Source organism: Dromiciops gliroides, chromosome 1, assembly GCF_019393635.1.
Source record: "Dromiciops gliroides isolate mDroGli1 chromosome 1, mDroGli1.pri, whole genome shotgun sequence".
Taxonomy (NCBI): Eukaryota; Metazoa; Chordata; class Mammalia; order Microbiotheria; family Microbiotheriidae; genus Dromiciops; species Dromiciops gliroides.
In genome coordinates, this window is record NC_057861.1 from 199,972,214 (window position 1) to 200,116,392 (window position 144,179).

At 39.9% G+C, this 144,179-nt stretch overlaps 2 protein-coding genes across 2 annotated transcripts in view; both read right to left on the reverse strand.

Moving 5' to 3' along the window:
• CNDP1 (carnosine dipeptidase 1) overlaps positions 1-44,493 on the reverse strand; it is a 74,600-nt gene extending 30,107 nt beyond the window's left edge. Inside the window, exons 1-4 of the mRNA XM_043977945.1 lie at positions 44,342-44,493; positions 6,889-7,014; positions 3,444-3,593; positions 204-366 (exon numbers count right to left, since the gene is read on the reverse strand). Coding sequence (XP_043833880.1) covers positions 204-366; positions 3,444-3,593; positions 6,889-7,014; positions 44,342-44,365 — 463 coding nt within the window. The 5' untranslated portion in view covers positions 44,366-44,493. The remainder of the gene's footprint in view (positions 1-203; positions 367-3,443; positions 3,594-6,888; positions 7,015-44,341) is intronic.
• A 24,366-nt stretch (positions 44,494-68,859) lies between these two features.
• CNDP2 (carnosine dipeptidase 2) lies at positions 68,860-115,133 on the reverse strand. Its single transcript, XM_043978438.1, has 12 exons — positions 114,868-115,133; positions 94,364-94,482; positions 93,144-93,287; positions 87,373-87,535; positions 86,319-86,407; positions 80,282-80,482; positions 79,070-79,154; positions 77,004-77,164; positions 72,846-73,010; positions 71,912-72,053; positions 70,583-70,730; positions 68,860-69,807 (listed from the first exon to the last, which is right to left on the reverse strand). Exons 2-12 carry the CDS (start codon positions 94,421-94,423, stop codon positions 69,741-69,743), a joined length of 1,425 nt encoding a protein of 474 aa, XP_043834373.1. The 5' UTR covers positions 94,424-94,482; positions 114,868-115,133; the 3' UTR covers positions 68,860-69,740.
• Positions 115,134-144,179: the final 29,046 nt, after the last annotated feature.

Consider the following 144,179-nt stretch of genomic DNA (forward strand, 5'->3'; position numbering starts at 1 on the left):
AAATCTCATCAAACGTTTCTGAGATATTTTCAAGTAGATAATTTTGAGATAGTGACCAAACCACTGGAAAGAAGCCAGTAAGATAATGAGATATTTTAATGATAATGTCAACAAAATTGAACAACACTTTAAATTATATAAACAACTAATTAGCTTTAGAAGTATAATTATGCCAAAGAAACAAAAATAAACAAAATACTAACCATCAACTTCCACCAGGGTGAAGGGGTCTGTATGCCACCCATCCTCTTTTTTGGCAGGCTGCACATCCAAGTGACCATAAAAACACACTGTGGGTTTCTTCGGATCATTACCAAGTTCAGCTAGAAGAATTGGAGGTATTGGAAGGTTCTGTCCATCAGGCAGCTGCAGAAATACAAGTGAACATATTAAAACAAGTCTTGTCATATAGCTTGCCTTCTCAATGGGTTTGGGGAGGGAGAGAATTTGGAACTCAAATTATTTTTAAAAGTTAAAATAAATTAATGAAGCATAATTATAAAAGGGGGGGGGCCGCTAGGTGGTATAGTGGATAGAGCACTGGCCCTGGATTCAGGAGGAACTGAGTTCAAATCCGGCCTCAGACACTTAACACTTACTAGCTGTGTGACCCTGGGCAAGCCACTTAACCCCAGTTGCCTCACCAAAAAAAGAAGAAGAAGAAGAAGAAGAAGAAGAAGGGGACAATAGTATCGGTCTTCCAGAGAACCTAGAAATATAGGTTTAGGAGTTTCATGTAATCTGAACCATTGTAAAAAAAACAAAAACAAAACCAAAAAATCTGAATCATTATGTAGCCAATACTTATTTCTTTGCATCTTGGTTTTTATATTTAATTATATATATATTTTTGGTGAGGCAATTGAGGTTAAGTGACTTGCCCAAGGTCACATAGCTTGTGTCAAGTATCTGAGGCTAGATTTGAACTAAGGTCCTCCTGACTCCAGGGCTGGTGCTCTATCCACTGCGCCACCTAGCTGCCCCCTATTTTATTTCATTTTAATATTAAGACCAGGTCTCTCTGTCCTACACAGGTTAGAACCACACCTAATAAGAATGAGAGTTTTGTCCTACTCTATTTCTGACCTAAGATAGTTCATCCTTCTTTAGTAAATCCAGGGCTTCTGCACCTCTCCCATCTCCCCTCTTCCTGGTCCTGGAGGTTCGCCATATTAATGCTGAACTTAGACAGATAGTGATTGGCATAGTCCATTGAAGCACAAAATTTCAAAGCTCAAGAGGTCTGTCACCCTATTGTAGCTGAGATTACATGCCTGGCTAGTTTCTCTATTCCTAAAGTGTATATTATCTGACTGATTCTCTTCCTAGAAAGTTATGGGGAAATCTTATTAAAAAGTGTTTTCTGGGGAACTAGAACAATTTTTTTTTAGTTTTCAACATTTGTTTTTATAAGATTTCTAGTTTTTAAATGTCTCCCTCCATCCCCAAGACAGCATGTCTTGGACATCTGATAGTCAAACCACACCTGGTTATGAACTTGGTGGGACCAATGCTTTGTAGAAGTTGTGCTAAGAGTAAATACACGGGGGCGGCTAGGTGGCGCAGTGGATAGGGCACCGGCCCTGGATTCAGGAGTACCTGAGTTCAAATCCGGCCTCAGACACTTGACACTTGCTAGCTGTGTGACCCTGGGCAAGTCACTTGACCCCCATTGCCCCGCAAAAAAAAAAAAAAAAGAGTAAATACACTTCTTCCCAGAGAGTGAAGTGGTATAGAGGAAAGTGTGCCTCAAGTATTAGGGGCCAATATTTTTAATTTTTGTTCTTCTTATATCTTTGAAGTAAATAATCCTTTGTAAAAGCTCTAAAAAAAAAACCAGAACCATAGAGGAAATATGATTTTCTCTGGTGGAAAGACTATGCACCCTCATGAAAGCATCATTTTAGCTAAGTGTCACATTCAGGGTTAGGTAGGATTTAATTTAATTTAATTTGTTTATTTTTTATATTAGTGGGAGCAGTCTCTTTCCATTGACTGTAGCTGGAAGAGTCTGCATCTTTTTTAAAAATTTTATGCTTATTAAAAAAAATTAAATTATGCTTATTTTTAATTATTTTTTTGAGTTCCAAATTCTATCCCTCATCTTTAGATAACAAGCAATAGGATATCCATTATATTTGTGAAGTCATGCAAGACATTTCTATATTAGCCATGTTGCAAACAAAAAAAAAAGGCAGGAAAAATAAAGCGGAAAAAATATACTTGAATCTGTAGTCAGAGTTTGCCCATTTTCTCTCTGCAGGTGGACAATAATTTTCATCATTGGTCCTTTGGATTTGTCTTGGATCATTTTATTGATTAGAGTAGCTAAGTCTTTCACAGTTGATCATCCTTACAATATTGCTATTATTGGGGCAGCTAGGTGGCGCAGTAGATAAAGCACCAGCCCAGGATTCAGGAGGTCCTGAGTTCAAATATGACCTTAGACACTTGACACTTGCTAGCTGTGTGACCCTGGGCAAGTCACTTAACCCCACTGCCCCACCAAAAAAACCCAACACTAAACAATACTGCTGTTATTGTATATAATGTTCTTCTGGTTCTGCTCACTTCATTTTGCATCAATTCATATAAGACTTCCTAGGTGTTTCTGAAACTATCCCCTTCATCATTTATGACATAATATTCCATCACAATCATATACCACAACTTGTTCAGCCATCCCCCAGCTGATGATCATCACCTCAATTTCCAATTCTCTGCCACCACAAAAAGCTGCTATAAATATGTTTGTATTTGTATAAGAGCAGCTACAAATATTTTTGTATATTTTTTCCTTTCTTTTTGATCTCTTTAGGATATGGACCTAGTAGTGGTATTGCTGGGTCAAATGGATATGTGCAGTTTTATAGCCCCTTTGAGTGTAGTTCCAAATTCTTCTCCAGAATGGTTGGATTAGGGGCAGCTAGGTGGTGCAGTGGATAGAGCACCAGCCCTGGAGTCAGGAAATTCAAATCCGACCTCAGATACTTAACACTTACTAGCTGTGTGACCCAAGTCACTTAACTCCAATTGCCACACACACACACACACACACACACACACACACACACACACACACACACAAAACATTGAAAACAGAATAGTTGGATTAGTTTACAATTCCAAACATTAGTGTCCTGGCTTTTCCACATTCCCTCCAGCATTTGTCATTTGTCTTTTCTTTTGTGTTAACTGATTTGATAGTTGTAAAGTGGGATTAGGTAGGATTTTAAATTCTTTTTTTTTAATTGAATAAAATTTTATTTTCCAAAATATATGTAAAAAGTAAACTGGAATAGGGTAAGTAAATTGAAGGAAAAGTTTATCTGGTATTCTGTCATTACTAAAGAGACACATCACCACATCCATTAGAAATCAGATAAGATGTTTGGAGGGTAGAGAATTTCAGTGGTTAACAGAAGTAAGATAAGGCATGTTACCTGTTGATGTCCCATGTCTATTGCATCTACAGTGGCTCCTAAGTGTCGAAGTTTGTCTGCAGCTATGTCCATCATTTTGAAGATTTCTTGTCTGAAGTGAGGCAGGGGTTGAATGGAATCACTCTCGATGGCCACCCACTCCTTAAGCAACTATGAAGAAAGTCAGTGATCTAGTTAGTGTGGAGAAAGGAGAAGGGGAGAGGGCAACAAACCTAGAGAAATCTGCCCCTTAAGTATTCAGAAAAATTTCAATTCTGAACCTACCAAATTGAGCAAACTGTAATCATATGATAGAAAGATAGGAAAGGAACATGAGAAAGACTATTGGCAAAAAAAAAAAAGAGAGAGTATTTAAAAATTACTGCTATGAGATGTACAGTTTTTATTAAGAACTTCAGGAATGCAGCAGCATTCTAGTCATTTTTTTGATCAGCATAATTATTTCATGAGATCAAGGGACCATTATCACCTTCCTTTTTGTTAACGTTATCAAGAATTAATTAGGTCTACGTGGCCTTTGGAATCATAATAAATGGGCCAGGGAAGAGTGAATCTTTGTTCCCTGTTTAGAATTTTTAAGGATTTTGATGAGACCAGCTAGTCTTCTCTTTTGGCTTTTCCCAGTATAGGATCATGCTGTGGCCTTGTCTTTTTTCTTATCTAGATCTTATTTGGCTACTGCTTGCCCTTGTACTACCTTAGAACGTCATGTAATGTAGTATGCCAGATTTTATTTTTTAAAACAAGAACCATAAAGAGATTTTTAGGCATTTTGTTCATATTGATTTCATTGGTGTAGGAAATTTTCTAGTGTGGAAACTCCATGTACACTAGTCTGTCATTTAGAGTTTTAGAGAGGTGCCAAGTCTACCAAGAGGTTAAGTGACTTATCCAATGGTCCCATGGTCTATATCTGTGTAAGGCAGGACTTGAACCCAGATGTTTCTGTTTCCAAGAACATCCTGCTAAGTCAGGTTGACTTTCTTTCAATCATATATCCAGTTGTTTTGTATTGAAACTTCAGTGATTCTGAATTTCTGATTTGCTATGAAACGGCCTATTACACCTTTGGTCTTCTGCACTTTTTAAGTGATATTTATGCTGTTATTTTTTTTTCTAAATCCACATTTTTATTTAAATGATTTTCGGGGGGGGGGGGAGATTGGTCTTGGACACTTGGCCTTACATTCCATTTACTATCTTTCTAGATAAAATTGCTTGTGCCTTTGTGCACCCACTTTTTTTTTTGTTTTTTTTTTTTTAGGCAATTGGGGTTAAGTGACTTGCCCAGGGTCACACAGCTAGTAAGTGTTAAGTGTCTGAGACTGGATTTGAACTCAGTTGTCCTGACTCCAGGGCTGGTGCTCTATCCACTACACCACCTAGCTACCCCTGTGCACCCACTTATAATAGAAAGTCCAGTTGCTCACCGGTGGAACAAATTCTGTTTTATACATTCTTTATATTTTTATACTTTATGTTTTATATGTTTTTATATGTTTTATACTTTCTTTGACCAGAAAATCAGAAGGCAGAATTTATCCTGGATTTTTTGCATCCTTTCTGATATCCCTGTTTGTTATCATCATTGCTATTACGTGGCTGTTATAAGACTGGGTGTTATTTTCAACGCCAAAGAAAGATATATTTGGACTTCAAAACCCAACTTGGGACACTTTTCTGTTAATGCCATCCTACTCAGTAAGTCCCCATTAAAATTTCTAACAAATAGGTATTGCTACCAATTCAATTATCCAATGTGAAAAGAAAAATTAGGATAAGTCTTGGGTCACTTGATTGGACTTCAATACATATTTGTGACTTAGAGCAAAATATGAGGTGGCTCTGCTTTACAGATAAACAGCAGCCCAGTATCAAGGACAAGAGCAGTGAACTGAAAATCAGGAAGACCTGAGTTCCAGTCCTCCCTCAGACAGCTATTAGCTGCGTGATGCTGGGCAACTTATTTAAGCTGTCCTGGGATTCAGTTTCCTAACATCTGGATGGGACTTGATCATAGGGTCCCAGAAGACGACCTTAGAGATCATCTAGTGTCTAGCTTCTTAAACTGTGGGTTGTGGCTCTGTATAGAGTCGCATAACTGAATGTGGGGATCATGAAAAATAAAACAGCAAAAGGTGAGGTATACCTGATGTAGGAGGCAAAAAGGGGTTAATAGAAAAACCTAAGACCCAAGCTGTAGTTCAGATATTAGCTCTAAAAGGGATTCAGACCCCAGTTAATGGATAACTTTAGATTTGGGAAATAAGTCAAGGCCTAGGTTCTCTTACATTAATTACCATTCATAACAAGAACATAAAGAGGCATTAAGGTCATGAAGGTCAAGAATACCTTAACTATAACAATGATACACTGACAGCCTATAGAAATTCTAACTAGAAATAAATGAAAAATGAAGATATTTTGAAACTAACCATGGGAATCAGAAAGAGATGTGTGCAGAAAAGGCCAAATTTGTCCCCAAATTCACCTTACGATGTGTAAACCCCCAAAACACACCCACCTTGGGGGTTGGCTTAGGACCCTAGGAACTCCAAATTAGGATAGGCCTTCCCCTGTACCTCCCTAAGGTAGAGATTATTATAATGAGACTGATAATCAATTTATCTATACTATATATATATTTTTTAATTTTATTTTATTTTTGAGGCAATTGGGGTTAAGTGACTTGCCCAGGGTCACACAGCTAGTTAAGTGTTAAGTGTCTGAGGCCGGATTTGAACTCAGGTCCTCCTGAATCCAGGGCCGGTGCTCTATCCACTGCGCCACCTAGCTGCCCCTATCTATACTATAAATATAACTGTCTTTTCTTTCCTTATTCAAGAGATACCTTTCCACTATTCTGGTTTCTCTCTGTGGTCACCCACAGTACTGCAATAAAACTTGGGAAACTGAGTCACTGAGTCTTGTACTTCTTTGGGGACGACTCACAACCAATTTGACCTTAATTCCATCCCACATCATACCTATGTTATATACCCACATACCTGGGATTGAGAATGTAAAAAGTTTAAGAAGCCCTGATCTAGTATAACCCTCTTGTTTTACAGATAAGGAAATCTAGGTCCAGGAAGGAGAAATAACTTGTCCAAGGTCATAATGGTGTCACAGCTGTGCTGGAATCTGGTTCTCTGATTCCAGATGAGTTCTTTTCAAGGATACACTGCTGGGGGCAGCTAGGTGGCACAGTGGATAAAGCACTGGCCTTGGATTTAGAAGGACCAGAGTTGAAATCAGTCCTCAGACGCTTGACACTTACTAACTGTATGACCGTGGGCAAGTCACTTAACCCTCACTGCCCAGCAAAAAAAAGGAAGTCAAGGATACATTGCCTTTCAGAGAAAGGTGTTAAGAAATCACTGACAATACACCCTCCTCCCCTGAAGGATAAATTCTTAAATTGTACATAGGCATTTATTCCTACCTGGATAAATTCATTTTGGTGAAGATCAATGTACTTGAAGATATTCTCTAACATGCCGGAAGAGGGAGAGGACGAAGAGAACATCCCTCCCTCAAGAAGGAGAAGCACCGTGAAGATGGAGGAGGCCTGCAAATTCAGTGGGAGTATGTCAGTTCAAAATAAAGTCAAGATCATTTACTCTTAATCACTTACATAATTAAAACTCTTTCTTTTCCTAACTAAAGAAACAATTGGTCTAGAAATGTACTTTCATTATTTTAGTAGGTGATTTTTTTTTCAGCCAAAGACAATTCATGAAAACAAAATATGGAGGTGCAGGAGGGACTGCCGTGTATTTGAGTGGTAAGAGTATCCACCCTGATGACAAACTCATAGTTCCAAAGTTATAAGGGATTGTGTTTTTTTAATTAAGCTAAAACTGTGTTTTATAATTAATTGCTATTGCACCAATTTTGGCAGTAAGCACTTATTAATATATATTATAATGTTATATTATATTGTATAGAATATATTGTGTGTGTATGTATACATATATATATATATATATATATATATATATATATATATATAGAGAGAGAGAGAGAGAGAGAGAGAGAGAGAGAGAGAGAGAGAGAGAGAGAGAGAGAGAGAGAGATTAAATGCCTGGCCCAAAGTAACAGAGTTAGTAACATTTCCCTGCCTCCAAGCCTGGCCCACTGCACCATCTATCTGTCTTCAGGGTCCATCTAATTCAAGCCCCTTATTTTACAAATGAGGAAACTGAGCCTCAGGGAGGTTAAGTGATTTACCCAAGGGCACACAGAGTAAGCATCTAAAGTTAAGGTTTGGACCCTGATCCTCAGATTGTAAAAGTCTTCGGTTCCCTATACCAGGAAAGGATTTTTGCTCCATAGGAGGATTCATCCAATCAAGATTTATTAATCGCGGGGCAGCTAGGTGGTACAGTGGATAGAGCACCGGCCCTGGATTCAGGAGGAGCTGCATTCAAATTCGACCTCAGACACTTAACACTTACTAGCTGTGTGACCCTGGTCAAGTCACTTAACCCCAATTGCCTCACCGAAAAAAAAAAAAAAGATTTATTAATCGCTTTTTAAGTGTGGAGGTAGCAGTGAAAAACAAGCTGCTGTCGTCATGAAGGTTTCACTTTATTTGCCACATTTCTTACATTCTTCCTCAAGCACAGCCTTTAGAATGCTGAGGTATGAAATTATGAATGATATGGAACTTGTGATGAGCAGGTAAAGCAAAAGCCAAAGGACAATCTCATAGGAAGATTCATTTTATTTCAAGGAGTTAACCTTTCTCTGTGCCCATCATACACATTCACACACACACACACACACACACACACACACACACATGCATACATTTAAAAGTACATATATAAATACATGTACACACATATATCTCTGTATATATAGTTATTAATTACATGTTTTATAATCATAGGCTCATAGAAACTTGGAGTTGGCAAGAAGGAAGGAAGGAAGGAGGGAAGGAGGGAAGGAGGGAAGGAGGGAAGGAAGGAAGGAAGGAAGGAAGGAAGGAAGGAAGGAAGGAAGGAAGGAAGGAAGGAAGGAAGGAAGGAACGAAGGAAGGAAGGAAGGAAGGAAGGAAGGAAGGAAGGAAGGAAGGAAGGAAGGAAATTACATAGTATATTTGTGAGTCAGAAACAGAACCCAGTTTTCTTGAGCCTACTCCCTACATTTATCTATCATCTCTCCTTTCTCTCCTCTCTGTTTCTCTCTTTATCTATATATCTATTTATTTAGGTCCAGGCCTATGATGGAAACTCCCTTTAAAGAAAAAAACCTGTATTAATACAAATGGAAAAATTCTGTACCTTTCCATTTAAGAGAGCTGCCAGGGGCCACTAAGAAGATAAGGAATTTATTCAGGGTCACACAGCTGGTGTGGATCAGAGACAGGATTTAAACCTGTGTTATCCTGACTCCAATACCAGCCCCTCTGTTCATTAGGTGGTATACTCTTTTTTACCATGATGACTAAATATACTCTCATCATAATGATGTTCTTGATAATCTGTTGTCATTGGGTCATATTTTCTGAGTTGTTTTTCTAGCCCTTGTGAAGTCTGGCTTGATAGGCCACATTCTTGTTTAGTCCCTTTTTGACATATGGGATATGTCATGGGGGAAATGGTTGGTGTGAGGGTTCTTAGGTATTCCTCTTTACAGAATTTCTCTTTTAAAGAATTATTTGAGCGCTAGAGAAAGGATGCCTCAAGAGGAGTCTCAAGGGGAGATAGTTCCAGAGATATCTCTGAGATACCCATCTCCCTGAACAGGAGAAAGGCAAAAACTTTTATAGATGGCAGATGGCAGATCACCACCTGACAATGAAAAGTTCCCTTTGGGGGTGGGGGAAGCTGGAATGAGGAGAGGTGATTCTGACTTTTGGAGTTATCTCTGGCCCCTGGTGCTGATCCCCAGGGGTGGGGTAGACTGGAATGAAGGGTGGTGGTCCTGGAGTTAACTCAGTCCCTAGTGGTGACACTTATCTCCCTTGCTTCTGTCTTCTCAAGAAGAGTTACCCCAGACCCATGTCCTTTAGTTCAGCTGGCCGGTTTAAATTTTAATAGTTCTAAACTCATAACAGGACACCTTTTCAAAAGGGCTGGCTATCAAAGGGACAGTGTCATTGACCAGAGAACTAAGAAAAGCTATTGCTTTGATCAAAGATTGCATGAATTGGTCATAGCAAAATGCTCCACAGGCCACTAGACTCTTTTCCTTATCTATGCATGCTTTCTCCCCCAGTGCCTATCACTGTGCTCTGCACACCTTTGTCACTTAATAAGTGCTTATGGCTGTTGACGCTAAACTCGTTCTTTTTAACATTTATAGTTTGTAAAATACTCTTGATTTTGTTTCAGCTTTACAATCAGGACATAGAGCTTTAGAGCTAGAAATAGTCCTGGAGAACACTAGTTTGACTCATTTTACAGATGAGGAACTGGGGCCTGGATAGGGTAAGTGAGTTACTTAAGGTCACACAACTGGTAACTGGGGGTAGGTCTTCTGACACCCAATCCAATACTCTTTACATCTTTTTTTTTTTAAACAGTGTTGTGGGACTTTCAAAAATAAGCCTTTGAGCAGTTAATGAATTTCCTTCTGCTCTGCTTGTTCTCACTCCCTCCATAGACATCACATGTGTCTGTGGTGAATATAACATCAATTTAGTTTATTCGTTAGTGTTAGGGATGCTGGAGAAATTTCTTCTCATTATTCCAAAAGTCTTACAGTACACTGGTTAAAAAGCCCTGCCCTTAACAACTGAGCTAAAAAATCATGTGGCTAGATCATTTCTAAGAGCAAAACAGAAAAAGGGTAATTACTATGGTAAGAAAGGGTTATGTGACTAGACACTTCAGTTTAATTTTAAGATATTTCAAATGAGTTTACACTTATATGCAGTTGAGTATGCAACTTCCACTTCTCTGTTTCATTTGCAATTTCAGGGCCAATGATGTGTTCTAAATGTGTCCTAAGAAATTTTCACGTGCATAAGATTGTAGTGTTGGAAATCCAATCTTAAAGATTGATATTAATGCAGAGAATTGCAGGCACTAAGGCAAACTGGTGTGGGTGGGGTGGGGAATGATCAAGGTGGGGAAAGCCTTGTAGACCCCTTAAACTACAAAAATGTAGGCAGGACATGGTCTTATTCATGTGCAAAGCTGGAGCTAAACAGAATGTTATGTCTGAGCTCATGGCCTGACTGATGTGACTACATCAGAGTTGGACAGAGGAAACCTGACCCAAAGCTTTAGGGGGACATGTTGGCCAAACAATGTTTCCTGATACTCTCTGTCTTCCTTAGCAGATACAGATTTCTGGTTTGAATGCAGAAGACACTGCATCCCAAGAAACCTTCTCCAGCACTACATGCTACTCTCTCGTCAGAAGGAATAGGAGGTGGACTCTTTGCTTAACTTTCACTTGCAGGCTATCCCTTTGCCAGTATCCCTTGGTATCCTCTCCTTCTTTGAGGGTCAGTCCTAATTGGTCTCCCTGTCTCAAGTTTCTCTCTCTCCACTGCAGCCTCTGAAAAGCTGGCAAAACAATATTCCTAAAGCAACAGTTCTCAACATGGGGCATGCAAAATGATCCATTGGGGTACAGCAAGGAAATATTAGAACTATTTAGATAAAAAAAAGAAATTAAGCTTTACTAAGATTTAACATACAGATTGACTGTCATCCTCACTCAGCTGAAACATTATTCATCTGTACTTTTATCCAAATGTAAAAAGAAACACCCTTCCCCCATGAAATTTGATATAATACTTATTTCTTTAAATCTCCAGCATCAAGGGGCAGCTAGGTGGCACAGTGGATAAAGCACCAGCCCTGGAGTCAGGAGTAGCTGAGTTCAAATCTGGCCTCAGACACTTAACACTTACTAGCTGTGTGACCCTGGGCAAGTCACTTAACCCCAATTGCCTGACTAAAAAAAAAAAATCTCCAGCATCAGCATCATTTTTATGCATCTTGCAACAATATTTGCTAACAATGGAATGCATTTTAGTTTTTTCCACATTGTTTGTCTTGAATTATTTAAATATTTTTTAGGAAGAACAAATGTTTCCCTAATGGTATGTGACTTTGTCTTTATCAGTTAAGAAAAGGCTTCAAAACATTTTTTACTAAGTTTAGTTAAGTGCTACATCAAGTATGATTGTCATTATTGTCACCTTGTAATGTCCCTGACAAAGAACTAGGAATCCTGGAAGTGGAAGCAGCAACTCTGCGCTTTCCTTCTAACCCACTTGTGCTCATATCATTAATATTTTCAATCCCAGCTTCATTGCCATTATGTTGTTTGTTTGCTTTTGCCGGGCAATGAGGGTTAAGTGACCAGGGTCACACAGCTAGTAAGCGTCAAGTGTCTGAGGCCTGATTTGAACTCAGATCCTCCTGAATCTAGGGCTGGTACTTTATCCACTGTGCCACCTAGTTGCCCCTGCCATTATGTTTTTACACCACTCATCCATTTTGTGAGGGTAGCTTAGGTAAAAGTAGATGATATAATTCACTTACCCAAGCACATGGGGGAAAAAAATCCAGTTTTTAATGTTGAAAGAGAATGAACTGAATGTGAGAGTTCCATTGTCAATAACCACAATGTGGTACTTTTTAAAGTGAAAAATTCTACTTTCCTCTCCCTGGAAAATGATGCCATGGGGTGTTTACCATAACCTGAAATGACTGCCTCATTTCCGTGTTAATGCTCTGGATAGAAAAGGCAGATCAGTGCAGTGGAAAGAGCGTTTGAGTGGGAATGAGAAGAGCTAGGATTTAAATCCTCTCTGCCACTTTTGTCTGTGTGACCATCACCAATAATAATAGCAGACATTTTATGCAGTGATTTAAATAGATCATCTTTGTTGATCCTCATAATAACCACTTGAGGTGGACATCACTACTCTTGCCAGATTAATCCAAATATTGATAGTAACAGTTAAGTCAACATGCATTTATTATAAGCACCCACTTACTGTTTGCCAGGCACTGTGCAAAGCTCTGAGGATACAAAAAAAAGAAAAAAAAGAAAAACAGTTCCTTCTCTCAAGGACCTCACAGTCTAATGGGGGAGACAACATGCTATTAGGTACAAATACGAGATGTACAGGATATGTTGGGGATAATCTCAGAGGAAAGAAATCAGCATTATGAAGGATCAGGGCAGACTTCTTGCAGAGGGTGGAACTTTAGTTGAGCCTTGAAGGAAATCAAGGAAGCCAGAAAGCAGAAGTGAGGAGGGAAAGAGCTCCAGGTATTGGGGACAGCCAATGAAAATGCAGGGGATTTGGAAGATAGAGTGTCTTGTGGAGGAACAGCAAGAATGTTAATGTCACTGGACTATAGAATCTGTGGAGGGGAATAGGGTTTAAGAAGACTAGGAAGGGGGCGGCTAGGTGACGCAGTAGATAGAGCACCGGCCCTGGAGTCAGGAGTACCTGAGTTCAAATCTGGCCTCAGACACTTAACACTTCCTAGCTGTGTGACCCTGGGCAAGTCACTTAACCCCAATTGCCTCACTAAAAAAAAAAAAAAAGAAGAAGAAGACTAGGAAGGTAGGAGGGACCTAAGTTATGAAGGGTTTTAAAAGTCAAGCAAAATATTTTTATTATTTGATCCTGGAAGTAATAAGGAGTCATTTGACTTTATTGAATAGAAAGGTGATAGAGACAAATGTGAGCTGCAGTGGGGAGAGTCTTGAGGCAAAGGAGACCAACCAGCAGGCTTTTGCAATAGTCATGGTGTGGGGAGATGAGTCTTCAACAGGTGGGAGGCAGTATAAGAGAGAAAAAAACACATATAAGAGATGAGAGATATCATGAAGGTAGATTCAACAGGACTTGAGCAATTGATTGGATATAGAGTAGAAGGGAGGTGATGTTAAAGCACAGGCCTTGGATTCAGGAGGACCTGAATTCAAATTTGACCTCAGACACTTGACACTTACTAGCTGTGTGACCCTGGGCAAGTCACTTAACCCTCATTGCCCCACAATTTTTTTTTAAATTAAATTAAATTTTTTTTAAAAAGGGGGAGGTGATGAGAGAGTGAGGTGTCAAGAATGACACATAGGTTTTGAATCTGAGTGCCTAGGAGGATGGTGGTAGTCCTGGCACTAAGAAGAAAGTTAGGAAGAGGGGAGAATTTGAAGGGAGAGATAATGATTTCAGTTTGGGGGATATTGTGAGTACCAGGTTCTACAGGATATCTAGTTCAAAGGTGTCCAATAGCAATTGGGGATGCACATGGAGGTCAGCGGAGTTAGGACCAGAAATTGGATCTGAGAATCATTTACATAGAAATTATAATTGAATCCACAGGAGCTGATAAGATCACCATGAAAAAGTAGTAGAGAGAGAAAATAAGACTGTCCAGGACAGAGTCTTGGAAGACATCCACAATTAGCAGGCATGACTTGATGAAGATCTAGCAAAGGAGGTGCAGGCGCAAGCAGACAGGTCAGAGGGGAACCAGGAGAGAGGCATGTCATGAAAACCTAGAGAGAAGAGAATATCAAGGAGAAGAGGGTGACTGACACTGTGTAAGCCTACAGAGAGGTCAAGGAGGATAAGGACTGAGAACAAGGCATTAGATTTGACAATTAAGAGGTCACTGGAAACTTTGGAGAGAGCAGTTTAAATTGAATGATGTGGACAGAACTCAGAGTATCAAGAAGAGAGTGAGAGGAAAGGAAATGGTGGTATAGACTATAAACCGACTTCTCAAGGAAGGGGAAGAAATAAAGAATGATAGCTAGTAGGGATGGTTCAGATCAAGTGATGTTTATTTGAAGACCTGGGAAGCATGGATGGATTTATAGGCATTAGGGAAGTAGCCAACAGGCAGGGAGAGATTGAAGATAAAGGAGAGAGTGAGTATAATACAGGGGGCAATCTGCTGGAGGAAATGGGATGTGTAATGGGATCACTTGTATATATGCAGAGGGGTTTCCCTTGGCAAGGAGAAGGCCCTCTCTTCATGTGAAATAGGAATGAAGGTAGAAATAGTAGCAGAAGGCATCTGAATGATGTGACATAGGAAGAAGGGGGGAAAAGGGAGCTCTTGATGAAAGCTTCAATTTTTTTAGTGGAATGTGAAACAAAGTTCTCAGCCGAAAGGGTGGGAGAAGGGAGTTAGTTCCATAAGAGGAGGGATGAAAAGATTTGAAAAAGCTTCTGTGATGAATGGGATAATAAATCAGTTAGGGAAATAGAAAAGGATTGCCTTGCCACAGTGAAGGCCCACAGTTGATAACATGAATATAAATTTGTAGTGGACCTAGTCCGCAAGGTTTCAGGATTTTTTCCAACTTTGTCCACTATCATTGTTGTTGTTTGTCCTTCGTTCCTGAAGAGGACCATGACATTGAGGTGATATCATGGCTTGCACTGAATTAGATTTAAGTGAGGCAGGGCTATGCAAAGTCACCAACCTCACTCTCTCCTCCAGAGCTGTCTGGGTCCACTGGCAAGATATATATCAGGATGACCCCAGGATGTTTAAAGCATTTGGGGTTAAGTGACTTGCTCAGGGTCACATAGCTAGTAAGTGTCAGAGGTCAGATTTGAACTCAGGTCCTCCCAACTTTAGGGCCAGTGCTCTCTCCACTGTGCCACCTAGCTGCCCCTTTAGTAGCACAAGAGTAGAAGTAAGGGCAGCAGAGAGTAGGAGTAACCCAAGGCTGAGGCTTAGCAGGGTAAGATAAACTATAGGCTAAGGGGACAAAGCACTTGAAAGAAGAGGACAATGTAAAATTGAATTGGTTCACCAAAGGGTCAAGATGGGGAAGGGAGGAGAGTGTAGCCAGTATATGAGTGATGGCCTGGAAAAGAACTGAGGAGTGGAGGAATTAAGGGTCAGAGTAAGGATGAGGAACAGAGAGGATGTAAGGTAGAGGGGAAAAAGGAATGACAACAGATTATGATCAGAGAAAAGAACTTCAGAGTTCATGAATATAGAACACGATGGTAAGATCTAGAGTATGACCAGAATCTCTATGCACAGCTGAGGTAGGGTGGAGGAGTAGCTCATAGGAAGTGAGCAAGTTGAGGAACTGTTTAGGGTGTTTGAGGGAGAATCGATATATATTTTGAAGTCCCCTAGGATGAGGGTAGGAATTGGGGACTAAAGAAAAACTGTAGCGGGGCATCTGTATAGGTGGCACAGTGGATAAAGCACCGGCCCTGGATTCAGGAGGACCCGAGTTCAAATCCAGCCTCAGACAGTTGGCACTTACTAGCTGTGTAACCCTGGACAAGTCACTTAACCCTCATTGCCCCGCCAAAAAAAAGAAAGAAAGGAAAAAAATCTGTAAACTAGGCACTGAACTCCTTGAGAAAGGAAGTGTCCTGGAGGTCTGTTGAGGTAAATGGATTTTGATTAGGTGGTAGATATGGATCAAGTGAACCTCAAAGAAGGAAAGGTTATTGATAGTGGGAAGGGGAGAACCTAGAATTGATAACAGGGAACAAAGAGTATTCCAACTTCCCCACCTCAACCAATAAGTGGGGAAGAGGGGTTAGGGGAAGCATGAGTTCAACCAGTGCCAGAAAAGATGGCCAGGGAAACCATGTCATCAGCAAGGAGTCAGAAGACAGGAGGAGTGGAGTGGAAAAGGAGCAGACACTCTAGAGAACACAGTGGAATGGGTGGTTAGCTTTAGATTGGGACATGGCAATGGCAAGGAGGGGGGCAAGCAGGAGGGAAGAGGGATGGGAATAAGGGAGAGGCCAGTGGGGGACCCAGAATTTCATTCCTGGGGTTTGAACAACACAGCCAGGAATTCAGAATCACTGGGATGGGAAGGGTGGTTGGTGTTGTTAGATAACTCTAACAACAGCAGAGCTTTGGGGTGTTGTTCCAGGACACCAGGCAGCTGTGTGTAGCAGGAAAGGGGGAGAATACCAGCTTTTGGAGGCCAGAAAGCTCTTCTTCTTCCTGGGCAGGTACAGGTGAGGCAACAGCTGCAAAGCACTTTATATACATTATCTCAATCGATCCTCACAGCTTCCCTCTAATCCTGTGAAGCAGATGCTATCATGACCCTCATTTTATAAATGAGGAAACAGGCTGAGAGAGGTTAAGTGACATCTCCAGGATGACACACCTAATTAAGCACATAAATCAAGAGTCAAACTCAGATCCCCTTGCACTCTATCTGAAATGCCCCCCAGCAGCCTCACTAATCAACAGGCATTAAGTACCACTGTGTGCACAGCCAGAGAAAACTCAGGGGAGTTGGGAGATGGAGAGTCTTGTGGAGGTGACAATAAGAGGGTCCATAATACTTGACTATAGAGTTGGGGAATGGAAAATAAGATTTAAGAATACTGGAAAGGGCCTAGTTATGAAGGGCTTTAAAAGCCAAGCAATTTGATTTTATTGAATACATTTTATTGACATGGTCAGACCTTAACTGGAGTAGGGAAAGACCTGAGATAGGAAAACCAACCAGCAGATTATTTCAATAGTCTAAGTGTGAGGTGGTAAGGGCCTACAGCTGGGTAGTGGCAGTGTTAGAGAGAAGGAGCCATACTAGAGAAGAGAGATATAGGGTGGGCCAAAAGTCAAAAAGGGGTCTGATGTTTTAATAATTTTTTGAAAATAATGTTTTCTTTATTTTTCACCATTTACATGATTTGATTTTTCTCGTGTAATGTAAACTCATTTCCTATATATACTGCATATGATGCTATGGTATTATAAATTTAAAACAAAAAATAAAGGAGTGATTACATATTTGTGACTTTTGACCCACCCTCTATTAGGCAGTTGGAATTGGATTTGGCAACTGATTGGATTTGGAGGGGCTGGAGGTGGTAAGAGAGAATGAGTAGAGCATAATAATGTTTAACCTCACGGGACCTTATGTGTAAAATGGGGTTAATCATCCCCATAGTACCTACCACAGTGGGCTATTGTGAGGATTTAGACAGAACTGATCTCTAAGTTTCCTTTCCAGATCTAAATCTATGATTCCAAGAAATATATAGGCTTCCCATGAGGACATTCTTTTTGCATTGAACAATGTACTGGGAAGGGAGTAAGAAGAGAATTGTCCCCAACATTCTCTCATCCCCTATCAATGGAGGGCTGAGCTGAAAATCAGCATCATGGCATCAAGCAAATTAAAACTGACTAACATTGTTAATCCAGGCAGAAGAGAGAGAGAGGCACTGGGTTCTTACTCAGTACATTTCTATGTGTCCCAGTACTATTTCTGCAGCTCATTAATACAGACTTCTTCATGCAATCCTGCTTGTTGTCAACAACCAAAAAGCACGAATTGACACTCAGTTGTTAATATGTGATTAATCAAGTGTAGATCATTAGTTTAATGTCAATGAGGCTGGTTTAATCAAATTTACCCAGCTAGGTAATAAGTTTGCACTTGGAAAATCAGAATAAGGAAAGAAGTTGAAAATGGGGGTGTGGAAAGCATTCAGGATATAAGCCTGAAATACAAAGTTTTATTCTAAGTGATAGAGGAGCAAAGATATGAGCTCAGTGTTGGCATAATATAGAGATAATTAGGATGTTATTAGAAAACAACAGAAATTAAAACTATGTGCTTTGCAGAGGCAAGGTGATTTATTGTTTGAGGGAAAATAGCAACAAAACCAATCAAAACAAAATTTCCGATAAATATCCCTTGCAGTACTCCCAGTGAATGAAGTAGACAGTTTAAATAATAAGTTTATAAGGACAAAATAAAGGCAAAATAAGATATTTTTAATTCATGAGAGTAAGAACATCAGCCAGAAGGTGGTGCTAACAAACCACTCAAGTTCACACATTGCGTTTTGTTTTTTGTTTTTTTTTTTTTTCAATGGGAACAATGATTGGACAGATTTCACATCCTAGGAGGAATCAGCTTAGGTCAAGCTAAACCACAAGTTACAAGATCAAGAGCCATAAGGCTGAAAAAGAATCAAGAGGAAATTAGGTCCTTTATCTCTTGTGGCTGAGCAGGCTAAAAACCAACAGCCTTGTAGGAAGTGAAAGTAGTGAGTGGGGTATTTTTGCAAGAGACACATTTAAGTTAATTTTTCGAACTTTCATCTCTGTTTTTATTTTTATTTACTGTATTATTTAAGGTGAGTCACTGGCACCTTGGAACCAGTTGCTTCAGGCAACACGCCTAGGGGAAGGAAACCCTGATTTTAAACCTCTGTTGCCTTCCAGCTATTCCCATATATGGGAAAGGCTTTGGGAGTTAACCCTGAAGAAAAATCAGGAGTCAGAGTCCCTTAGGCAGTTGGATGTTGGACATCATATCCCTCTGGCAACTCCTGTGGTGGCACTGGTGCCAAACTCTACTGGCTCTGCCTCTCCTTTGGATCCACCAATGTCGCAGAGAGGGAAAACCTGCTGCATGGGCAACAGCCTGTTTTCCATATTGATCCGCCCAGGCCAGCACCCTGGAGAGGACACTCCAGCTACTCCTCATGGGGTAGATATAACATGGGATGTGGCAGTTACCGATTAGAAGTCACTCAGGAGCTGTGGCTCCCATATTGGACTGCACAGCCACACTGTGGCCTGTGGCTTTTCAAGGCACTGATCCATGGTCGTCCGCGACTGGTGGAGGCCTACTGCTGTATTAAATTTTTTTTTAAAGTACTGTATTAGAACCTCAAACCAATAGAATTAAAAGTTTAAATAATTAAGTAAAATGTAGACTAAAAGATAGGAAAATTAATAATTTCATCTCAGATGAGAACATCTCAAATGGTGCTGGGAAATAAGCACTCTTTAGACTCCCTTAGTTGTGGTCAAAATAAAACCAAAAAACTATACTGAGGACAGATCATTTTCAATTTATTGTTTCTGATAAAGTAGCCAGAAATGGCTCACTCATTTCATTCTTTTTCCTATTTTTTCATTTCATAAGATTTAAAGCTAGAAGTAATCTTAAAGATGACCTGGCCTGTCACTGATTTTACAGAAAAGGAAACTGAGGCCTGCAGAGATGGAATTATTTTCCCAACATCACACAGGTAGTAAGAGAGTTGTATTTGAATACAGTTCTTTTGAGTCCAAATCTAGTGCTCTCAGGAAAGAAAAGAACAAATTTTTCATTTAAATCTACTTTAGAATTTCTTTGTGGTCAAATGTTACTGCTTTTTCATTTTTGTATTTGTTGATTTTTTTAGGGTTCAATTGTACTGCTTTTGTGATACAGCATATGAATGATTAATACTCATCACTTGCATCCCTATTATTATGTACTATTATATAATAGTGTGTTGTTCTGCTATCTACAATAGATGCCTTCACTTCCTCTCCCCTCATTCTCTTCTTAACTCTTTATTGTCTGGCTTCTGACTTTATCATTTAACTGAAACTACTCTCTCCAAATCACCAATGACCTCTTTTTTATTTTTTATGTTTTATTGATATTTTCTATTTTATGCATTACCATAATTTCCCATGCATCCCTCCCTCTCTCTCTCTCTCTCTCTCAGAGAACCATCCCACATGACAAATAGTATTTTTTAGAGGAAAAAAAGTCAGCTGATCCATTGGAAAAGGCTGGAAATATGTGCAATATGTAACACCTGTGGACCTCCCAACCTCTTTATGCACGTTCCACTTGCTCTTTATAATTTTGTTACATTTACTTTAAAAAAAATTTTTTTTGGTGTGTCATTTTTCTTTCTATTTACACTGTTGTACTTGTTACTGGAGAAGGAAATGGTAAACCGCTTCAATATCTCTGTCAAGAAAACTGTCAGCTGGTGTCACCAAGAGTTGGATTTGACTGAAAAATGGCTGAACAAAAAAACCCTTGAACATGTTGTTCTCCTGGCTCTGTTTATTTCACTCTGCATTAGTTCATAGAGATCTTTCCATGCTTCTCTGTATTTGTCACACCCATAACTTCTTAAAGTGCAGTAATATTCCATTACTTTTATGTACCACAATTTTTAAAAGTAATTTTCCAATTGATGGGCATCAACTTGGTTTCCAATTCTTAGCTATCACAAAAAGTGGTGCTATAAAAATTTTGGAGTTTATGGGACTTTTTTCTTATTGATGATTTCCTTGGGATAGAAGTCCAGTAATAAAGTCTGGTTCAAAGGGTATGGACATTTTAGTCACTTTATTTGCATACTTCCAAGTTACTTTACAAAATGGCTGTACCATTTCACAGCTCTACCAATAATGTATTAGTGTGCTTATCTTTCCTCAACCACATCAATGATAAGTGTTGCCATTTTTGGGTCATTTCTAATGATTTTCAGGGTGTGAGGTGAAACTTCAGGGTTGGAATATTTATTGCTCCTGATTGCTACTTTCTGGTTTTCCTCCTTCCTTCATTCAGTAATCTTTCTTCTTTGAGATTTATACTAGTCATATCTACCACCCAATCAAAATTTTGGTAGCAGTGATCTATAGACCCTTAGGTCACTCTCCTTCCTTCCTCAATGAGTTTGATAATCTGGTTTACAATTTTTATTTCCTCCCCAAATCCTGCCCTCAGACTAGGGAACTTACAACATACATACTGATTCTCTCCCAAATACCCTAACCACTCACTTGTTCAACTCTCCTCCCATGAGCTAATCCTCCACCCAACTTCAGTCATACACATAAAGATGATCTTACCCTCAATCTCACCATCACCCACAAATATACTACCTCCATGTTCAAGAATTCTGAAATCTCCTTATCCAATCAAAATCTATTGATTTTTCACCTCCCTCTTTTTCGGCCTTCCATTACATAATTCTACCATTCATCCTCACTGTGACCTCTAATCCCTTGACCCCTCAATACTCTTCCAGGTCATCTCTCCTACACTAATCACTCTCTCCTCTTCTCCCCATCTTGACTCCTTGGTGAATGAATTCAATTCTACACTGGCCTCTTCTCTTGAATCCCTAGTCTCTCTATTATATTACCTATTATGCCCAGCCAAGCCTCAGCTTTGGATCACTCCTACCATTGGTCACCTTCAAGCCTATACACACATGTGCTGCTGAACGAAAGGGGAGAAAGTCAAGCTACTGTCCTGACTGGGTCCACTACAAATTTATGTTACATAATGGCAACTGGGCCCTCACTACTGCTAGGCAATCCCTCCCTTATTAACTCATTATCCTACTCATCACAGTAGCTCTTTTCTACCTTTTCAGCCTTGCTCAAACCTCCCATGGCTTCCCTTTCCCCCTCTCTTCGCTGAGAACATTTCCTCATACTTTATAGAAAACACTGAGGTCATTTACTATGAGTTCCCTCTTTTCTCCTCATTTCCTATCACTCAAGTACCATCCACCACTCTTCCTTTTCCCTGTCTCACATGATGAAGTGGCCTTACTCCATATCAAGCAAGGCTAACACTTCTACTTGCCCAAATGATCCCACTCTATTCCATCTTCTCTAACAGATTGTCCCTTTTGTCATCCCCCTTCTATTTATTTGTTTGTTTGTTTGTTTTTTTGGGGGGGCAATGAGGGTTAAGTGACTTGCCCAGGGTCACACAGCTAGTAAGTGTCAAGTGTCCGAGGCTAGATTTGAACTCAGGTCCTCCTGAATCCAGGGCTGGTGCTTTATCCACTGTGCCACCTAGCTACCCCTGCTATTTTATTTTCTGTCTCTCATTGTTTGCTAGCTAATTTCCTACTGACTACAAACCTGCCTTTAAAAAAAAACTCTTCAGGGCAGCTAGGTGGTGCAGTGGATAGAGCACTGGCCCTGGAGTCAGGAGTACCTGAGTTCAAATCGGGCCTCAGACACTTAACACACTTACTAGCTATGTGACCCTGGGCAAGTCACTTAATCCCAATTGCCTCACACACACACAAAAATAAATAAAAAATTTTTAAAAACCCTTCACTCAATCCTTCCATCCCTGCTAATATACTATTTCTCTTCTGTCCTTTGTAGCTAACCTCCCCCCAAAAGGCCATCTACAATAGGTATCTCTACTTTCTCTCCTCTCACTCTTTTCTAAACCCTTTACAATGCAGCTTCTGAGTTTATCATTCTACCAAAACTACTCTCCAAAGTTACCAGTGATCTCTTAGTGGCCTTTTCTCAGTCTTGGTTCTCCTTGACCTCCCTGCAGCCTTTGACAATGTTAATCATGACATTCTCCTTGGTATTCTCTTCTCTTTAGGTTTTCAGGTCACCATCCCTCTCCGGTTTCTTTTCCTCCTTATCTGAGGGATCCAGCCTTTGCTGGATCCTTCCTCAGACCACACCTTCTAATGCATGATATCTGTCTGGTCCTCTTTGCTTCTTCCTCTACGATGATTTCATCAGCTCCCAAGAATTAAATTAACATCTTTATGCGGATAATTCCTTTCCTTTCTTTTTTTTTTTTTTTGGTGAAGCAACTGGGGTTAAGTGACTTGCCCAGGGTCACACAACTAGTAATTATCAAGTGTCTGAGGTCGGATTTGAACTCAGGTCCTCCTGACTCCAGGGCCGGTGCTCTATCAACTGTGCCACCTGGCTGCCCCTATGCTGATAATTCTCAAATCTACTTTTCCTGCCCCAGTGTCTCTGCTGACCTCCAATCTCACATCTCCAACTGCCTTTCAGAGATCTTGAAATAGATGTCCAGTAGACATCTTTAAACTCAACATGTCCAAAACAAAACTTGTTATCTTTCCCCTTAAACCCTCCCTTTCCTACCTTCCCTATTACTACAGAGAACTGCAAAATTTACTGAGAACTGATTCCCCACCCAGTCCCCTCTTTCCCAGGCAAATGAATTGCCTGGGGCTGTCTTTGTCATTTCCAGACGGTTGATGGACTTATGGACCTACCCCCAAGCAACTAATCTCCACCCAATATTCCCCATCTCACTCCCCGGACTTTATTATGTAAAAAGGGTCCACCTACATTAAATAGTTTCTATTCAGTCAGTAACGCCTATACTTTTGTTCAAGGTTCATTTACATTAATTAGCTATATGTCACTGGAGCAATCTTTTGGTTCCCTTTTTGTTCTGTTACCCCATTAAAAACCCTGTTCTCTGTTCCCATCTTTGGGTATTCCTAGCTTCCGAGCTTTGCAATACCACGAGTTCCTCTGCCCCAATTAAAGACCTTATTTCTCCTATACTGATTGTTTGTCTTAGAGTCAAGTAGGGTAATTTTAGAGTTACTTTCTTAAGTCATCCGGGTTCAAATCCCAGTTCTGCCACTTATTATCTATGTAACCTTGAGCAATTTTTCACTGGGCCTCAAGTTTCCTGTAAAATTAGGAATTTGGATACTTAGATGATCTCTAAGAGCTTTTCCACCTCTATGATCCTTTGATCCATCCTTATATTTCAAGCTGAGGATGCCTTCTTTCTTTGATTGCAGATCTAATCAGGTCCTCAATCAATGCTAGTAGCTCCTGTCATTTTGACAAATATAAAAGCAGAAGCATATGGTGGGGGTATGGAAAACAAACATCATTTTTCCACATTTCCAATATTTATTCCCAAGTAGTTGCTGGGGAATTCTCTACACTGAGAGGAAAGGTACTTGAGCAGCAGGAAGTTAGAAGAGGAAGAAGACCGGGAGGAGCAGAAGAAATGTTTTGACATCTGAATAGAACTATAAGCAGTGAAATTAACCTAACAATGATTCCTTTTTCCCCAGTTCCACAAGCCCAGATGTTGCTCAGATCGCTTTTTAGGAGAGATAGAGAAAGAGAGCTAGAAAAGAATTGAATGAAATGAAGCAAACAGGTTAAGTGACTTGCCCAGAGCAAATAAGCAAATTGATGCTTTTTCCCCCTTATGACTCTGCTACTTCTTTAGTGGTCATACTAGGTATGAAGAGAGAAGGGGAATATTTGGAATGTAGCTGGCAGGATTTATTATCAGAATAAGAAAATAGAAAATATTCCCTGTTTCAGGGAAGGAGATAAAGTGAGGTGACCAAATACTTTAATAGTTGTGAAAGAAGTCCTTTTAGACAAAACTATAGGGTTGAGGTAAACCATCTAAGGACAACAACTCATATGTCAGAACATTTCTTCGGCTCCTCCTTGTCTTCTTCCTCTTCTAACTTCCTGCTGCTCAAGGTCTTTTCACCTCTTAAAGATATAAAATTGTTGATCTGGAAAATGCTTCAGTGATCTTCAAGTTCAATTCTCTGATTTTACAGATAAAGAAACTGAGGCTGAGGCATTAAATGACTTACCCATGGTCACAAAAGTAAGTCATTTGTTCTGGGGCTGAGTTCAACTCAGCTAAGTACTCAGGCCTACTCTGGCCCAGTGTAATGAAGACATCTTCAGTTCCTGTGCTTCTAATAATAATCAAGTCTTCTGGATTTTACAGTTAAGGAAACTAAGGCCCAGGGATTAAATGACTCACCCAAGGTCACATAGTTTGATATATGTGTGTATACATATATGTGTATATCTATGTATAGATTTATATATAGATACACACATATCTATTTAGTCATAACAGTAACTCACTTTTCTATAATGCATTAAGACTTACAAAATGTTTTCTTCACAATAATCATGTAAACTAGGTAGTGAAAGTATTATTATTCTCAATTTACAGAAGTGAAACCCAAGACTCAAAGGGTCAAACTGACTTGCTCATGGTCACATTTAAGAAGTCATATGATCACAGGCTTCTAGGACTCACAGATTTAGATCTGGAAGGGATCTGAGAATATCTAGTCTCCCTCATTTTATCTCAGATTCCTGACCACAGATGCTAGGCTCTGACAGCTAAGTGTTCACCTTATTTTGCCCAGAGCCAAGTAGGTCATCACTTCACTACCCAGTTATTTGTAAACCTCACCAAATGCACCATTCTACCCCACTCCTTTTTGTAGTCCATCTCACCTAAATTCCTTGGGGGCTTGATTGCTTGTTTTGTTATCCGTATGATTTAGCGAAATGCCAGAGTAAACACTTAATAAAGCCTTTTCTTTCATTCATTCATCTAAGAAGAAATCAAGGCCCTGGGAGGTTAATGACTTGTCCAAGGTCTCACAGGTAGTAAGCACCAGAGATGGGATCTGAACCCAAATACTTTGACATTAGAACCTAACACTCTTCATACCTAGTACAACCACTAAAGCAGAAGCAGAGTCTTAAGGAGGAAAAAGCATCAGACAATTTGCTTATTTGCTCTGGGCAAGTCATTTAACCTGTTTGCTTCATTTCCTCATGTAAAATGGGGATAATAATAGCACCTAGTCCCCATGGTTGAGAAAAATAATTATATAGTGCTGATACATGGTAATCACTATAGAAATGCTTTTATTATTATTTGTTTTGTTTTTGTTAATAATAATAATAATAGGGGCAGCTAGGTGTCACAGTGGATAAAGCACCGGCCCTGGATTCAGGAGACCCTGAATTCAAATTCAGCCTCAGACACTTGACACTTACTAGCTGTGTGACCCCGGGCAAGTCACTTAACCGCCATTGCCCCACCAAAAAAAACAAAACCAAAAACCAACAACAATAATAATTGCTTCAAAAAATGAGCTAGAGGAAGTTAACCTAAAATAAAGACACCAAGATTACCTGAATTTAAATGAGTTGTTGTTCAATTGGTTCAGTCATGTCTCATTCTGGGTGACTCCATTTAGGGTTTTCTTGGCAAAGATAATGGAGTAGTTTACCATTTCTTTCTCCAGCACATTTTACAGATGAGGAAACTGATGCAAACAGGGTTAAGTGACTTACCTAGGGTAACACAGCATGCAAGATTAGTCTTCCTGACTACAGGACCAGTATTCTATCCACTGTACCACCTAGCTGCCCCAAATGATTCATACAACATAATAGAGGGTTGGTTATATTAGGGACTTGATTAGGCTTATGATATTTTGACCAATGACTGCTATATCATGTCAGAAAAGTATCAGCATAAACAAAAAGGATGACCAGAGAATAGACAGACCATCCCTAAAGCCCCAACCCAACTCTGTTTTTGACTGTTGTATAGGAACTGCAATAGGAATGCGATAGGAACTACCCCTCCCAGCTCTCCTCCTCCCCTTCCAAATATTTCTGGGTCTACACCCAATCAGCCAGTTTGTAGCTCTCAGGTAAGAGAAGTGTGGGTCATTGCAGACCTAGATCCTTAAAAGTTATACTCACCTATGCTTCTCGGAGTTGATTCCCTTTGCTCCAGTCACAGAGGCTGCTTGGGACCTCTTGTTGGTTTGTGTTTCTTGTAAAATGCAGGCCAAGTCTTAGAGCCTAGAGGGGTCGTGGTTTCCTTATTACAAGATTATAGAACAGGCTCAGCGGGATTCTTTTAATGGTACAAAATACCTGTCCTCAAGCTAGAGCGCTCATTTAGCTAGATCAAGTAAAGCTCATTTAGCTAGATCAATGCAATCATTGCAGGTAGGCCCCAAATCACCAAACAAAGCCCTCTGAAGGCCTCCAGGCTATTGGCCAGCTTTTAGAAGCCTGTCTTCCTCTAGGGGCCAGGAAACAGAAGATCTCTGCACTACCAAGGGGTAGGGTCAGCCTGCCTGCTGAGTTGAGATGAACCCCAGAGCACCTCCCTTCCTGCCTTCCAAGGCAAGCCTAATCTGAGACAACTCTAGTAAACCTGGTGCTGACTGGCTCATTCGCAGAGTCAGAAGGGAATCTTTGCCAAGAGCCTGTACTCTCTTCAATGAGCCTGGCTGTGAGAAAATGGGTAGTTGTCTCCTCTCAATGTGAATACAACCGTCAGTCATACTCCTCCTGACCTGTTTGTAGGACAAAAGTCTCAGATCTTCTCCTCCCCCTCAGGTTAACACAATTGCACGGTTCAAGGAGCCCTGGTCTCAATAAGGTCTGCTCCAGAGTTGTGTCCATATAAGGAAGGATAAGGTCCACTGCTGAGTTATGCTCATACATGGAAGAGGGGTGGGAATACTGCGTTCTGATTAGTTAGTTTTTTTTCCCTAGATTGTAACCCTTGAGTAATCAGTGATGAAAAAGGGGAGGGTCCATTCGAGTTAAGGACTAGGGTATAAAACAGGGCCTGCAAGCCCCTTTTCTGGGCACCCACTAGCTGCACACTAGGGTGTCTCCTGATGAGAAGGAAATAAAGAACCTTTGCCACATTCCTGTTGAATTCCTGAGAATTATTGAGAAGAGGATGGCTTTTTTTCCCCTCACACTGGCTAAAGGGTAACTAGTCTTATGCAAAGGGGCAGGAAAAATGAACAGAATGATACAAGTATCCAGAGAACTAGGCCTGGGAATTCAAAGGGCAGAGAACCTGACCTTTGGAATTGATAGAGGCAGGCAACCTGGCCACTTGTAAAAAAGATAAATACTCAGAAGGACTCATTGAATAAGAAAAGCCAGGCCTGTTTCCTCTGACCATGTCATGGTTTTGAAAACTGTGAAAAATTGTTTAATTATCTTAAGCTTCATACTTCCCCAGGCTTCTATTCCAGCAGAGGCAATGGGTGCTTGGGTAACCCAACGAGGCCGCCCAACTGGGCTGTCAGGAGAAAGGTCCCATTGTTAACAGTCGTTGCTGGGGCCATGAGGCTGAGAACAATGTCACTTCAGAAAGGCCTCTAGTGTTTTTTGTTCCCTTGAGTCTGATTAGGAAGCTAGCTCTCCCTGGAACACGAGAGAAAGAGACAGCTCCAGCTTTACACCATTGCTAAGACCTTCAGTCACCCGGACACAAGCCAGAAGCTTTTGGTTAAATGGAGAGAAAAGAGAATGAACAACAACAATGGAAAAAAAACAAAAAACAAAAAACAGACTGTGTCTTTTCTCTTTTCCCCAGGAAGGAATCTCAGTATAATTTGGTGATTTAAGGATTATTCATTATTGAGGCTATGGTTAGGGAAGGCATAGAAAGATGGGAAAGGTGGTCAGATTCAAGTTAAAGGAATAACAGGAGACACTGGCACCACCAATGGAAGTGTCTGTAATGAATTTCCTCTTTCTTCTACCCACTTGCAACCTTCCACAATGCACTTGTGCTCAGAATCCCTGGCATGGTCATCACTTATCTTTTTCTACATTGAAGCTTTGTTCACCTGTGATAATAACTAGAACTAATTGTCAAGTGTGGCCTTGTAGTTAGAAAGAACTGGGTCAGTGCATTACCTCTGACTGTTACCAGCTGTGAGACTATGGGCAAATGTCTTGGCCTCTTAGTGCCCCAGGTGACTCTCATAATATAAATTACAGGTAAATTGATGATCTGCACTGCTGGAGGGAATTTCTAATGTAATCTATACTTAGTGGGACAGCTAGGTGGTGAAGTGGATAGAGCACCTGGCTTAGAATCAGGAAGACTCATCTTTCAGAGTTCAAATCTAGCCTCAGACACTTAGTAGCTATGTGACCCTGGGCAAGTCCCTTCACCCTGCCTCAGTTTCCTCATCTGTAAAATGAACTAGAAAAGGAAATGGCAAACCATTACAGTATCTTTGCCAAGAAACAACCTTCAAACAGGGTCATGGAGAATTGGACACAACTAAAATGACTGAACAACAACAATGGGCTGGGTTGGGAGGTCCTCATATTGATGGAAATGATGTGGGATGGAATTTGGGGTCCAATTGATTGAGAGTCACCCCAAAAGAATTACAAGACTCAGTGACTCAGTTTCCCAAGTTTTATTGCAATGCTGTGGGTGACCACAGGGAGAAAACCAGAATATTGGAAAGGTATCTCTCAAATAAGTAAAGGAAAGACAGTTATATTTATAGTATGGATAAATTGATTATCAGTCTCATTTTAATAATCTCCACCTTGGGGAGGTACAAGGGAGGGCCTGTCCTACTCATTATAATATTCTCCACCTAGGGGTGTTACAAGGGAGGGCTTATCCTAATTTGGAGTTCCTGGGGGCCTTAAGCCAACCCCCTAGGCGGATGCCTTTTTCAGTGAAGGTGTGTTTTGGGGGGTTTACACGTCATAAAGTGAATCTGGGGACAAATTGGGCCTTTTCTGTGCATGTCTCTTTCTGATTCCCATGGCTACTTTCAAAATATGATCATTTTTCATTAGAATTTCTATAGGTTGTCTTTTTCCTTTATTGTTATTTTGACCTGACCTGTTCTGGTCTGTTATGGATGTTGATCACTAGGGGTATGAGGACCTAACATAAATTATGCATTAACTGGGATCTGACTCCCTTTTGGAGCTAATATCTGAATTAGAGCTTGGGTCTTGGGTTTTTCTATTAACCCTTTTTTGCCTCCTACATCAGAATCAGAAGTTAGGACCAAAAAATGAGTGAGTGAAATGTTGCCTCTCCCAGCGGATAAATGTGTCTGGGATCCCAGGAAACAAGAGGAGAGGCAGACAAAGAGTAGAAAAGGCCTGATGAGTCTTAGATAAGCAGTGAAGCCCAGGAGAGAATGCCATGTTGCTCAGCCTGGATTGGGAGTAGAAATTGGGGACCAGATGTGTGTGTGTGCTTTGGGGGAGGTAGTGCTGAGAAAGCTCAATGTAGATTGGAGGATAAAAGTAGGATGGAGCTAAAATGAGAATATAGACTTCCCAGACATCCAGAGAAACTGGAACCTAGGGTGAGCATGGCCAGGCTTGGGGTCACTAACTGGGAGGTAGAGAAGAAGTGTTTCCAACTAAAACATTTCCTAATGAAGACAGAGTTGAATTCTATGCTTCTCTATGGACTGTATTCATTTGCCTACACACATATAATTAGTATCATGATAGAGCCTCTTGCTTATGGTCAAGTTTTTATTTCCCTCAAGAACTAACCTAAGAGTTTCTGTTGATCACTTCCTGTGGAGGGCACAGAAATGAAGGGAAAACTCAGTTCCCCAGGCCCCAGCCCTCAAATAGGAAGAGTAAACTGGAGATGGACCAAAGCTGAGCAAATATAAAGTCAGGGAAGGATTAGAGACAACTTCAAGGGGAAGGAGGAAGTTTCTTGGCCTGTCTAAAAATAAAGCAAAATTGACAAGACCTTAGCACTTTTCTCAAAGCCCCACTACAATGTCATAGTGGTAATGATAATAGCTAGTATTTATATTTATGTAGGCTCTTTGCCTTATATGGTACTTTAACATTTGCAAAGTGGTTTACGTGTTATCTCATTTATACTCACAATAGCCCTGGGAAATGACCATCATCATCACCCCCACCACCCCACATTGTACAGATAAAGAAACTGAGAATGAGACAGGTTATGTGGTTTGCCCAGGGGTAAGTGTTTTGAGGCAGGATCCCAACTCAGCTTTTCCTGGCTTCAAATCTAGTATTTTAGCCATAGCCACCACTTATTTGCACAACTGAGTGAAACAGAAAAAGCTGGGGATATTTGGAAAAATTTTAGAGTTGAATGAGAAAGTTAGTACCAACAAACTGAAGGAAAGCCACCATTAGCATCCATCCTAGTGAACCTAGGTTGAAATTTCCTCCCAGGGGGGCAGCTAGGTGGCGCAGTAGATAGAGCACTGGCCCCAGATTCAGAAGGACCTGAGTTCAAATCCAACCTCAGGGGGGCAGCTAGGTTGGCACAGTGGATAGAGCACTGGCCCTGGATTCAGGAGGACCTGAGTTCAAATCCAGCCTCAGACACTTGACACTTATTAGCTGTGTGACCCTGGGCAAATCACTTAAACTCCAATTGCCAGAAGAAAGAAAGAAAATTTCTTCCCAGGCTGAACTCCCTGGATGTCTCCATAATACCCCAGAAACCTCTTCCTCTTGAAAGGTACCTTCATCTCTAGAATTCACAAAGTCCCACCTCCTAAGTACCTTCTGCTCCTAGCCCCTGGAGCTGATTGGAGGGCTGGACATTTCTTCATTCTCACTAGACCATGCTCTCTGGATTTCTCCATCATGCCCCTGGGCTGGGTACCCTCTCTCTACCCTGCCCCCTCCCTTTTCAGTTTCCTTTTATATGTTAAATTCCAAATGAGATTAATCTTGAGAGCAGAAGCTGTCTTTCTTTTCCGCTAGTATTTATATTTCCAGGGCTTAGAACAGTGCCTGGCACATTGTAAGAGCTTAATAAATATTTATTAACTGACTAGAAAGAGCAACCTAGAGTTTCTTTATTTTTATTTATTTATATATTAACATTTTTAGAAATTTAGTTAGTTAGTTAGTTAGTTTGCGGGGCAGTGAAGGTTAAGTGACTTGCCCAGGGTTACACAGCTAGTAAGTGTTAAGTGAGACTAAATCTAAACTCAGGTCCTCCTGAATCCAGGGCCGGTACTTTATCCACTTCCGCCACCTAGCGGCCCCCAAGTTTCATTTCTTTTTGGTTGGGTTTTTTTTTGGTGACGCAATTGGGGTTAAGTGACTTGCCCAGGCTCACACAGCTAGTGTCAAGTGTCTGAGGCTGGATTTGAACTCAGGTCCTCTTGAATCCAGGGCCAGTGCTCTATCCACTGTGCCAACCTAGCTGCCCCCACCCCAATTTCTTTAATATAATTCTAGCAGGCTTGCACATAACTATTCTGTGACTGTTATTCTTCCTTCCATAAGAATGCTAGTTCCATTTATCATGCTGTTGAGGGGAAGATAGACCAATAAATCAAAAATGTACTGTATACTTATTTATAAGGCCTTCCACAAAAGGCTAACTCTATGCCTAATTGTAGTGTGGAGGTGATCCCTAGGTTTATAAAGGTTATGCTATTCAAAGCAAAAAGCAAGAGCATGTCCTATCAAGTGGCAATGTTTGGGAAGAGCCCAGTAGGTTATGTACTAATTCTACTCAATTGAACTTAATTCTAAAAATATTTGGTAAGGGGCAGCTAGGTGGCGCAGTGGATAAAGCACCAGTCCTGGATTCAGGAGGACTTGAGTTCAGATCCAGTCTCAGACACTTAACACTTACTAGCAGTGTGACCCTGGGCAAGTCACTTAACCCTCATTGCCCTGCCCCCCCCCAAAAAAAAAATTAGTAAGCATCCAGTATACTCAAGGCACTAAGTGCTTTCAATACAAAGGAAACAAAAAAGTAAGAAAATGTTCCTTGTCCTTAAAGAGATTACTTTTGAATGGGGGCATAAAATGATGTATATAATAGGTAAAAACCAGTTTACTTGTGGAGAGTTGTTCACTGATAACTGGGGAGAGGAGGAAGGAAGCAATAGAAGGGGAATGAAAAGAAGTTTCCCAGAAGAGATGGCACCTGAATCAAGTCTTTTTTTTTTTTTTTAGTGAGGCAATTGGGGTTAATTGACTTGCCCAGGGTCACACAGCTAGTAAGTGTGTTAAGTGTCTGAGGCCGGATTTGAACTCAGGTACTCCTGACTCCAGGTCCAGTGCTCTATCCACTGTGCCACCTAGCTGCCCCATCTGAATCAAATCTTGAACAGAGCCAAGTGTTTGTAGGGGCAGAGGAGAAGAGGGTGTACACTCTGGGCAGTGAGGAACAACCCGTTTGAAGGCACAGAAACAGAAAATGGAATGTTCATTTTTTTCCCTGAACACAGATTGTGTAAAAGAGAACAAAGATCTGACAAGATAGGTTAAAACCTGACTGTGAAAAGCTTTAAATGCCACACTGACGAGTTTGCATTTGAGACCTGGCAGAGTGTCACTGAACATTTATGAGGAAAAGAGTGACATTTTCAGACCTGGACCCTACAAAGATTATTTTGACAGCTTTGTGGAGAACGGATTGGAAAAATCTAAGGTGCTGCCTTAAGATGCATCCTATACAATTGGGGAATGGCTAAGCAAATTATGGCATATGAATGTAATGAGATATTATTGGGCCCTAAGAAATGATGAAACAGATGATTTCAGAGAATTCTGATGTAGAATGAAATGAGCAGGGGCAGCTAGGTGGTGTGATGGATAAAGCACTGACCCTGGATTCAAGAGGACCTGAGTTCAAATCTGGCCTCAGAATTTGCTTAATTTGACTCTACATGTTTATAACAAAGGTTTTTCTCTCTTAATAGAAAAGGTGGAAGGGAGAGAAAGCAGATTTTCAATGATTGAAAAAGTAAAATTTAATGTTTAAAAATGAAGACAACAGCCCTGGATTGAGGAGAACCCGAGTTCAAATCTGGCCTCAGACACTTGAAATTTAATAGCTGTGTGACCCTGGGCAAGTCACTTTACCCTCATTGTCCTGCAAACAAAACAAAACAAAAAATGAAAGACTTAAGACTGATCTTAATGCAGTGGCCATCTGTGTTTCCAGAGAAGTTATATTATGAAGCATTTTGATCCCCTGTGAGAGGTGATGTATACCTCTGTGCAGAAACATTTTTTGGACACAGCCATGGGGTGGATTAGTTTTGCCTGACTATGGTTAGTTTGTTGTTGTTGTTGTTTGTTTGTTTGTTTTTTGTGGGGCAATGAGGGTTAAGTGACTTGCCCAGGGTCACACAGCTAGTAAGTGTCAAGTGTCTAAGTCCGGATTTGAACTCAGGTCCTCCTGAATCCAGGGCCGGTGCTCTATCTACTGTGCCACCTAGCTGCCCCTTGACTATGGTTATTTTTAAAAAGGTGAATGGAATATTTCATCTCCATTCTTTTGTTTTGGATATGTTATATATATTGAATTTGAGATGGCAAGAAGATATTCAAGTAGAAATATTCAGAGGGAAAGTGGGGATGCATGATTGGAGTTCAGGAGAGAGATCAAGGCTGTACTCATTCATTTGGGAGTCATCTGCAAAGATAATTGAACCCACTAAGGGAAAAAGCTTAGAGCAAGAACAAGACCTGGGACTGAGTCTTGGAAGACACCAATGTCTAGGTGGAGGGACAAGGATTTTGATCCAGTAAAGGAGATAAAGGATCAGTCTGTCAAGTTTGAGGAAAACTAGAACTATCTTGTTTTGTCCTCCAAGGGGAGGAGAATTATCAAAGGCAGGCAATAGTAGACAGGTACAAACCTGAACACAAGTCAAATAGGATGAAGGCTAAGCAAAGTCCACTAGATTTATTAACTTTTTTTTTTTGGTCACTAGATTTAGCAGTTAAGAAATCACTGATAAACTTTGAGAGAGAAGTTTTATAAAACAGAGGGTTTTCTCTCCTCCAATGATCAGGCTAGCTAAGCACAAAGAGACTCAATCTAGACAATGAACACCAGGTGAGGATTTAGAAAATGAGTGGACTGCAGGGCATAATGGAAAGAAGCAGCCCATCTGGAGTCAAAGGATTTGAGTTCAAATTCTAACTCTTCTAATTATCACCTTGGGAACTTAACCTCTTTGCAGCTTGTTTTCTTCTTTAATGAATTTCCAAACAACTGTAATTCAACCAGTCCAAAGTAAAATCCGAAGCAGCTTCAATAGCAGTTGACAAAACTTTTTCTCCAAACTGACCTCTTCAGTGCTGAGTAGGTGGTAGGCGATCAATAAATATTTATTGACTGATTGTGATTCTTCAATGAAACAACTGAACTGTAATTGTGTGTGCTGAATTAGCAGTTTAAGATCACAGGATTTAGAGATGGAAGGGATCTTCAAAATAATATAGTCCAAGGGGCAGCAAGGTGGGGTAGTGGATAAAGCACCGGCCCTGGATTCAGGAGGACCTTAGTTCAAATCCAGCCTCAGACACTTACTAGCTGTGTGTCCCTGAGCAAGTCACTTAACCCCAATTACCTCATAAAAAAAATCTAGTGTAACAATTCCACTTTTACAGATGAAGAAACCATTTTAAACTTCAGTGACTTCCCCCACACACACACACACACAAACCCCTCCCTCAAGTTGGTATTCAAACCCAGGTCCCCTGTCTGAATCCTGGGCTCTTTCCATTGCACCTCTCCCAATATTAGGACAAGTTTAAGAAAAACCATCTCATTTGGAAGCTAGTTTGCAAGCTAGGAGAGTGTGGCCAAGCTAAGTTAAAGAAACTCAACTCAATTAAGTCAATTTTTGGAATCATTAGCTGTATTTTGTGAGCGTCAACAATAGCCTGGAACAGAGAACTGGCCATGGGACCTTCTTCATGTGCTCATATTCTAAATTCAGGTGCATTGTCAGCAGGCACACCAGCTCAGCTGATTGCTTAAGTGTTATTCCCATTACTGCTTTTGGCATGAAACACAGTTATATTATTACAGGCAATGGAGCTGGCTCTCAGCAAAAATTTGGCTCTGATACCCTGTTACCCTCCCTGATTTCCCAGGCACCCTCCACTATGTGACCTCTAAGGTCCCTTACAACTTTAAATCTATGATCCTTTCCCCTCAGGGTCTTGATCTGTGCTAGGTGATAAGTATCCTACCCTAGTGTGCAGTCACTTGAATGTAGCTTAATATGTGACCATTAACAGCTAACTCATTATTTCAGGAGGAAAAAAAGTGATACAACTCAAAGGAATTATAATAATAGCTAATATTTATTAAGCACCTTTTATATGCCAGACATTATGCTAAGTGCTCTATAAGTATTTTTTTAAATTTATTTGTTTGTTTGTTTATTTAGGCAATGGGGGTTAAGTGACTTGCCCAGGGTCACACAGCTAGTAAGTGTCAAGTGTCTGAGGCCGGATTTGAACTCAGGTACTCCTGAATCCAGGGCCGGTGCTTTAAGCACTGTGCCATCTAGCTGCCCCTCTCCTCTATAAGTATTATCTCATCTGATCCTCACAACAACCCTGGAAGGCAGGTGCTATTATTATCTCCATTTTACATTTGAGGAAACTGAGGCACTCAGAGGCTGACTTGTCCAAGGCCACACAGTTAGAAAGTGTCTGAGGTCATATTTGAACTCAGATCTTCTGACACCAGTTCTAATGCTCTATCCACTGTGCCACCTAGTTGCCTTCTACCAGTGATTGTTTCAAACTATGATTGTAGCTGTGGGAATTTCAAGCATCATAATAAAGAAGTTGGGGTGGATGGACTTCTTATCACATAGGGCTGGCCCTGGAAGGAGAGGTACTGGTGGGAGGGGGAGGTGCTACAGGGAGACCACTGGTTTGCTCCTTGACTAACAAGCCACACTTTATATTATTGTCTTTGCTCTATAGCTGATAAACCACAGTTCTCTGACAAGATCCCCTTATATACATACAAACTCCCCAAATAGTGAGGCTAACAACACTGGGCAGACAACACTGTGAAAATGAAACACGACTCCTCAAATTGCTTCAATTCAAACTAAGAAACCTTTATTGATCTACAGTGAGCTCCTGTAGTGCCACACCCAGTACTAGGTGTTTTGGGAGCTAGAAAAGGACATTTTTGACATGGTCTCAGGCTAGGAATGTATGATCTAGTGGTATTCTTGGTGCCTAGCTAAAGTGCCTGCATATAATAGGAACTTGACTGTTTGTCTAACTGAATTTCCAGTAAGGAGAAGGACCATTTTTGAATCCTTCCATTCTAGTTTTCTTTCTTTTCCTTATTTTTGTCTCTTGTCTTTTTCCCCTCATGGCTCTCCTGCCCACTTTCTTCCCTATTCTTTCTGAGATTTCTTGTGAAATAGCACTCTTATTAGAAAGGGGTGGCAGGGGGAGGGGGGGAAGCTAGGTGGCGCAGTGGATAGAGCACCAGCCCTGGATTCAGGAGTACCTGAGTTCAAATCCGGCCTCAGACACTTGACACTTACTAGCTGTGTGACCCTGGGCAAGTCACTTAACCCCAATTACCTCACTAAAAAAAATAAAAGAAAGGGGTGGCGGGAGGGGAGGATCAGATCACAACATTTCCAAGACCCCTTCCAGCCCTAAATATATGGTCAGCTATGTGGTCAGGAACTTCCCACTTGCCCAGAAACCCCAACTACATCACATTCAAACAGCAGGGACTCAAACTAAGAACTTGGCAGCAAAAAATGGTCCTAGTGAAGACAGAACGGCCATGCCCTTTACTCCCTAGAAGATGTTCCCACTTAGAGTTATTGACTATTAGATCATACACAGTTCTAACAAGCTCAGCTACAAGGTCCCAAGAACACAAGAGATTAAAAAAAAAAAAAGCTGCAAGTTGGATAGGAAGGAGGGGATTCACAGGAACACTGACATCAGTGAGAAGAGACTGCAGGCAGGGAGCAAAGAGAAAAAAATTTTGATAAAAAACATAAGAATGGGGCAGCTAGGTGGCACAGTGGATAAAGCATCAGCCTTGGATTCAGGAGGACCTGAGTTCAAATCCAGCCTCAGACACTTGACACTTACTGGCTGTGTGAGCCTGGGCAAGTAACTTAACCCCCATTGCCCTGCAAAAACAAAACAAAACAAAAACAAAAACAAAAAAACCATAAGAATGATAGAAGTAGGGAGCAGCTAGGTGGCCCAGTGGATAGAGCACCGGCCCTGGAGTCAGGAGGACCTGAGTTCAAATCCAGCCTCAGACACTTGACACTAGCTGTGTGACCCTGGGCAAGTCACTTAAACCCCAATTGCTTCACCAAAAACAAAAAAAAAAACCAAAAAGAATGATAGAAGCAGAGTGTGGTCATTTAAGAGACCTTAAGGCATGTGAGCACAATAACTGACATTCAAAACAATGATTTTAATTTGTCAAGACAAAATTTTTAGGGAAGGCAGCCTGGCATAAAGTAATGATGCTTGAATGGAAGTCAAGAGGTCTGGATTCCAGTCCTGATTCCACCACGAACTACTATGGATTAAACAAGTCAGTTTCTCTGAGCCTCAGGGCAGCAGGGTCAGCGCTTGCTGGGTTGGTAGTTAGTGACACACTTCCCGAGCTTGTTTTCTGCATTTGTCACTTAAACCTCAGCTGTTTGAGTGCCAACGACCCAAGAAACACACCTTAACTTGTCTTTAGGATTAGTTAACTGTCTCAGGTAGTTATTTAAATTTTTCTTTGACTCATTTTCTGTGTTTCAGGCAAGCTTTCTTTCAAACCACACAGTGTTTGATTTTTTTTTGTGTGTTCCTGTGTTCTTAACATTTATGACACTGGGCAGGAAACAGGAAGAAAATTACTGACTTCATGAATAATTTATTTGTTCAAATGAAACAGCCTACAAGTGGAAGGAATAAGCTCCAGTTTAATTCAGTGGGTTTCTCTAAAATGGAGAAAGTATGAACCTAACCCTTTCCCATGTGGAGAGAGGGGAACATGCTCCCACACCACATAACAATTTGACTGAAAAGAGAGTTCCTCATAAGTGAAGTAAGCTAATTCTTTGGGGATCCTAGGGACAAGTATTTCTTTGGGAGAGTTTTACATAGTCCAGGTTATCTAGATTGCCAGTCATTTTTTTTTAACCTTAAGGGTAAGCAAGGATGTTATGGAATGTGTATTGTACTGTAATCTCCATAAATTAAGAGACTTTTTTATTCTTTGTGTCTTCAACAACTTTTGTGGGTGAAATAAGTAGTTTTGAATGGAACTAAGACCCAATCAAGCCCTGGATTTCCTACCCTCTAGAATCAAGAAGATGTTATGAAACTAGAAGACATGAAAGGAGGAGGCTGTCTTTATGGAGAGATATGAGGAAAGCATGTGATATATATTTTAAAAACAATGTTGGGCTTTGTTTAAATGTATTTTTTAAACATATTTGATTTAATAATTTACATAAGAATTTAGAATTAACTTAAAGGTACAGATTGTTTCATTTATTGTATATGTATTGTATCCAGTTTCTGGCTCAGTTCCTGGCACATAATAGGCACTTAATATATGTTTATTGATTGATTTAAGAATCTAGATTTCAACCGCATTATTGCTCCAGGAATTTTTAGGTGGCTGGGCAGGTAGGTGGCACAGTGGATAGATTGCTGGCCCTGTAGTCAAGAGGACCTGAGTTCAAATCTCACCTCAGACACTTATTGGCTATGTGACCCTGGGCAAGTCACTTAACCCCAATTGCTTTAAACATTGGGGCCATCTTCAGTTGTCCTGATGTATATCTTGCCACTGGACCTAGATGGCTCTGGAGGAGAGAGTGGGTTTGGTGACCTTGCACAGCCCTTCCTCACGTAAATCCATTTCAGTGCAAGTCATGACATCACCCCAATGTCATGGTCCTCTTTGAGAACGGAGGACAAACAACAACAACAACCCTAAATTTAGGGGGCTTTGGCCAAAAAGAAGTTAGGCTAGTCCTCAGATGACAGACTTGAGGTCTGTTCCAAGGCCTATATTATTTTAGGAAATATAGTTATCTCTTCCACATCACAATTTTTCCCATTGTGGTTTTGATATATCAAGGGTTGGAATAAGAAATTAAATAAGAATTTTGGGAATGTTTTGTAGCAGCCGCAGACAACACATGAAGGCCAGCAGATGACATAGAGCTTCTGACAAAACACTTAACCCAAATTTTACAATAAGATACTGTAAACACCCCATAAAAAGAAAAACAAAAAATTCAGACTTCTCTGGCATGAAGGGAGGACAAAAAATTTTTATTCAGATTTTCCAGATCGTGGAGGCACCTACCCCTAACCCCTATGATGTGGAAGGGATAACTGTAGGTTAAGTGTATATATCAGCAACATTTGTACACAACCATATACAGAAATAAATACATTTTAAACATATTTCCTGGAGAAGGGCTCTGACTCCTTGACAGAAGGTAGAAGAGTTGGGAGTCAGCTAGAGCTGTTTATAAAGGTGCCAATAATACACAGATGCAGATGATTAATCAGTCTGATGCATGATGGAAAGAGAAAAGCCTTCTTTTGAGGAGATAAACGATCTCATTCTTATTGAAAAAAATAGTATTCCAGAAGTTTCATGTTGCTTGCCTATATGCACAGTGGGGTGACAATGTCTCTTCTGGAGTTTCCTAAACCTTTGGAGCAGAATTCATTTTCTTTGTACAAAGGACTGGTTAGATAGATAATGAGAATGAAGCACTGGCCACAAAATGGGAAAGCCCATGTTAATCAAAATGGCTCATAGTTAGAGCCTGGAACAGAAGAAATCCTGTAAAGGGTTTTTAATACTTAATAGATCTGGCTACAGATCTCAGAGGAAGTCATTCTCTTCAAATACAAAGATAGAATGAGACTTATGTGAAACAATTATTTTTAACCCTTAAAGGTTACTAGGAAAGGCAGCAGGGTAGGCTGGGAGTGTCCACATGTTTTTTGTTTTACTTTTTGTTGTTGTTGTTGTTGTTTGTCCTTTCATTCTTTTTTTGGGGGGGGGGGCAGGGCAATGAGGGTTAAGTGACTTGTCCAAGGTCACACAGCTGGTAAGTGTCAAGTGTCTGAGGCTGGATTTGAACTCAAGTCCTCCTGAATACAGGTCCTGTGCTTTATCCACTGTGCCAACTAGCTGCCCTGTTGTTCTTTCGCTCTTGAAGAGAACCATGGCATGGGGTGAGATCATGACTTGCAATGAACTGGATTTAAGTGAGGGAGCGCTGTGCAAGGTCACCAAAACCTCACTCTCTCCTCCAGAGTCTTCTGGGTCCAGTAGCAAGATAAACAACTGGAGATGGCCCCAGGTGTTTAAGGCAATTAGGGTTAAGTGACTTGCCCAGGGTTACACAGCTAGTGTCAGAGGTCAGATTTGAACTCACGTGTATATATATATATATATATATATATATATATATATATATATATAAATTTTTGTTTGGTTGTTTGTTTTTTTTGTGGGGCAATGGGGGTTAAGTGACTTGCCCAGGGTCACACAGCCGGTAAGTGTCAAGTGTCTGAGGGTGAATTTGAACTCAGGTCCTCCTGAAGCCAGGGTCAGTGCTTTATTCACTGTGCCACCTAACTGCCCCCACAATTATACTTTTAAAAAATATATACCTGGGACAGCTAGGTGGCACAGTGAATAAAGCACTGACCCTGGCTTCAGGAGGACCTGAGTTCAAATCCACCCTCAGACACTTGACACTTACCGGCTGTGTGACCCTGGGCAAGTCACTTAACCCCCATTGCCCCACAAAAAAACCAAACAAATAAATAAATAAAAACCCCATAATTGTATGGAAAAATGTGCCATCTTCTCAATTGACCAATTTATGATAAAACTAGTCATTTGAAATAACAAGAGCATAGCACCAGCACCAAAGTTCACCTGTTGGGAGCTTAGATGTATCACAGGCATATTTTCTAAGAGGTAATATGCAGTCTTACATTGGCTAGCTTTGCAAAGTAAAAACTATTTAGTGACTGCAAAATTCCTAGGATGGATTTAAAGTGGAAATCTGGAACTCACATTGTTTGAACTAGACTAGAGTTAAAAGATGGGCAGCTAGGTGGCTAAGTGAAAAGTGCACCAAGCCTGGAGTCAGACTCATCTTCATGGGTTCAAATCTGGCATCAGATACTTACTAGCTATGTGAAAGAAATGGGAAACTACTCCAGTTTCTTTGCTAAGAAATCCCAGATGGGGGTCACAAAGAGTCAGATATGACTGAAACAACTAAACAAGAGTTGAGGATACATTACAATGGCTGGCAGAAATTTGATCCTTGATCTATATACCATATTAAAAGAAAGTGTTGGGCTAATCTTGTATTCAATTTATCATGAAGATATTTCAGTTTTCCTTGGCTGAAGAAAAGGCAATGAAAATGAGTTTGCAAAAGAGATAGTAGAGCTGAATAATGGGCATATTTTTAATTTTGAGTGACCATTCTTCTAGGGCAGGGGTTCTTAAAGTGTTCTTAATGACAGCTGATGGTATTCAGACTGTTTTCTATCACTTTAATGTTTATAACAATATAATATCTACACTCCAGGAAGAATTTATTTTTGTTCTCTCTTGAGAGGGTTAGCCTGGAAAACTAGATAGAGACCTGGCCAAGGAGCCAGGATAAAATCTTGCCACTGATATCCCTACCCACCCCTTCTCCCCTCCCCCACCTATGAAACTAGGCAAATAATTTGATTTCTCACTGCCCCAAGCAGTTTGTGAATACTATAAATTGCTAAGCAAGTGCCATTGACAAAGTTTCCCAACTGGGAGTTCTCTATACCAATGAAATCACAGGTCTGGTTCGAAAATAAAATCTCTTCTTAACATCTCCTCAGAATTAATCCAACCTTTTTCATGAATCATGAGTAGTTTCTGGTTTTTGTGGTAGGGAGTGTGGGAGGAGGAAGAGGATCTTGAAGGAACAGTGCATAAGTGCATAAGGCAATTGTCCCTTGGGCATTGTGACCCTGCCAGAGTGGTCTGTGGAATGAAAAGCCCTGGAAATTAGAGGGAAGGACAGTGGGTGTGCATTAAACAAGCAAAAACAAAACCAAAAACCCTTGTCTGAATTTTATTTCTAATAATAAAAATAATCATAACAACTAGTATTAATAAAGTGCTTTAAGATTTGGAAAGAACTTAGTCACACAGCTACAGTTAGTAGGCGTCTGAGACTGAATTTGAATTCAGATTTCCCTGACTCTAGGTCCAGTGCTATGCCCAATGTAACCACCTAGCTGCCTTCTTTCTGTTTTCTAACCAAAGATGATGAATGTTCTGTGTTTCCCTTCTAGTCACCTGGGCTTCAGAAACAACCACTTTTTTCTTGCTTTATTTCAGTTAGACTTTGTTTATTCAGGAGCAGAACTTCATCTTCCATTTCTGAACTTCTTTGAATGCTCCATTCAAAGCATGAGTTAAACATCATGTGAGTTTTCCCGGAGTTAAACATCATGTGAGTTTTTCCAGAAAGAGTTGGAAAAAAACACGGGACTTAAATGCTTTATTTTAATTAGATGAAGACAGTTAAGAAAATATTAGATTGTGCTGGAAAGACAATGATTTGAGGGGAGGAGGGCAGGGAAAGAGATGTCTTCCTTAAATTCTGGTTTGGGAACTTAGATGACACATGGTCTACTTTTAGTTCTTGTGACCTAGTAAGAAATCTAGTATCACTGGTACTTTCAAGAAAGAGAAAAAAAAAACCCCAACAAACAAGCAATTGTAACACATCTTCAGCAAAGTGTCCATTCACTAGTTTGATTTTCCCCAACCTGGTCCCAACAAGAGATTTGGTATTCTATGAGCTGCTATCATTTAGACTCTGATCAGGGGAGATCCTGAGCAATGCTCACTCTGCTACCCCAACCTGCACTAGCAAAGGATCAAGTGACTTGTAGTGTCGCAGGTTATAGGACTTTTTCTCCACGATTTCTCCCCCATGGGTGGGTGAGCATTCACTGTGGTTCTTTCTTGATCCTGAGTTCCAGATACCTTAATATCAGACCTTGTCCCCTTTTTGGCTTATGCCTGTTGGACTGTATCCATTTACAGTTCAGCTAGCATGCCTGTGTTCTCCACTCCTTACCTCCGGTTTTTCATCAGAAATACGGACCTAAACATTTCCTCAAAACTTTAGACTATTTCCGAAGGGGTTCCCTGACTCACCTGAGACTCTCCAGGAACAAAGCAGGCAGGGAGTTGGGGAACAGGGTGCTTAGAGTTGTTAAATTCAACACATCCCTGTATGGTCAGTATCACCTATCTTCCTTAGTAATATATAACCTCTTTCCATTTTGATGTATATATTTCACAATGATAAAATACCAGATCAATTATTTTTTGCCTCTGTTCTACAGTATTGAGTACACAGTAGGTATCTTACACATACAGTGAAAAGTCTGTCTGATATTGATTTGAGCAATGAACACTTGAGAATAAATAATTAATAAAACCAATAAAACTTTGATGAGCAGGAATCCTAACCATGCCCTATTTAATATTGTGTTTATGCAAACCATTTTCATTACTATCCTTACCAGTAAGAGAAAAATAAGAGGGGGAAAAAGAATCCACCTAGATGGATTAATTAAGCGAAATACTGAACTCCAAAAAAGTTTGAATTTTCTAAAGTTTTAAAAGAAAAGCCATTTTATTCTTTTCAAGCACATATAAGAATCAAAACTGTCAAGTATTTCTACAGAGCCTGACTTAATATATAAGACCCATCTGTACTAGCAAGACTACTCATATAGGAAGCTCAAGTCTCGTTTTCCTTAAATAAGCTAAACATGACTCCTGTAATCTTGTCACTCTGTACATCCATTCTTTTCTCTGGCCTGGATCAAATGATCACCAATCTTAATCAGCAGTCGGGATGGAGGTGCTTTTTCTGTACTCACCATTCTTTTTAATTTGGGATCCATTTGGATGATGATCTGAGCCCTGAAGCAGTGACCTTGGACCCCAAAGGGAAAAGAAGAGAGAATGAAAGCAGGAGGCACTGAGCCAGTTCCATTTAATAGCTGTACAAACGCCCCGTCAGTTCATGCCCCCTCTCAAGAAGATGAGGGTCACATGATGGAGCTATTTTCATTATGAAAACAAAGATGCTTCAGAGAAATCCAGTCAGTTCTACAGTTGAGAAAGAAAGAAACAATGTGTCCCATACTAACAATGGGATGAGATAGTGGTCTGAAGGTCATCAGATGCTATTGATAACCAACTAGCTCAGGGACCTTCTAGGGTCACTGACTAGGATATAAAACAAAGGGTGAGAATCTTTCAAACATCCAGTTATTGATTCCAGGTGCTTAGAGAGGTAGATTAATGCATTCAATCTAGTAAGAGTGCCTTTAAGTGCTCAGGGATGATGGGCCATAAATGAAAACTTCCCCCCAAATGCTTTCCTCTTCCTAATTTTTTTAAAGTATTTTATTATTTTCCAGTTACATATAAGGATAGTTTTCAACATTTGTTTTCACAGGATTTTTAGTTCCAAATTTTTTTCTCCTCCCCTCCCTTCCCTCCCTCCTCCCCATCCTCCCTTCCCTCTCTCCTCCCCACCTCCCTTCCCTCCCTCCTCCCCAAGATGGAAAGTAGTCTGATATAGGTTGTATATTTATAATCACATTAAACATATTTCTTTTTTTTCTTTTTCTTTTTTATTTGCGGGGCAATGGGGTTAATGACTTGCCTAGGGTCACACAGCTAGTAAGTGTCAAGTGTCTGAGGCTGGATTTGAAGTCAGGTACTCTTGAATCCAGGGCCAGTGCTTTATCCACTGCACCACCTAGCCGCCCCCAAAAATATTTCTACATTAATCATCTTGTGTAAGAATCAGAGCACAAGGGGGAAAACCTCAAAAAAGAAGGGAAAAAAAAAAACCAGTCCAAAAGTAGAAACAGTATGGTTCAATCTGCATTCATAATTCACAGTTCTTTTTTCTGGAAGTTGAGAACACTTTCTATCATGAGTTCTTTGAAACTTTTGGATCACTGCACTGTTAAGAAGAACCAAGTCTATCACCATTGTTCATCACACAATGTTGATGTTACTATGTACAATGTTTTCCAGGTTCTGCTCATCTCACTCAGCATCAGTTCATGTAAGTCCTTCCAGGTTTCTCTGAACTCCTCCTGCTCATCGTTTCTTCGAGGATCATCCTGTTTGTCATTTCCTATAGCACAAGACCATTCCACTACATTCATATAGCACAGCTTTTCCCATCATTCTTCAATTGATGGACATTCCCTTGATTCTCAATTCTTAGCCTCCTCCAAGAGTTGCTATAAATATTATTTATTTATTTATTTATTTAATTTTTTTTTTAGTGAGGCAATTGGGGTTAAGTGACTTGCTGAGGGGTCACACAGCTAGTAAGTGTTAAGTGTCTGAGGCTGGATTTGAACTCAGGTACACCTGACTCCAGGGCTGGTGCTCTCTCGACTGTGCCACCTAGCTAACCCGCTATAAATATTTTTTGCACAATTTTTCTCCCTTTTCTCTTTTTCATGATTACTATTGTTAACTGTTTCCCTTCCATCCTATTCCCTTCCCCATGACTTTTATTCTATTATCCATCTTCTTTCATCCTATCACTCTTCCGAAAGGGATTTGCTTTAGTCTGTCCCCTCCCCCACTCTGCCCTTCGTTCTTTTGCCCCTCTCTCTTTATCCCCTTCCCCTCCTATTTTCCTGCAGGGTTAGAGAGATTACTCCATCCAATTGAGTGTGTACATTATTCCCTCTTTGAGCCAATTCTGATGAGTGTTAGGCTCCTTTACTGCTCAGATTAAATAGATTACTCCACCCAGTTGGGTGTGTGTGTTAGTCCCTCCTTGAGGCAGCTCTGTCCTCTTCCTAATTTATAACACTATCATCCAAGCTTCATACCAAAGTGTCATTTTTGACTCCTCACTTTCTCTTACTCCCCCCCTCCCCCACTCAATCAGTTGCCAAGGCCTGTAGGTTTTACCTTTCCTAACATCTGTCTTGTATGGTCCTTTCTCTCATCTGACACTGTCACCACCCTAGTACAGGTGCTCATCACCTCTTGTCTGAACTATTCCAACAGCCTGCCAATTGGTCCACCCACCATATCAGCTCAGCCTTCACAGCTATCAAAGTGATCATCCTAAAGCACTGGTTTGACCATATTACTACCCCACCATTTCCCTCCCACCCCCTACATACAAACACACGCACTCAATAAATTTCAGTGGCTCCCTATCTCCTCTAGAAGCAAATATGTTTATTTGTTTGTTTTTGGTGAGGCAACTGGGGTTAAGTGACTTGCCCAGGGTCACACAGCTAGTAAGTGTTAAGTGTCTGAGGCCTCATTTGAACTCAGGTCCTCCTGAATCCAGGGCCGTTGCTTTATCCACTGCACCACCTAGCTGCCCCTGTAGAAGCAAATATGAAATCCATTGTTTGGCCCTGGGAGTTTTTTGTAATCTACCCACTCCACCACCCCCTACCAGTCTTCTTACACCTTATATCTCTCCACCCCATATGCTCAGCAATCCAGTGACACTAGGCCCCTTGCTGTTCCTTGCACATCTCCCAACCCTGGGCGAGTTCATTGGCTGTCCTCTATGCTTAGAATGACCTCCCTCTTCATCTCTGCATTCTGGTTCTCTTGGCTTCCTTCAAATACCACCAAAAATCCTCCCTTCTACAGGAAGCCTTTCTTGATTCCTCTTTTTTTTTTCCCCTTGCAGGGAAATAAGGGTTAAGTGATTTGCCCAGGGTCACACAGCTAGTGTCAAGTGTCTGAGACTGGATTTGAACTCAGGTCCTCCTGAATCCAGGGCTGGTGCTTTATCCACTGTGCCACCTAGCTGCACCCCCTCCATTCCTCTTAATTGTAGTACCTTGCTGCTATTAGTTATTTCCAATTAATCCTATGTATGGTTTCTTGGTATATAGTTGTTTGTATGTTATCTCCCCCACTGAGCTCCCTGGGAAAAGGGATTGTCTCTAACCTTTCTTTACATCCTCAGCAGCTAGAATAGTGCCTGGCACATAGAATGTGCTTAATGAATGTTTATTGACTGACAGAAATTGAAGAATTTGTTAGGTTCCTTAGTGCTCTTTTTTTTTTTTGGAATAAAGGAACATATTTATTGGGGTACGAGAGAAACTGACTGGGAGGAAGGTTTAAAAAACTTTCCTCCCCCTAGTGCTCTTTTTTTTTTTAGTGAGGCAATGGGGGTTAAGTGACTTGCCCAGGGTCACACAGCTAGTAAGTGTCAAGTGTCTGAGGCCGGATTTGAACTCAGGTACTCCTGACTCCAGGGCCAGTGCTCTATCCACTGTACCACCTAGCTGCTCCCGAAACCCCTAGTGCTCCTAAAGGATTGACTATAGCCTAGAGCAGGGGTTCTTTTTTTTTTTTTTGAACAAAAGTATTTTGTTATTTTCCAGTTATATGTAGAGATAGTTTTCAACATTTGTTTTTATAAGATTTCCAGGGGCAGCTAGGTGGCACAGTGGATAGAACACTGGCCCTGGATTCAGGAGGACCTGAGTTCAAATCCGGCCTCAGACACTTGACACTTAACAACTAGGTGACCTTGGGCAAGTCACTTAACCCCAACTGTCTCACACACACAAAAAATAAATAAAATAAAGAGTATAGAGGAGTCTTGAGACCAAAAAGTTGAGGAACCATTACTTTAGAACCTACTTCAGTGTACTTTCCATAGAATGTTAAAGCTAGAAAAGACCTTAGATCATGTAGCAGAATCCCTTCATTTTACAAATGAGGAAATAAAGATGCAGAAAGGCTAAGTAATTTGAAATCACATGGCAGCTAGTTATTGGCTGAAAACCAGGGTTTGAATTGAGGTTTTCTCACTTCTATTCCAGTGTACCTTCTACTCCATCACACTGATTCACTCACTTTGTACTTACTCAAAAGTAGGAAAAATGAAGTATGTTAATGGGTTGCTAGTAATGCTTCTTGGATGCTAGCTTAGGTTTCTTTTCTTTTCTTTTTTTTTTAAATAAAAGCATTTTATTATTTTCCAATTACATGTAAAGATAGCTTTCAGAATTTGTTTACATAAGATTTCCAATTTCAAATTTTTCTCCCTCCCTCCTCTCTCCTCCCCCAGACAGCAGGCAATCCGATATAGGTTATAAATATACATACATATATATATATATATATATATATATATATATATATATATATACACACACACACACACACATATACATAACAACATTAAGCATATTTCTGCATCAGTCATGCTATAAGAGAAGAATCAGAGCAATAAGGAAAAACCTCAAAATAGAAAAACAACAGCACCAAAAACAAAAGAAATAGTATGGTTCAATCAGCATCCATATTCCACAGTTTTGTTTTGTTTTGTTTTTCTGGATTTGGAGAGCCTTTTCCATCATGAGTCCCCTGGAACTTTCTTGTACCATTGTATTGGTGAGAAGATTTCAGTCTATCACAGTTGATAAACACATAATGTTGATGATACTGTGTATAATGTTCTTCTGGTTCTGCTCATCTCACTCATCATCAGTTCATGCAAGTCTTTCCAGATTTCTCTGAACTTCTCATGCTCATTGTTTCTTGCAGCACAATAAAATTCCATTACGTTCACATACCACAACTTGTTCAGCCATTCCCCAACTGATGGGCAATTGTGAGGCAATTGAGGTTAAGTGACTTGTCCAGGGTCACACAGCTAGTAAGTGTCAAATGTCTGAGGCTGGATATGAACTCAGGTACTCCTGACTCCAGGGCTGGTACTCTCTCCACTGCACCACCTAGCTGCCCCTGTTTTCTTTAAATTCACTCAATTTTCCAGAGACTCTGGCCAGGCATCAGCAGTACTGAAGGAATTTGGAAAGTGCCCCTATATTGCTCTTCCATTCTCAATGAAATAATAGGACAAAAAAATTAAGATGAATAAGTGGAAGATGGAGCAATTCTTGATCTCCATTCCTGGCCCTACTGTCTCTCTTCCTTGGCATTGCTCCTTAAAAAGGAGAGGAATTCAAAATAAATTTCTGAAATATGATGAAAATTTTCCAAATGTCGGTGCTGATTTGGGGTAAATGGCTAACTCTCAGATGGGATTTTTTTTAGCTAGAGTACTTAGTACGTAGCTTTTCTGAGCCCTGTGAAGGCTGGGCATTCTCTGGCATACCACACAGCTTCATCTGAAGGAATGAAGATGATCAATATGTTGGATGTTCTGCATTGGAAGTGGATTTGATCAATAATCATGACATCTGGCAGATAGCATTATAAGAGTGAACTAAGGGCAGTTAGGTGGCACAGTGGATAGAGCACCGGCCCTGGACTCAGGAGTACCTGAGTTCAAATCCGGCCTCAGACACTTAACACTTACTAGCTGTGTGGCCCTGGGCAAGTCACTTAACCCCCATTGCCTCACTAAAATAAAAAAAAAAAGAATGAACTAAGGGGGAAGCTGCTGGGTGGCGAAGTGAATAGAGCACCAGCCCTGGATTCAGGAGGACCTGAGTTCAAATCCATCCTCAGACACTTGACACTTACTAGCTGTGTGACCCTGGGCAAGTCACTTAACCCTCATTGCCCTGCCCCCCCAAAAAAAGAGTGAACTAAAATTTTTTTTATGTTAATGAATTATTTGAGCAATTGTAAAAGAAAATTAAAATCTGATTTTATGTTATTGAATCAAGAGGGAAAGGTGATATTTCAGTGCAGTTTGTGTGAAGGTGTTTTATGTTTATGGTTGTCAATCTGAAAAATTTGTAGAAATGCCCAAGTTAGCAAGAATAGATAGAAGTATTCACAGAAAAGCAAAACAACTAAGAGACTATAGTAAGCACACCAAAGATGTGCCAGTGAGGCCCAAGCATTACCATGAACTGGACTGTTTAAGAAAGAAGCATGCATGGAACCCAGCCAGGGCCAGATGTACCAGGCACAACTGAACCTCGTTGAAGAGAAGGCCTTTAGGGAGCACAGCAAGACATTTCACCCTTAGAGATTGGAGCAGCCCCTTCACTTCCCTTGTGGGGCTTGGCATAATCCCTTTTATGATACTTCATGGTAATTATATATGGACTATATGTGAAAGATCCATGAAAGCATGGATCATTTAATGGGTATATAGTATCTGTGTGCCTGTGTGGGTGGACATGACTATGTATATAAAAGTCTATGTCTAGGGTTAATGAAGTTTCTATTCAACAAATCTTTGGAAACTGAAATTCTTTATCTTTCAATGGTTTGTCCCAATTTCTCTCTGCTCCTGGGTGCCTTGGGAATATTGACTTCTTGAAGGCATTTCTAATCTGACAGCATCACATCACTGCTACCAACATTCATGTGATTGTAGCCTCTCCTGCTTCCACTGGTGCCAACTTTGAGCTGTACCAGCTACTAGATGGACTTTTGGCTTCTGTCCTATAATGAGAGGGGAAGATTTTTCCACTCCCCTCAATAAATCCCTTATAAAGTCAGATTTTATTGTTCCTTCCTTCTCCCCTTTCTCCTGCTCTCTGTCCTCTTTATTGTCACATAAAATATCGAGCCAGAAACCGGAAGGAGAAAAAGAAACAAAAGTATTGATATTTAACAATAAGAACCTTTTCTGGGTCCCAGAGGCTGGGGGGCTGCATCCTTTCCCTCTCCCTTAAAGGGACCTTTTCCTCTGGACTTGAGCATGTTTGGACATGGTTCCTCTTCGGGAGGGTCTGACCTCCAAAAAGAGGGGGCAGGTTCTTTTGTCTCATTGTGTCTTTGGCTCTTTACATTCCCACTCAGGAACCTTAGGGAAAACTACTTAAAGCTTAGGTTTGGTTCAATTCTAGCTTCTAGGGTTTCTTCTCAAGAGGTATTCAAAGTATAACATGGATCAGACATATTTATTTCCCTCATATCAAGGAAATGCTAAACATGCAAGACTCACAAACATGCATTGATAGAATTTAAAGAAACAACAGTGATAACTTATAACTACTATTATACTCTCCCTGTAGGCTGATACTTAGAACATCAAGACATGAAGAAGTTGGCAGGACTGCTGAATGGGCATTTTACACTTCATCTCCACTCTATACTGTTCAAACAATTCTGGAAAGTCAGGCCTGAACTTGGGCTCATATTCTGTGGCTATCTTCTCCTCCAACAAGTGCTATAGTAGATATAGAGGGTGCTACTTGTCCTAAAGACCCAGGATTTCCTGACATCTTGAACTCAAAAGTCTCCAAATCTGAACATGTCCATCTTGGGATTGATGTTTGATTACCTATGCTCTGAGAAGAAACACAAAACAGAAGGTGGCTAGGGCTCTGAGATCCAGTCTCGGGTTTGCCCAGGTGGGCATGTACTTTAGGGTAGAGACAGGAAGGGAAAAAGCATTTATTAAATGCCTAGTACATGCAAGGCACTATGATAAATGCTTTACAATATTATCTCATTTGATCTTTGTAACAACTCTGGGAAGTAGGTGCTATTATTATTCCCATTTTAATTAGGTCAATTTTTGCTTTTGCTTTGTCTGAGATAAGGATTGCTCCCCCTGCTTTTTCTTGGTGGGGCAATGAGGGTTAAGTGATTTGCCCAAGGTCACACAGCTAGTAAGTATCAAGTGTCTGAGGCTGGATTTGAACTCAGGTACTCCTGAATCCAGGGCTGGCCAGTGCTTTATCCACTGTGCCACCTAGCTGCCCCACCCCCTGCTTTTTTTACTTCAGTTGAAGCATGATATGTTTTGCTCTGGCCTTTTACCTTTACTCTGTATGTATCTCTCTGCTTCAAATGTGTTTCTTGTAAATAACAAATTGTAGGATTCTGGTTTTTAATCCACCCTGCTATCTGCTTCTGTTTTATGGGAGAGTTCATCCCACTCCCATTCACAGTTATGTTTTTGTTTGTTTGTTTGTTTTTTGCGGGGCAATGAGGGTTAAATGACTTGCCCAGGGTCACACAGCTAGTAAGTGTCAAGTGTCTGAGACTGGATTTGAACTCAGGTCCTCCTGAATCCAGGGCCGGTGCTTTATCCACTGTGCCACCTAGCTGCCCCCACAGTTATGCTTACTGTGTATTTCTCTGCATCCAATTTTCCCCCTTGTTTATACTTTTCTTTTGACTTTCCCCCTATCCTTTTCCACCAGTGTTTTGTTTCTGGGCCCCACCTCCCTCAGTCTACCCCTCTTCTATTAGCCCCACCTCCTTTTTGCCCTTTCTCCTCTTAGCTTTACCCTCCCTTCTATCAGCATTCCACCCTTTTCATTCCCCTTTCCCCCTTTATTTCCCTAGAGGTTAAGATAAAATTTTATACCCAACTGAGTGTGTATGTTATTCCCTCTTTGAGTCAAATCAGATGAGAGTAAGGTCAAAACAATTCTCACTCCTCCCTTCTTTCCCTCTATTGTAATTGTGCTACTTCATGTGATGTGATTTACCCCATTCTGCCTTCCCTTTCCTCTTCTTTCAGTATAAACCTTTTTGTTACCCCTTAAGCATCTTTTTTTTAAAATATCATCACATCACAATCAACTTATACCAACACCTTCTGTCTGTGTGTACTCCTCCTATCTTCCTTAATAAAGAGATAGTTCTCAAGAGTTACAAGTATCTTCTTCTTCCTGTGTAGGGATATAAACATTTTAACCTTATTGAATTACATGTTTTGTTCCTCCCCCCCCCCCCCATTTTACCTTTTCGTGTTTCTCTTGAGTCTTGTATTTGTAGATTGAATTTTCTGTTTAGTTCTGGGCTTTTTATTAGGAAAGTTTTAAAGTTCCCTATTTAATTGAATACCCATCTTTTCCCCTGAAAGATTATATTTAATTTTGCTGGGTAGTACATTCTTGGTTGTAATCCCAGTTCCTTTGCCTCTAGAATATCTTATTCCAAGCCCTCCTATCCTTTAATGTTGAAGCTGCCACGCCCTGTGTAATTCTTATTGTTGTTCCTTGATATTTAAATTGTTTCTTTTTGGGGGAGGGAGGTGTTAATTGTTTCTCTCTGGCTTTTTTTTTTTTCTTTCTCCTTTACTTGGTAATTATAGAATTTGGCTACAATATTTCTTGGAGTTTTCCTTTTGGGGTCTCTTTCAGGAGGTGATCAGTGGATTCTTTCAATGACTATTTTTTCCTCTGGTTTTAAGACATTGGGGCAGTTCTCCTTGATAAGTCATGAAATATGCTGTCTAGGCTCCTTTTTTGATTATGGTCCTCTGGACATCTGATTATTCTTATTTTGTCCCTCCTGGATCTATTTCCTAGGTCTGTTGTTTTTCTGAAGAGGTATTTTATGTTTTCTTCTACTTTTATATTCTTTTGATTCTGTTTTACTTCTTCCTATTGTCATTGATTCATTAGCTCCCATCAGCCCAATTCTTATTCTTAAGGAATTATTTTTCCCACTCAGCTTTTGCACCTCTTTTTCTATTTGGCCAATTGCATTTTTTAATGAGTTGTTTTTCTCCATCAATTTTTGCCCTTTTTTCAAGTCATTGACTCTCTCTCGCATAACTCTCATTTCTTTTCCCAATTTTTCTTCTACCTCTGGTTTATAAACTCCTTTTTGAACTCTTCCCAGAGGGCTTTTTGGTCTCAAGACCAATTTCTCTTACCCTTTAGGGCTTCACACGTAGGCATTTTGACATTGTTGTCCTCCTCTAAGTTCATGTTTTGAGCCTCCCTGTCAACATAATAATTTTCTATAGTGAAGGTTCTTTTCTGTTTCTTATTCATATTTTAGCCTCTTTTGTGCCTTTTAAAGTTGAGTTCTGCTCCTGGGGTACAGCATGCATTGTCCCAACATTCTTTTGCCTGTGAGCCAGGGGCCCAGTCACTGGGTTTCTGCTCTGAGGCCTCAGCTACTTGTAGCTTGCTCACTGCACTGGAGTGGCCCAGCCTAGTTGGGCCTGTTGGGTAGCAGATACCTGAGCTAGCAGATTGCCTTCTGTGTTGGGACTGGGAACCTCACAACTGGCTTACTGTGCCACTAGCTTGCTGAGCTAGGATCAAGGGTCCTTAGCTGCTGATCTATGCTATGGCTAAGAACCTTTTGCTGTCTTGTCCAGACATCCTCTGCATTGAGCTATGTTCCCCTTTCACCCAGATGAGACAAACCTTTCCTGAAGATCTTCTAAGTTATCTTAAGTCAGAAGATTGTTTCACTCCATCTTTTTGCAGGTTTTATAGCTATAGAATCTGTTGAGACACTTAATTTAATGTTGTTTCTGAGGGAAATTTGGGAGAGCTCAGGCAGCTTCCTGGTTTCACTCTGCCATCTTGGCTCTGCCTCTGCTTTTATTTTATTTTAAATTAAATTAATTTATTCCCCAATTGAGAAATGGTCAAAGGATACGAACAGGCAGTTTTCTGATGAAGAAACCAAAGCCATCTATTCCCATATGAAAAAATGCTCTAAATCTCTAATGATTAGAGAGATGCAAATTAAAACAACTCTGAGGTACCACCTGACACCTATCAGATTGGCTAAAATTACAAAAAGGAAAATAGTAAATGTTGGAGAAGCTGTGGAAAAATTGGAACACATGCATTGTTGGTGGAGCTGTGAACTGATCCCCAAAGGGCGATAAAGCTGTACATACCTTTTGACCCAGCAATACCACTTTTGGGTCTTTTTCCATGGAAAGGGGAAAGGGACCCATATGTACAAAAATATATATAGCTGCTATTTATGTGGTGTCAAGGAATTGGAAGTTGAGGGGATGCCCATCAATTGGGGAATGGCTGGACAAGTCGTGGTATATGAATACAATGAAATACTATTGTGCTGTAAGAAACAATGAGCAGGAGGAGTTCAGAGAAACCTGGAGGGTCTTGCATGGGCTGATGATGAGTGAGATGAGCAGAACCAGAAGAACATTGTACACAGTATCATCAACATTGAGTGTTGATCTACTGTGATGGACTATATTCTTCTCACCAATGCAATGGTACAGAAGAGTTCCAGGGAACTCATGATAGAAGAGGATCTCCAAATCCAGGAAAAAAAAAAAAAGAACTGTGGAGTATAGATGCTGAATGAACCATACTATTTCTTTTGTTTTTGGTGCTGTTGTTTTTCTATTTTGAGGTTTTTTGTCATTGCTCTGATTTTTCTCTTATAACATGACTAATGCAGAAATATGATTAATGTTATTATGTATATATATATATATATATATATAACCTATATCAGATTACCTGCTGTCTAGGGGAGGCAGAGGGAGGGGAAGGACGGAGAAAAATCTAAAATTGGAAAGCTTGTATAAACAAAAGTTGAGAACTATCTTTACATGTAATGGGAAAAAATAAAATACTTAATTAATTTAGGGAATAAAACAAACATTTCCATAACAGTATAATTAAAAATATATTATATACAACTTGCCATTACTTTTAAATATATAATAAAGTTATTATGGAAATTTTTCCTTCTTCCCCCCCCAAGAGATGGCTACCATTGGACACAAATATGTATATATGCATATGTGTATATTTATACACACAGATGTAAAGTCATTCTATATATACTTTTATTTTTATCAGTTCTTTCTCTGGATGCAGATAGTGTCTTCCTTTATATATCCTTTGTACTTAATTTAGGCATTTCTAATAGTCAAAATTACTTAGTCACTTACAGTTCTTAAAGCAATATTGCTGTTACTGCATACAGCAATATGCTATGCTTTTATTGATATAATTAAACTGTTTAACTATGATCTTGAAGGTCAAATTCAATCCAACAAGCACTATTTTTAAATAAAAATTTTGTTGATCTCACTTTTTATATCATGTAAATTTCCCTCTGTATCCTTCCCCTTCCCCTTCCCAATAGCCATGTCACATAACAAAGAATATTTTTTAGAGGAAAAAGAAAAAAAAGGAAAACAAGAGAAAGAAAAAACAATCAGCAAAACTGACCAATAAACACACAAAAAAATCTGAAAATATATTTAATGTTCCACACCAGTGGATCTCTCACTTCTGCAAAGGAGTGCATGTGGAGTGGGAGAGATGTCTTCTTATTACTCTTCCAAATTCAGGCTTTCAACAAGCATTTAATATATGTTGGAGGTAACCCAGTGGATAGAGTGCTGGACCTGGAGTCAGAAGACCCAAGTTCAAATCCAGCTTCAGACACTTACTAGCTATGTGACCCTGAGTACAATCATTCAATCTATCTGCCTCAGTTTCCTCAACTGTAAAATAAGGCTAAAATAGCATCTCTCTCCCAGGGTTGTTGTGAGGATCAAATGAGACTGTGATTGTAAACCACTGAGTACAGTGCCTGGCACATAGTAGGTACTATATAAATGTTAGCTGTTGTTATTATTAATTTTTTTAAGGTATAAAAAGACAAAGTCTTTGCCCCCAGGAGTTTATATTTATATATACACACGTGTTATATATTTAGGGAAATACAAATCAGTAGCTTTTAGCAGCTCATGTTTTTCATGGGACCATAGATGAGGAAACTGAAATCCAGTCAGATTAAGTGATTTGTCCAAAGTCACATTAGTGGTAACCAGGGGTAGCTACTGATTCATAAATCTGTTTCTAAGGGGCAGCTAGATGGCATAGTGGATGGAGTGCTGGCCCTGGAGTCAGGAGTACCTGAGTTCAGGTCCGGCCTCAGACACTTGACACTTGTTGACTGTGTGACCCTGGGCAGGTCACTTGGCCCCAATTGCCTCACTAAAAAACAAAAAAACAAACACATAAATCTGTTTCTGATCAATATGCCAACCAACCTCTTTTTGCATAGTAATAAATGTATCATGTGTTTCTTGTAGTGCTAAAACATATGATGAGGATAAAAGGCTGTCCTGTGTCACTGTGAATATGTTATGAATGAGTAACAGTAAAAAATTTTAAGATCCCCCAAGTGTTCCAGTTATTTTTGACTCCTCAGCTTGTGAGTCACTCTTGGAAGCATTTTTTTTTGGGGGGGGAAGTAAATTTTAAAAAGCAGAAATAAATTAAGGGTGAACACTTCTAAGCTGGAAAAGAGGAAAAAGAAGTGCTCTCTGATAGTTTTTCTAGACTTTAGTCTTGCAATTTAATTAATGCAGCACCTTTTCTCTACTGTTTTCTGAATTGATGTCTGTTTTCTATGAAATAAATGCAGTAGAGAAGGTGGTACAGCCCATATCTTAAAATCAGGGCTTTGGGGCAGCTAGGTGGCACAGTGGATAGAGCACTGGCCCTGGATTCAGGAGGACTTGAGTTCAAATCCGGCCTCAGATCCTTGACACTTACTAGCTGTGTGACCCTGGGCAAGTCACTTAACCCCAATTGCCTCAACAACAACAACAACAAAAAATCAGGGCTTCTTAAACTTCTTCCACTTGCAACCCCTTTTCACTGAAGAAATTTTTATGTGACCCCAGATATATGGGTATACAAAATAGATATAGATAACTTTTTACCATTGACATATTTTTGAGACCCCCACATTCAGTTATGTGACCCCATATGGGGACTTGACCCACAATTTAAGAAGCTAGGCCTTAAATCATGACCTTTCTGTTCTAAGGCACTAATGAATACTTCCAAAATGGCTCCAGCTGATTCCAATGAGAAGACTGAGCCAGAGTCTCCCAAGTACCCAAGAAATTTGATGAAATCTGAGCTGGAGGGAGTAGTGTGGGATGGAGAACCTTAGGTGTTTTAGCTCAGAAGAGTTGGTAATTCATTTTTTCCTAAGGATAACAACTATATTCCTGAAGTAGTTTTCTTCTTGGATGGAGCATTGTTTCCCTAGGTGGCTACCTTATTTTTGTGGAGAAATGTAATCCTTAGGGACATCCATCAATGAGATGTTTTGGGAACAAGAAGGAAGCAGCCCTGCTAAAAAGAATATCTCCCTGAAGCTTGAAATTCATTTTACAAGAATGAAAAGTGACAGATTCACAATGATGCTTTGTTGAAGTTTTGATGGAGGGGTAGGGGGAAGCAGAGGGGTACTAGAATTGTAAAGTGTGTTTAGAGGATTACACCTTAGGGGCAAAAACAAGGGGTAGCTGAGATTGACAAGGACAAATCATACTTTTCACAGTTCTGCTGAAGGCAGGTTCTGCTAAGTATAGGTGAGAATAAAGCTAAGTTTAACTTTGATTTCTCAATACTTCACATTTGAACTAGTGTCAGAGGAGCACCCCACACTTCCTTTGTAATATGATGCCCTATACCTTGATACCTCTATCAGGTCAGAAAATATTGAGTTACAGAATCAATTGATAGAAGGTGTGAATAATTCCTAAACACTTCTAATGAATCACTCAAAGGTATAACCTATGTATGAACAAGTTCTTAATTAATTTGAGAGAAATGGAGTATTTGAGTACTTGAATGAAAGCAGATTTTGAACATGAAATACTGTGTGGCTGATTGAAGAGGATCAGTCATGACTAGTGGGACTTGGATAAAACAAATAGGCAATTTCATTCAGAATATGGGATTACAATAGCAAGTGGTGAAGTAAATTTGGCCACATCCATGAGAATCACCCAAATCTTGACCAGAAGACACTTTGTGAACTTTGAAAGGTCAGATGATTTGAACTTCTTACCAGTGCTGGTAGCAGCATCCCTAAAACAGTAGTGTTTGTAATAGTAGCTGAGATATGCTAAGAATAAGTTAGGGGGGGCAGCTAGATGGCGCAGTGGTTAGAGCACCGGCCCTGGAGTCAGGAGGACCTGAGTTCAAATCCGGCCTCAGACACTTAACACTTACTGACTGTGTGACCCTGGGCAAGTCGCTTAACCCCAATTGCCTCACCAAAAAAACAAAAACAAAGAATAAGTTAGAGGGGCAGCTAGATGGCGCAGTGGTTAGAGCACCGGCCCTGGATTCAGGAGTATTGAGTTCAAATCCAGCCTCGGACACTTGACACTTACTGGCTATGTGACCCTGGGCAAGTCACTTAACCCTCTTTGCCCCGCAAAAAAAAAAAAAAAAAAAAAAGAATAAGTTAGACATGAAGCTGAGTAGAGAGGTACACCAAAGAGAAACTTCAAAGGGACAACTGAATGAGGGTCTTCACAATAAAGAATCATCTTTCTTCAACCTGAGGGCTTCCAGTGATGAGGAACCTACCACCCAACAAGGAAACTCCATTTAAAATTTTATTTTTGTTTTTACATTGTTTAGAATTTTATTTTCCAAATTACATGTAAAAGCAAATTTTGACATCTTTTTTTTTTTTTTAGTGAGGCAATTGGGGTTAAGTGACTTGCCCAGGGTCACACAGCTAGTAAGTGTTAAGTGTCTGAGGCTGGATTTGAACTCAGGTACTCCTGACTTCAGGGCCAGTGCTCTATCCACTGCGCCATCTAGCTGCCCCGACATCAATTTTTTAAAACTTTGTGTTCCAACTTCTCTTTCTCCCTCCCTTCCTACCCCCCACCCCAAGAACTCAAGCAATTCAATGTTAGTTATACATGAGTAGTCATGGAAAACATCTCTACATTAGCAAGGTTGTGAGAGAAAACAGATAAAAACAAGACTTCAAATTAAGGAGTTGTCCAAAAAAAATGTGTTTCAGTCTGTTTTCAGATAGCATCAGTTTTTTCTCTGTAGGTGTATTACAATTTTCATAAGTCCTTCAAAGTTATATCAGATCATTGCCTTGCTGAAAATAACCACGTGCTTCGCAGCAGATCATCTTACACTATTGCTATTATTTTGTATACAGTACATTTCTCTCTGCCTCAGTTCATGTAGGTCTTCCCAGGTTTTTCTGATAGCATCCTGTTCATCATAACTTTTATATAGTACCTTAAATGTGATAAAGAATTTTCTTAGTTGTATGACTCTCGGCAAGTCACTTAACCCCAATTGCCTCATTAAAAAAACAAAAACAAAAACCAGAATTTTCTTCACAATAGCCTAGCAGAGTGGGTACCATATGTTTTGCCGTTGTAGTCAATCATCATAACTGTATGGGATAGGTGAACTTGAGTCAGTTCAGATTCTGAGGATGGGGTCTGGAAAGTATCCAGCCCCCAGCCCCTGTTATAGTCAGATTATTCTGTTCATGTTTTATTCCATTGCTAACAACAGAAATCATGTATTTTGCCTTACTGAACCTGATGTACCCTGATACTACCCCTCCCCCCCCACCTATATTCCAAACCCCCAGTCCGTGTAATGGGTTAGTTATGCTGTTGCTACAACACACCTCAAATTCCCCCCTCCCCCTTGTTCTATGACCAGGCAGGAGAAGATGTCTCTTGCTAATGTAGATCCCACCCAGATACTACCTCCCCTTTTTGCATTCTGAAGTCCTAACTCCCGCCCTGGTACCACTCCTGGTACCATCACTCCCTTCTTCCCCCTTGCCCCTCCTTACCCAGGTGGAGTGGTTGGAGTGATTTCACCCTTTTCCCCTCCCGTGGTTTGACCTTTTCCCCCTCCCCTTCCCCCTCACTCTTGGAACATATACCCATACCATAATCACGAGCTGAACACCCATCTTTGGTGAGACAGGATAGGATGTTAGATTGTGAACTCACCCTATGCACGAGGGGACCCCCCTGTCAAAACTTCCATAAAAATCCAACTCATGGGGCAGCTAGGTGGCGCAGTGGATAGAGCACTGGCCCTGGAGTAATGAGGACTTGAGTTCAAATCCAGCCTCAGACACTTAACACTTACTAGTTGTGTGACCCTGGGCAAGTCACTTAACCCCAATTGCCTCACCAAAAACAAAACAAAACAAACAAAAAACCCCAACTCATGAGTCCAATAGCATGCTCCTCATCTCTGGCATGGGGTTGCCCATTCTCATGAGAATGTAATAAAGCTGTCTCTGCTTGACTTGGTGCTCTCTTCAAGTTATTTGGGTAAACTGAGGCAATTTTGTCCCAAACATCCTATTCTCTTCCTATTCCCTATTCTTCCTCAAAAGTGTTTTGTTATTGACTGCTCCCTCCCCCACTCTACCCTCCCTTCATTCATCCTTTCCTTTTTATCCTCTTTCCCATATATTTTCCTCTAAGGTTAAATAGATTACTCCTCCCAATTGGGTGTGTATATTATTCCCTCCTTGAGCCCCCTCTGATGAGGTTAAGGTCTTTGAGCTAATTCTGTTTTCTTAAATTTTTCTTCTTCCCTCCCTCCTCAACTCTCCCTATGAAATCAGGCAATTCAATATATGTCATACGTGTGCTGTTATGCAGAACATCTTTACCTTCCTCAAAAGTGTTTTGCTTTTTACAGCTCCCTCCCCAAAACTTTCCTTCCCTCCTTCCCCTCTTCCCCTCCCCCCTTATCTCCTTCCCCACCCACTTTTCCACAGGGCAAAAATATATTATGATACCCACTTGAGTATGTATGTTATTCCCTCTTTGAGCCAATTCTGATGATAGTAAGGTTCACTCACTGCCCTATTCCTTCTCCCTCTTCCCCTCCCTTCCATAAGTTTTTTTCTTGTTTCCTTCATGTGAGCTACCTCTCCCCAGTCCATCTCTACCCTTCCCCCTCCTCCACTCTATTCCTCCTACCCCTCAGCCCTATTTTTTTTTTTTGCCAGGGCAATGGGGGTTAAGTGACTTGCCCAAGGTCACACAGCTAGTAAGTGTCAAGTGTCTGAGGCCGGATTTGAACTCAGGAACTCCTGAATCCAGGGCCGGTGCTTTATCCACTGCACCACCTAGCCACCCCCTCAGCCCTATTTTAAAGACGTCATCATGGATTAACTAGGTGGCACAGTGGACAAAGCACCGGCCCTGGACCCAGGAGGTCCGGAGCCCAAATCCTGCCCCAGACATAAGACACTCTACCCTGTTTGCCCCACAAAGAACAAGGATAAACAAAAAATGAATGCTTTACAGATATCATCCCCTCATAGTCAGTTCATGTGTCCTCTGTGTATTCCTTACTGAGAAAGTTCTTATGAGTTGGAAGTATTTTCTTCTCATGTAAGAATGTAAAGAGTTTAACCTTTTAATGTCCCTCATGATTTCTTTTTCCTGTTTACCTTTTTATGCTTCTTCAGGGTCTTGTATTCGAAAGTCGAATTTTCTATTCAGTTCAGGTCTTTTCATCACAAATGCCTGAAATTCTTCTTTTTTATTGAAATCCCATTTTTTCCTCTGAAAGATTATACTCAGTTTTGCTGGGTATGCGATTCTTGGCTGTAGTCCCAGTTCCTTTGCCCTCTGGAATATCATATTCCATGCCCTCTGGTCCTTTAATGTAGATGCTGCTAGATCTTGTTTTATCCTTGTTGGAGCGCCACAATATTTTAATTCCTTTTTTTTCTAGCTGCTTGCAATATTTTCTCCTTGATCTGGGAGCTCTGGAATTTGGTTATAATATTCCTGGAAGTTTTCCTTTTGGGATCTCTTTCTGGAGGTGATCAGTGGATTCTTTCAATTTTTATTTTACCTTCTGCTCTAGAATATCAGGACAATTTTCCCAGACAATTTTTTGGAAGATGATGTCTAGGCTCTTATTTTGGTCCTGGTTTTCAGGTAGTCCAATGATTTTCAAATTATCTCTCCTGGATTTATTTTCCAGGTCAGCTGTTTTTCCAAGTAGATATTTCACATCGCCCTCTATTTTTTCATTCAATTGGATTTGCTTTACTGTGTCTTGATTTCTCATAAAGTCACTAGCTTCCATTTGTTCAATCCTAATTCTTAGGCAATTATTTTCTTCAGACAACTTTTTTATCTCCTTTTACATTTGACTTTTCAAGCTGTTGACTTTTTTTTCTCATGACTTTCCTGCATCACTCTCATTTCTCTTTCCATTTTTCCTCCCTCTCTCTAAATCTTCCTTCTATCTCTCCTACTTTCTCTTCAAAGTCCTTCTGAGAGCTTCCATGGCCTGAGACCAGTTCATATTTTTCTTGGAAGCTTTGGATGTAGGGGCCCTGAGGTTGTTATCCTCTTCTGAGGGTGCACCTTGATCTTCCTTGTTGCTGAAGAAAGTTTCTATAATTCTCAATTTTCTTTGCTTGCTCATCTTGCCATCTTTTACTTGACTTTTAACTCCCCACTGAGGGGCCCGGCTTCTAGGCTACACTACTGTTCCCAGCTTTAGAGGGTCCCAGGTATTTTGGTTTGAGGGAGGGCAGGTTTTCCTCTTGCTTGGCCTGTTTTCTGGTCCAAAGATAACCTCAATCCAACTTACTAAATAACCAACCAGAAAAGCTTTCTGTGCTGTGGTACTTAGCTTAAATGAGCCTGTGCCCCTTCCCGACTTGGTCCTCCCATTCCTCAGGATTTCTTCCTGGTTCTCTGCTGGGGTGGGATAGCCGAATTCCTCCCTAGGTCCCACTGACACCCCTATACTTCCCCTCCCCCCCATCCCCCTGGCCAGCTGTTCAGCCCTCTCAACTGACTGCAAGCTCAGTTCCAGAAGACAATGGTGCTGCAGCTAATTCGGAGGCTTGGGGATTAAGTTCCTCTGGTGCAGCATGCCTGGGGTCTCTATCGGCGTGATTGTGGGGTTGAACTTTACTTGCAGCCCAGTATGGCCCCGTTTAATCTGTCTATGGCCCGTATTTTTGTGGGTTTTTCTGCTCCAGGGGTTCTTTTATTGCTGTTTTTGGGGTCTCCATTTTTGAATAGCTCTAAAATTAAGTTTTTCTTTGTCACATCTGACACATTCTGGACTTGTAGTCCTTGTCAAATTACTTAACCTCTTAATAATCTAATCAACTCTGGAAGACTTTAAGTTGCAAAGAGGGTTATCACCCTGAAAAGGTAAAGTGAGTTTCTCCACTGTGCATGTCTACTATGTGCCAGGCCTTGTGCTAAGGGCTTTCACAAATATTACCCTTTTCAATCTTTGTAACAACTCTGCAGGGTAGGTACTATTATTACTCCTTTTTCAGCTGAGGAAACTGAGGCAACCTGATTAAGTGACATGCTCAGGGTAACACAGCCAGTATCTGAACTGAGGTCTTCCTAACTCCAGGTCCAGCACTCTAATCACTGCACTACTAGCTGACTCTGGGAATCTCCCTATATCAATGAAATACAGGTGCAATCTCTATTCCTATTCCTTATGTTGAACTGAAATCTTTCTCTATGTAACTTCCACCTGTTGGCCCTATCTCCTCCCTCCTTGGCTAGGTAGAAAAAAAGTAATACCCCTCCCTTCTTCAAATACTTGAAGCCAGCTAGTCAAGGCAAACAATCTAGATCCTTTTATAGATCGTGATAATCATTCGTTTTGATCATTCTCCTCTGGACATTCTCCAACTTATCCATGTCCATAAAACATTGCTCCTAGAAATGGACTACTTCAGATGTAGTCTGAGCAGGGCAGAGTACAGTGGGACTATGACCTCATCATCCTGAACACTGGGCTTCTGTGAGCGCTGTCTGCAGGGCTGGTGGTACTGCCTGCAGCTGCTGGGGCTGGTAGGAGCAATGAGCATGGCGGATGCAGGATGATGATGGTTGGAGAGAATCAAGAATCTCTGTGGTTATCTTGTGAGATCAGGTCAGAAGGATTAGAATATGAGCATGGTCACTGCCAGTAGTGCTTCAGATAGACCAGCCTAGAATCAGGCCCGAGTTCAAATGTAGGCCTCAGACACTTAACAGCTTTGTGATCTTGGGCAAGTCACTTAATATGCTTGCCTCAGTTTCCTCAACTCAAATGAAGATAATAACAGCACTTAACCTCGCAGGGTTGTTATGAGGATCAAATGAGACAGTGTTTGTAAAATGGGCTTAGCATAGTTTGGCATATGCTTATTCCCTTACCTGCAGAGACCTTGTACTTGGTCTTTAGAATAGAGGTGGCTACAATGTTCTGATACTGATGGTGTTTGCTCTGTGGTCTCAATAAGAGGGCAATAAAGGCTTAACTTTCTTCCTAGTGTGAGTGAAATTTTCCCTAACCCTTTGATATAAGTAATTTAACTGTGGTAGGAATCACAGCACAGAGCATAGATATTAGGTAACTTGTTCTTGATGTATTCTAAATATTCTTTAGTTGTTGCTTTCTTGTAAACTTGTCTCATAACCGATGTTCCTCTCCATCATGGCTATATGCTCAACCAAGGTGCATTGTGGTTAACCACAACACTAAAAATAGTATCTTCTTCTTCTTTTTTTTTTTTTAGTGAGGCAATTGGGGTTAAGTGACTTGCCTAGGGTCACACAGCTAGTAAGTGTTAAGTGTCTGAGGCCGGATTTGAACCCAGGTACTCCTGACTCCAGGGCCGGTGCTCTATCTACTGCGCCACCTAGCTGCCCAAAATAGTATCTTCTAAACCGAAGGAGCCAATCCCCATTGAGAAGCCTAAACATAACCCCTTTTGGGTGACAAACTTGACAAAATCCCCGAATTGGCTGTCTCCCGAGCATAATTTTGCCCATATCCCTGTCCCCATGAATCATGTGCACAACCTTGATCATGACAACTATGTCTCAATTTCTCTTTTCTGTATCATTTTATTATACAATGGGAGGGGTTTGTCTAAAAATAGTAGTATGTAAATACTTTAAAGCCTCTTAGGGGTATAAATGCCAGTCTCTGGCTCTGCTCGGGGTTTTGCAGGTCCTACCCCTGCCTGACCAGCTTTATTGTGAGACAGGTACCCTCTCGCAATAAACCTATTTTCTATGGCTTGGAGATTTTGCTGTTTCTTTTCTTCATTGGACTTAGAAATTTTCGGGACACCAGTCCCTGTGGTTGGCAGGTACTTTGTGCATGATCTTGATTTCTTTTAGTTTTTTTTATTTCTTATGAGCCACTATTGGTTGTAAGTGATCTGTGACTCATATCTTGTTAATTATCTTAGTGCACGGGGAGTGCAATGTAGGATGCCAGGGAGTGCTTTGTATACAGATATAGTCAGAGGTTTACTCATCAAGTAGAATGCCAGGGTTTCTTCCCTGGGAGGGTAGGGGCTGAGCTTATTGGGAGAGAATCTTATGGTTTTATTTATTAATTACTTTCATAATCTCCTAAACAGCAGACAATCCATATGATTTGAGACTATACCTTCTGGGCTAGGAGTCAGTAGTGAAGACCAGGTGATTTTTTTTGTCTTAGGAAAGCTTCAGTCTGAAGGGAAGGGGGCGAAGTAAGAGGTATGGGCCAAATTAAGATTTTTACTTTCGGGGTAGCTGGGTAGCACAGTGGATAGAGCACGGCCCTGGAGTCCGGAGGACCTGAGTTCAAATCTAGCCTCAGACACTTAACACTTACTAGCTGTGTGACCCTGGGTAAGTCACTTAACCCCAATTGCCTCACTAAAAAAAAAAAAAGATTTTTACTTTCTTGTTCAATGAAGAGGATGTGTCTGGGAAAAAAATCTACCCTATCTTTATTCCTGTCATCAGAGGGAATCAGGAAAGTGCTCTTCCCTGTTCACTTTCCAGCCTAAACTTCCTAAACCCTCCTAGATGCTAGTTACACTTTTTTTTTTTTTTGGTGAGGGCAATGAGAGTTAAGTGACTTGCCCAGGGTCACACAGCTAGAAAGTGTCAAGTATCTGAGGCCGGATTCAAACTCAGGTCCTTCTGAGAATCCAAGGCTGGTGCTTTATCCACTGTGCCACCCAGCTGCCCTAGTTACACTTTTATTAACAGTAATCTGGCACAATGGCTTTTTTGGCTACCACTTTAGAGTTTGCAGCCCACTTAAAACTGCTATGAATTGCTATCTTGTCATGTCTCCTTATGTCATCCCACTTAGTACTTGCATGTTATGTAATTGTTTTATGTATAGTTGTGTTAAGTCTTTTGTACTTGCATGTTATGTAATTGTTTTATGTATAGTTGTGTTAAGTCTTTTACTCAATTAAAAGTAAATTATATGGGGGCAGCTAGGTGGCGCAGTGGATAAAGCACCGGCCCTGGATTCAGGAGTACCTGAGTTCAAATCTGGCCTCAGACACTTGACACTTACCAGCTGTGTGACCCTGGGCAAGTCACTTAACCCCCATTGCCCCGCAAAAAAAAAACAACAAAAAAACCCCCAAAAAAGTAAATTATATGCAAGGCAAATAAATACAAAGTAATTTTAGGGAGTACTAGTAGCTGAGTGCTTGATCAGAATATTTAGAAGACATCTATGTGCTTTTCCAACTTGAAATCTGGTGAACACAAGAGAACATTTTGTTTTCTTATTTTCATTTTGCACTATTTCTTGCAACCATTTGGCCAGTAGATGGCACTGATGGACATTAACTTTTCATGGATGCTTTCCTGAGAAGTCTCACTCAGTTGTTCCCTTTAGAATCTTCATAGCTTACTCTTACTCTTGGGATCAGAAGTCTTTAAAGTATTTTGCATAGGGGTTAGATATTGTATTTTTCACTTGATTTTTACAGTGCTACAGGTTTAGACAAATTTTTCCCCTATTATTCTCTTATGTATGGATTTTCCAGTAGTTCTTAGGTACTTCCCCCTAATAAAATGTTTCTCATGACTATTTTATTGCCCAAGTTAAGAAACTCATTTCACTACTCAGGAGAATCTTTGTTTGTTTGTTTTTTTTTTAAATTCATTCCTTACTTTTTATTCCCCTCCCAAATCTGTTTGTGATTCTGTGAAATTTGTTGGTAATAACTAGTGGACACAGGCAGAGTTCTTGAATAAAAGCGAGGACAACACAGCTTATGCACTAAAGTAGTTTGGTAATAAGTGAACTAATTCTGCCCTTACCTCCAACAATCACTCTTTTATGGAAGGTAATGTTTTACTAGGATGACAAAAGTGTCCAAGGCTTAACTTACCCCCCCCCCCCAGGTTCTGTTGGAATGGAGATCAAAGCATGAATTAAGCAGGACCGATTTTACTCAAACCAAATTGGATCTCTTACCTATCCCTCCTATAAACGAACTTAACTTCCAAAATAACCAAATAAAGTAATCTGGGCTTTGTCTTCATGGTAGATGAGAGCCTTAATGTCAGCTCCAAAGTCACCTGATCTTAATGGCAAAAAGAGAGGCTGCACTGAATACATTCTTCAAATTGAAAGAAGTCGTCTAGTAGAGCTGCTTACCCAAGCCTATCACTTCACTAACTCTTTAGGGAACAGGGAAGTAACATAGTAAGCTCAAGCTTTTCTTTAAGGATGCTCATGGAGCAGTCAAATGGGATTAGCACAGAGGGAACGTCTGGACATCTAATTCCATGGGTGTATAGTCCCAGTGCAGAAACTCAGTCTACCAATGCAGATAAGCAATTGTTCTATACTCTACAACTGTCTAGTGAAATTACCTGGGGGCCCTGAGAGGTTTGATAATCTGCCAGGGTCACAGTGTCAGTACACGTCAAGAGGAATAAATTCAGGCCTTGTGTTCCTATGTCCTCCCTCAGCACTACACATGGGTGAGTGTCCAGATGAAAGCAAAAAAAAAAAAAAACAAACCCACAATGAGAGATGAGACATCATCTCTCTGAATCTAGCACATTGAAGGTATAGGTACCAATCAAGCAATCAAGCTTCAGAACAAGTTATGAGGTTTTGTTTAAAATTTTTATTTAGCAGCACATACATGAAAAAACAAAGGAATTATTCTGGTTAAGTTGGATGGAGCCTGTCTATTGCCTAAAGATAGGAAGGTCCAAATGCCAAAATCTTGAAGAGAATTAATGACACAGCTGCATAACAGCAAAAGAATGAGATGTTAACAAAAGCCAAAGCGACCACCCTAATTTCTTTCATAATCTTCAATATTTCCCTCATAAAACACATACATTAGGTGACAGATTAAAAAAAGGAAGACACAGGTAATGAAAAAATATATAACTGGCTTTTCAAAACACCAAGTTCTATTATTGAAGACAATCAATTAAATAATATTTCTTTTAGAGGACTTAATTTTTTTAGATTGTGGATTCTTAACCTGGAGTTCACCAATAGATTCCAGAGGCTCTGTGAACTTGTATGGGTAATCTTATTTTTCACTAATCTCCAACTGAAATTTAGCATTTTCTTCAATTATGACTGTAGGAAACAAAACAGTACTCTGCTTCAGACTGCTCAAAAGGTCCATGACACAGAATAAGTTAAAATTTCCTGTTTTAGATGGAATATTCACTTGGGAAAAAAAGAGTAATTTTGTAGCAAATTGGGAAACAGCCCAGATGAGAAAAGGATATATAAATTCAGAGCCCTTGGGAATCAAGGCAGTCTTCTGTGTCCAAGTGTTTCTAGTCTTATGAAATAGAGGAGTGTGTATAGTAATGGCAAATGTTCAAAGCTTTTGTAGGTGCTTGTTTTTATGGAAGGAAAAGAGAAAAATAAGAGGACTTCTAATGAAAAATGGGCCAATAACCAGATTAACCAGCTTTCCAGCTAGATGTCACTTTCCAAAATGGGGAATAAAGTGTATGGCTCAATTCAGTTGAGAAACTTCATACAGGTATGCACCCAGCATTTTGGTCCCTTCTATGTAGTTGTACCTAAAGGAAAATAAGAGAGGGTTATCATGTTGGTGTCTTAAGATTTGATAGCTGTCTTCTGTACAGAGCACACACATATTTTTCTCTTAGGGCCGCAAACCATTCCAAATATGCCAATAATATATGAGAAATACAATCAGAGAAACTTTTGGTAAGTGGCAGATGTAAGAGAGAGGCAGGCAAAAAAGAAAGGCTAGGTTATATTTTAAAACCAACTTCCTTCTCTTCATGAAACCCAAATTTGCCCCACCAATCATCTCACTGTTTTTATCACCCAACATATGGGTGAGAAAGAAAAAAGTGGTAGGAAGCAACTTCAATTGGCTAAAGAATTAATGTTATCTTGTGTTTCTTCCCCCTATTCCTTAAAAGTTGTACAGGGAGAGCAGAGGAATAAAAAAAGGGTCCTGACTTCCTTAAGGGCTTGTCTACTCTATGTCAATAACTCACTTCTTGGTCCTTGAGGTTACTTAAACGTTTCTAGAGCTTATAGAACTAAATGCAGTTATTCAGAACATCTCCATAATAATAATAAATAGTATTAAATCAATTTAGAATTTTGGGGAAAGTATATCTGTTTAATTCTACTTTGACCAACACTAACATTGCTAGTTCCAGTCCCAGCTTAAAAGCAAACATCTACCCAAGGGACTTACTCTAAATAAGGAGGCCTATAGATTTTCTAAGACTACCCAACTGGGCATATCATGGAGGAAGACATATAATTCTAGAATGAGAGATACAATTAGTTGTTCTTAGGCCCCTTCAGACTTACCTGTTGAGTTTTTCATTCTGTGAGTGAGCACCATCATCTGCTGACCCGACAGGCAACAGCATTACATTTTTACCTGTGGCCTCCTGGAAGGTCAAGGTCACAGGAATACTGCCCCCTTCTCTGGTCAAGTCTGGTTCAACACCAAAAACTGAGAGGAATGTGGAAAAATAGTTAAAAGGGTATTCTTTTAAGAGAAAATAAAAATCTTGTTACTAATGTTGATTTCTATAACCCAAGCTGTAAAATTTTAATCCTTTTATTTTGGGCCAGTGCTTCAAGAGCAGTGAAGTATGCAGAAATAAAGCTGGGGTTTGGACGGTAAGGGATGGCAAACACCCTACCTTATGCAGTACTGGTAAATCAATTACATAAGAGTGTATACATACACGCTTTCCTGCCTGAAGACATTGAATACCAGGGACAAAGAGAATGACCTGGTTGAGGCTTGGATAAATTTTAAAGCATAGAAAGCTCTCTCTTTAAAAAATCAATAAAAGCCATCTGTATTGCTGAAAGGAGTTTCCGTGCTGAAGATAGCATGAATTTTTCAAACACCAAAGAAACAGACAGCGTAACATCGCACTTGGTTAGTTTACTGTAGCATAGTGTAGCATACTGTAGCCTTAGAGTTAGGAAGGTCTAGGGTTCAAGTTCCACCAGTGGAACATGGTATATGACCCTGGGCAAGTCATAACCTCTTGATGTTCCAGACGATGCTCTAAGACCATAAGCTGCAGATCTGCATTGATGGAAGGCACAGATCTGCATGGGGGGTGGAGGGGGAGGGAGAGAGGAGGGAGGGGGAGAGAGAGAAGAGAGAGAAGAGAGAGGAGAGAGAGAGAGAGAAAGAGAGAGAGAGAGAGAGAGAGAGAGAGAGAGAGAGAGAGAGAGAGAGAGAGAGAGAGAGAGAGAAAGAATGAATCTATCTGGATTCACCTAAATCCTGCTCAGGATTATAAAGGTATGGTGGCAGCTAGGTGGTGCAGTGGATAAAGCACCAGCCCTGGATTCAGGAGGACCTGAGTTCAAATCTGGCCTCAGACACTTGACACTTACTAGCTGTGTGACCCTGGCCATGTCACTTAACCCTCATTGCCCCGCCAAAAAAAAAAAATTAATTAATTAAAAAGGATTATAAAGGCAGACACCTTTAGGGATGGCTAAACTGCAAAGCCAGGCCCTGGGGCTTGATTCTGGGTCTGCCAGGGGCATTTCCTTCTGTAGGGTTCAAAATATGACACCAATCTGTCCCTGCTGGCTTGACAGTGCCATGAGCCCACAAGCTCAGAAGTCAATCACTGACCCAGATTCTAAGAAAGTATCTCTGACCTCTTTGCAGGGCTTTTCTCCCAGCCAGGTAATGGGGATGATTGAAGTCGGACACCCAGGGTTTTCCACCATGGCCCATGTACGCCTTGAACTTGTTGGGGCTCTTCAGCTCAGCAAACTTTGCATTCAAGTAACTTATAACCTTTTGCAACACAGAAACAAAAGTACGAACTTGACACTAATTAGGATTAACAATTAACAAACACTGGGTTTTGACTTGCCTACTCAATATTCTTCACAGATTCAATAGTGAGTGAATGTCACTAAATTATTAAGTTCATTCCACTGAAAGGAAAAAGACTGGTAATATTTTAATTACCACAAAGTAACTTGTATTGACACCACACACAAGAGGACTAGGAATGGATGAGTATATTGGCCTAAAATTATATGTATTCATACTTTTAAATGTCGATGCACATATTAAGTGAGGACAAAAATGTAATGTTCCCTTATACCCATTTTTATGTTGAACTCAGGCCAAAGGTCTCATTTAATTTAAACTAAGATTTCTAGACCACCTAAAAGGATATAGATGATTATTAAGCATTTACAGAGTGCAAAGTACTATAGATGATCATTAGCCCTTAAGGTCAATGACATTAGTAATTCTAAGCATATTCACTAGTCCTCAATAATCATACATCTCACAAGGAACATTTAGATCTCATCTTTGTATAGCTAACTAGGAAAGAATTGGTGATTACCATCTTCCAGACTTGTCTGAATAGGCAACCATAGATCACAAATCCTTTTGCTTCACTTTTCACTAAGCAGAATTTACAAAACATTTGTTTTTGAGGAAGCTATGGGTTGGGACCCTGAAGGCTTAGGTTTAAAGACATTTACATTGGCAAATCTTCTAAATTACAATTCTGACTATCAGAAAGCTGGACAACCATTATATTACCCAGCAGAACTCATCCCAAAATACCTGTTTTTCGACAACTTCAGGTATCATATCTGGCACCAATCTTATTGAGAATTTGCCAGTCACTTTCCTAGGAATCACAGTTTTAGCTCCTGTTCCAGAGAAGGCCCCTTCAATTCCATGGAGAGAGAGGGATGGGTACCTCCATCTGTGCATTAAGATTTTTTCCTATAGGAGAAAGACCACATCCTTATTAATGGGGTTAAAGAAAGTAACACAGTTTCTTGATTTAGCTTCAAATGCAAATGCTAAGACAAGTCTAGAGACTGCAAATGAAAATCAGACACTTGATAGGCATACTGAGCCTTACTTCACTGGCTGGCGTCCACTGTCCTGAAACTCTGGAACCAGATTTGTAGCCACTATTATCCCAGAGTCATGTACTTATTTATTTCCTATAGAGTTCAATGAAATGTTATACTAGATAATAGACCTATCCTCCACTAAACCCCAAGGCCTTATTGAGGGGTGGAGGTAACTGTGACTTCTTGACAGTTATGACAAGAAAGTATAAGCTCAGGGGGCGGCTAGGTGTCACAGTGGATAAAACACCAGCCCTGGATTCAGGAGGACCTGAGTTCAAATCCAGCCTCAGACACTTGACACTTACTAGTTGTGTGACCCTGGGCAAGTCACTTAACCCTCACTGCCCTGCCAAAAAAAAAGAAAGAAAGCAAGCAAGCAAGCAAGCATAAGCTCCAGCAGAGTCTACCAAGTTGGGAAGGAAGCTTATAACTCAGCTGTGTAGTGTGGGTTTATCTTCAGTGGGCCAGCTTAAATCTGAAGAGGAGTTTCACCGTAATGTTGACCACCAAGAGATGAATTTTTTTAAACTTATGAAGCCCATCTAATAAGATGTGACACTGGTGAGCTGCACTAGATGGAGGGAGACCCCAAACAGACCAAAAAAATCATAAATCTTTTGAAATATTCATTTGAAAACATATGAAATAGTCTGAATATACATTGTTGAAATGAGATTGAGAATTGAGATACACTGAACGCTTCCCCCGCCATAAAAGAAAATTTTAATCAACAACAAAGGCAGCGTGGTGTAAAGTCTAAAAGCCAAGTGCCCTCCCTGACACAAACTGGCTATGTGACTTTGGGTAAGCCAAGCCTACAAGTCACAGAAGGTGCTAATTAGTGTGGGTTAAAGGGAGTTTCCCTTACCTGAGAATACCCTATACCAATAAATCACATGCCTGATGATTCCTAAATATAAAATAACAAACAAACAAACAAACAAATAAATAAAAATAAAGTGATGGCAATTTATATGACCATAAATGAAATGCAATTGTGTCCATACAATGTGCCTTCATCTACCAAGCTCCCAATGAGTTTTCTGTGGCCATGCTTCTTTTAAATTTGTAGTTACCATGTATGCTGTTCTTTATCTGCTTGTGTCACTTAGTGTTATTTTACGATTGTAGATAAGTATCTAGTTAAAAATGGCAAAGCAGCACGAGACAGTGGGAAGAACCATGGAGGTAAATTCAGAGGGCCTGAGTTCAAAACCTAGTTCTGTGGTTTACTCCTCATGTGATATTTTGAGCCAGTCATTACACCAAGGGGCTTGGTTTGCTTATTTCTAAAACGAAGGGCACTGGACTTGACCTCTTATAATTCCTTCCAACTCTAAATGCTACAATCCTATGAGGCTAAAAGGAGAAAAAAGTGTGTGTATATGTGTGTACATTATGTAATCCATAACTATCTTAGAGATACGCTAATTTTGCACATCATATTTTGTATAATAGAAGCAGAGTGAGAGTAGAAAAAAAGGTGGCCTCAGAGCCAGGAGAGCTGGCTTCAAGCCCTACCTCAGACATGAACTGCAATGTCACTTCACCTCTTGGTATTCTGGACAACCTTCTATGACTCTAAGTTGCAGAGGGAGGGCTGGCCTGTGTTGGTAGAATGTCCTTAATCAAGAGTTACCAATATCAAAGAAATGATGGGCCCAATACTGTTTTTAGCCTACTTTGGCGCACATCCGGAGGAGGTAAATAGGATGGCAAGAGAATTTGTGAACATAACCATATAAAGAAACTAAGCATATTTATATTGAAGAAAAGAAGACTCAGGAAAAACAAGATTAAGTATTCAGAATACTTAGAGTATCATATAAAAGAGGCTGACCTTTGGTTTTTTTGGCCCCAACATGCAGAATTAGGATGAATGAGAAATTAGTAACACAGACTTTTAGTCTAACACAAGGAAAAATTTCTTAACTGGAACTATCCCAAATGGGAATGGGCTGCCTCAAGGGGTAGTACTCAGTAAGTTCCTTGTCATCAGAGGTTTTAAAAAACACCCCCATCAAGCTTCAGCCTGGAGTCTGCATTCACTGGGGTGAGTCCCTGAAGCCCCTTCTGACCCAGAAATGTTTGCTCAAACATAAAGTAAAGTCCTGAAGAAGGGATAGCACAGGGAATAATAACGGGGGCCATGGGCTAAGTACCACCAACCTGAGCTTTATACCTTGGTTTCTCAAGATACAATGCCAGATTTTTGTTAAGGAAACTAAAAGAAATAACTATTACCATGCTTGTCATTTAGGGCAGACAGAAAGCATTAGGGGTAAGTATTATAATATTTTTGCCAGTTGCACTGGTAAAAATCTTCCCTCCTCATTCTCAAGCTTCAGTCAATACAACTCGTTTTATGAGCATACCCTACATCTGACAGGACAGGCATTTCAAGAGCAAACCAAGTCATTTGAGGAATGGCAGGATTAAAGAGGTGGGGAAGAAAGACAGAAGCAACCTTGTTTGAAGCGTGGGAGCCTTTGCCACAGTTCACTTACTGGATATTCTTCTGTAAGTGGCAACTACTTAAAGTCTTAATTTCTCCTCAATGGTGAAAACACGTTAGTGCTTGCTTTGACTGATGTCTCTAGAGGACTTAGAGATCCTTGAATAAAGGTACTCTATTAGCCTAGAGTATTTCACATAGCCAACTATGAGAGAATAGAAATTTTATGTTGGCACTGACAGATTTCACATCTGAAATATACAGTAGTCTCAGTCTAATGGAAGACCATTGTGTTGATAAAACAAAACAAAGCCTTTGCCTGGACAGTCATTAAATTTTAGCCCTACTTGTAACTTAGAAATCATGTAAGCCAACCTGATCATATTAGAGATAAGAAGCTGAGCTAGAAAGGCTGATTTATCCTAAATCATATGACTAGGATTAAAATCCAAGACTCCTGACCTCCAAGCCAGTTTCCCACAATGCCATGCTTTCTCCAGGATTTATTTCTGAAATAGTCTATTAGCTTTGAAATGTTTTTACTATCAAAGAACTTTCTATTACAATAAATGCAAGGATTCTAGGTTAGGTCAGTTTGCCTTCAGAGAAACTGAGTGACAAACATTAGAAACCAGAATGTTATATTCTGTAGACACAAAGAGATCCATCTTTTGGTTTGATCCCTGGCCTTAAAAAAGGACTCAGCGATCCCTGTTTCTATAAGAACTTGATGTGATCCTAAAATAATCATCCAACCTAAAGCAAAAGAAAAAAAGGGTCACTCCAGCAAGGCGGGAGAAAATAAAATTCCGATAAGAAACACGCAAAAAAATCCCTTATTAAAATGGGATAAAACCACCATAAACCAAGAACTAGATTTGTTAGCAGACATAAGCTAGAAGAACTTCAGTTTTTAAGCTAATGTGGAACACATCAATTCTGCTTTAGCAGGATGAATTAAATACATCCAGGACCCCCTGTAGCTTCCTATAAAGTACATCACAACGTATCGATAACTTGCAGTTACTGACCACTCAGAGGCTAAGTGACTTATTCATGCTCACATGGCTAGTAAGTGTCAGAGGCAGGCTCTGAAAAACACCTTACCTCTTGTCTTGGCAGTGAGAAGATGGAATTGTGTGTAGGGTCATAAGAGAAGCCACTGAAGACTAGGCCATATGGCAAGTCTCTGTCAAGAATCCTGAAATTGATTATATCTATTTTCTCTGCTTGTCTACTGTGACTCAAGCAGTCCCAAGGTAGAAATTCTGTTTTTCTGGCTCTTTCCTTTTTGGCACTCACAAACACAACACTTACCAAAGGTCAGGCCTCAACATCCAAGGGACAATTAAGTTTGTGTCAACAAGACAGAAGTGTCAGCATAATACTCTGAACCCATACCTTTGAGTCATGTAGAAGTGTCTTAGCTCCTACATCTTTTGCATATTCTTCCAAATCAAAGTCAATCTTATCATACAGGGAGAGCTCCTCATCGGTAACAGGAGCCACTGCCTCATTAATACCAGGGATGAGAATGTGTCCCTTTCTGTCCATCAAACAGCCTGAAGAAAAATGGCACAATATTAAAAGCTCTCCGTGAACATCCAATACTTTACCACAGTGCTTGGCACATAGCAGACAATTAATAAATGACTGCTGACTTGAGTACACCACTCTCTAAGTTGTCTGATGCTGCACTAGTACCATACAGTATAGTAGTACAAAGTCAAATTAGAATTTCTAAAGACCATGCCAATGGAATACAAGCTCTGGACAGCTCCAACCAAGATGGAAAGGCTTTGAGCAAGACATAGTAAAGAATGGTTCAGCCTAGCTGAGTTCAGAAACGTTAATCACCAGAAGGTTGAACACAAAGGATCACAGCAACTCATAAAAGAGGGCAGTGTAGTGGACAAAATGCTAGGCTGGAATCAGGAAGATTCTTCCTGGGTTCGAATCTGTCCTCAGACCCGGGGTGGGGCAAGTCATTAAGTCTGTTTGCTTCAGTTTCCTCATCTGCAAAATGAACTGTAGAAGGAAATGGCAAAACACTCCAGTATCTTTGCCAAGAAAACCTCAAATGGGATCACAGAGTCAGGCATGAGTGAAAATGACTAAACAGTAACAACTCGTAAAAACATCTCCCAAGGTAGATAAGGGTTGTGCTCTGCATCAGTAGAGAGTACCCGGGGCAGCTAGGTGGCGCAGTGGATAGAGCACCAGCCCTGGAGTCAGGAGGACCTGAGTTCAAATCCAGCCTCAGACACTTAACACTTACTAGCTGTGTGACCCTGGGCAAGTCACTTAACCCCAATTCAATTGCCTCACTAAAAAAAAAAAAAAAAAGAGAGTATCCTCCATGGATAAAGTTAGATTTTTTTGATGTATAAGAATAACTACATTTAGTATAAAAAACTATGCTGAATCCTTAAAAAGTCATACCACTCAGAGTGAGACAGGAAAGGATTCACAGTACTGAAGACCCAATGGAAGTTGTGACATGGTCAATCAAGCATAAGTCTTGCAATGATGCTAACACTGCACAGATTGCAACAGGAATGACAAACACTATACAAGAGTCCAAAATACTTCAGCCTTTTTAGAAAACTGCACATTTTACAGAGGCTATGGCTGTGACAAAGAGGCTGTAGTTCTGGAGGCTAAGATTCATTACTCTGCTGTTCCAATAGCAAACCATTTTACTTTTGATGACCAAAAAAGAAATACAGAAATACAGTTCACTAAGATTGTGTGAAAATGTAATACAGGTATTTCTTTTTTGAGGTTTTTCCTTTTTGCTCTGATTCTTCTCTCATAACATGACTAATGCACAAATATGTTTAATGTGATTATACATATATAACCTATATCAGATTACTTGATGTCTTGAGGAAGGGGGAGGGAGGGGAGGGAGAAAAATTTGAAACTAGAAGTCTTATAAAAACAAATGTTGAAAACTATCTTTAAATGTAACTGGAAAATAAAAAAATATTAATATGGAAAAAATGTAATACAGGTGAATTGGGCTAATTTGGTGAACCAAGGTACATATGTAAGCACATTCCTGGCAAACTTTCAATAGTGTACACAAGAAATCATTGATGAATCTTACTTAAACTTTTTCTTCCAAATAGACAAATGAGTACCTACCAAATTCAAGAAAAGTAAAAATGAGATGTTTAGAATGGACCATTCTGGTCGAAATAACTGCTGCATGGGGCAGCTAGGTGGCACAATGGATAGAGCACTGGCCCTGAATTCAAGAGGACTTGAGTTCAAATCCAGCCTCAGACACTTGACACTTACTAGCTGTGTGACCCTGGGCAAGTAGTACTTAACCCCAATTGCCTCACACACACACACACACACACACACACACAATAGAATCATCCACAAAATAACTGCTGCATTATTGCAAGTAAATGATTGGTTATGCTTTGTTAATATTCCTTGGTAACTGGGCTTACCCATCAGAGTAATGAGATCTGACATGGCTTCATGCACCGAACCACCATACACACCGGAATGAAGGTCTTTGTCAGAGCATTCCACCTAGTTTGAAACAAGCATATTCTTACTTTGATGCTTGGTGGGGGAACTTTTAAAACAGTGAGTTTAAAAATATAGTTTCATTTGTTCATGAACAAAAACTGCTCTCTCCAGTGTAAAGTCACGAATCCCTCAAATTATGAGGCTTTAGTGGGACCTGAAAACTATAGACATAAAATCCTGGAAGATGTCATTAAATATTGGTCATGGTGGCTTCCATTACTTTTCAACTCTGCTGGCCTGAAGGGATGCAAACGGTTTCAAAACAGTGAGGTATACAGTTGCTAAGATTTACAATAACACTTCAATTACTTTGCATAAACAATGAAAAGTTCCACATAAACTGTGGTGGGTTTTTTTTTGTTTTTTTTTTTTGGGGGGGGGGATTCTGTTAACTCTTTAAAGGATATAACAATTTTGGGGGGAAATTTAAGATTATATGCTTCCCTACTTCTCTATGCTAAACAGAATGTAATCTTTTCTGGACAATTTAGCATCATCTAAGAATAGTCATTCATCTGACAGACATCTGTCCATTACTATACAATGATAACTTATGCTGGGGTGTTTATCCCTATACCAAAGAGCTGTTCTTGCTTTTTTCTGTTTCCTCATAAAGAGATTTTTTTCTTTTGCTTCAGTGACAATAATTCATAACCCTGCTGCCATTCCTATGTATACTGCCACTTTGGTTACCTGAAAACTCTCCACTGCTTCTCTTTTGTCTTTCCTTGCTGCATTTCCTGTCCATTTTCCTGCCAAGCAGCAGAGGGTCTCCAACCAGGGAGAATGCTGCTGGCCTCTAACCTGGTGAATTTCATCCCTCATACCATATTGGGAAAAACCTCTGGCTTTCAGGCTATTTTCTTTCTTTGTTGTCAGAGATGATAATTTTTAACCTATGGGTTTCAGTCCTAGTTTGGATGGCAGATGTAGCCAGAAGCTTGACCTGTGTACAACAGAAGTATTCAGTACACAGATACAGCAAAATAGTTGTTTGCCCAGAAGAACAAACTGGTTAAATCTATAATCACTAAGCTATCATATCAAATACAAGCCTTTTTTTAATGACATGAGGGAAACAGGAGAGGTGACCAATGGGTTGGAAAAGATGAAACTCAGAAACCTACCTCTATAAAAAAGTAGCAAATTCCTCTAAGGCCATATGTAAGACAGGGCTTATTTTTCCCCAACCAGTAGTTGTCAGAGATACAAACATAGTCCACATCTTTGAAGAAAGTATCTTTCTTAGAGAAAATCAAGTCATCTAGGCCTTCAGAACCAGACTCCTCCATGCCTTCTAAACAAAATTTGATATTGACAGGAATCTCCTTTGGAAATAAAATAAGAAATATTAGTAAATATCCAGTTTCTGACTATTTGTAAAGTCTTAGAAGCATTATAGAGAAAAATGTTTCAAAACCACAAATTTTTATAACTCATGCTTTTGGATATCTAAGGTCTTGGCCAAGCTAGACTGCCAATGTTGCAGATACTATTAAGATGATCATATATCTTAGACTTTCTAGGAGAGTTAATATTTCAAGAGAAGAAAAGAAATTTGCAAAAAGTTTTAAAAAGTTTCATTTCAAAACATATGTCCCAATTTTATTTCAGAAAATATGGTTGCCATATATAGAATTAGTGCCAGACTCCCCTACAGATCTATCCCTGCCCTGATAAATTCAATCAAGAAATGTTCAAGTGGGAAATGTCTCCAATATGGCGTTTTTAAAAAAATTTTTATTCTGAATTTAACAAACACTAAACAAAATGAACACCTATAAATACACAGTGGACCAGAAAGATACCTGCTCATGAAAGGGCAGATCTCTACTCTGTAGAGCTTGCTCTCCTTTCCAACGCTAAAACAAATTCACTCTGAAGCTTTCTTTTTTTTTCCCCCAAGCCTGAAGCTTTCAAAGCTTTCCTTATACAATTCTTTTTTTTTTCTTTTTTGGTGGGGCAATGAGGGTTAAGTGACTTGCTCAGGGTCACACACCTAATAAGTGTCAAGTGTCTGAGACCAGATTTGAATTCAGGTCCTCCTGAATCCAGGGCTGGTGCTTTATTCACTGTGCCACCTAGTTGCCCCCAACAATTCATTTTGTAATGGTGGGAAATGGGGTACGGTTTGGGTTAGGGTTCTTAGGAATTCCTCCTTAAAGAATTACACCCTCTTGCACACAAAACTTAGTTAGAATAAGGTGATAGTTTATTTAGGAGCAAGGGAAGGGAAGGGTGGGGGGAGGGAAACCATGAAAGAAATCCTTGGACTTTTCATGGGGAGATTTAGCATAAAGCACATGGCTCAGAGGTACCAAATCTCCTCGAACAGGAGACTGGAAGGTACTTTTATAGAGGACTGATGGGGGTGGACCATCTGCCCGTGAAAAGTTCCTTTAGTGAGGGTGGACCATCCCCCACTGGTGGTAGCTGGGGGAATTTGGGTGAGGGGTGGCTACAGATCCCTCTTCAGAACACAAAGGCCGCAGCCACACCCAAACTTATCTCCCCAGGGTAAGGGAGACCAGAATGAAGGGTAGGAATCCCAAGCTAGCTCAGTCTGATTTGGTTCAGTTTATCTCTCTAGGCGTTATCTGTCCTCTGGTTTAGTTTCTCAAGGAGAAGCTTCCTTGATGTGCCCCAGACAACTTCTGGGGTGCTCTGCGCCCCATGACAATTTTATAATAAAAGCAAGGTCATAAAATAATTACCACCCGTTTGTTACTGAGAATATCAGAGTCACTCTTATCAGTCAAAGATGGGTAAAATTATTCCTTTAATTTACAACTCTTGAGATTGGTACCTCAGAGCCATGTGCTTTGTGGCTTTCTCCCCAAGAGAAGTCCAAGGATTTCTCTTGGTTTCCCTTCCCTTCCCTTCCCTTGACCCTAAATAAACTACCACCTTATTCTAACTGCTTTTGTGTGCAAGAGGGTGTAATTCTTTAAAGAGGAATTCCTAAGAATCCCTACCCCTAACCGAAACCCCATACCCCATTTACCCTGTTAACCTGGAAATTTAAGGAAACAATCAATATAGGAGAAATAAGGTCTTTAATCGGGGCAGAGGAACTATAGCTTGTGGTATCGCAAAGCTTGGAAGCTAGGAATACCCAAAGATGGGAACAGAGAACAGAGTTTTTGTTTTGTTTTTGTTTTTTGCGGGGCAATGGGGGTTAAGTGACTTGCCCAGGGTCACACAGCTAGTAAGTGTCAAGTGTCCGAGGCCGAATTTGAACTCAGGTACTCCTGAATCCAGGGCCAGTGCTTTATCCACTGCACCACCTAGCTGCCCCCGAGAACAGAGTTTTTAATGGGGTAACAGAACAAAAAGGGAACCAAAAGATTGCTCCAGAGTGTCCTATAGCTAATTAGTGTAAATGAACCTTTGACAAAAGAAATAATAGAACTGCTCCTAAGTTAAGTATAGGCCTTACAGACTCTATTCAGAAACTACTTAATGTAGGTGGACTCTTTTTACATAATAAAGTCCAGGGAGTGAGGTGGGGAACACTGGGAGGAGATAAGTTGCAAGGGGAAGGTCCTTCAAGGGTCTGGAAATGACAAAGACAGTCAGCCCCAGGCAATTCACCTGCCTGGGAAAGAGGGGACTGGGTGGGGAATCAGTTCTCAGTAAATTTTGTAGTTCTCAACCCCATAACATTTTGGTGGCCCAGTACAGGGAGAAAGGAAATTCCCTCTTTCCTCTTGGCACACAAAACCTGGGGGTGGGAACCTCCCTTCGGGGTTTCCTTTCTCTCTCTCCCACCTGACTCAACCTCCTGTTTGAGTCACAGAGAGGTAGAGAGAGGGTCAGCTTCCACGCGACAGCGGAGGGCAGCCTGGGTCTCCCTCCCTCACCAAAAACTCAAGTCAGACGTCTGGACCACACTTGGCACTCAAAACCTGGAGGTAGGACCCTCCCTTCTTGGTTTCTTTTCTCCCTCTCCCAGTTGAGTCACAGAGAGGTAGAGGCAGTCAGCTTTTGCATGTGACAGCGGATGGTCAGCCGGGGTCTCCCTCCCTCGCCAAAAGCTCAGCTTAGACGTCCGAACCATGGTCGGACCCTCGGACTCCACGTTTCTGGGTAAGAACTTTTGTGCTTGTGTGTCTACCCCGTGCCAGCGCTCTGTGACTGAGACTCCTCTTTGTCCACCGGCTGATCTCAGAACCAATCCCCTGTGCCCTCCACAGCCGAGCTCCAGCCACACTGGGAGTGGATTTCAGTATTCCTCTATTTGCCCTACCCAACGGTGGTCTCCACAACCCCTGTCACAATCCGGGGGAGCCCCAATACGTACTCTATTCTCCTATTTCTTTCCATTCAGCAGCCGCTCCCATCTGCTTTACCTAATCTGCAGTCGCCTACGCCCATCTCCTTTTCCCCATCTCCACCCATGTTCTAGCCAGTCTGCTCCTGATCTTAGGAGAGAGCTCCAGAAGTTAGACTGGGGTCCCCAGATCCCATCCTCACAATTCCTTGACATTGCTTTTAAGATTTTTAATAACAGGGACCTGGCAGTAGCCAAAGAGAGAAAAAAGATGGCTCGTGCCTGCTCCATAGACCAAGCTTCTATAATAGCAGCAGCCATCACCACATCTGCTACCAGCAGAACTCCAGGTGGCCAAGATTCTGGCAGCTGCAGTAAACCGGGACACAGAAGTGGGGGACGCCACAGGAAGGTGAGGCCAGCTCTCCTACCTCTTTGTCCCCAGGGCAGCATCCAAGAGAATAGTTTAGTGAAAACCCAGCGCTCTGCAGCCTGGCCTCCTGGCCAGCCCCTTGTCAGGCCCATGGACAAGTTGGACATATGAGGCGAGCCTAGGAATGGTTTTGGGGCGACCTTTGTCTTACTCTCTCGTTCAGGTCCTAGCATTCAATCAAGGGACAAAGTGGGGATGGAGTAAAAGGACCCTAAATGTAGACAGACACTGCCTGTCATAGAACTAGGCTTTGATCTGATTACTTAACTTCGGTAAAGCAGGCCACGCCCTGTCCTGCATTCAGCCTTTCCAGGTCACACTTTTACTCCTGATCTGATAAAGTCCCTTTTCATTTTTACTCCGGTCAGTTTTAATTTTTTTGTTAAGTCTGTTCTATCTAGGCTCAAGGATTCATGGCACTGTGCCTACGTGTTGCCTCTGGACCCTCTGGGTCTCACAGCTACTCACACTCCGGACCAGGCCTTCTCCACTTCTCTCCCCTCCCCATCCCTTGCGCCGTGATTTCTTCAACCTGATCAGCATGAAGCAGCTTCAGAAGAATCTTCATCCCCTTTACTTATATATAGAGAAGTGGGGAAATGTTGTGGGCCCAGAGTACCCCAGAAGATCTCTGAGGTACATCAAGGAATCTTCTCCTTGAGAAACTAAACCAGGACAGATGCACCTAGAGAGATAAGCAGAACCAGAAGGGCCCTCCACCCTTCATTCTGGTTTCCCTTACCCCGGGGGGATAAATTTGGGTGTGGCTGCGGCCTTTGTGTCCGGAAGAGATGGCTTAAGAGATCTGTAGCCACCCCATACCCAATTCCTCTAGCCACCACCAGTGGGGGATGGTCCTCCCTCACCAAAGGAACTTTCCACAGTCAAATGGTCACTTCCCTGCCCCCAATCAGTCCTCTATAAAAGTACCTACCAACCTCCTGCTTGAGGAGATTGGTACCTCAGAACCACGTGCTTTGTGCCTTTCTCCCCAAGAGAAGTCCAAGGATTTCTCTTGGATTCCCTTCCCTTCCCTTGCCCCTAAATAAACTACCATCTTATTCTAAAAAAAAAATTTACAACTCTCCTCTTTCTCAGATGCTACACATGCATTTATCTAAAAGCTTTCTGCTAGTAAGATCAATAATAATATAAAGCAACATCATCCTACATTTGTATAGTTCCTTACAGTTTTGAAAGTGGTTTCACATAATTATTGAAATTCTCACAACAATCCTGTGAGACAGGCAGGAAAAGGACACAAAGACGCAGAACCTCATTGTTCTCACTAGGCCAATGCTCTATTTTATGCTATTTGACTTTCTAATTCACTCCAACAAGTATTTATTAAGCACCTAATATGTACAAAGCATCATGCTAGGTATTAGAGATAAAAGAAAAAACAAACTGAAAAACTGCTCGTTTTCAAGGAACTAACCCTTTAGTAGGCTATTCTGATCTCAGTTGTTACTCAAAATACTACAGGTATGTTTTGATTTAAGAAAATACAATGCTGGGGGGCAGCTAGGTGGCACAGTGGAAAAAGCACCAGCCCTGGATTCAGGAGGACCTGAGTTCAAATCTGGCCTCAGACACTTGACACTTGCTAGCTGTGTGACCCTGGGCAAGTCACTTAACCCTCACTGCCCCACCAAAAAGATAAATAAATAAATACAATGCCCATAAAATTAGCCTTCAAAACAGACAAATTAATGGAGCTTAGAGTCAGGAGTACTCATATTTCTGAGTTCAAATCTAGTTTCAGACATTTACTAGCTGTGTGACCCTGGGCAAGTCACCCAACCCTGTTTGCTTCAGTTTCCTCATCCAGAAATGGCAAAGCACTCCAGTATCTTTGCTAAGAAAACTCCAAGGGGCAGCTAGGTGGTGCAGTGGATAAAGCACTGGCCCTGGAGTCAGGAGTACCTGAGTTCAAATCCAGCCTCAGACACATGACACTTACTAGCTATGTGACCCTGGGCAAGTCACTTAACCCACATTGCCCCGCAAAAAAAAAAGAAAACTCCAAATGGGGTCACGAAGAGTTAGACATAACTGAAAAATGAGTGAACAATAGAAAAGAATACTGAATTGAATTAAATCACCAAAAAAAAACCCCAAGTAACCTATCCAATGTCGAACAGAACACAGTGATTTCTTGCAAGTTACTAGAACCACAAGAATATTCTGTGATTTATAATTCAACATTGTATGTGCTGGCTACACTCTTGCTGGCTCTTCAATACTATATCTGAGTCAGAGTAAAAGTTAAACTTTAACTAGAAGTTAATATGGGTAAAAAAGCATAGTCATTTGAGTCAGTGCTGACACACAGATTTGTGTTTCAAATTCCAAGGACTCAGTCCTTACTAGGAATTTTATAGCAAGGAGGATTATCCATGTACTGCTTAGATAGGAAGCAAGGTGCATTTGACAAAATGGGATATGGTTCACATACCTGATTTATTTGTTGAAAAGCTTCAAGTGCATTTAGCCAGCCAAGTACTGGTCCCTTATCATCAGTGGCACCTCTTCCATATAGTTTTCCTAGAAGGAACATCAGCAAATTTGTGGGGAGTCATGATTACAATAACTGAAGGAAAGTTCATTTCAAATAAACATCCAGTATCTTGACTCTTGAATCCAGACAACCTGACTTTTTCTATATAGCAGGGAAGGGAAAGGAGAGATTATTTGCTCCTGGAATCTCAAGTTGAAACTCTGAGCACATTTTTCCCCATGGAAATGCTGTGGTTAGACTACAAATTTCAGATTTGCTATGAGTTAGATAAGATTTTGTGAACTATTGTAGGAAGGCAACCACCACGTGGAACATAATAGCTAGCTAGCATTTATATGGTCCTTTAGAGTTTGCAAAGCATTTTATAAATAGTATCTCCTTCTATTCTGACAACAATCCTGTGAGGTGGGTGCCACTTTACAGATGAGAAAACTGAGGTAGACAGAGGTTAAAGTGTCTTCTTGTTCAGAGTCACACAGCTAGTTAAGTATCTGAGTTCAGACTGACCTCAGGGCTTTTTTACTGCAGGCCCAGCCCTCTAGCCACTGTATTTTTTGGCTGCCAGATTCCCATCTTCTATGGGAACACAAGTTCCAAAATCCAAGCAGACAATTTACAAACTAATTTTTAAAAGAAACTATTTGCGGGCAGCTAGGTGGCACAGTGAATAAGGCACCAGCCCTGGATTCAGGAGGACCTGAATTCAAATTTGGCCTCAGACACTTGACACTTATTAGCTGTGTGACCCTGGGCAAGTCACTTAAACCTCATTGCCCCCCCCCAAAAAAAAAAGAAAGAAAAAGAAACTATTTGCAAGCTATTGACTAGGGAATTGCCCAAAGTGTAGGCCCTACACTAAAAATAAAAGATAAGTCACATTTAATGATTTACCAGAATTAAAGTTTTGGCATGTTTCCTTTGGTTTTAATAGGAAAAAAAATGTTTTTTACCTCAAAACTAAACCATTTAAAAAAAGATTGTTCTTCCTTACCATCTCTTTCTTCCAACTTGAAGGGCTCACTGTCCCAGCCATCCTCCAGGGCTGCTGGTTGTACATCCAGATGTCCATAGACACACACAGTTTTCTTTTGGGGATCTGAGCCCAGTTTGCCAAGTAAAATAGGAGGAAGCGGTATTTCTGAGCCATCATGGAGCTAAGAGTCAAAAAGGAAGTATTCACATCAGTTCACTACTAGCATTCAAAAGACATTCACACAAGGTTGTTGTTTAAAGGATATTTCATATTCACAGAATGTTATAGTTACATTATACCAAGTAGTTCCAATCTTTAGATTTTCCTTGAGAAATGTATCTGTTAATGCTCAAAAATTAATGTTCCCATGGACCAAAATTAATGCAAGCTTACAAGCATACACTGCCTAACACCATTAGTTTATTATTTATAGTGTTCTGGAGTATGAAGCAGTCAGCACAGTCCAGTTGGCTAGCAGAAGAACCTTAAGGACTTTAAGATTTAGAGGGAAACTCTCCTCTTTGTTGAATTAGCACAGGCCATTTTGAGAGCCCAAGACAAACACACTCTTCCTTGTTGTGTCTATCACTTGACATCAATAGACAATTCATTCCGATAAGTGCTCACTAAGCGTCTCTGTGCCAAGCACTCTGCTAACAGGTGGCAGAGGGTACAGAGAGAAAAAAACAAACGATCCATTCTTGCCCTCATGGAGCTTCCATTTGATGGAGAGGAAAATACTTATATAAATAAAAAATGAACAAAACAAAGGAGAATAAATGAGGGGAGTGGGAGGGAGAATAACAGTTGGGGGAGTCGGGAAAGACTTGATGTAAATGACAGCATTTGAGCTGAGCATTGAAAAGAAAGGATGCCGGGGACAGCTAGGTGGTGCAGTGGATAGAGCACTGGCCCTGGAGTCAGGTGAACCTGAGTTCAAATCCAGCCTCAAGCACTTAACACTTACTAGCTGTGTGGCCCTGGGCAAGTCACGTAACCAATTGCCTCACCAAAAAAAAAAAAAAAAGAAAGAAAGAAAAGAAAAGAAAGGATGCCATTCCAGGCACAGGAGCCAGTCTATGCAAAAGCACAGAATGTCATCACACATAGGAAAAAGCAACTAGGCCACTCTGGCTGGAGGGTGTAAGAGGGAAATTAATCTGAAATTGGTCTAAAAAGATAGATTAGAGCTGGAATGCAAAAGACTAGAAATGCTAAAGTTTCTATTTTAACTTGGAGGCAAATGGAAGTCAGCTTCTTGAGCAGGGTAATGACATGATCAGACTTGTGCTTTAAGAGTATCAATAAGGCAGCTATGTGGAATAGGGATTGGAGGAGAGAGACTGGAAGTAGTGAGACTAATTGGGAAAAAATTATAATAGTCCAAATTAGAGTGATGAGGGCCTATGAATAGAAAAGAAGGGACAAATCCAAGAGATGTTATGGAGACAGAATTGACAAGATCTGACAACGAAATAGATGATAGAGGTTAGAGGAGAAGAAAAGGTCAAGAATGACCAAACTCACAAGTCTGGAGGATAGTAGTACCTTCAACAAAAATGAAGCTGGGGAAAGGATACATTTTGAGGAAAAGCTAAATGCATTCCATTTTGAGTACAATAATTTTGAAGTATCAATGGGACATATACATGGAGATACCTATCTTTGTGAGTAGTGTATGACTGGAGCTCAGGGGAGAAGAGAATGATGGGTAGATTTGGAAGACATCTGTAGAGAGGTGTTAACTGAACCCAATGGAGATAATATTAAGAAAACACAGAGTGAGGGGCAGCTAGGTGGCACAGTGGGTAGAGTACTGGCCCTGGAGTCAGGAGTACCTGAGTTCAAATCTGGCCTCAGACACTTAACACTTATTAGCTGTATGACCCTGGGCAAGTCACTTAACTCCAATTGCCTCACTAAAAAAAAAAAAAGAAAACACAAAGTGAGAAGAGAATCCACAACACAGGGCTTTACCCACACATAGGAATCAGGATTAAGATCTAGCCATGTAGACTGAGAAGAAATAGTCTGATAGATGGAAACAGAATCAAGAGCAGTAGCCACATGAAAGTCCAGAGTGAAGAAGACTGACAAGGGGAAGGGGTGGTTAACAGTGCCAAATACTGCAGACAAGTCAAGGAGTATCAATGAGAAAAAAGATCATTGGTGACCTTGGAAAACAGTGGTCTCAGAGTCCTGGGATCAGAAGCCAGATTGCAAGAGGCTGAAAACTGTGAGGTAGGTAAGTAGAAGTAATAAGCAAAGGAAGTTTTTTGTTTTAGGAACCTGACTATGAAAAGAAAAAATGTAACAGGAGCTGAAGTAAAGGTTACGGTTGGGGAAGATCAAAGCACATCTGTAAGTATAAAGGAAGGAATAAGTAGAGAGGAGAGACTGAAAATTAGAGGGGTGGATGATCAAGGTCACAAAGACACAAGTAAAGGGGTTTGCCTCATTAAGAAGGACCATCTCCTCTGAGACTGGATCAAAGGAGGAGAGGATAGAGGAACACGATGAAGGGATCAGAGGATCCCTGAGCAAAATTCTTTATGAATTCATCAGTGAATCTTGTACATTCTTGGCATGTGCATGGAAAAAACACAGTACAGCTTTTAAAGCTGCTTCACCAATTTGAATGTTTTTGTTTATTTAGAAATCTCAGTGGAAGCTTTTATTCTCTATATCTCTTAGTTGCATGATTAGGGAGATGTAGTCTGTTGTAGAAAAATCATCTGCAAAACCTGCCCTGTTCCTTTCTTCCATTTTCAGTGGTACTTTTGATACATGAGTAGATAATTTTAATAAACATTTCAGAGATGGTAAAGTAGTATATATATATATATACATGGAATTTCTGAGCTCCTCTCAGGTTCTTTTTTGGGTATCATCACCAGCTGAGATTCTAATTGTTTGTTATTTCCTTAAGATATCTCGAAATAGGGCAGCTAGGTGGTGCAGTGGATAAAGCACCAGCCCTGGATTCAGGAGGACCTGAGTTCAAATCCAGCTTCAGACACTTGACACTTCCTAGCTGTGTGACCCTGAGCAAGTCACTTAACTCCCTTTGCCCCGCAAAAAAAAGATATCTTGAAATAGATCATTCAGTGTTCTCCAAAACTGTATTGTCTTCAACATGGATTTCTTCTGTGTATATATGTGGTTTGGTCCACATCCCTCTTCCTTATTCATCTCCATCAAATGGCCACTCCCTCCTTCTCCCTTTGTCCACATAGGGATTCATACCCTTACCTGTGGTGCTCTGCTTTTAAAGGAATATAAATTTTGATTGCTGAAACCTCCCAAGATATCTTTGGGGTTACTGGCTAGATTTCTTTTAAGGATCATGCCTTAATCCCAAATTACCCTGGCTTTCATTGACTGGTACTACTAGCTAAAGCCTCACTTGGTCATTGCTTGGGCTTTGATAGCTCAGAGTGCATATAAATAGTAATTATTTCTGTTTTGGCCAGAAACCCTCAGGGTCTTCCCCTTCCAGATTTTGTTTTTTTTAAGTGAGGCAATTGGGGTTAAGTGACTTGCCCAGGGTCACACAGCTAGTAAGTGTTATGTGTCTGAGGCTGGATTTGAACTCAGGTACTCCTGACTCCAGAGCCGGTGCTCTATCCACTGCGCCACCTAGCTGCCCCCCAGATTTATTTAAAAAATTTTTTTGACTAGGTAAAAGAGGCCACTCTTTGACTCATTTCTTATTTTCATTCATTCATTCGTTCATCCACCCATCCATCCATTCATTTGTTTGCAGGGCAATGAGAGTTAAGTGACTTACCCAGGATCACATAGCTAATAAGTATCAACTGTCTGAGACTGGATTTGAACAAAGGTCCTCCTGAATCCAAGGCTGACGCTTTATCCACTGCACCAGCCAGCTCCCCCCTCTTATTTACATTTAATCACTGAACAGGCATTGCCTCAGTCAAACTGAAACCTAGGAAAGACCTCAGCTTAAAAAGGCCAAGGTCAGGGGGAGCTAGGTGGCGCAGTGGATGGAGCACTAGCCCTGGATTCAGGAGGACCTGAGTTCAAATCCAGCCTCAGACACTTGACACCTACTAGCTGTGTGACCCTGGGCAAGTCACTTAACCCCAATTGCCTCACCCTGCAAAAAAACCCAAACAAACAAACAAAAAAAACCCCCAAACCAAAACCAAACGAAAGTGAGTTCAGAGGGGGCAGCTAGGTGGCTCAGTGGATAAAGCACTGGCCCTGGATTCAGGAAGACCTGAGTTCAAATCCAGTCTCAGACACTTGACACTTACTAGCTGTGTGACCCTGGGCAAGTCACTTAACCCTCATTGCCCTGAAAAAAAATTTTTTTTTTAAAGTGAGTTCAGAAAGGAACTGAAGACAATTTTGGATTAAATAATCCTAAAGGGAGGGACCAGGCTTATCAACTATATAGAAAAAACTTTAGGATTAAGGACTAGAGAGAAGTTAGAAAGGAAATGGAATAGAATTGAGAACTGTACTAGAGCACATAGTAGGCTTATGATAAAATAGAAAGACCCCACCCTGCCCCGGGGCAGAGCTCCAGGTATAGCAGGTGACTTCTAGAAGGTAAGATCAGAGAATTTAGATTTTTTAAATTATCCGAATAGTTTTCATTAAGTAGAACTGACCTAGAGGATCTCTAAAGGTTTTTCCAACTTGAAAATTCTAACATTGTAACTGGATGAACAAATTATATGAAAAAGACTGAAACCAGAAAACCCTAACTAATTGCACAGCCACCTTCAAAAGATCATAAGTAAAAGAAAATTTTATTATAAAATTTAATAATAAACACTTAATATATGCAGATGTGTTAAAAGACTGAAAAATAAAAAAATGACAGGGAGGATATGTCTGAATTCACACAGTGTGAATTTGCTAAGAGGATGGGAGCAAGTCCAATTTTCAGGTCTATAAGAGTAGCAGAAAAACTTTTCCAAATTTTTGTCACACAAGTCAACTATTTCTTTAAAAGGAACAGGGAAGTTACTATTTAGTAAATTGCAATTCATATTTATACCGTACTTTCATTTATAAAATACTAAGTATTATAATACAATCATCTTTTTTTTAGTGATAAGGAAACCCAAACCCAAAGAATAAAATGTATTGCCCAAGGTCATACATGGAGTAAGCAGTAAAGCTGGGACTATAATTCAGGTCTCCTGACTTTGTTCAGTGTTCTTTCTACTATACCAACCTTCAATATTTGCACTGAATACAACAAAAACTGATCCCCAACCCAGAGAACCATAAATAAACAGACCAATACTGCCTTTGCTGGAGCAGAATAGAACAATATGAAAGGTCAAAGGTTACCAAATCAGAGGACCTCAGTTCAAATGCTGTTTCTGATGACATACTACCCACATCCCCTTGGAGAAGTAGCCTACCCTCCTCACCTGTAAAGTGAAGGCTGTACCAGACAGCCTTTAAGGGCTCTTACAGCTTTAGACTTGTGATACCAAAGAAGTAGAGAAAAAAATTAGTACAAATTAGCAATAGTTCTCCACCAACAGTTTTAAGAGTATGTCAAGTTCTGAGTCCCTCAATTAAGATTCAATTATTTGTGGGGGCAGCAGTGGCACAGTGGATAAAGCACCGGCCCTGGATTCAGGAGGACCTGAGTTCAAATCTGGTCTCAGACACTTGAGACTTATTAGCTGTGTGACCATAGGCAAGTCACTTGACCCTAATTGCCTCACCAAAAAAAAAAAGAACACTGTGCTTATTTGTGCTTTCAAGAAAGTCCTTTTAGCACACTGTTCTAAACATACCTTTTGTTTTCCAATGTCTACCAGCTCAGTTGTGCCACCCAGCTGTCTTATGTTTGCAGCTGCAACTTCCATCATTCGTTTGATTTCATCCCTTTTCTCTGGCCATGCAGAAACGCTCTGGATTGCCACCCATTCTGCAAGCTTCTGTTTGTGGATAACAAACAAGTATGGATTTTGAAATTCTATTTCATAAGAGAAGAAGAGTATTAAAAAACCTACATTTAGGGGCAGCTAGGTGGTGCAGTGGATAGAACACCAGCCCTGGATTCAGGAGGACCTGAGTTCAAATCCAGCCTCAGACACTTGACACTTACTATCTGTCACTTTACCCCAATTGCCTCACCAAAACACACACACACACACACACACACACACACACACACACACACACACACACACACCCTCTCGGAATAACCTATAACATTTAATATCAAAGTCTAGTCAAAACTTTCTTTTGGACTAAATTAACCAGAAGCATCAATAGCTGTTGTTTTTTCTTCAAAAATGTTTTTTTTTTCCCAAAATGACCACCCTTCAAGAACTATAGCATAGTATCAATTTTGGGAAGTATATTTTAATACAAAATTACTATTAATTGTGGGAATATAACACACTAATATGGCATGAATGAGTCCACAAAAATACTTAGTAATGACTAATGATATGTATACATAAGCAAAAGACACTGAAAACATCTATTTTTCAGTTCTCTGAATCCACACAAATCATTCCATTTATCATTGCTATCTTCTAAAACCCAGTTCTCTAAAGTGCTATCTTGTGAAAGTTGTTTCATCTTACATGTTATCCCATTAGAAGATCCAGCTCAAAAATTCTATAATTTTGTCATCTAAACTCAAGAACAAATTTCATTTAAAATCAACCCCCTTTTCACCAAATGGTGACTGAAAATCTTGGAGCCAAGGCTTCAATAGATCCATAATGAACAAATAAATGGCTTCCAAAATCAGTCAGACAGATTAATAAATCTGTCATCACTAGTTTCTTATGGATTAGCTTCAGTTTCTATAGAAATGAATGTTGAAGACTTTCTGTCAGATAACAAGATGTCAGTACAAAAAAGAGCAACACAAATTACAGACAAATCTAAAAGTAGATTTTTTAAAAGCATTATACGAATTAGTTTACTAAGATGATATCTACACTTAATAGGAAGGATTAAAAAAAGCTTTAATGTAGATTAAAGAATATTTTCTTACCTTTATGTATTGATCCTGGTGTTTATCAATATGATTAAACAGTTCAGTGAGGATAGGCATTTTCTAACTCAATGAATGATTTTGGAAACTCTAAGAAGACAGTGTCCAGTGCTTGAAATCTGCAACAGTAACAAAGACCACGTAGTCTGAAGGCACTGATATCCTATCACAAGACTTCTGACTCCACCCTCCAAGGAAAAGATTACAAAAGCAAAATCACAATAACATGAATTGCAACATCATAAAAAAAAGTTTTCCTTCCAGTAACACTACAGAAGTTTTGGGAAAGTGAAAATAAGATTAGTTAAACTTTATAATAACTTATTTTTTTTCCCTTGAAGAGAAAATGTGCCACAATATGCTCAATGGTATTAGATAAAAGGTAGGTGTGAAATTTAAAGACAACAGGGATAGGGTTGAAAAGATCAAATGAGGAAACTCATTCTGCTAATGCAGGTGAATACCTTCTCTGCAATTCAGTTCACAGTAGCCTAGCACTAAGAAGATAGGTGACTTACACAAGACCACTGTTTGTGTCAGAGGTTTCTAAGTTGAGACTAGCTCTCTCTATTCACACTCTCACTATTTTAAGATAAGTTAATGAAAATTAAAGCAGTGCAAAACATTATTGACTTTACCTTCATTCCTGTTTATATATTATTGCTATCCTTTTCTTTAAAGGAAAAATAATATGCTAACATACTAAAATGACAACTTTATTTTGGGAGGCCCAGCGAATGAACTGCCTTACCAGATTCTAGCAGGATACACTTGCCTTGAGGTAAAAAAGAGGGGGAAAAAATGCAAAACAAGGATAATCAGCCCTTTTGAACTTTAGATCAAATACACGTGACTTATTCTGGAAGCAGCAATGCAAAATATTTCACTCAAGCCAAGATTTAACTAAGAAAAAGAGAAAACCTTTTCAACACATGGAGCAGCTGTTCAGATGTGGTTCCCCTGGGAGAACAATCTTTTTGACTGAAGGCTTCTCATGCAAGAGACTATGATCAAACTGTCCTAACATTGGAAATGTGAAAGTAAAAGAAAGTCTTTTAGCCTAAATAAATACTGTTAAATTGGAAAAAAACCAAAAGAAAACAAAAAACAACACTGCTTCTGGCATTAGGACTTTTTAAACAATAACTTCCTTTTCTCCAACTACCTCCAACCTGCTTCAACTGGGGAATATGGATTGCTCTGCGGAAACTTCAAGTACTAGCTAAGGTGCAGCTCTGACATATTGAGCAAATGAGCTCTAAAGTGACATTAAGTATTCTAGAATTGCAGCTGCTACATGTGAGTATCTACTAAATCAGTCATGTTCTGAAGTGGGGTGCCAGATTAATGCCTGTGCATTGACATATTGTGGTTAAATGGCACTCTTCATACTTCAGGATTACAAAGTGATTTATAAAGAGAGGGATGACTTTCTCTGCCTCTGAAATGGATGGGGGCAGTTGTTTAAACAGACTGGGAGAGTTATCACAATACTGTAGCAATTCCTAAAGGTACCTAAAAGTTGCAGCTGGGATTTTAAGTGGCTAGGAAACAAAATTACTCAGTTTAAAATAATCTTCCTTCCCCTCTTCAAATTCTCTTAGTAGATGATGGAATGTTTAAAAAACTCCAAGTTAATATGAACCTGGTTTGATAGGCTCATAGTACCTTTGGACTTCAAAATTATGTAGCCTTTATCAAAATCGGCAAGATCTTTCCCACTATCATAAAAAGTATCTTCATTATTCATAAAAATATAAAGTGTTACAAATGTGGCAGTTTACAAATAAACTTGGCAATTTACAAAGGTCTCCACTTAAAGGCTGGATGACTACTTGTCTGGAATGTCAAAGAGGCACTTGTTTATATTAGAGCTGGTATAGACCAGAGGTGTCAAAGGTGGCCAACAAAAGGAGTGCAACCAGAACCAGACTAAAATGCAATTGGGAAGTGTTTGGCAAAACAAATAATACAGGCTATGCTAATTTGCTGTTTTCTAAATCAAGATGTGGGCTTCAGGGATCTTGTTTTGAGTTTGATACCACTAGCCTAGACAATCTGAAAAATCCATTTTTAGAGTTAGGGGGATTATCCATTTTTCTTTTTCCCTAATCCCTTGTCTTTGATTTTATTAATTTCACTTTTGCTGTTTTTTAGATAAGGATTTGGTATCCAAGATACATAAACAATTATACCCACACATCTAAAAATATGTGAGTGTATGAAATCAAATGTAATTATCCAATAGATAAGTGGTCAAAGGGTATAAACAATCAACAACCACATGAAATAATGTTCCAAATTGCTGATAAGAGAAATGCAAATCAAAACAACTTTTGAGGTTTTACCTCATATATCCTACAAATTAGCAAAGACGACAAAAGATGGGAATTATGAATGTTGGGGGGGTGGTTATGGGATGCTAGGTACATTAGTGCACTCTTTGTGGAACTGTGGTGAATCAGTATAATCGTTTTGGAAAGCAATTTGGAATAAGCAAATAGAATTATTAAAATGACCCTTTGCGTTGACTCAGAGATTCCATTGCTAGGCTTTTACCCCAAAAAAGGCCAAAGATCAGAAGAAAGTTCCAAATACACCAAAATATTTATAGCAATACTTTTTGTAACACCAAAAAATTAGAAACAAAGTAGAGGTCCAAAAAATAAAAATAAAACAAAGTAGAAGTCCATAGATTGGGGAATGACTAAACAAACTTAGGTTTGTTATGTGGTATACAAATATAATGGATTATTATGCTATAAGAAATAATGAATGTGGCAAATACTTAGTATGGACAGATCTACATGAACTGATGCAGAGTGAAAAAAGCCAAGCCAAGGGGAAAAAATATACACAATGATTACAAGAAAGTAAACTGAAAGAACTTTGCCCCCATACAAACAAAAAATCTAAGTGAATGTTACAAAAAACAAGACTGGCTTGAAAGAACATATGTAGGGGGCAGCTAGGTGGTGCAGTGGATAGAGCACCGGCCCTGGAGTCAGGAGTACCTGAGTTCAAATCTGGACTCAGACACTTGACACTCACTAGCTGTGTGACCCTGGGCAAGTCACTTAACTCTCATTGCCCTGCAAAAAGAAAGAACATGTATGAAAAGATACTCCCACCCCACTCCATTACAGAGGTGGAAGGTCCACAGGTATGTTATGTTGCATACATTTTCAGATTTTTTTTTGGTGAGGCAATTGGGGTTAAGTGACTTTCCCAGGGTCACACAGCTAGTGAGTGTCAAGTGTCTGAGGCCAGATTTGAGCTCAGGTCCTCCTGAATCCAGGGCCGGTCTTTTATCCACTGCGCCACCTAGCTGCCCTTCAGATTTTTTTTTTGTTTTCTCTTTTTGTCATTAAAATTCTTTGTTGGGGGCATCACTTTTCTGTCAGGAGGTGTGTGGCATGCATCTTCTTCATTCTGTGCATTGCTCCGAATTCTAAAGTCTTTTGAAATTGTTTTTCTCTATGTTATCTTTGTATAAATTATTATAGTTCTGCTCACTTCACTCTGAGTCAGTTCATAAAGGTTCTAATTTCCTCTAAAATTCTCCCTTTCCTCATTTCTATGGCACAATAATATTCCATTACATTCATATTTGTTTAGGCATTCCAATAGGACAACACCCATTTAATTTCCAATTTGTGGCTGTAATGATAAAAGCTGTACATAGAGATTCTTTTCCCTTCTTTGATTTCTTTGGGGGTTTAATAGCCAAGTAGTGGTATCACTGGGTCCAAGGGTAGGTAGTACAGTAACTTTCTGGGCAGTGTTCCAAACTACTTTCCAGAACAGTTCACAGATTCACCAAGAAGTTACTATCGCACCTATTTTCCTACAGCCCCTCTTGGGAAAAAAAGTATTATATGGGATAGCTCTCTGGGAGGAGTAAGGGAAAGGTAATGGAAGAAATTCTGATGGTATAAAAAGCAAAAAAAGAGAAAAAAATCAGTAAAAATTACTTTCAAATAAAATAAAAATAAAATCTAAGTTACCTGCCTCATAGAAGCATTCTATAAATATACACAAAATTGTGCTACACTTTGTAAGATTATGTAGTTTTCAGATGTTTTATTTAGGTTACATTTAAAAAAGAACTCGTCTTGTTTATAGGACTATCTCATTTTATTATTAGGGAAGCTGTGCTACAATTGTGTTAGTATATTAGTACATCTAAAACTGCAATATCCTGGAAGGAATACTAGATTTGGAGTCAGGCAACCTGGATTCAAATTCTGCCTCTGCCAGAATTTCCTCCACGCGATCTCAGTCAAATCATTTAACCTCTCTCAGACTTAGTTTCTATATATGCAAAATGATGGAGTTAGACTAGACTACTAAGGTTCCTTTGGATCTACACTTCAGATTCATATACATATTCCTGGGCAGGCATGACCGAAATGAACAGAACTTGGAGTTGAGTAAGAGGAAGAAAGCATGTTAGATTGTATTTAGGAAAATGTGCATTGCTTTTAATGATCCCAAGCAGTTACATAAACCAAAAAGCCATCTTTTTTATTAATATTCTGCCAATGATGCTTTACGTCTATAGTTCATGTAACATCACAGTCTCTATAGAATCAAAATTATAACTGACTCAAAGGGCAATAGAAAGATTTATGGTAGGTGTAGGGTTAGGCACATTATCAAAGATGACCAACCTAAGAAAATCTGTACGGGAAGTCATCAAGGCAATGTACAATTGCAAAAAAAAAAAAAAAAAAAAAAGGCACTGCCCAAATTTTCCTGGGGTATCTATTGATGTTAAAAGACCAGGAGAAAGAATTGCACAGGATAAGAAGATGTAGATGGCTTATTATCTGGTCCCAAAGCAGAGTGGCCACATTAATGAGATCAGAATCACTAAAGTACTGAGTAATCTTTTCTAGCAGAACTGCAGGCCAGTCTCTTAGGCCAAATACCTGAAGATATGCTGGATGATTAACAGAAAATGTCTCTAAGGGAGATAGCAAACATACATTGATATCTCTACAGATGACAAAGGAAACTTACCCCACTTGGGCAAGTTGTTACTAAAAGCAATGAATGGTTGTCAGTTAAAGTGGGCTTTTTCAGCTTTCTGCCTATCTCTCAGAAGTCTTCTTGATTATTACCAAATCCTTTACTTGGCTATCCCTTTTATATGCCTTGGTCAAAATGTGGTACAGAAGTAACCTGGGTTCTAAAAGTCTATGCCAGGAAAGCATAAGCTCTGGCAGGTCCTGTCAAGCTTTAAGCACAAGCCTTGTGATGGATGTTGCCCAAAGACAAGTCTAACTAAATTTGGAGAGGCCCCTGACCAAACTGTCTGAAGGGAATACGTTTTTAAGAGATAGCAACTCTTGAATATTTGAATAATACTGAATAACAATATTTAATAATACTATTAATAATACTTACATTTATATATTGCTTACTAGCTGCCAGACACTGTACCAAGCACTTTACAAATATTATTTTATCCCCACATTGACCCTGTGAGATGGGTGTTATTATCATCTCCATTTTAGTTGAGGAAACTGAGGAAAACAGAGGTTAAGTGATTTGTTTAGAATCACACAGCTAAGAAGTGTCTGAGTCTGGATTTGAATTCAGGTCTTCCTGACTCCAGGCTCTGTGCTCTACCCATTGCACCATCTATAAAGGGGCTCCAATCTGTACAGGTAACAGAGTATTCATACCTATAAAATCATGGATCACTAAAGTACCCATGTATCTAAGTAAAGAAATGATGGACTTCAAAATAATTCATGAAAATTGTATTTTGATATAAATTCTAAATGGGCTAAAAAACAGTCCATTTTCAGAAATTGTTTACCATATCATCTGGGACAAAAGATATCAAAGTCATTTCTCACTGACAGGTCAAAGTGTAGGAGAATGAGTTCATACCTTTGTTAGGCTAGGTTACATTAAATAACAATGATGGCTTTTAGATGTAGCCAGCACTCCCTGACAAAACTGGAAAACAAAGGAATAGATTTAATTAGGGTGAATAATTTGGACCCTAAGCAATCAGAATACAACTCAGTTGTACCAAGGAAAGATAAAGATTAGTTAATTTAAAATTTTCTGCTCCTTTGTTAAACGTGAACAGAGTTTTGCTACTGGTAGCTGGGAAACATTTAAATGGTTATGGAGATACCTAAAATATGATGTCAATGTGGTTCTGCTGTAATTAATGTCACTACTGTGCCAGCACTGAGACAAAGTGGAACTCTGGATCCTCATTCTGAGAGCTAAGGAGTTTTGATAAGCTCTAGTTAGCTAGACATTAGATCTGGACTGATTTTGTTAGGCTACTAAGAAACTGCACCGTGAAAAGGCCATAGAACATTGGTCCTAAAGGAACCATTTAGGTATGTGATGTTTAACTGCAGTTCCAGCTGTACCTCCATATGTTTGAATGGTCTTGGTTTTACCATTTGGGCAAATGAATTTAATCAATAATTTGCTACATATGGAGATTTTTCTAAGTATGTACGCGAGAAGAGTAAACATTACTTCAGAATGAAAGACACTATGAGAGTAAATGGAAATAGATGACGCCTGAAGACTTGGAAAACTATGTCAGTAGCAAATTATATAAAACTTATTAAGATGTTACAACTATAAAGGATGTTATAAAAAAGTGGAAGAATAATAAAGAAAGGGGTATGTGAAATATACTGTAAATTCGAAAAAAGATACACTTTAATTTGGATCTAACAGGTGCAAGGTATCAATTCCCAATGTGTTGTAAAGAATTGTTATTTGAGGTTTTTAATGCCTCCGAGCGCACTGGCCTGGGGCTCCTCAAACCGCAGGGTGCTCCACCTACTGGTTGTAGCCGTTGCCATGGCGCTGGCACCTCACATCATGACCACTCCCTGACGCCTACACGGGTCTGGCAAAATTATAATGATTGGAAGCCTAGTGAGGGCAGTCATGTGACTGTCAGAGCAGCCATTCCATTGGCTAGGGCTGTGTGGGGTTTTTCTGGGATTGGGGGAGGAGAATTGGGCATTCTAGCTGGACGCTGGAAAGACAGGAGGTCTGCTGCGTATTCTCAGCTGATTCCTGGGTGGTGGTACCTTTACAGGTTGTTTAATTTCCCTTTCCCTATTTTATTTCCTTTCCCTTGATCCTACTGATCCTGTTTGTTTTTTTTTTTAAGTTCGTTCTTGTTACAATAAATCCTGTTCTGTTTTGAGGGAGGCTGCTGGGCTCCTTCCTTGCCCCAATATTGTGGCGAGCCACTTAGCTAACACTCCCCAATTAAAAATTGGTCCCCACAGTTTTTGGTGAGTCAACCAGGAGTTGATTAACCTAGTGAAATTCTTTAACCCACCCCTCCTCCCCCTTATTTGGCCAAGAGCCAACTAACCTGGGGGACCTTCTTGCCCCTCCCCACTGCCCAAATTCTAGCATTATAAGCTTTTACCTTAAACAAGCTTTTCCTCCTACAGGTGAAGAACTTCTCCACCAAGAGCACATGGCTCTGTCTTCTGGAAAGGGTTATTGAACCTTATTGCTTGATTTATAAGGCAATTAATGAACACATTGAGTCTTACTGATGTTTCATTTCCTTTTGATAAATTGTTTATCATTTCAATTATCTGTTATTGTCACTGTACTAGATAGAGAATTCATGGACAAGATGATGTGGTTTACTTGCTTAATGAAGATTCTGTAATAATGTTTATTATTATGATCAGCCATTTACATTCATTTATCATTTGTATGTCATTGTGACTATGTATACTCTGGGTATGGTTTGGGATTATATATTTCAAGTATATCCTAAGTTATGCAGTGTAGCACGCATTTATACCATCAAATTGTCTTTGGTGAAATTAATACAAGATTTATGATTTATGGAAACTTACCATTTCAGAGACTAATTGCTCTTACAATGAGCTTAATGGAGATGGTTCAACTCCATGTTGAGAGAGGCTGACGGTCTCCTTCCTTGCCCCAATATTGTGGCAAGCTGCTTAGCTAACACTCCCCAATTAAAAATTGGTCCCTACAGTGTAAAGCATCAATGCAGATCAACAACTTCCCCATTTAGTCCTAACAAAGTTGCCGGGGCACTGAGAGGTTAAATGATTTTCCTGTGAGCACTGAACTAGTACGTATTAGAGGGAAAACCTAAACCCAGGCATGATTCCAAGGCTGGCCCTCCACTCACTGTTCCATGTGGCCTTTCAAGTATATCTGTATGTATCCAAGAGAACTATGGGAACGTGAGCAGCAGGAGAACCCAGGGAAGAGGGCTATTCTTCTGGTGGCACAGTGACGATGTGGTACTTACTGCCTCAGACACTGACTAGCTATTGGACTTTGGGTAAATCACTTAATCTCTTAGCATGACAGCTTCCTCATATGTAAAATGAAAATAACAATAGCAACTACTTCACAGGGTTATTATGAGGACCAAATGAGAAAACTTGTAAAGCACTTTGCAAACCTCAGAGAGATAAATCCCAGGCATAAGGAAGAGAACCATGTTCTATAGCAACATAGTATATAAGAGATGGCCAAGAATGGTCAAAAAAAGTGAGGCATCTGTAAGGACTATTAAGGAAACTGAAAATGTCAGCACCAATACAAAAACTGAAAAGTCTCTCTTACCATTATGGCCAAAGAAATCTGACTGTAGTTGGCCAAAGTATGAACTTACTAGTCTTGCCTGGAACTGGAATAAAATGACTGTTTATGCCTGTGAGTACCTGCTTCATTGTTATTAGTGATCATAAAAAATGTAGTTCCTTCATAGGCATTTGTTCCCCTATGTCTGGGATGTTGATCTTTAAACTATTCCTCACTAAAAGGCTCCGTGGCCTTTTGGATGTTCTAACGGGACTCCTAAAAGATTTTCCAATGAGTGATGATGGGAGTAGGGAGGGTATGATGGAATGTGAGTGAGATTTCCCCCACCCCTTAGTTATAAGAGATTTAATATAGTTAAGTGATTTAATTGTGATAACAAGCATATTAACTGAAAAGTATGATTTATTATATTTACATATCTTGTTTTAATTGTATTAGTAGATTAAGTCTCTCTTCTAACTACTTAATAATGTCAGATGATACTTTTATGATAAAATAATGGAATTTGGCAGACACCCAGGGGCCCCACCTGATTGATTTAGTATTGTTTGAATTGGGTGAGAATGAGAAACGAAGTACCTACTCAAGGATGATTGGATGGAGGACACACCTGGCCGGCCCTGAGTGATGTGTTGGTGTACTGCTGACATCAGCAAGAGACCACTCTCAATCAACCAGCTTGAAGGACCTCCCCTTTGGGGGAGTGAGAGAGAAACTAGTAAGTGGACCTCTCTTTTTGGTGAGGAGAAATGATTGTGGCAGCAGATGGAGAAGGGGGGCGTGGGGGTGGAGCCTTCTTAGTCGTTTGGACACCAGTGTGGTGGTGAGAGATTTCACGTGTGTAACGATTGGAATGACGCCACCTGCTGGATACTTACTGTAGAGGAGTTCTGCCCATGAAGGGAAGGTCTTTGAGGGCAAGACCAGGAGTCAGGAAGTGACGCGGACTAGTGGGAGGAGGAAGGAAGAGACTGGCGCTCAGTCTCGCTCTCTTTCCTCTGGACTCTGGCGGAGAAGGGAGCTAGAAATGTGCTCTCCCTTTAATAGATAGGAATCTAGGCCTTTTTCTCTCTCTTTACCAAATTCTTATTCTCCTTAATAAATGCTTAAAAGTCTAACTCTTGCTAAAGCTTATAATTTATTGGCGACCACTCATTAGATATTTTAGACAGTTTAGCTAGAATTTTAGCCTTAACACGTGGGCTGCTAGGAAAGGATATTGCTTTCTTTCTCTCTGGCTATACCGAATTAGATCTGAGCTAGGATTTCCATGCTATAAGGAATCTGTTCTCAATCTCTCTGTCTTCACTAACTTATAATATATATTATAATAAATCTTTAAAAGCCTAAACTCTTGTTGAATTTATCAGTTATTTTAGCCAGCTTCCCCCCAAGACTGGGGGTGGGGGGCAGATTAGAACCCACAATTTAGATTTTAAACAACACACTTTCCAATGTCAAGCATTAGGTAATATCACAAGATACAATAGTCAGCAATACTATATTTTAGAAACCACAAGTGTTATTCTTTACTCAAGGGGGTCAGCAGAATGGTGACCCTGTTGCCGTAGGAAGGATGATGTGGGTGTTGGAGGATGCTGACATTTGTCATGTAGGCAGTTTCAATACTTCCTAAGAAGATGCTTTAATTTTAGATACTTTTTAATTACTATTGTACAGAAGCATTCAAGCTCCGGAAGGAGTATAAAAACCCATTGATTTTGTAACTCAGGGTCTTTCAGGTCCAACCCCTGACTGACCGGCTTTATTGTGAGATAGGCCCTCTCTCAATAAACCTATTTTCTATGGCTTGGAGACTTTGTTGTTTCTGTTCCTCCATCAGACTTAGAAATTTTCCCGACAGGAACAAAGGAGGGAACTTGACAGGAGAAATGACAAAGTGACCAAAAGAGTACTAGCTAGGAGCTTCTGAATGAGTAGATGCAGAGGATGGAGTGACCCTGATAGACCAAGGTCAGATATATAGTGGATAATGAAATCATGCTCATCCTCATTCTTTTGGGTATGATGAAGTTGGGACAGGGCCTGGTAAGTATGGCAAGTAGAAAAGTATCAAAAGGGTTGCTATTGTAAATACTTGCAATCCAATGGAAATGACCTTCTATAAGAATGACTGAGGGGGCAGCTAGGTGGCGCAGTGGATAAAGCACCGGCCCTGGATTCAGGAGTACCTGAGTTCAAATCCTGCCTCAGACACTTGACACTTACTAGCTGTGTGACCCTGGGCAAGTCACTTAACCCCCATTACCCTGCAAAACAAAAACAAACAACACAAAGAATGACTGACCATTAAAGTACATTCCATTAAAAGTTAAAGTATAGGGACATCTAGGTGGCACAGTGGATAGAGCATCAGCCCTGGATTCAGGAGGTCCTGAGTTCAAATCTGGCCTCAGACACTTGACACTTACTAGCTGTGTGACCCTAGGCAAGTCACTTAACCCCAATTGCCTCACCAAAAAAAAAAAAAAAAAGTTAAACTATAGAATGATAATTTGTCCCATGTTTATAGCCAAAGTTGACTAATATGGTAATGTTTTACATAACTGCACATGTATAACCTATATCTGATTGCTCACCACCTCAGGGATGGGGGAGGGCTGGGAGGGAGGGAATGAGAGAGGGATAGAATTTGGAACTCAAAACTTTAAATAAATAAATAAATAAATGTTTAGATCCAAAGCAAAGCACATAATTGCATGGGTAACTTGGTTTTGTAATTTGAAATATGAAAATGTCACTGAGGGCTCATTCCCACTTCAAGGGAAATAAATAAAAAGAGATAGAGTAGGCAGAAACAAACCAGAGAACAGAGGTTCCTGTGGGCCTCACAGAATCAATCTATCTCTTACACTAGACTACAATCTCCTACATGATAGAGACTGTCTCTGGTCTTCTACCTTGTTATCTCTAATCCCTTGCACATTGCCCTTTCTAAGCCAAGCAAAATGTTTGCTGCTGACATAAAAGTACACGATTAGAAAGTGCCAACAATACTGCTGAGCCACTGCTACTAGGTTCTCCAAATTATAAGATAAATGACCAAGATACCAATAACTATTGTGCTTTTCTTCCATGTACCAAATCAGTAATAACAGACAATGGAATAGACCACAGGTGAGAGTTCAGTTCAACCTCTAAAAAATGGCACTAAAAAATCCTGTCACAAAAAATTGAGCTCGATATCTAAAATGCAATACCTTTAGCACCTACTACGTGTACAATACATGCCATTTTAAGGAAGCTGTTTCCAACTCCAGCCAAAGATTTTATTCTAAGCAGTGGTCACCATAAATTAATTCAGACCATTGGGTAATTTGGTTTTTTTAAAAAAACCCGTTATCACTCCCCATTTGATCAATTTACATTTAATTTCATCTCAGAAGAACAAGACTAACTGTTCAAACAAATGATTTATAAGAGTAAAAGTTAATGGAGGGGGGCAGCTAGGTGGTGTAGTGGATAAAGCACCGGCCCTGGATTCAGGAGTAACTGAGTTCAAATCCGGCCTCAGGAACTTGAGGCTTAACTAGCTGTGTGACCCTGGGCAAGTCACTTAACCCTCATTGCCCTGCTCAAAAAAAAAAAAAAGTTAATGGAGGGAGCCAAGATGGTGGAGGAAAGGCAGTGAGCTCTTGAACTCATAACACAATTGCTTAAAAAAACATCCAAATAATGACACAGGACAATTCCTGGAGCAGCAAAATCCACAGAAGAATGTGCTGAAATCATCTTCCAACCAGGACTGCATGGAAGGTCAGAAGGAGGGAGCTGCTGTGCTGAGACAGGAATGGAACCCAACCCCAGTCACCCTGACACAGATTCGGTCCCAGGAAGGCCTCACCAGAGAAGGAGACCCCCAGAGCCTCTGAATCAGCTGAAGCGCCAGTGTCGTCTGGAATTAAGCTCACAGTCTGGTGAGAGGATTGAGCCCTTGATAGGGGGGAGATTATAGGGGTCTATGCTGGTGCTGAAGCAGAACTTGGGTTTTTTCACCTCTGATGGGAACCAGGAGGTAGGTTTGAGTAGTAGTGGCCCAGGTTGGGGAGGGGTACAGGCTCCTTGGAGCTGACAACCACAACACACAAAGCTGGTTGATTAGCAAGTTGGTCTGGTGTCTCTACAGACCAGGGAACAGGCCAGGTGAGTGAAGAACCTGCTTCTCCTTAAATCATACCACCTGGAACTTCTTAAGTTTGGGATACTGCAGCCTGGAAACAGTGCCCCACTTTAAGGAGCTAAAAGTGAAGTAAAAGAAAGCCAAGATGAGCAAACAGAGAAAGGTGAGGACCATAGAAAGTTTCTTTAGTGATAAGGAAGATTGAGGTGCACCCTCAGAGGAAGATGTCAATGTCAGGGCCCCTATATCTAAAGCTTCCAAGAAAAATATGAATTGGTCTCAAGCCATAGGAATGCTCAAAAAGGACTTTGAAGATAAAGTTAGAGAGGTAGAGGGTAGAGGAAAAAATGGAAAGAGAAATGAGGGTGAGGCAAGAAATACATAAGAAAAAAGTCAACAGCTTGAAAAGCCAAATTGGCCAAATGGAAAAGTTAAGGGAAGCCGTCGTCTCTTTCCTCTACGAAAGCAATCAGTTCATTATCTAAAATAAGAGCAAAAAATTTGGTCTTTTCTATCAGTTGCCCTTCATAAAGTTCTGTTCTAGATAAACTACGCCCTATATTTAAAAACAGATTGAATACCTAATTTATGAATGTGCTTCAACTTCAAAATGGCCCTGCCTACAATTACAGTGCACATAGATTATAATCAGTGCCTGCCTAAACAGAATTCGCCTCCAATAGAATTTTTAGTTTTATAATTAATCTGAATTCTTGCTTGGTAGGTCAAGAACAGCAATTTGTTCCACTTTCAACTCAGTCTTAAGTACACCTTCCCACCTAATCTTTCCTCAGAGGAAACTTTTGACATTCTAAACAGATTTCTTTGGCTGTTATCTTTTCAGTAGCATTAGGCACATTTGCTAGCTTGCATTTCTCAAATTTCCAAGTCAGCATTTCTCCTTTAGGATAACCATATTCAAAAGCATCTTAAATATCCCACAATATTTAATTCACGATTTTTAAGGCAGCTAAATTCTGACAATCGATTTGCTCCCTTTTCTAGACACATTTGGAGCCAACCTTTTTTTAAGACTGAAGACTTTTTTTCTTCAAGGCAATGGGGATTAAGTGACTTGCCCAGGGTGGCACAGCTAGTAAGTGTCAAGTATCTGAGGCCAAATTTGAACTCAGGTCTTCCTGAATCCAAGGCCGGTGCTTTATCCATTGTGACACCTAGCTGCCCAAGACTGAAGACTTCTTAAAAAGATTGGTAAAGTCAGACTTTCCTTGATACTCTTAGCTCATCCAGCTGCTGCCCTGTATTTCTCCTCTCCACTGATAAACTTCTGTAAAGAGTTGTCTAAGCAATTACATTAGAAAAAAATATTTGAGAATGAATAGGCAGAGAAACTTGATACTAACTTTGAAGGAGAAATTGAAAAAAGTTTAAGGTTTTTATATGCTGAAATAAATATAATGAGTTAAGGAAGTACAGCTGTTTATATTGTGCTTTGTGTTGTTTCTAAAAGTGAATCCCTTAATAATCTTGGGGTATGACTTCTTTTCCACCCTTCACATCCAGTTACCAAGATCTGTTTATTCCATCTAAATCTCTAAATCTAATTTCCATCAAAATCATATTACCTGTAAAGAAGAATCTAAAAGGATTGCTAAATTCCATCCCATTGATGATGCTCCCTGGAAACTGTCTTTGCAGACTTAATAATTTAACATAACCAGTAACCTTCCTTCAGTGATACATATGCTTGCTTCAAAATGCTATCTGAGGTTAACTCTTTTAAATAACCAAAGAATAGTCATCTGTGAAATAGAAAAATCACTGCATTTAAAGTCAGGGTAGAGGGGGCAGCTAGGTAGCACAGTGGATAAAGCACTGGCCTTGGATTCAGGAGGACCGGAGTTCAAATCCAGCCTCAAACACTTGACACTAGCTGTGTGACCCTGGGCAAGTCACTTAACCTTCATTACCCTGCAAAAAACAAAAAAACCAAACCCCCCAAAACAAACAAACAAACAAAAAATAAATAAAGTCAGGGTAGAGGGGGGTGGAGCCAAGATGGCAGAGGATAGACATTAAACCAACAGGGCTCCTGATACAAACACCCCAAACATAGCAATAAAAGAATCCTTGGGCAGAAAAACACACAAAAATATGGGCTGAGAGTTTTCTTCAGCTATAGATAGATTTCAGGGGGCCGTGCTGGGCCACAAATAAAGACTAACCCCGCAATTGGGCCAACACACCAGACACCGGCCAGAGAAATTTGCCCCAGTGCCTCTGAATCGGCTGCAGCATCGGTGTCCTCTGGAACCGGAGCGGTAGGACTGAACGGCTGGCCAGGGTGGGTGGTGGCAGGTAAGTGCAGGGGTACCAGTGGACTAGGGGAAAGGATTCGACTGTCCCACCCCAGCAGGGAACCAGGAAGAAATCCTGAGTGGCGGGAGACCCAGGTTGGGGAGGGGAGCAGGGGAGCAGTCTCATCAGAAGCTGAGAACCACACCACAGAAAGCGTTGCTGGTTGGTTGCTTAGTAATGTAGGCCTGAAGTTATCTCCAGACCTGAGAACTGGCCAGGTGAGATTAAAGCCTGCCCTCCCTCAACCCAAAACACCTGGGACCCTCTGAAGCTGAGAACAGGAGTAGAGCCGAGAAGCAGACCCCACCCCCCACCCCATACCCCCCAGTGGAGAGTTTAAAATCAAATGAAAGCAAGGCCAGGCAGGCTGAGAAGAAGCCCAACCATCCCCGGGGCCACGCTGTAGCTTGAACAGTGTGTTCTGGAAGCAGTGTCACACTTTAAGAAGGCGTTAAAAGCCGAGAAATAGTAAGCCAGGATGAGTAGGCAGAGGAAGCAGAAGACCATCGAAAACTTCTTTGGGGGTAAAGTAGACCATAATACAACCTCAGAAGAAGATAATAACAGGGTCAAACCTCCAACATCCAAAGCTTCCAAAAAAAATATGAACTGGTCTCAGGCCATGGAAACTCTCAAAAGGGTCTTTGAAGAGAAAGTGGGAGAAATAGAAAGAAGATGTAGAGAAAAGGAGGAAAGAATGGAAAGGGAAATGAGAGTGATGCAGGAGAGTCATGAGAAAAAAGTCAAAAGTTGGAAAAGGAGATTAAAAAACTGTCTAATGAAAATAACTGCCTAAGAATTAGGATTGAACAAATGGAAGCTAGTGACCTTATCAGAAACCAAGACACAGTAAAGCAAATCCAATTGAATGAAAAAATAGAGGGCAATGTGAAATATCTCCTTGGAAAAACAGCTGACCTGGAAAATAAATCTAGGAGAGATAATTTGAAAATCATTGGACTACCTGAAAACCATGACCAAAACAAAAGCTTAGACACCATCCTCCAAGAGATTGTGAGGGAAAATTGCCCTGATATTCTAGAAGCAGAAGCTAAAATAGAAATTGAAAGAATCCACCAGATCACCTCCTGAAAGAAATCCCAAAAGGAAAACCTCCAGAAATATTATAGCCAAATTCCAGAACTCCCAAGTCAAGGAGAAAATACTGCAAGCAGCTAGAAAAAAGGAATTCAAATACTGTGGAGCTCCAATAAGGATAAAGCAAGATCTAGCAGCTTCTACATTAAGGGACCGAAGGGCATGGAATATGATATTCCAGAGGGCAAAGGAACTGGGACTTCAGCCAAAAATCACATACCCAGCAAAACTGAGTATAATTTTTCAGAGGCAAAAATGGGATTTCAATGAGAAAAAGGTCTTTCAAGCATTTGTGATGAAAAGACATGAACTGAATAGAAAATTTGACTTTCAAATACAAGATCCTGGAGAAGCATAAAAAGGTAAACAGGAAAAAGACTTCATGAAGGATATTAAAAGATCAAACTGTTTACATTCCTACATGGAAAAGATAATATTTTGAAATCGTAAGAAATATCTCAGTAAGAAATTCACAGAAGACAGGGCTGAACTGAATGTGAAGGGATGATATCTGTAAAGCATTTATGTTTTGTTCTTTGTAGGGCAGACAGGGTGGGATGTCTTATGTCTGGGGCTGGATTTGGGCTTGGGGCCTCCTGGGTCCAGGGCTGGTGCTTTGTCCACTGTGCCATCTAACTAATCCATGATGACATCATTAAAATAGGGTTGAGATGTAGGAGGAATAAACTGGGGGAGGGAGAAGGGGAGAGATGGTCTGGGGAGAGGTAGTTCCCATGAAGAAAAAAGCTTATGGAGGAGAGTAGAAGAGGGGGAAGGAGTTGGGGAGTGAGTGAACCTTAATATCATCAGAATTGGCTCAAAGAAGGACTAACATACATACTCAAGTAGGTATAGTAATATATTTTTGCCCTGGGTGGGGGGGAGGGAGAAAGGGGGGGAAAGGGAAGGAGGAAAGGGAAGATTGGGGGAGAGAGCAGTAAAAAGCAAAACACTTTCAAGGAAGATGAAGATGTTCTGCATTACTGCACCAGTATGACATATTGAATTGCTTGATCTCATAGGGAGGGTTGAGGAGGGAGGGAGGGAGGAAGGAAGAAAAATTTAGAACACAGAATTAGCTCAGGGACCCTGATCTCACTGGAGTGGGCTTATGGAGGAAATAGCTTTCATGCCCAATTGGGAGGAGCAATCCATTTAACCCTGCAGGAAAATGGGAGGGGAAAAGGATAAGGAAGGAAGGGTGAAAAAAGGGAGTGAAGAGCAAGGGAGAGGATAATCAGAAGTAAAACACCTCTGAGGAGGAATAGGTAAAAAGAAGATAGAATAAATGTCATGGGAAGGGAGTGGGATGGAGGGAAATAGTTATGATGATTGATTATAATGGCAAAACATATGGTACCTACTTTGCTGGGCTTTTATGAAGAAAATTCTCTGTCAAACTTAAGGTACTATATAAAGAGGGGGCAGCTAGGTGGCATAGTAGATAAAGCACTGGCCTTGGATTCAGGAGTACCTGAGTTCAAATCCGACCTCAGACACTTGATACTTAACTAGCTGTGTGACCCTGGGCAAGTCACTTAACCCCCATTGCCCTGCAAAAAAAAAAGAAAGAAAAAGAAAAAAAAAAGCCTTCGATACAAAACAAAAACAAAAAAGGGGCAGCTAGGTGGTGCACTGGATAGAGCACTGGCCCTGGATTCAGGAGGACCTGAGTTCAAATCCGGCCTCAGACACTTTACACTTACTAGCTGTGTGACCCTAGGCAAGTCACTTAACCCCAATTGCCTCACCAAACAAACAAACAAACAAGGTACTGTATAAAGGTTATGATCAACAGGATACTATCAGAAAAACCTGGAAAGACCTACATGAACTGAAACAGAGTGAAATGTACTGTACACAAAATAACAGCAATAGTGGGGGATGATCTACTGGGAAGCATGTGGTTATTTTCAGCAAGGCAATGATCCAATATAACCCTGAAAGACTTATGAAGATTGCAGCCCATCTACAGAGAAAGAACTGATAGTATCTGAAAACAGATGGAAATACACTTAAAAATTTTTTTTCATTTCCTCTTTGACAATTCCTTAATCTGAAGTTTTGGTTTTTTTGACTGTTTTCTCTCACAACTAGCTAATATGGGAATTTTTCCATGACTATGCATGTATAGCTTATTTTGAATTGCTTGAGTTCCTGTGGGTGGGGGAGTGGGAATGGAGGGGGAAGAGAAGTTGGAACACAAAGTTTAAAAAAAAATTGATGTTAAAATTTTGTTTTTACATATATTTTGGAAAATAAAATTCTATTAAAAATGGTAAAGTTAGGGGCAGCTAGGTGGCACAGTGGATAGAGCACAGGCCCTGGAGTCAGGAGTACCTGAGTTTAAATCCGTCCTCAGACACTTAACACTTACTAGCTGTGTGACCCTGGGCAAGTCACTTAACCCCAATTGCCTCACTAAAAAAAAAAAAAAAAAGTTAAGTCAGGGTACCTGGATTGATTACTAGCTTTGTTAGTGTGACCTAAGGGCAAGTCTCATTAAATCTCATAAAGTCAATTTGTTCTTATACTAGATCCTTTCAAAGCAAAGTTTAGGTGTTGACTCCTATATTCATTAATAAATATTTAAGTGCCTCCTATAGGCCAGGCACTGTGCTAAGCAGAGGCAAGGTACAGTCCTTGCCCTCTGACCTTTCTTAATCTACCCCCTCAAAAAATTAATTCACATTTAATGTTTCAACATATCATTTTCTTATATGTATGTTATTTCCTCCAACAGAATGCTCTTGAGAATGGGAAGTTTCACTCTGATCTTTAAACTCCCAAGCACTTAACAAAGTGACTTACTTATGGTCTGATCCCTTATCTTTGAGGGAGTAGAACTAGATTAGTTCCAAAATTCCTTCAAGATCTTAATCTATGATCTTTTTCCTCTTTAACACTTTACCTGGACTGCTCCTATAATCAATCGATAAATCTTTAGTAACGTGCCAGTAACTGTGCTAGGTGCTGGGGATCCAAAGACCAAAGTCAAATAAATAGTGCCTGCCTTCAGGAAGCTTACAACCTAGCTCATAGAGACACGTATACCTGTGTAGGTATGTGCAGAGGTATACAAAAGATACGAAGTAAACATTTCACCAATAAGGTTACCCTGGAGCTGAGCCTTAAACAGAACCAGGGATACTAAAAGCTGGAGTTGTGGTAGGAGCGCATTCCAAGTGGGGAAAGAACAACATAGTGCAAAAACACGGAGATGGGAAATGGAATACCCTTTGAGATAGTAAAGTCTGTTTGGCTGAACATGGTATGCATAAAAGGGAGTACCGTTTAATATGGCTGCAAAGGTAGGTTATGGATGTACCTGCCCACCCCCACCATTAGACTGTAAAGATAGTGCGATGAAAATGTTTATTTCAAATTCAACAGACACGCCTAGTCCTTCTTTCTATGTTATGGGGAGGGAGAGGCAGGGGAATTAGATACAAAAGGATAACTTCGACATGGAATTAACCTGAAAGCGCTCTCTCCATTCTTCTTTAAATATTTCAACAGTACCAAGTTTGTAGCTGCCCTTTGTTTTCACCACACTCTACTTGGTATTTATTTTACTCATGTATTACAAGCCTCATCCCCACCCCATTAAATTAAGCTCCAACGGGGCAGATGTGGTGTCCCGTTTTATCTTTAGGTCACCCGCTCCTACCACCGCCACCCTTAAATTTGTAAAACCGAAATGAACCCACTAGGCAGACAAGGGACCCCAAGCGCCTCCATGGAAAAGATTCTGCGGTCAGAGCACCAGCACCTTACGGCATCATTTGTCCTAAGGGACAAAGTGGAATTAAGGGGAGGGGGGATCAGAGAGGGTGCCTGGTCGCATCAGTGACAAGGGACACCTGGGTACCCTCCCACGATGCGGGAGCTGAGTCACAGGCACCTGTCCGGGCCAGAGGGGATCGTCCGCCCAGGTGCGAGCTCCGGCGTTGAACAGAATCCCTCGCTGCGGCTGGCAGTCGTGGGGTCCTCGCAAAGCGGAGCAAGAGCAAGTGCAAGCAAGGGAAGCCCAAACGAGAGAAAGGTGTTGGGGTCTGAGGTTATGGTGTTCTGCCCAAGGCCTTCTTCCCCCCAACCCCGCTCCGGCTTCCGGAGCTCCACCTTCCGCCGCCCCATTACCCCTGTGCCGGGGGGGGGGGGGGGGGGAATCCCTGCTCCCTCCCGCCCCAACCCTGTAGGGACTTCTGGGTTCCTCTGGACGCAGGATCTGGGGACCGCGGGGAAGGGGTCCCTGGCACTTCGGCAGACTCCTCCCCCGCGCCCAGACGCAGGTCAGCAAGCCCTACGCAAACCCCCCGCAGAGCTCCGGTCAGCTTACCTCTATGCGCCGCCGCGGCTTCTGTACCACGTGTCCTTTTCTTTTTCTTTCTCTCCCCCCCCCCCTTGCCCGCCCTTTTATCCACCCGTTCCACCAATCTCGGTGTGCCCTCTTAGTGATTGACAGCAACTCCGCCGCGAGAGGGCGGGGCCAGGGGTAAGTGGATAGCAGCAGAGGAGTTCAGTGCTCGAGATTCCACTATGAATTTGCTCTTTGGCCCAGCTTCTACTTGTCCCAGCGAGGAAGGATGGTGGCCTGGAAAGGACCTGCCGCTGGGAATTACTTTAACGAACCGCAGTGACGCCCTCGTGTGGGGCTTGCCCAATGGGGAAGTTCGATAACGACTTTAACGAAGCCTTTTAGCTGAATCCCCCACCCCTCCTACGAGGTGCTTTCTCTTCCGGAAGTGTATTGCTATTCACCAATCACTCTGGGGCACTTAAGCTGTCACTCAGTAGTCTACGAGTTATTTGCTTTAGGTGTAGCGGTCTGTGGTTGCCCAGCGCTTATTGTTATCTGCATCGTTATCGTGCACAGTCTGTTCTTTGCGTAGTTAAAACAAATATTTTGTTGTTATGCAGACGTGTCCGACTCTTACGTGACCCTTCTGGCATTTTCTTGGCAAAGATACTGGAGCAGTTTGCCATCTCTTTGTCCAGCTCATTTTGCAAATAAGGAAACGGAGGGTTGAGTTAAATAGGGTTAAGTGACTTGCCCAGGGTAACAGGGCTAGGAAATCTCTTGAGATCGGATTTGAACTCAGGTCTTCCTGACTCGGTTTAGTAGATGCCTTACTTGCAAGACTGCTAGCACAGTGGCACTTAAATCCTGTGATTTCAGCTCTTCAAAAGTATCCCACGGGGCAGCTAGGTGGCGCAGTGGCTAGAGCACCGGCCCAGAGTCAGGAGGACCTGAGTTCAAATTTGGCCTCAGACACCTAGCTGTGTGATTCTGAGGGGGAAAAAAAAAGAAATCATCCTTCTTATAATTTTTGACAGCACAATATTCTATTAGAGTCATATACCACTGCTTGTTTGGGCATTCCCCAATTGATGGGTATCCCTTTGATTTCCAATTCTTAGCTACCAATAAAAGCTGCTATAAATTTTTTTGCAAAGTTCTTCCCCCCCCCTTTTGGATATTTTTAGGATATAGACCTAGCAGTGGTATTGCTGGATCAAAGGGTATGTATATTTTTATGGCCCTTTGGGCACAGTTCCAAATTGCTCTCCAGAATGGTTGGATCAGTTCACAACTCCACCAACAATGCATTAGTGTCCCAGTTTTCCCACATCCCCTCCAACATGCAACATTTTCCTTTTTCATTATATTTCCTACTCTAATAGGTGTGAGGTGGTACCTCAGAGTTGTTTCCATTTGCATTTTTCTAATCAATAGTTATTTAGAGTATTTTTTATATGACTATAGATAGCTTTGATTTCTTCTGAAAACTGCTTGTTTATATCCTTTGATCATTTGTCAGCTGGGGAATGATATGTCCCATCAATACTACGACTATGTCTATATCCCAAAGAGATCATAAAAAAGGGAAAAGAACCCACATGTACAAAACTATTTATAGCAGCTCTTTTTATGGTGGCTAAGAATTAGAAATTGAGGGGATGCCCATCAATTGGGGAGTGGCTGAACAAGTTGTGATATATGAATGTAATGGAATACTAATGTGCTGTAAGAAATGATAAACAGGAAGATTAAAAAAAAAAAACCTGGAAAGACCCACATGAACTGATGCTGAGTGAAATGAACAGAACCAGGAGAACATTGTACACAGTAACAGCAACATTGTGCTTGCTGTCTAGGGGAGGAGGAAGGGAAGGGAAGGGGGGAGGAAAATTTTGGACTTAAAATCTTGCAAAAATGAATGTTGAAAACCATCTTTACATGTAATTGGAAAAAATAAAATACTATTAAAAATAAAAAGTAGCTATCTATAGTCAGGTTCTTTTTCCTTTGCTTAGTCATTTTTATTTTGTTTTATTTTGAGCAGTTTATTATTATAATCAAGTTTTAATCCTGAGTTGTGAGTAATGTTGCCCTAAGGCCTTAGGTCCTCCTTACTGTTATTTTCTGAATTCTGTCTGGGGGCTCAACCTCAAGGAATCCTCTCCTCCTCTAAGCCACAGTTAGGGCCCCCAAACCAAAAATGTTCTTGCTTCCTTTGGTACCATGATCACCGAGCATGTACTACACCACAGCCCAGGATCACCTCTGGTCAGCACCAGTAGGCCTGGCTTCCAGAAACAACGGTAGTCCTTCAGTCTTCCCCACTTAGCTGCCTACTGTTCCTTAGATGAAAGTTTGTGAGGTAAAAGATCATAAGATGAAAGTTTCTGAGGCTGTGAAGCAAAAGTTGAGGTGAAATGTCTTTTTATTTAGAATATTATTTTTCCCAAATTACATATAAAAACCATTTTAACGTTGATTTTTAGAACTTTGTGTTCCAGATTCTCTTCCTCCCTCCCCACATGTAGTCATGCAAAACATTTCCACATTAAAAACAGACACATGGGGCAGCTAGGTGGCACAGTGGATAGAGTACCGGCCCTGGATTCAGGAGGACCTGAGTTCAAATCCAGCCTCAGACACTTGATACTTACTAGCTGTGTGACCCTGGGCAAGTCACTTAACCCCAATTGCCTCACCAAAAACAAACAAACAAAAAAACCTTAAGAAAAAGGAACTATAAGAAATTATGCTTCGGTCTGTATTCAGATACCATCAGTTCTTTCTCTGGAGATGGATTGCATTTGTCACAAGTCCTTCAGAGTTGTCTTGGATCATTGTATTGCTGAAAACAGCTAAGTCATTCAAAGCTGATCATCTTACAATATTGCTGTTACTTTGTATATAGTACATTTCACTTTGCATCAGCTCATGTAAGTCTTTCCAAGTTTCTCTGATAGCATCCTGCTCATCATTTCTTATAGCACAATAATAGTTAGTGTTCCATCATAATCTCATCGCACAATTTGTTTAGCCATTCCCCAGCTGATGGGCATCTCCTCAATTTTGAATTCAACTTTTTGTTTTCTTATCTCTTTTTGGATACTGATCTAGTAGTGATATTTCTAGTTCATGGTTTTATAGCCCCTTGGCCATAGTTCCAGAATGTTTGAATCAGTTTACAACTTCATGAGGTCTAATTCTTGAGGCCTAGTCTGCTTCCCTAAAGAGTTGCCCTCAGGGCATACTTTTTTTTTTTTTGGTGGGGCAATGGGGGGTTAAGTGACTTGCCCAGGTTCACACAGCTAGTAAGTGTCAAGTGTCTGAGGCTGGATTTGAACTCAGGTCCTCCTGAATCCAGGGCGGTGCTTTATCCACTACACCACCTAGCTGCCCCCTCAGGGCATACTTTTTATTGATTCAGTGCAGTCAGCCCTGAGGTAGGGGCTACCCTTCACTCCGCCCAAACTTCAGCCCCTGGAGGCCCTGTCTTTTCTGAGGGTCTCTCAAGTTACCTTAGCAGGAAAACTACTTCATACCTTTATTTTCGCTGTTCTATGTCCATTTTCTGTTTGTGGAGGAAATCTGGAGAGCCTGGAAATTTCTGGCCTACTCCACCATCTTCCCAGAATGCCCTAACTTTTTGACTTTTCTTTAGAGAATGAGAATCAAGGCTAGGCTTAATACTAAGCTTTTGGAATTTTGCTTAAATTGATTTTTCGAGCCCTCAGCTGTTCAGTTGAAAACATTAAAAATCCTTCCTTCCTCCTACCCTCAGAACTATGAGGGATCAAGTTTTATCAAGATCCAAAAATAACTTAGACATATGTGACATTTTAAAAGTTTGAGATGTAATTTCTGGGTAATTAATCATTTTATCAATAATGCTAGCATATTATTAATAAAAGGGGTCAGCCACAATCTCAAATGCCAAAGATACATCATGGAACCCACTCAGTGCTTATATGCCCTTGGAAGAGTGTTCTTGAGGGTGGCAGTGGACTCTAATTTATTAACAAGTAATGAGAGAGATTATTATAATGAGAGGTATACCTCTAGTGAGTGAGGGGCTGGGGACATGACTTTGATCACATTGTTTACTTCCAAATCACCCCCAGACTTGGAATTTAACCTCACCCAAACCCAAACCTAGGAATTCTCTTAAAAAGATGGTCTAGGTGGGGTAATTTTTTTGGGGGGAGAAGGGGGTGAGGCAGTTGGGGTTAAGTGACTTGACCACAAGCTAGTAAGTATCAAGTGTTTGAGGCTGGATTTGAACTCAGGTCCTCCTGAATCCAAGGCCAGTGCTTTATCTACTGTGCCACCTAGCTATAGCCGGTGGGGTAAATTTTTGGCAGAGGTCAGTAATGTCTTTCAAAGCCTGGGAAATAGGAGAAGGAGAAAACCTGGATCTCCACTATAATTGGTTATTAATAATAATTTCTTTCACATAGCTCTTAATTAAAGGTAAATAGTTATATTACTCTATAGTGTTTAAATTGGACTAAAAATATTCAGATCATACCAAGTGAGACTACCTAGATGAAGGAGGCAGAGTAGTTAATTCTGCATCTTTCAAAGATGCAGAACCAATATGGCTGCAGGTCAGAATTCTGACTAATATTTATTATGCCTAACGACAGGGTGATTGATCTACTTGCTGCTTCGATGAAATAGTAGTAGAGAACAGCTATTTGCTCCTATTAAGAATGAAGGCAGGGGGGCAACTAGATGGTGCAGTGGATAGAACACCGGCCCTGGAGTCAGGAGTACCTGAGTTCAAATCCGGCCTCAGACACTTAACAAGTACTAGCTGTGTGACCCTGGGCAAGTCACTTAACCCCAATTGCCTCACTTAAAAAAAAAAAAAAGAAAGAATGAAGGCAAAACGCAATAGACAAATCTTGGTTCTAGATGATCAGTTATGAAACACACTTTTTCCTTTCTTGGCAAACAGGTGGCAAATTATGAGTACAGAATGTCACATATGCTGTCAGTCATGAACACTGTGTCCACTGGTTTTACTTAACTATTTTTTTTTCTTGGTTAGAAAAGAGAGTTTTACAGGGTAGGGACAGATCAGGAAGTGGCAATGGTACGAAAAACAAAATCAATAAAACATTTAAAGGGTGAAGTACGAAGCAAAAGAGAGTTTAGAATAGGCAGAACCTGGCATGTCTAATCAAGTGGAAAGTATGAACAGAGTCCAGGAGGTATGTTATACTCTACAGAGCTAGAAGGAAAGAATCAGGCAGAAAGTGACATATATGGTTTAATAACATTATTTATTAATTTAAATAAATATAAATTATTTTAGATATTCTGATTCCTATGCTGTCATTCAATAAGCATCCATTTAGCACTTACTATATTCCAGTCACTGGGCTAAGTACTAAAGATACAAAAAAAAAAGGCAAACATAGTTCCTTCCCCTCAAGGAGCTTACATGCAATGGGTTAGACAACACATATGAATCAGAATGTACAAGATAAATACAAAGAACTGAAAAATGTTTGTAAATTGTATGTAGCATCTGACCAATGATAATCCACAAGTGAAAATGACATAAGCAACAAGAATTAGGGTCAATAGGTAGATAGCCTCATTGGTATGTCAGCCTTCTTGAGAAATTATAAAAGTAATTATAAATTATAAAAGTAGATATCCTTCTTAAGGAACTTAGAGAAAGATAGAGATAAGAATTGCCCAGAGGAAGAAGGCCTGGGAGTCTACCCATACTGATGGCCTTTCAAAGTATCCAGACTTGTCTTTCATACCTTTCACCTCTCTTTAGTTTTTTCATTTTATCTAGTTTTTATCGCATCTGTGTAACTTGTTTTGTGCCATCATTATCTAGAAGAAGAAAAATTATTTTCCTTAAAGACAAAATCTCTACTCCTCCCTCCATTTCTTTTGTCAGCAGTTTAGAACTGGAAGATTGGTTAGGTATTTGGCTGTTTCAGATATAGCACTGGGGTTTTGTTGCTGATTATCTACCCAGAGTTCTTAGGTGACCTTAACTTGGACTCTAATGAGTTCCTGAAAAGAAGGAAGAAGCAATGATGAACAGTGTCAGCCAAAGTGATGTGGAGTAGGTTTAATTGATCAAATTGATCATGAGGTGTCCTAAAGAATTACAAGACTCAGTGACTCAGTTTCCCAAGTTTTATTGCAATACTGTGAGTGACCACAGGGAGAGCACCATGGAGGTGTCTCTCGAATAGGGAAAGAAAAGACAGTTATATTTATAGTATGGATAAATTGATTATCAGTGTCATTATAATAATCTCCACCATGGGGAGGTACAGGGGAGGGCTTATCCTAATTTGGAGTTCCTGGAGTCCCAAGCCACCCCCTGAGGCAAGTAACTTTTTCCATGGAGGTGTGTTTTTGGGGTTTATACTTCATAAGGCAAACTGGGGACAAATTTGGCCTTTTTTGTGGCAACTTGCCACAGTCAGAGTGTCTCTGTGTTTTTCATTCCCAGGCCTAGTTTATGGGTATTAATATTTATCAATTAGGATTTTTATAACTTGTCTATGTTTTTGTTGTAGTTAAGGTCTCTATGACCTGCCTATTTATGTTTTTGTTGTGTATGTTGAATAATGGGGGTAATTAATAGGAGCCAGACCCCCAGGTACCAAGAACCTAGGCCCTGACTTTGATGAAGGCCCAAGTCTTAAATTATCCGTTTATCCCTTTCAGAACTGAGGTCTGCAAGTTATAGCCCCTCTTGGAGCTCAGATCTAAATTAGAGCTTGGGTCTTATGTTTGTCTGTTAACTCCTTTTAGGTACTATTGATAGGTTATCTGTTAACCCTTTTAGCCTCCTCTATCATTAGGAGTATCAGAACAGAAGGAACATGGAAGAGAATGATGGGCAAGAGCAGGGGATGATTGAGGCATTCAAATCTGAGTCTTGGGTCAGGAGTGAGGAAGACCTCAGGTATTTACTAGCTCTGTGACCCTAGGCCAATCACTTCACCTCTATTTGCCTTAGTTTCCTCAACTGTAGAGTGGAGATATCTCCTTCACAGGGTTGTTGTAAGGATCAAATGTGATAATAGATAGTTTTAAATGTTTATTTCCTTCCCTTCTCCTTCCCTTTTCTCCTTTCTCAGTCCACAGTAAAACTGAGTTTCTCTGTGTTTCTCTGTTTGCTGATAGTTTTATTCATTTTTATTTTTCTTTCTCAGATGCTTCAGCTTGCAATGAGAATTCCCATTCCCCTTTATAAAGGTATGGGTCAACTGAGTATAGTATAATCTGCAAGAACAGAAACCAGAGGGATAGAGAACAATGATCTTATCTTCTTCCTCTAATTGTGTTTCTGACCACTAGCCTTATTTACATGCCATTCAAAAAACAATCTTGGGAGCCACTTTAAAATTAATGCCCCAGTTTCCTACATAGCCCTGACTGGGATTGTTTCTTGGAAAAACTACTCTAGATTTAAAGCACTTTATGGACCAGAACTCCCTTAAAACCTTAGCTAATGGGCCCCCAAGTGTTTACTTTATACCAGTCGGTCAGATGACACTTTAGGTTGAATCGAAAGAGCAGCATAGCAAATACGGAGCCAAAAAAAAAAAAATCTTCATTGCACACATGGGACACATTTTCCTTTCAAGACTCACCTGCCTTCCTGCCCTCCACCCCCTCACTCCCAAATCATCTATGATTGGAATACAGATGAAACTGGGGACAGAACAAAAGCTAGAAGGCAAGACAATCTCCTTCAATCTCCTTTCAGTCTCTTGGTGCACAATTAGCCTTTATCATGCATATCTGTTGTTGTTGTTTGTCCTTCATACTTGAAGAGCACCATGGCATTAGAGTGATGTCATGACTTACACTGAATTGGATTTAAGTGAGGGAGGCCTCTGCAAGGTCATCAACCTCACTCTCTCCTCCAGACCCACCTGGACATCTGGGCCCAATGGCAAGACTTGAAATGGCCCTAGATATTTATGGCAATTGGGGTTAAGTGACTTGCCCAGGGTCATACAGCTACTAAGTGTGTGAGGTGAGATTTGAACTCAGGTTCTCTTGACTCCAGGGCCAGTGCTCTGTCCACTGCTCCACCTAGCTGCCTTATACATATCTCCTAGAAATGAAACCCCTAACTTTGGAACCTTGCTGATCTCCTTATATTTATTTTATCTGAGGATTTTTGATTGCTACATACTCTTCTAAAAGTGATCTATGAATGCCACAGGATTTCCCTCCCTACCCCCTTCCCTTCCTTAAATGCAAGGATTTATGCTGGCATTGTTTCCCTCATAAAGGTAGCTAGGTGGTGCAGTGGATAGAGTGCTGAATATTGAGTCAGGACCTTGTGGACCATGCTGGTCCTTCTCTAGAGGATTAAGGCAAACTGAGGTTAAATGACTTGCCCAGGGTCACACAGCTAGTGAGTCTGAGGCTGGATTTGGAACTCAAATCTTCCTGGCTCCAGTTCGAGTCACCTAGCTGCCTCTGAGTAAGGAAGAACTGAGTTCAAATTAGCTGTATGACCCTAAGCAAATCACTTAACCTTTCTTTGCCTTAGTTTCCTCAACTAAGGGATAATAACAGCACCTACCTCAAAAGGTGGTTGTGAGGGTCAAATGACATAATATTTGTATAGCACTTAGTGTGGTGCCTGTGTTCAGAGAAAATCTTGGATCCAAGGTAACTCTGAAAGACTTACGAAAATTGCCATCCATCTACAGAGAAAGAACTGATGGTATCTGAAAATGGATTGAAGCATAATTTTTTTTGATAGTTCCTTAACCTGAAGTTTTGTTTTTGTCTGTTTTCTTTTACAACCTGGCTAATGTGGAGATGCTTTGCATGACTACTCATGTATAATTTATATTGAATTGCTTAAGTTGGGGGGGGAGGGAGGAAAGAGGAGAAATTGAAACACAAAGTTTTAAAAAATTGATGTCAAAAAATTTGTTTTTGCAAGTAATTTGGAAAAATAAAATTCTAAATAAATAAAAGGCATAAATAAACCATTTTTAAAAAGAGAGAAAATCCTGGTTTGGGCCTCACCTGGTCAATAATGCAAATTCAGAAAATAAGACAAAGGAATGCCATTTCCTGCAGGCTGGCAAGGTTTTAAACATGGGATCATTCAGAATGACTGTGCGTCAAGAAGACCTGAGTTCAAATCTGGCCTCAGACACTTGACACTTACTAGCTGTGTGACCCTGGGCAAGTCACTTAACCCCAATTGCCTCACCAAAAACAAAAAAACAAAAAAACCCCCCAAAAACCCAAAAAACAAAACCCAGAATGACTGTCCGCAAAAGTCTGACTTTGGACATCTGACACAAAGTAGGTAAATATAAATGCTTATTCTTTCCCCTGTACTATCTTTAAATGTCTTCACATTTTATCTTCACATCAAAGGACAGACCAAATAGTTGGGATTCTAATGAAAATTACATTTCACCTAGAAAATACTGATTTAGGAATTCCTGAAACTTAAAGAATTCCTGGAAACTGGTTGAAACCAAGGCCTCTCCTTTGGGTAATTGATAACTTAAGGCAATATTCAGTGGCTCAGTGAAGCAGATGATCTATATGTCTTCAATGAGTGCATTTTATTTTTCAATTCCACCTGAAATTTTATGTCCTCAGGTTTATTACAAAACTGATTTTATTTACTGTTTTCCCAGGCATCAGGAAATGTTTGAGAAATTCTGCATCTTCTACATTTAAATCATAGCAACTGCAAAAAACAAAATTCCTTCAAAGTACAAAACCTACTAGACATATAATATATGCAGTATATTCACACTCTTGAATTTGTTATAATTGTAAATTAAATTCCAGGCAATATCAGTGCTCATACTATTAGCAACCCAATAGCCAACTATAAAGCTCCTAAACTGCTCTCCCCGGCCCCCCCACCCCAAGCAGCTTATGTATAGCAAAAGTTGGAAGAAAATCTTTCTTTTAAAATACATCTTGTAGGAGGTGAAGCCAATATGAAGGAGCAGCAAGAAGTATAACCCAGTTTTCCCATCCCTACAAAATAATACCCCTCCAAATAGATCTAGAAAATGCACTGGACTAAATTTTTTTAAAGCAATCAAAACAAAACACAGTCAGTCATTCATCTTACTCTGTTTGGAGACAGAGAGGTCTGAGGACCCTGGGGACAATCTAGCCAGCAGCACATAGCTCTGCATTTCAGCACAAAGAGATGTTGTGCGCCAGGGCAAGAGGAGGTCCTAGATCAACACCAGGGCACTGTGACTTCAAATAAGGAGTGGGAATAGGTGTGATCTGTCAGCTCTTTCTCTCATACCCAGTTCTAGGTCACAGATCCAGGGTGAATGGGGAGGGGACTTGCACTCAGGGATGGCAAGCCAAGGTAAGTAACAGTCATAGGCCCCATCCCATGCAATGAGCAAAGAGGCAGTTCATGAACAAGCAGCAATGCAGTGGCTCTGATCCCAGGAGCAGAGGCGGCTCTCAGTTTCAGTTTCTACCCTAATCTGAAACCTGAAGAGGAACCACCAGGACAAAGTAATAGTGGCTAAGTCTATCAGAAGTCAACTATTGCTCAGACCAAACCCAGGTCAGGAACTTGCAGAAATCACACTTTTCCCTGGATCAGCCCACTATGAAAATACTGTAAGCCTGCAGATCCCCTGTCTGAACTATCCTTGAGAGCCTTAAATAACACAATACTCAGTATTGTATGAAAACATCAATGGGACCAACACAGACCTTCTCTCCAGAAGTGCATAGAGCCTAACTCTATCATTGTCTGATGTCACAAAGTAGGCTGAAAAAAATGAGCAAACCAAAAAAAAAAAATAATTCCATCATTAAAAGCTATTATAGTAGGGCAGCTAGGTGGTGCAGTGGATAGAGTACTGGCCCTGGAGTCAGGAGTACCTGAGTTCAAATCCAGCCTCAGACACTTAACACTTACTAGCTGTGTGTGACCCTGGGCAAGTCACTTAACTCCAATTGCCTCACTAAAAAAAAAAAAAAAAAGCTATTACAGTAACAAGGACACTCCATACACAAACACTGAAGAAAATGACTCCAAATAGTCTATAAACAAAGACTTTAAGAAAAACACAACTTGAAAACTGTGAGGGAAAAATCCATCCTCTTCTCAATAATTTTCAGGAACTCAGCAGCGAGGTGACAAAGGCTTTATTTTCTTCTCATGAGAAGGAGGCACCCTAGTGTGCAGCTAGTAGGTGCCCAGAAAGGGGGCTCGCAGGCCCTGTTTTATACCCTAGTCCCTAATGCGAATGGACCTTCCCCTTTTTCATCACTGGTGGGGTTACAATCTATGCGCAAAAACTAGCTAATCGGAATGCAGTATTCCCACCCCTCTTCCTTGTATGGGCATGACTCAGGAGTGAACCTTATACTTGCTTATATGGACACAACTCTGGAGCGGACCTTATTGAGACCAGGGCTCCTTGAACCATGTGACCTTGCTAACCTGAGGGGGAGGAGGGGATCTGAGACCTTTGTCCTACAAACAGGTCAGGGGGAGACAACTACCCATTTCTCACAAAAACAAATTTAAATTCCTGTAAGGGATGAAGCAAGAGTTTATAAAAAGTTTACAATATTTTTATAAATGAGAGCACTAACAGAAAAAACAGGAAAAGAAATTAGAACTATGGAAGAAATAATTGGCAAGGGAATTAACGGTGTGGAACAAGAAGTACAAGCCTTTTCCAAGCAACAAACTCTCTGACAATTAGAATGGACCCAAGAGAAGCTAATGACTTCAAGAGAAAACAAGAAATATTAAAACAAAATCAAAAGACTGAAAAAATAGAAGTGTAAAGTATCTCATGGCAAAAACAATTGACCCGGAAAACAGATTGATGAGAAATAATTTAAGAATCATTGGACTACCTGAAAGTCATAACTGAAAAAAGAGCCAGATATCATATTTCAAGGAATCTTAAAAGAAAACTTCCTAGATCTCTTAGAACTAGAGGGCAAAGTGGAAATGGAAATAATCCACCAGCCATGTCCTGAAAGAAAGCCCAAAATAAAATTCAAGGTCAAAGAAAAAATACTGCAAGCAGTCAGAATGAAAAATTCAAAACTACTAAGGAGTCAGTCAGAACACTCAATTTATCAGCCATGCCTATAAAGGTGTAGAGAAATTGGAATATTTCAGAAGGCAAAAGATATGGGCTTATAACCAAGAATAACTTACCTAGCAAAACTGAGGGAAAAAAGGGGAAAAGTGGATCGTTAATGAAATAGATTTCCAAGCATTCAGAGCTGCATAGAAACTTTGAAGGCATTAGGGAAAAAGGAGAAAAGTAAATATAAGGTGGGCTTTATACCAGGAATGCAGGGCTGGTTCAACATTAGGAAAACTATTAACATAACCACATCAATAAGAAAACTAACCAAAATCATGTGATTATTTCAATAGATGCAGAGAAAGCTTTTGACAAAATATAGAACCCATTCCTAATAAAAACACTAGAGAGCTTAGGAATAGGTAGTGTTTTCCTTAAAATAATAAGCAGTATCTCCCTAAAACCATCAGCAAGCATTATATGTAATGGAGATAAGTTAGAGGCATTCCCAGTAAAATCAGGGGTGAAACAGGGATGTCCATTATCAACTCTATTATTTAATATTGTAATAGAAATGTTAGCTTTAGCAATCAGAGAAGAAAAAAGGAATTAAAGGAATTAGAATAGGCAAGGAGGAAACAAAACTATCACTCTTTGCAGATGATATGATGGTATACTTAGAGAACCCTAGAGAATCAACTCAAAAACTACTTGAAACAATTAACAACTTTAGCAAAGTAGCAGGGTATAAAATAAATCCACATAAATCGTCAGCATTTCTATACATGACCAACAAAGTCTAGCAGCAAGAGATAGAAAGAGAAATTCCATTTAAAGTAATGGTAGACAATATAAAATACTTGGGAGTCTACTTGCCAAGACAAACCCAGGAACTCTATGAACACAATTACCAAACACTTTTCACACAAATCAAATCAGATCTAAATAATTGGAAAAATATCAATTGCTCATGGATAGGCAGAGCTAATATAATAAAAATGACAATTCTACCTAAATTAATTTACTTATTCAGTGCCATACCAATCAGACTACCTAAAATTTATTTTATAGAGCTAGAAAAAATAATAACAAAATTCATCTGGAAAAACAAAAGGTCAAGAATATCAAGGGAAATAATGAAAAAAAAAATGCACAGGAAGGTGGGCTAGCTGTACCAAATCTGAAGCTTTACTATAAATCAGCAGTCATCAAAACTATCTAGTACTGGCTAAGAAATAGAGTGGAGGGGGCAGCTAGATGGCACAGTGGATAGAGCACCGGACCTGGATTCTGGAGTACCTGAGTTCAAATCCGGCCTCAGACACTTAACACTTACTAGCTGTGTGACCCTGGGCAAGTCACTTAACCCCAATTGCCTTACTAAAAAAAAAAAAAAGAAAGAAAAGAAATAGAGTTGGAGGATCAATGGAATAGGTTAGGCACAGGAGACACAATACTAAATGACTTCAGTAATGTACTGTTTGATAAACCCAAAGACTCCAGCTTCTGGGATAGGAACTCAGTATTTGACAAAAACTGCTAGGAAAACTGGAAGAAAGTAAGGCAGAAACTAGGCATAGACCATAAGGTCAGGGTAGCTAGGTGGTGCAGTGGATAGAGCACTGGCTCTGGATTCAGGAGGACCTGAGTTCAAATTTGGCCTTCGACACTTAACACTTACTAGCTGTGTGACCCTGGGCAACTCACTTAACACCAATTGCCTCACACAAAAAAAAATGGGAAAAAAAAATAAGGTCAAACTGGGTACATGATTTAGACATAAAAGGTGATACCATAGGTAAATTAGGAGAGGAAGGAATAGTTTACCTCTCAGATCTTTGGAAAGGAGAATAGTTTATGACCAAACAAGAAATAGAGAATAGTTTGAAGTGCAAAATGGATGATTTTGATTACATTAAATTAAAAAGGTTTTGTACAAACAGAAGCAATGCATCCAAAATTAGAAGGGAGACAGAAAACTGGGAAACAATTTTTATAACCAGTATTTCTGATAAAGCCCTCATTTCTAAAATATATCAAGAACTAAATCAAATTTATAAGAATCCAAGTCATTCCCCAATTGAGAAATGGTCAAAGGATATTTCTTCTGATGAAGAAATCAGAGCTATCTATTGCCATATGAAGAAATGCTCTAAATCACTATTGATTAGAGAGATGCAAATTAAAACAATTCTGAGGTACCACCTGACACCTGTCAGATTGGCTAATATGACAAAAAAGGAAAATAATAAATGTTGGAGAAGCTGTGGAAAAATTGGAACACTAATGCATTATTGGTGGAGCTGTGAACTGATCCAACCATTCTGGAGAGCAGTTTGTAACTATGCCCAAGGGGTTATAAAGCTTTGCATATCCTTTGAAGCAGCAATACCACTATTAGGTCTTTTTCCCAAAGAGATCATAAAAAAGGGAAAAGGACCCACATTTTTATAGCTGCTCTTTTTTGTGGTGGCAGGGAATTGGAAATTGAAAGGTTGCCCATCAATTGGGGAATGGCTGAACAAGTTGTGGTACATGAATGTAATGGAATACTATTGTGCTGTAAGAAACGATGAGCAGACAGATTTCAGAGAAACTTGGAAGGACTTGCACGAACTGATGATGAATGAGATGAGCAGAACTAGGAGAACATTGTACACGGTATCAACATTGTATGTTGATCAACTGTGACAGACTTGATTCTTCTCAGCAATACAATGGTCCAAGATAGTTCCAAAGGACTCATGATGGAAAATGCTCTCCAAATCCAGAAAAAAAAAAAAAGAACTATTGAATCTGGATGCAGATTGAACCATACTATTTCTACTGTTTTTGTTGTTGTTTGAAGTTTTTCCTTATTGCTCTGATTCTTCTCTCATTACATGACTAATGCAGAAATATGTTTAATGTGATTGTACATATATAACCTATATCAGATTACTTGCTGTCTTGGGGAGGGGGAGAGGGAGGGATAGAGAAAAATTTGAAACTAGAAATCTTATAAAAACAAATGTTGAAAATTATCTCTAAATGTAACTGGAAAATAATAAAAGATTTCTATGGAAAAAAGTTTTATTTCCCCAAATTACATGTAAATAAAAAATAAATGAAGGGGTAAAAAAAAAAAGAAAGAAAAGTAAATATAAAAATCATAAGGGTCAGGGCAGCTAGGTGGTGCAGTGGATAGAACACCGGCCCTGGAGTCAGGAGGACCTGAGTTCAAATCCGACCTCAGACACTTGACACTTACTAGTTGTGTAACCCTGGGCAAGTCACTTAACTCTCATTGCGTCCCTAAAATAAAATAAAATTATTTTTGAAAAAAATCATAAGGGTCCAAACAAGAATAAACTCTTTACATTCTAATATGAGGAAATAACATGTTCTTTCTGAAACCTTTCACCTTCATGGGTCAAAGAGGGAGTTTAATTAGTGGAGAAGGCCTGAGAGTAGTTGATTCTGTTATGTCTTTTTTTCTTTTTTAAAAAATTAGTTTCCTTTATTTTTTTTTAATGGTTGAATTCTCAAAATCCATAAAGGCCTTCTAAGATTCAATCTTTCACATCCCTTCTGTTATGTCTTAATAATCTTAAAAAATGAATATAGCGGTGAAGAAGAACTATAGTAGGAGAAGGGGAAGGAATAGGGTTAGGGAAAATTACTTCACATAATTAAGGTATGCAAATGGAAATACAAATAAGGAGGAAGGGATAGAAGGGAATTGCTGACACTTGAACCTCTCATTTGAACTTGTCAAAGGAGGAAAAAATAGGCAGAGTTAGGTATAGAAATACCTATCACTCAGAGAAAGAGGAAGGAAAAGGGAGATGGGTGAAGATGTCATTAAAAAAAAAGAGGATAGGTTCAAGGAGGAATTAGTCCTAAGCATAGAAAAACTAAGGATGTGCAAAAATATAGTTATTTTTGTGATGGCAAAGATGGGAAGCTGAGGAGGGTGCCCATCAATTGAGAAATGACTTGAAGAAATTATGGTACATAAGTGTGATAGAATACTATTGTGCTGTAAGAAAACAGTGAAGTGGGTTGTTTCAGAAAATCCTGGAAAGACTTGCATGAGTAGATGCAGAGTGAAGTCAACAGAACTAGAAGAACAATTTATACCAAGTAACAACATTGTAAAGACAAACAACTTTTAAAGATTTAAGAACTCTGATCAGCATAATGATGAATCACAATTCTAAAGAACTAACAATGAAACTTACTATCTCTTTTACAGAGAGGTAAAATACTAGAGTACAGAATGAGACATGTATATGTGTATGTGTATGTGTATGTATGTATACACACATATATTTGGACACAGCCAATGTGGAAATTTGTTATGGTTGACTATTGTGAGAACCAAGGTGCTACCCCCTGCTAAGAAAGACATTGTGAGAACCAGGGTGCTACCCCCTGATGAGAAGCATGTGACTAGTGTCCCAGAAGTTGCCCGGTGTCTGGAAGTTGTCTCTATTCATAGAACTGTCTGTAAGTCTTGTCAATCAATGCTACCAGCCAATTAGTTTGGAGCTGTGTGGGGACCACCCCTCTTACGGTCCCGCAGGAAGCTCCTACTCCCATGAATGGGGAAACTGTCTTTTTTGGTTCAGAAAGGAGCTGGTGGTGGCAGAAGAAGGAAGGTAGCCAGGCTTCCTAACTTCCTGAAAATTCACTTTCTTTGATAGCTAGGTGAAGGCGGTTTTCTCTCTCTCTTTGCTAACCCCTAATATACTTTAATAAATGCTTAAAAGCCTAAATTGTTGCTGAATTTATAAGTAAAACTTAGCTAACACTTAACACTTACTAGCTTTGTGACTCTGGGCAAGTCACTTAACCCTCATTGCCCTGCCATAAAACAAAACAAAACAAAACACAAAAACCTTAGCTAATTCTCCCCCCACACTAGGTGGGGGGGGGGGGGCAGGTAAGAACACACACATTAGATTTTTAAACATCACACTATACATGTTTGCAACAGAGATTTTTTATTTCTTTCACTGTTACTTGGGGAGGGTGAGAAGAGGCTAGATATTTATTTTTAAAATTATAAATTTTTTCTAAATAAAAATATATCCTGCAATAGCATTACATATTGGGGAGGAATGTTGGAGTAAAGGCAGGGGTGTGCTGGTAAATGTAAAATGTGCAGGATATATATATATTGGGGGGGTGGGGCAATGAGGGTTAAGTGACTTTCCCAGGGTCACACAACTAATAAGTGTCAAGTGTCTGAGGCTGGATTTGAACTCAGATCCTCCTGAATCCAGGTCCGGTGCTTTATCCACTGCACCACCTAGCTGCCACCAGGATATATATATATATATATATATATATATATTTTTTTTTTTTTTTTAGTGAGGCAATTGGGGTTAAGTGACTTGCCCATGGTCACACAGCTAGTAAGTATCAAGTGTCTGAGGCCGGATTTGAACTCAGGTACTCCTGAATCCAGGGCCAGTGCTTTAACCACTGCACCATCTAGCTGCCCCACCAGGTTATATTTTTAAGTTTATAATCTGTAATATTAACATTTTCTCCATCACTTTCCTAAGTCTAACTTTCCTAAATCTAGACAATCAACAATAAATCAAGCCCTGATTTGTAACCTTTGCTGATTTCCAAACTGTAAATGCTCATACTGAAAATTGGACAATCAGTTTTTTGGAGTTGGTTCATTCTGATTTCATCATACCCCTGGAGGAAGTCTGGCTTTACAAAAAGCACTATCCCTGCTGCAGTTGATTTCCTTCTCCATAACACCCTTCTGGCTTTCCAGCCCATGTAGGAGAGAAAGCTGATTTGTTAAGATGCTGTAGAGGAAGATGAATTCTGCTGCAAGGGATGTAAGGGCCAGGAAGCAGCCAACAGGATTTTCAGCAATAGTTGAATTTAAACTGAAAATGGCAAGAAGGAAAGATTAATCTGAAGACAAATAAATTCATTTTTAAAATGGGGAGGGGAGGGGGGGAAGAAAAGGAAAACATGAATAGACTAACCCAGAATTGACTAAAGATGACTTGCCCCCCAAAACAGAGAAACAAAAAATGAGGTTCTAGACTCTGATTCAGCTGGAGAGAAATATCTAAATCTGATGAACATCTATGTATGAAATCATATTTCTTTAGGAAACTTTCCAGAACTCAAGAACAAAAAGATTAAGAGTGAATGGGTGGGGGGGCGGCTAGGTGGCGCAGTAGATAAAGCACCGGCCCTGGATTCAGGAGTTCCTGAGTTCAAATCCGGCCTCAGACACTTGACACTTACTAGCTGTGTGACCCTGGGCAAGTCACTTAACCCCAATTGCCTCACTAAAAAAAAAAAAGAGTGAATGGGTAAAAAAAAAAAAAGAGTGAATGGGTAAGAGTGGGAAAGCAATTTAGATATTTAGATCACCAAGTTCCTCTAGCCTTGTTAAGATCATTGTTGCCTTTTTCCTCTTCCCCTTAGTTGCCTCTTCTCTATTCCAACTATTATAGGGAAGTAAGATAGTGATCACAAAGGCAGAGTGGTGAAGGAAGGAATCCATTAGTTTCAGTAGAAGATTAAGGACTATTTGTTCTAGAATGTTGTTGATCCCAAGAATGTATTTTAATATAATGTGACCTTTTACTTGTTCAAGATACTTATAAACATTACCTCAGATTATTTTGTGGGTAGAGAAATGATGTCCAAGAGCATGGTGAGGGGTGGAGCCAGATGGAACTCAGTTTGGACATTTCACACTCTAAGTTAGAAATGCCTGTTTTGGGGCAGCTAGGTGGCCCAGTGGATAGAGCACCGGCTCTGGAGTAAGGAGTACCTGAGTTCAAATCGGGCCTCAGACACTTAACACTTACTAGCTGTGTGACCCTGGGCAAGTCACTTAACCCCAATTGCCTCGCTAAAAAAAAGAAAAAGAAAAAGAAATGCCTGTTTTTAGAATAATGTGAAATTAAGTAAAATTAATTAAAATTGTTTCTGGAAGACTGTGCCCGAATAAGAGTGCAGTATTTTTTTTCTGTTTTCTTTCTTTCTTTCTTTCTTTCTTTCTTTCTTTCTTTCTTTCTTTCTTTCTTTCTTTCTTTCTTTCTTTCTTTCTTTCTTCCTTCCTTCCTTCCTTCCTTTCTTTCTTTTTTTGTGGGCCAATGAGGGTTAAATGACTTGCCCAGGGTCACACAGCTAGTAAGTGTCAAGTGTCTGAGGCTTCATTTGAACAATGGTCCTCCTGAATCCAGGGCCAGTGCTTTATCCATTGTGCCACCTAGCTGCCCCCCAAGAGTGCAGTACTAAAATATTCTTTGACACATCTCATGCCAAGTCTTTTAATAGTTGTCTGTATTACTTCAATTCTGATAAAGATCAAAGAATTATTTTACCAACTATTTTGAAAACACAAGAAAGATGAGATCTCAGTTTATCCTCCCCTTTAAAAAAATTTATATTAGTATAAATGCCTTTTTAAAGAGGTAAAATATTTACTAGTGCTTGATTTTTTCTATACAATAAGAAATTAGTGGAATATTGATTAAAGTGGGTATTGACTATCGTGTGCATAGGCCTAATATTCCATAGAAACCTTTTTTATTGTGCTAAGTGAAGCATAATACAGATTACAATTTGGAATTATGACCACGAATTGTAAAGATCTTAATATTTTAATTCTCCATGGTGCAGTGAATAGTGTGTTGAGCCTTGAATCAGAAAGACTCAAGTTCAAATATAGCCTCAGACACTTACCAGCTCTGTGACCTTGGGCAAGTGACAAGCTTTGGTTGTTTCAATATCATCATCTACAAAATGGGGGCAATAACAACACCTACTTCCCAAGGTGGTTGTGAGTATCAAATGAGATAATAATTGTAAAGTGCTTAGCACAGGGACTGGCATATAGTAGGTACTATATAAATATTAGTTTTATTGCTGTTCTTGTTCTTGTTATTCCCAGGGCTCTTGGACTCTGGATCCTGGGCTTGATGGGAAGGTGCCATTTCCTTCTCCAGCTCATTTTTTTTGTTTGTTTCTATTTTACAGTTTCCATTCTTTTTTTTTTCTTTTTTGCGGGGCAATGGGGGTTAAGTGACCCGCCCAGGGTCACACAGCTAGTAAGTGCCAAGTGTCTGAGGCCAGATTTGAACTCAGGTACTCCTGAATCCAGGGCCAGTGCTTAATCCACTGTGCCACCTAGCCGCCCCCCTCCAGCTCATTTTACAGAGGAAGAAACTGAGGCAAACAGGGTTAAGTGACGTGGCCAGGGTCACACAGCTACTAAGTGTCTGAGGCTGGATTTGAACTCAGGTGTTCCTGACTTCAGGCCCAGCATTCTATCCACAGTGCCACCTAGCCTAGGCTTTATGAAGTTACACTACTCATAAAATACTGAGGCAGTTAGGCAATAAAGTGGAACAAGTATAGGGGTCGGAATCAGGATGACCTGAGTTCCAATTTTTTCTGAAACACTAGGTAACCCTGAGCAAATCTGTTAACCTCTTAGTGCTTGAATTTTCCTGTATTTAAAATGAAAGGATTGGGTTTGATGGCCCTTAAAATCCTTTTCAACACTAAGCACATAATCCTGTGATATTCTTCCATGATTTTCCTCTATAATATTTTGCAAATTAGCTAGTTCTCTAAACTAGTGTTGCTCTTAGCTGCTCTGTCTCTGGGCTGGGCAAAGTGATTAAATATTTGCTGTCTAGTACAATTTCTGGACCTCTGCACTTTGTTGATTATTCAATAAATCAATCATTTTTTTTTAGAAATTAAAAAAATCTGTTATTTATAACTTTCTTTTTTTCCTTTAAATTTTGAGTTTCAAATTCTCAATCTCCCCTCACCTCTACCCCAGAAGGTAAATAATAGGATACCAGTAATACATGTGAAATCATGGAGAACATATTTCTGTATTAGCCATATCACCAAAAAAACCCAAGAAAAATAAAGAAAGGGGAAAAAGTATACTTTAAATTGCAGTCTTCCTGACTTCAGGCCCAGCACTCTATCCATTGTGCCACTTAGCTGCCCCTGAGTATGGTTAATCTGAACTCAATAAGATGAGTCTTAGTTCCAAAGAACTCATGATAGAAGGTATTCTCCTCATCTAGAAAAGGGAACTGTGGATTCTGAATGCAGATGGAACTCTACTGTTTCTACTTTTTGGTTATTTATTTTTTCTTTTTTGAGGTTTTACCTTGTGTTCTAATTTTTCTTTCACAACATGACTAATGAAGAAATGTGTTTAGTGTGGTTATACATATATAACCTATATCGGATTGCTTTCTGTCTTGGGGAGGGGGGAGGGAAGGAAGGGAGGGAGAAAAATTTGGAACTAAGAATCTTATGAAAACAAATGTTGAAAACTATCTTTGCATGTAACTGGAAAATAATAAAGATGAGTCTTCCTGATTTAAGGCCCTATACTCTTATCAACTGTGCCACCTAGCTGTCCTAAAGTGAAGTTTACAACTCCATTAAAATTTAAAACTTCAACATAAAATTTAAGGCTTTTACCTTTTTGTCAGAGCATATCTCTGTCCTATCTTCCTTTGATGATATCTATCACCTATATATCTATCTATCTATCATCACATTATCTAGAAAAAATGTGCTACTATGCAGACCCAATGTTACACAAGAATATATAACTATCAGGGGCAGCTAGGTGGTGCAGTGGATAGAACCCCAGCCCTGGATTCAGGAGGACCTGAGTTAAAATCCAGCCTCAGACACTCGACACTTACTAGCTGTGTGACCCTGGGTAAGTCACTTAACCTCCATTGCCCTGAAAAGAAAAAAGAATATATAACTATCAATAAGGGAATGGTTATATAGGTTAGGAAGTCGAAATAGGTAGTAGCCACTTAAAAATAAAATAATAAGGTACTTCATACTTGCATCTCATTAGAACAGTTAAGAAGTGCTTAAGTTTTACAACAAGATTATTATTATTATTATTTTTTTGCAGGGCAATTTGGGTTAAGTGACTTGCCCAGGGTCACACAGCTAGTAAGTGTCAAGTGTCTGAGACCGGATTTGAACTCAGGCCCTCCTGAATCCAGAGCCAGTGCTTTATCCACTGCACCACCTAGCTGCCCCAAGATTAATTTTTAAAAAAATTATAGTTTACCTGCCATGGTTAAAGAGATTTGCAGTGAAAGGGAAAAGGAGGGACATAGTAATAACCAGGCCAAGACTGTTCCTCCAGGCTTGAGCCTAAGGGCACAAAGGTATAAGATGATAAAGCATCTTTAATTCTGTTTGATTTTAGGTAAGACTCTTAATTAACTTTTTTTTTCTTTTTTTTTTGTGTGAGGCAATTGGGGTTAAGTCACTTGCCCAGGGTCACACAGGTAATAAATGTCAAGTGTCTGAGGCTGGATTTGAACTCAGGTCCTCCTGAATCCAGCGCCAGTGCTCTATCCACTGCACCACCTAGCTGCCCCCAATTAACTTTTTTTAAAATAGCCAATCATACAGCAAAGTTTCCCATTATTCATAGGGTATCATAGCCAGGCTCAGGATTAACAATGTAGGAAATATTCCTATTCAGAAAGGAAATAGCAAAATGGGGAAACTCAGTTAAGAGAATCTTGTCATTACCTTTATAAGGCCATCTTTTCAACCTTCCCAGACATGGCATCCACCTATAGCAGTTCTTAGATTACACTCCTTTTGAGTAGCTCATGGCTTTCCCTTGAATGTGAATGACTGACCTAATGATAATTCATATAGTTATAGTTATAAATTTAAAACTCACAACAATAGCAAATTACAGTCCCAAGAAATGTTGCTTGAAATAGCAGGTTTCGTCGATCACAACTTAGGGTTTGGTATAGTTATTATTTTGCATGTTGTTGCAATAACAGTTGGCAATTAAAAAAAGTTTTTGTTATTGTGTTATTTCAGTTGTACCCAACTCCTCATACCCCTCTTTTGTTGTTTTCTTGGCAAAGATGCTAGAGTGAGTTGCCATTTCCTTCTCCAGCTCATTTTATAAATGAAGGAACTGAGGCAAAGAGGGGAAGTGACTTGCCCAGGGTCACACAGCTAGTAAATGTTTGAGGCTACATTTGAACTCATGAAGATGAGTCTTTCTGATTCCAAGCCTAGTGATCTATCTATTGTACCACCTAGCTGTACCCCATCCCCCCAAAAAAGTTTACTATCAACATATAAGTATATACAAGGCCTTTCCAAAAGCACTGGTTTCACATCTTTCTCTCTTCCTAGGATAAACCCATCTTGTTGTAAAAATTAATAATTAGAAATTAAGAAAAAAATCATGATCCAGAACTGAATATATATAGTGAATAGATAGTAGTTCATTCAAAAAGCAGAAAAACACTATTTACTACAAGCCCCAGCCTAAGAACTTTCTACTTTGAAAAGTGGAGATAGCAGAAGAAAGGACCCACTAAAGTCTCTAACTTGTACACTGTTTAAGTATTGCCATTAAGAACTACTAAAGGGGGCAGCTAGGTGGTGCAGTGGATAAACCACTGGCCCTGGATTCAGGAGGACCTGAGCTCAAATCCAGCCTCAGACACTTAACACTTACTAGCTGTGTGACCCTGGGCAAGTCACTTAACCCCAATTGCCTCACTAAAAAACAAAAAACAAAAAAAGAACTATGAAGCATCATATGTGTTTAGACAAACACAAAAGAATCTGGGTATATTCCTTTGGTGTCTAAGAAAAGTCTAAATAGTATTTCATGTGAAGAATGGTGAGAAGAATGTAAGAGGGGTTGTTCTCAGGGGTTGCTCTATTATATACGGAGGCATCTGAAAGACTGAGAAGAAAACTTAGGACATCAGCCAATATGAAGGGGGTGTTTGAACAGATATCCATCCTTTATGTTATTACATATTAATCCTTAAGGTAAAAATAAAATCTTTAAAACTAGGGTCCTACATTGTGCATAGGGACAGCAGTATTGTTCAACGAGCAATTGTGAATGACTTAACTACTCTCAGCAATGCAATGATCCAACACAATCCCAAGGAACTAATGAGGAAGCTTACTATGCACCCCCATAGAAAGAATTGATAAAAAGAACACTTGTGGATTGTACATATATAACCTGATTGTGATCTTGTGGAGGGGGGAGGGAGAAAAATTTGGAACTCTAAATCTTATGAAAATGAATGTTGAAAACTACCCTTACATGTAACTGGAAAAAATAAAATAAATGTTTGTTGCTAAACAACAACAACAACAATAAAACCCTAGGGTCCTAAATGCAGAAATATGTTTAATGTGATTGTGCATATATAACCTGTATCAGATTGCTTGCTGTCTTGGGGAGGAGGAAGGGAGGGGAGGGAGGGAGAAAGATTTGAAACTAGAAATCTTATACAAAAAAAATGTTGAAAACTATCTCCACATGTAACTAGAAAATAATAAAAATACCATATTAAACAAAACTAGGGTCCTAGCTGTGTGACCCTGGGCAAGTCATTTAACCCTCATTGCCCCACAAAGAAACCAAAAAACCAAAACCAAAAACACCCCAACTAGGGTCTATTGAGACCTTTAAGTTGGCTTAAAGGTATAACTTCAAAATTTCATTACTTTAGAATTTCACAATTTCACAGTATTTAACAACTACTTTTACAGAGCTGATAAGATTTTATGACCTTTTTCAAGCAGAAGGTTTCAAGGAACCTGACAAGTTTATAGATAAGGAAGGGCTTCATTAGGTTTTTTATACTTTCCTCATATAAGTTATTATTATTCATTTTAAAGTAAAATATAACTAATTTAATATTTGACAGGTTTTAAACATGTCAACAGTTTCTAATAGCTAATTTAAAAATTTCACAGCATTCAGATGAAAAGAAGAGTTAATTTTCTAAAATTGAAATTGCATCATGATTTTAATAACATTTCTTATATAATTTCCCCCAAAAATCACAATGCAAGAAAAATTAACAGACTATTAATAACAGAAACAAAATTATGGATTTAAAACATGAAACAAAACATATTGCCAGTCAAATGACATCAATTTGGATGAATGAATTTCTGAATTATCTTTCTTAGAAAATCACTTTATCTATAAATTTTGGTATTCTATACTGATTACATTCAGTGACCAGAATTATAGTGATCCAATTATACTTTTTTTTTCTTTTTGCGGGACAATGAGGGTTAAGTGACTTGCCCAGGGTCACACAGCTAGTAAGTGTCAAGTATCTGAGGCTGGATTTGAACTCAGGTGCTCCTGAATCCAGGCCAGTGCTTTATCCACTGTGCCACCTAGCTGCCCTCGATCTAATTATACTTTTAACAAAATATAATTTTGCAGTTTCTAATATATTGCCTTAATTCCAAATATTAAGTGTGTTTTCCATTAAGATTTTAGCTACTTAGAGAGGGTCAAACATCACAATTATCCTTAGAGGAGAGCACAGCTCACTTTAAATGATACTAGGACAGACTCAATTAAATTTGGATTGGTAGTAACAAATAGTATCACTTGTTGTTCAGTCATTTCAGTTGTGTACAACTCTTTGTGACTCCATTTGGAGTTTTTGCCATTTTCTTCTCCAGCTCACTTTTTACTGATGAGGAAATTGAGGCAAAAAGAGGGTAAGTGACTTGCCTAGGGTCATACAAATAGTGTCTTCCTGACTCCAGGTCCAGTACTCTATCCACTGTGCTACCTAGCTGCCAAATGATATCATTCAGATTATCAATTTTCCCTAGGTCTATTTATTGCCAGAACCTCAAATTATAGGACCAACTATTTTCAGTTAGTCTACTGCCAAAGACATAATGTGGCAATTTTATATTTTCATCTGCCTCTTTTAGGGTTTTTGAGGATCTTCTCTGAAACATAGAAATTGCTAATATCACCTCTATTATGTAGTAATGAAATTATGAATGTATATTTCCTAAAGACTCAAATATAGCCTTCTAATGGTCCTTCAAGGACAGAATTTTGGTAAGCTCTCCTCAAATAATTCCATGTTGCATATTTATTTATTTTCCATTTTAATTTCCATTTCTAAAAAAAATCCATTTCTATTTGAATATTATAACTGATAAAATATTGTCAATTTTAACTTGTCCTCCATGATTCTGACCATTTTTCCATATCAAAAAGAATATCTAATTCAGTGAAATAAGGTTCGGAGATTATGAGAAATATCAGGGTCTAATTCTAACCAGCCATTCAAGAAGTAGTGATCACAAATTTTCAGGTAAAAAAAGTTTCTCGGGGGCAGCTAGGTGGCACAGTGGATAAAGCACCGGCCCTGGATTCAGGAGGACCTGAGTTCAAATCCAACCTCAGATACTCGACAATTACTAGCTGTGTGACCTTGGGCAAGTCATTTAACACTCATTGCCCTGCAAAAACAAAAACAAACAAAACAAAATAAAGTTTCTTTTATCCTTATCTCAATGAGATTAAAAAACCCTACTCAAACCCCTTTCCATAAATCCATAGTGTTATTTCACACTTGCCTACTGAGTTTCACATTCCTTAGTGTGTCAGTGCAAATGAATTTGAACTTTGCACTATTTCTCTTCTTGTCCCTTATTTTCTTTTTTTTCTCTTCAAAATAGCACTTCAAAATAGTCTTTTTACATTCTGACTCAACACTTCACTTACCTTTACAACTTTCAAAGTCCCTTCTATCTTTTTTTTTTTTAGTGAGGCAATTGGGGTTAAGTGACTTGCCCAGGGTCACACAGCTAGTAAGTGTTAAGTGTCTGAGGCCCGATTTGAACTCAGGTACTCCTGACTCCAGGGTCAGTGCTCTATCCACTGCACCATTTAGCTGCCCCAGTCCCTTCTATCTTTATTTCCCAGTCATATCCCAAATATTTACAAAAGTAATCTTCACTCCACTGAATCTTTCCTTTGCAAATTTGCGTAAGTTTTCTTATACATTAGCAATTAAAGGCAAATCTTTTGCTCTTGGAATTAAGGGTTTATAAATGCATATTCTATTCTAATTTTTTTAGGTGACTTTGCTTCTAATTTACCTAAACAATTAAGTTATTTTATATCATTTATAGGAAAAAAATACGGTGGTGAGGTAAAACATTCTCCCAAATTACATTTTATTTATTTTCAATTTGCTCCCTGATTTAAATAAACATCTTTCTTTCCCAGGCTCACACATCTAGTAACATTAGTAGGGGAAAAGTTATTTTGACTTTTTAAACCTGGTGTTATGGATGAATAACTCATTTCTCTTAAGGTTCATTTTAGTTGGGTTTAGACTAACTGGTGATCAGTTCTCTCATCCAGGTCAACAAATTTCTGGTTTTGGTATCATTGGACCCCAGTTCACAAATTTAGAGCTGGAGTGGAACTAAAAGATAAGTGAATCCAGTCCCAGCATTTTATGGATGAGGAAAGTGAGGCCCTCAAGAGAAGTGAATCGATTTGCCTAAGGTCACAGAGGTAATGAGTGATGGAGCCAAGATTCGAACCCATGACTTCTGACTCCAAATCCAGTGCATTTACTGCCACACACTTCAAATCCTAGCTCTTTCTTTCATTATAAATAAGACCTTGAGCATATTTATATGGACTTCTCTGGGCTCCAGTTTCCTCATCTGTAAAATGAAAAGAATTGGGCTAGGGGCAGCTAGGTGGCACAGTGGGTAGAGCACTGGCCCTGGATTCAGGAGTACCTGAGTTCAAATCCGACCTCAGACACTTAACACTTACTAGCTGTGTGACCCTGGGCAAGTCACTTAACCCCAATTGACTCACTAAAAAAAAAAATAAAAAAAAAAGAATTGGGCTAGATAACCTCTAAAATTCTATTCTGCTCTAAACATATTACCCAACAAGCTGCTCAAAAACACATACCCCCAAACAGATATTTTTACAGAGAAGAAAAAAAAAATCCCCCTTTTTCCCTCTTCCTAGAATTTTGCATGTTAATCTCAGCTTTGAATAGTCATTGGCTTGGGATTTCATATACTTTCTAATAGCTTGCTACTTTGAAAGCATCCTTGAAGAAAAGGCTTTTTTATTTTTAAATGTACCATTTCTTTTGCCATGTTGGCATGCAATAGAGGAGAAAACCAAAATTTCTTCTGCCTATAGAAGTGGAAATGTAACTTTGATACTAGCTAAAACTCTGAGAGGCAATAATCTAACTAATTTACTAATCCTCTCTTTTGGAAAAAAAAATCTGAGATAAAACAAGCAAACAGTGCCAGGATTTGTTATTAAAAGTATTTTAATTGCTACTTAACATCTATAAGTACAAGCTTCACCCAATAATTTCATCTCCAAAGGGGGTAAAAAAAAAAGCAGTGAACTTTTCTACTTTGAATAGCAGGGATAGCAGAATCTCATTTTAGAGAAGAAAAGATCCACTTTTCTACAGAAAAGTCTCCATCTTGTGGACTTTTTAAGTATTGCCATTAAGGACTACTAAAAATTATGTTGCATTTCCAACTGTATCTACAAGTAGGTGGGTGGAGTGTTTGTTGTTATTATTTTGTTTTGTTTTAGAAAGAAACAAGAAGGCAGAACAGAATAGAAATTTAGAAGTTGAAGTCTTATTTTGGGCAACACCTCACCCTTTAGGAAGGGAGGAGTAAAAAGAGAACCACACAAAAGAATATAGGTATATTCCATTGGCATCTACTTCATGTGGCTAATGGTGAGAAGAATGTAGGAGGGGTTGTTCTCAGAGGTTGCTCTATTATATAGAGAGGCATCTGAAAGACTAAGAAGAAAACTTAGGACATCAGCCAATATGAAAGGAGTATTTAAAAGAATTGAGATGAATGTAGATCACTTGGTTAAAAAAAAAAATAGGATCATAGATTTAAAGCCACAAGGGACCTCAGAGACTGATTGGGATATGGTAGACTTGAATCAGTTCAGACTCTGAGGATAGGGTCTGGAAAGTACCCAGCCCCCAGTCCCTGTTATTGTTAGACCATTCTGTCCATATTTTATCCCATTGCTAAAACATAGCTCTTACCCCACCACCCCGCCTTGTTCTGTGGCCAAGCAGGAGAGCTGTCTCCTGTTAGTGCAGACCCACCCTGATACTACCTCTCCCTTCTTGCATTCCTAAGCCCTAACTTCTAGTACCAGCTCCTGGTACCATCTCTCCCTTCTTCCCCCTTGCCCTCTCCTTATATGGGTGGAGTGGTTTCACCTTTCCCCCTCCCCTTCCCCCCAGCTCTTGGACGTAGTTGAGCATGCATCCATACCATAATCATGCACTGAACATGCATACTGGGTGAGACAGGATTGGATGTTAGATTGTGAGCTCACTCTGTGCACGAGGGGACTGCCCCCTCAAAACT

What these genes read in the sequence shown, in the direction of transcription:
- CNDP2 (XM_043978438.1), bottom strand. Translation starts at nt 94,423, where the DNA reads ATGCCTATCCTCACTGAACTGTTTAATCATATTGATAAACACCAGGAT. An exon ending in AGATCTCATTACTCTGATGG is followed by an intron (nt 77,165 to 79,069) that starts GTAAGCCCAGTT and finishes ATTTTTCTTCAG; the next exon opens with GCTGTTTGATGGACAGAAAG. An exon ending in CACTTCTACATGACTCAAAG is followed by an intron (nt 73,011 to 77,003) that starts GTATGGGTTCAG and finishes TTTCTCCTATAG; the next exon opens with GAAAAAATCTTAATGCACAG.